Source organism: Haliotis rubra, unplaced genomic scaffold (genome assembly GCF_003918875.1).
Source record: "Haliotis rubra isolate DU_JTF1 unplaced genomic scaffold, ASM391887v1 Scf102, whole genome shotgun sequence".
Classification (NCBI taxonomy): domain Eukaryota; kingdom Metazoa; phylum Mollusca; class Gastropoda; order Lepetellida; family Haliotidae; genus Haliotis; species Haliotis rubra.
The window spans coordinates 231,544-344,471 of record NW_025764915.1 but is presented as its reverse complement, the minus strand read 5'-3'; the positions used below and the strand labels follow the sequence as shown (position 1 = coordinate 344,471).

Here is a 112,928-nt window from a genome sequence, read left to right as displayed (position 1 = left end):
CTGCAAATTCTGAGGTTGGTTCCTAAGACCACGAAGCCTTCTCCCAAGTGCATCCCAAACGTGCTCTATTGGATTAAGGTCAGGGGACCTCGATGGCCAGTCCATGACGTTGATTCCTGCGTTTTGAAAGGAAATTTCGTGTCAACATCGCTGTATGCGGCCGAGCATTATCATGCTGGAACTGTAGACCTCGGCCATGAGCCGCCATGAAAGGAACGAGTTCCGGGGTGAGCACCTGGCCTCAGACCACAATTATTTTCCTTCTTTGCTATCTACAGTGACATGCCAGTGCACCATAATTAATATCGGTCGTAGGCTGTTCTCCGGTTGCATGCTGACCAACCTGCCACTTGTCACTTAATCGGCAAAATATGAGCCTGGATCGACCATGTCAATTTTGCTGTATCCACTGTAAACGATGGTCATCGGAAGTTACGAGCCGAAACACACTAGACAGCCTTGAACTTGGGGTCAAATCAAGGAAGGCTGGTGTCAATACCATGAGTAGATTGTGGACCAAAAGAATTTTGCAATTAAGTACAATGTCTTACCTTTCATTTAAGCTATCACAAGTCACCCGGAAAAAATTAGCACAAGCAGAACAGCCTATTTAAACAAGGCACTATATTCTCATATTTTACTTCCGGGTCATGGTAAAAGTTAAGGGGGGTAACTGTGGTCTGAGGCCTATCAGGACACTAAAAAGTCTGCAAATTAAATAAAACTTCATCAATACTAAGCCCAGACACTATGTAAGGCTCACAGAAAATTTGAAAGCCCTAACTCATACACAACTTGACTTATACTCCTTTTACTCCATGCTGTATCTCTGGCATTTGAGTGTTAATTTTGGGCATGAATTAATTTCAAACACAATTCTAATTTGTCTATAACTCCATAACTAGGTGGAAATTGACAAAAACATCAAGTGTTCCTCTTTTGTTATTGCATGTGCTATCAAAGGACACTGGTTTCAGTCCATTAAAGCATTTTTTTCATTTGTTTTCCTATTTTTATATTCATACATGCATTTTATACTAAAATAATTCCATTAAAGTTCATATTTTTCAACAAAAATGAAAATTGAAACTGTTAACTTTTTATTCATTAGAAAGCCCTATCTTTCCTCGTTAAATTGATTGGCTGGTCAAGTAGCTGTGTACAGCCAATCAAGTGCAGCGAGTCACCAAGCGTGTCCACTCTCACCTGACACCTGGCCAATACACGACAAAGTGTCAGTAGGTGTGTATAGCTCAACTGCGATTTACACCAGTGGTACAAGACATGTGTATGTCTTGAGTTTCCAATACATTTTCTAATACATATACCTGCTTGTCAGTGCCAGTGACAACACACAGAGATGGGATATATAAGTACATGCTGTGCTCAGAGCTCATTAGTTCTATTCGACACAATCACGATGAAAGGCGACCGCAAGAGAATTAAGTCACAGTTCAGCAAAGGCCATACTCCCTGGAACAAAGGTCTCACCCTTGAATCGGAAGAGTCGGAAAGTGCCTCTCCACCCCAGATACCCAGGACAGTCGCTAGGTTGAGTGCAGAAGATTTCTCCCTGGTCACCAAGTCAAGGCTGGATGGCACTGGGCTGTCAACACCTGACTGCGATGGCATCTCTACTTCAGTGAGGCTGCTGCGTCCCACTTCAACCAGCAAGCATGACCTGAAACAAGAGTCAAGCAAAGATGATGACTTGGAGGGTATGCGACTAGTCGACAATGAAAAGGTGTCCGAAGCATGGAACACAGCTCTGCGACTGCATCGGTCAACATCCAGTGACTGTGACGACCCTCAGCTGCAGATAGCCAAGGAGAGAAAATGGGGAGCATGCTGGAAAATAACACTGAAATGTGTCACATGTGACTTTGTAGCACCTGAAATGAAGTTATACAAAGAAATCGACACGGGTAAACCTGGGCCAAACCCAGCAGCACCAAACGTCGGACTTGCCTTGGGTCTACAGGACACACCTATAGGAAATACGAGAGCGAGGTTACTGATGGCCAACATGGACATTCCACCCCCCATGCAGGAGCAGTATGCAGAGGACCTCTAACAAGGTGGCTAAGGCTGTAACTGAACTTAACACTAAGGATATGGCAGAAAAGGTGGAGTTAGTGAAGGAAGTTAATCGAAAGAGGGGTACTGAGCCATGTGAGATGAACATTGCTATGGATGGCCGATACAACTCGACAACAATAGCAAGCAGGAAGAAGCCAGGGCAGAATGCATCACAAGCAATCGGCATCGCCTGCGAAACTGTTACTGACAAGAAGTTCATCATCGGTGCGTCATTCCAGAATAAGCTCTGCTGGACTGGTGCCTGGCTGAAAGGAAAAGGCATGGATGTGAAATGTCCAGGGGGGGCACCCAGACTGTACTGCGAACATGTCGGCCTTCACTCCATTCTCTGAGTTCAATATGGGAGAGGACATTGGTAATCAGCTCGCACTACAGGGTGTACTCATAAAGTATGCCACAACCGATGGGGATTCGAAGTCTGCAGATGGAGTAGACAAAGCTCTGAAAGTGTTGGACCCAATGTGGAAGGTGCAAAGGCTAGCTGACCCCACCCACTTGGCTCAAGGACAGTTCCGACAATGTTACAGAGCTGATTTTAACCCAGATATGTTCCCCGGCACTACTCGTACACATAAAATGGCAGCAAAGAAGGTACTGAGCCAGGATGTCAAAGCACGGTGCAGCCTGATACTAAAAGAACTCATGAAAGATCATGCAGGTGACATGAAAACACTTCGTAGTATCTTACCAAGAGTGCTCGAAGCAACCCTCAAGTGCTACAGCGGCGACTGCTCCAGGTGTGCCCGGTACTCAGTTGTGTGTCGAGGAGGTGTAACAAACAGCTGGTGGCAGCGATCCATGTTCCTCGGCTGCAACAGTATCACTCATTTCAATATGGATGACAATGATAAACACTTGCTTAATGAAATTCTCAAAATGAAGTTAAGTGTAGAAGTGGTGGAACAAATGAAACTGTACACAGACACACAGAAATGTGAAGCTGCCAATCGATCACTGAGTATATCTTTGCCAAAGAATGTAAACTTTTCAAGGAACATGATTGGGAGGGCTTCTTCCACAATTCACAGGCTCAACAATGGCCCTGGGACATCAGCAATCGACAAGTGCGACCATTCTGGGGTGAAACTTTCAAGCCGAGCTGTGCGGTCACTTGCACAAATGGACAAGGAGGCTACCTATCACAAAGACTATCAGAAAAGCCCCAGTGTTGTGAAAAGGAAACTTACACAGCATGGAAGCAAGATCTGTGAACATTTGAAGTCTAAACAGACTGACAAGCAGAGTGGGGACTACAGAAAGGGTCAGTTAGACCCTGTACCCTGTTTCAGCAAAAAACATGAACATTCTTATTCAAAATATTGAAAATGTGCAGTGATGCTGCAGAACTGTATGTGCTAATTACTTGCTAAAGACAGATACTGTGTAACTTTAAGTTTAAATACATCATAATGTCTCTAAAGCTATGCGTTGTGAATAAGTGCTATTTCACAACCAACTGTGACTGTGGTGAAAATCAGGAAATATGAATAAAATTTTACTATATTATATGATATTGTATTTTTCATATACTTTGCCTTTGTTTTTCTGTTCTCCTATAACTTCAATGCCAAAAGGCAATCTGGGAAAGGTGCATGGCCTTTACACACACCCCTGTTTACACAGGCCATTCTGTCTGCATTTATGCTGTGTGGCTCAGCAGACAAGTGTTCGACATAGGTGCATTTACTGTTGTGGCACAAATGGCTGATGTCGTAATCACCTATGTCGAAGTTTTCCGTGTGTACTATGAAACTCAGCCTGTGAGCATGGGTAGTACGCCACTGGTAGGCTATGGGGCAAAAGTACCTCAATACCCCATACCCACTGTGCTTGCATGCTCCAGTCCACATATGACATATGACATTTTCCTCACTGAGGACTGAATTCTTCACAAACTTGGCTCTATATCTTTTGAAAAAGGCTTGAATATTAGCCATTTTAGGTATCACATGCATCTAAAAGGCACGTGCGGCGTAGTGATACATACATTCACCATAATGGAACCAATCTGACTAAATATGATGCGTCCGCTCACTCACTAAAACAATATGCAATCAGAAAATTGAAATAAATTCATAAAAAATGTAAAAAAAATATTTTCAGTTGAAAACACATGTATATAGATTTCAAATGTTCCTGTCAGTAAATATGCAAAGTTTCAAGTGAATATTTTGAAAAATAACAGACATATAGCAAATTAAACACTTGCACTACCTTCACCATATCAGGCCTCAGACCACAATTATTTTCCTTCTTTGCTATCTACAGTGACATGCCAGTGCACCATAATTAATATCGGTCGTAGGCTGTATTCTCCTGTTGCATGCTGACCAACCTGCCACTTGTCACCATGAGTAGATTGTGGACCAAAAGAATTTTGCAATAAAGTACAATGTCTTACCTTTCATTTAAGCTATCACAAGTCACTGGATAGCACAAGCAGAACAGCCTATTTAAACAAATTTATTCTCATATTGTATCCACTGTAAACAATGGTCACCAGCTGGAGGTTTCCAATGTTAGTCAGGAAGCCAGAAAGAAACACAACTAGACAGCCTGTGAACATTGGGCATACCGTTCACAACGAAGTCTCCAGTGTCAATGCCTGCCGTCCGCGATTGTGGAGGGTAAACCTGAATTTTGCGCTAAAGTACGACTCGTTTCAGTACCTGGGTTCGGAGGTGACGTTGGGCTATCACAGAGTGACCTGATGAAACGACGTCAATATTGGCACGATATGGACGTGGAGAATGGAGATTGGCACAAGGCAACCGATTTCGAATGGTCTGAGGACAGTCGACCTCTAAACATCTCAGCCCTGGTTCGTGTAGCCGGCAGAAATCTGTCACGTAGGTGACGTAGGACGATTTGACGGTCTTCTGCTCGTGACGTCACACGTGGAGAACCGACCTTGGGCGATCAGAAGTGGTGCCAGTTTGCTGTAGACGACCTCGCAAGTCATACACAGTACGACGGCTGCATCCCATTGCTCTTGCGACGTCAATAACTGATCTTCCCGCTTGCAACATGCCAACGGCACGTTCACGTTGCACATTTGACAATCGTGGCATTTCAAGTACCGTTAGAACTGTGGTTTAAAAGTGTTTTTTCAATTCTTGAGGCCAATGCAAACACGTGCATATGAAGAAAACTTACATGATCGTTTGTGTAGCCGCGGCAGTAGACCACGTAACGATAGCAGTGACCTTCCCTGGAGAAGTGTAGTGGACAGGAGAGATGTTTTGGCAGAACGGTTCCGGGGGAGACTTCACCACATACACAATATTGTGGACAGCTTAACAATATAGAACATAAAATAAATAGAAACACTGACTCGTTTTTTAAACTAATATATATATATAATCGAACAAAATCCCTTGAAATAAGGATATATTTCAATTAAAGATATTCAGGTTGGTCTCGAAATTCAAACCATTTCATTTGAAAAGTAACTTTCGTGCAGTTATCCAAATGTAATGGTTACCTAGAAATACGAGTTTCTCGCAAATCTTCTATTTTTGTCTTCCTATCAAATCATCTGACTTAGTTTATATCATAGTTTTGTGTTAGGGTCGAATAATGGTAAGATCATTACTTGTTTCACATTTGTGAATAAAATATGTTTAAATCAATCATTTGTTAAATAAGCTTAGGGGCCAACTATTGGGGATCTATTGACGGACAAAATATCTGTCAGAGATAGAACATATGTTTCAGATCCGCCGCCAAGATCTACACTTTTTTCTTCGAGCCACCATGCAAACACTCTTTTTCTGTAAATCTTCATGAAATACATTTATCCAGTATTTTAACTACCCCCTAACGCCAGTCTTGTGTACACTCACTTCTGCTACAACTGTTCACGTCGTCAAGGAATACTGTAAATACAAAACAAACAAAAAACATATTAGAGTCTTGAAGCGTTAGAGCACATTGATTATGGTGTTCGTTTATCAAATGGCTTTGTAAACCGCATATCAAGCGTGTTGCGGTGAGCTCAAGAACCATTGTACTGTACTTTTGCTAACATAATGCAGTAATAGATATTACACTATCATGAGTGCAAATAGTTCCGGCAGGAGGCGATGTTACTACACAATGTGTGATAACATTGTAGATTTACTAACAGTGATATCCCAAAAGCGTGAGTTATATTACCCTGTAACGCCTCCATAATTGCAAGTAAAACCAAAAGATTTCGAAGTGGAGCAAAACGTGAACTTTTTTACCTGCAAAAAGCAACAAGCAGAATGGTAAACTGCGCTCCATTCTTGTTCCTGAAACAAGGGAAACGGTAGTGCTAACAGTGAAGAATACTTTCAACTCATTATTTGGTTTCAGTTGCATAAATGCAATTAGTACGCTTACAGTAAACTTTTTGTCTCGTTGTCGATGGCAAAAAAGTGAGTGAGCGGGATTGGCAATATTCCAGCAATATGGCGGCGGTCTGTAAATAATCGAGTCTGGACCAGACAATCCAGTGATCAATAACACGAGTCGAGGGTTTTTTCACTGTTACATATATACTCCAGTTCGCAGGTGTGGAATCTTGCACAGTCCGAGGCATGGGAGTGTTGAATGTATTCGATTCGATTCCCCACAAGTGTAAAATGTGTGAAGCCCATTTCTGGTCTTCCCCGCCGTGATATTGGTGGAATATAGCTCAAACCAGCGTAAAACCATTCACTGTCGAAATTAAACATGGATATCATACTCAGACACGTTATACTGGCTCGACGGCAGCCATCTTTCTGCTCTCTGGATATGACATGGCCTTAGACGTGGCCTTAAACATGGCTTTAAACATGTAAAATTCCTCGAGCTCGAGGTGAAGAGTAAGTGAGTTTACTTTTACGCCCCACTCATCAATATTCCAGCTATATGGCGGTGGTCTGTAAATAATCGAGTCTGGACCAGACAATCCAGTGATCAATAACACGAGTCGAGGTGAAGAGGTTTCATTGTAACATATATACTCCAGTTCGCAGGTGTGGAATCTTGCACAGTCCGAGGCATGGGAGTGTTGAATGTATTCAAGGAGTGAAGTACGGAGATAGTTGCACGTATTCGTGTGGTCCAGGCTACGTACTGAACGGGACTTCCGAAAACACTTGCGGTTACAACGGGACGTGGGAGCAAGAACCTCCAACATTTACATGTAAGCGCACACGTTGCAGAAAAGTTCCGTTATTATTTTATTATTCCCCTTTGAACCAATGGCACCCTTTAACTCTGAAACTTTCTTTGTTTGTTCAGCAGAAGTGATCTGTTCCGGAAGCGCGTGGAAGCGCTTGGAACCGGAATGTTAATGAAAATAAATAATAGACTAAGCGGTAAAACTCCACTGCGTTAATAATTGCAGCTCCGTGTATCTAATGAGTGGCTAATCAAAGTGTCCGATCTCAAGTTACACAGAAATTATTTTTGGAATGAATATATTGTCCAGTTTTATATTTTAACTGGTTGCCAGTGGGAATATACTGATTCTGTCTTAAGTCACTGGGGTATGAAGTTGTTTTGATAATACTGGAAGCAAACTGAGCAGTGACCGAAAGTAGACGCGTGTTGAAAACTTAACTTTAAGGAAGTGACGTCCTTAGCAACATATTTCCTATCACTACTAACATCGAACTGAGGGTGTAATTGGATTGTATACTATGCTTAACATGGCGTGTTTTAATCGAACTGAGGAAGAATGAATTATTTTTCAATTGTCTAGATGGTATTAATCACGATAAAATTGAAATACCCTGTGCACTTGACATTCGAAGGCGAACAAAACTATGTTTTAATACATTACAAAATCTCAACGACAGAACATAACCACTCTCCGAAAGAGATTCCATTGGAAGATAAAGGCAACATCGAGGTGAATATTTTATGAATAGATCCCTAAAAATCAGTGATGACACCAGGTGTTCGAGAAAAGGGTAAGCATGCCCTGCACTACACGCACCACCCCCAGCTCACACTATCTGAATAATAAAATGAATATCTGTTACCTGACACCGCACAGCAGTATATCCACACAGATCTCTCGACTAAGTGTACACTATACCAAGTGTGTACTATACCAAGTGTATGCATCAACCATCAGTCAGTTCGAACTACCTGATCTTTTCAGCCAATCACACACCTGAAGCAATGAATTGCCTTCCTTAAATGTAAATGCTATTGAAAGAAAGAGTCTGTGAAATGGTCTGTGGGATCTTCAGAGTACTCTGTAGGGAATAATGCAACGTATAGTCAATATGCTCTGTTTGAGTTGGGTATGTGTGCTGAGATAGCTTTAAACATGACGGTCCTTTTGAAGATGGAAGTGTGCACGGTATATATGTTACCGGTACAGATTCTTCAGGAGAATGCCCTGTAATTCTAAGAGACCGTCATAAATACATTTGTATAAACTCATTGAATATGTGGTTAAAAGTAATTCTTAGGAACGGGTATACATATATACGATTCATTGAAATTGACTAAGTTCGTCTAAGAAACTCATTCAAGCGTGCGTTTTCAAAGAATATGCATATTTCGCTGCACGCAATTCCGAGAAACTCCTCTATACATTGTATGAATTCACTGACGGTCATGGGTCTCAATGGTATAACTATTGCATCTACGTCTCAACTGTAAACGGGCTTGGAAAACAGTACTGTGTGTTTCCCGAAGAATCAAAATAAAGAATTCAATATCAGTACGTCTTGCGTGTCTGTCAAATGAACTGGCAGTATTGGGCCCATACCGTGTACATAAATATTGATAAATATACACCCTTCCTTACAGTAATGCGACATTTATAAATGTGTTGGGTTTTTTGTGTTGTTGTTTTTGCTTCCTTTCTTTTGTATATTTGTTTTTTGTTGTTGCTGTTGTTGTTTGGGGTTGATATTTTTTATCAAACCTGGGAAATGCAAATTTGTTTCTTTATTTTTACACGTATAAATTTTGAGAATGTCATACAAATTATTTATATTTATAAATGTATTCATAGCTTTCAATCTACAAAATGGGTTTTGATATTAATATATGCTATTAAGTAAGATACATACATAATGACTACTAGTTTGACAGCCACAAACCCAAGTGGATGTTTCCTGTTTGCTGATACATAAAGTCAATAACTGACGTTAAACCCAACTCACTCACTCACTCACGCAGTCTGATGGGATCTTGGATAATTGAAAGGACTGACTAAAGTACTGTCGGAAATAGAAAAAAAACTGTATTTTCTCATTTATCTCTACAATTTATGTAGCTGATATGTGAAAGTGTGAAATATCTGTTAAACTAAGCTCGGCCTAACTACAGTCTCAGTGGTAGAGATATAGGAATAGGAGAAAAAGGACTTTACTGAGGGGAAATTCGTGCAGAAATGAGCAATGCGGTTTTTTTCTAAGTCCAAAAAGACTTATTTGGAACAGACCATGGCTTTATGCAAATTAGTGTGCGACGATATTGTATTACAAAGGACACCTTTTTTTAAATGCCAGATTTGAAATTAGACGTAGATTCATTATAAACGATAGCTGACGTAAAAAATAATAACTTTTATGCTGAAACTATTAAGGATGTAGCTACCATGCAGTCTCACTGTCACTATAAATAGAAACAGATAGGAGGGGTCGCCTCAAAAGCAAAACCTGGGGTCGGGCATGGGGATAGAGATATCAGCTAGGATAAGATAATCCTTGAGGGCAATTATACTGGGGAAGAACACGGCACGTCATAACAATTTACAAATAATATCCAGTCCTGTCGATCTTCGGGTGGTCATTCCACCTATATACTACGATACGTTTCTATAGTTTTCGAGTATCATATTCTTTTACATATATCAACATAAACTTTATGAAAGAAAGACACATAAGATGTTAATCAATAGATGAGACATAGTCAACACACATGAAAAGGAAAAAATATCTTTGAGATGACCCCTTGTGCCTGTAGGCAGTACGTGCATTTCATGCCAGGTGAGTCGACGGTCCGTCGTCATACCTGGCTGAGCGACCTAATTGCCATCTATAGTCTGATCTATTGTTTTCAGCAGCTATTCGTATTTTTTCTAAGTTTTGTCCGATTGTACGAGTAAACATGCTTTTCTGGATATCGTATTATGCATCCCACTGAACGCCCAATTAGGCCGAGGTGGGTTATTTCGACATATGCTATTTGCAATTGTGTAAATTTTAGGGATACAGAGTAACAGCCTAAAAACTGTTTTTTTTCTATTTCCGACAGTACTTTAACATTCGACACTGTGACTAAGCTCCCCATACATTGAAACTTTTCGTGGTTCTTCTTGGGCGTGATGTTAGTGGTGCGAAGATCGAACTTCCCGTTCATGCACAGAACAGCGGCAGTCTTGATTGTAAGATGGCCTTGTGGAATAAAACAAACGCACATGAAAACACGAAAAGTTGTTCAATATATGTTTCTTAGTTTCAAGTGTTATTTTAAATGTGAAATGTATTTTAACAGAAGGTAGTTTATGTGCGCTTCTTCTAGCAGGAGTTATCTTCCTTAGTTCTTAGCAAGAGTTTGCTCCCTTTGTTCTCTCATGCTTGCAAGCTTGGCGCAGTCGGTTTTAAAACCCAACCACGCCCATCCAGTAGTAATTTGTGGAAATGTATACACCCTGTGGTATAAAAGAGACACTTATTATGAGTCTGTAATACGGTGAAATAAAGTTTGCCAAGTTTATAGAGATGTTTTTGTATTCATTGGTTAGAGAATGTTTACTTGCAATAAAACCTGAGGTTAAAAGGAAATGTAACTGTGACTTTTGACCTTGCAAAATTTGACAAACAAGGCTGATATCAATGTTGATAATATCCACCACATCACAGAGTTTCGTATTCAGAAATAAACCAGATATAATAAACTAAACCAAACGAGAGACTGGACGTCCACTGATAATAAATAAAAGCTAAACTAAATCTGTGAAATATGAAAGCGAAAGTTATGTGGGACCGGATTTGTTCTCATCATTCAGACAGGTGCGTCCGTAACACGATCTGCTGCTTGTGGGTTAGAATCCCAGATAATTTCACGCTCCACAGTTTTAACCAAAATGGTGCTGATTAAGTAGAGCCCCACTGGAGAATCGAAGTGCATGTTCAGGAGAATACAGGGAGATCATGTCCTTAAGGTTTGAAGGATAGTTATCATTGTTTGGGCAGTTATGGGTGATAATACAGATCTTGAAGGGAGACGGGAAGCCAGTGCAAGGTTTTGAGAGCAGGAGTTATGTGTTCAGTTCTACACTTCGCATAACGCATAAGCCATATTTAGAAGAACTTATTGCGTTAGTTGCAGAGCAATTATTTCATGTAATTTCAATGGTAAAAACTTGAAAATTCACACGTCCATAGACAGGGAGTTCGCCAACACAACACCAGCCTTTATCGATGTGTTTCAAAATCACTACTTTGTATGGCCCCCATTGGCAGCAATTACTGCTCGGCACCGTCCGGGCATAGACTGGAAACGTCGACGAAGTCGCTCTTGCAGAATTTTTCCTCACTCTTCCTGCAATGCGATGGTCAGTTGTGGAAGTGTCTGATGCGTGTTTTGGCTTTGACGTACACGTCGATTGAGTTAATCCCATAGGAGTTCTATTGTGTTTAAAATCTGGTGATCGGGAAGGCCACACAGGCCCTCGTGTCTTTGCAAGGATTAATGATTAAAAAATATTGTTTTTGAGATGACCCCCGACTCGAAAGCTTGACAGTACAATACATTATGACAAGGCCGGACACTTCGATGCACCCCCTACGACTGCTCTGCCGATCGCTACGCTACCATCGCATGCAATCGTTTAAAACTTAATGTAAACATAACCATGGATGATTGGCCTATCGAGCACCACTCATGACACCTACCAATTCTTTATTGTTATTTCTGCAAGTCGATTGAAACCCGATTTTGACCCTCAACTAAATGATCTTGACACAAATGGCTGACGATATATCCGCACAAAACTGGGGTGCGGTCGAAGCAAGCATTCTCTACGGCTGTGGCAAGACGATGACGCAAGTGAGCAACCCGGATGTAGCGGTCCTGGTCTTGGGTGGTATCTCTTGGGCGGCCGCTTCTCGGGCGATCTTCAAAACGTTTTAAACGTTTTTAGTTTTCATGCACATGTTAATGATACGTATTTTAACGTCTGTATACTATTTTTATGTATGTTATGCGATACATTTACAGTCATTGCTTATTGCATTGCTTGTCCATGTGAACAACATTAACCCGAGCTCAGACTGATTGCAGTATCGTAATAATAAGCGAAATTCGACCATTTACATATACCATACAAACGGAAAGCTCACCAAACTAAATTCAGCACTGCATGTGATTACAAGAAAGCTTTCACTACCTATACAATCTGTTTGGTGCACTTGAGCATGTTAGTAATTACATATCGATATCCGAAACAAACCGAGAGCTCAGCACAAAGCAGCTTCGACACTTTCAAGTGATTGCAATAGATGACACAAGACTCTTTAAAACTTGTAAATCTAGTCTTTTGGCAGTGTATATTAACTAAAGTAATGTTTTCAACCTGAATTAAAGGTTCGTATACGTATACTTTTAACGCAGTTATGATCATGTTTACAAAAATAACCTACTGCATCGACATGTTACTCAAAGCAGCAGTTTGTGTTGACACAAGATGTCGATGTGCAACTGACACCCTATTCAAAGAGTACACTTGCCCCTTTTATGCGGAGGTTTTTGCACCTGGTATGAGTCACTGTGGGCGAACGTTGCATGGTGAGAACTTCAGATATCTAACGCACCGCCTTCTTTGTTCCATTGTGTTTCAACAAGACAGGTATTGCTATTTCAAACATTGGTTACCGCGTGAGTCATGACACCCTTAAATAGAAACGACATCCGTAAGAAATGTCTGCTGAAGGTTGAGTCGATTGTGAATTGAATTAACCATAAAATTCCATTGTAAAAGTTTGTGTTTTGCATAAACTACTCCCTTCGTGGAACACACTTTATTATGGAATCCTGGAAGGGACATTGTCGCGTTGTCGCCCACTAAAAAGCAAGCAAATGAGGTCAAAATAAACCAAAGCGCGACAATGTGACAACGCGTTCGCCCATTTGTCGCTTTTTGAAAAAAATACTTTTCTATTCCTCCAAAGGGCGACATAGCGACAATTTTCAAGGTAAAAAAATGTCGCGTTGTCGCATTGTCACCCAATCTAAGATGTGTAAAAAAAAGACTAAAAATTTACTAAAACGCGACACGCGACAACGCGACATTTTAATGAAATGTCCCGTGCTTTGTTAAAATATTGAGTATAGTAATACTATGTATAACATATTGACTAAAACGCGACTCGCAGCAATGCGACATTTTGATGAAATGTCGCATTGTCGCGTGTCACGCTTTGTTAAAATGTTGAGTATAGTAGGGGTGTGTATTGCAGGGAATTTTCATATTGCGATAGATTGCGATACGAAAGCATTTATTGCAATATATTGCAAGAAGGTGTTTTTAACAAAAAACTACTTATGGTCGAGTTAATGCTTGATTTACAAAATCACAATGCTTGATTAGGCTTTAATAAAAACTTTTAATCATCACAAAATAAAAATGTAAATAATGTTTGGCACAAATGAAAGAAGGAAAGGAACAATTTAAAAACGGAAATATCCGAAGATTTCCGAGTGTTACGAAGTTTTCCGACTGCTTGTCAAAATACCGGTTTTCGAGCAGCGTATCGCAAAACGTATCGTTTTCATGTCTGAACCGGTAAATACCAGTAAACCGGTTATATTGCGCAGCCCTAGAGTATAGTATGTGTTATAACATATTGACTAAAATGCGACAACGCGACATATTGAATATATGTCGCCCTTTTCGATTACCGGTGCGCATGTGTAGAAAGTCAATTAGTCTACGCATGCGCAGGAAAGAGTTATACTCTGTTTCAGACTTCACTGGTCTTTTGTTACCTCCAATGGTTTTTAAAATGAAGTAGTGCTCGTATTGGCAATGAGGGCTGCATTTCTTCAACTTAATGCAAATCTTTAATTGTTGCTTTGAAAATTATTTTATATATTGTAAATGTATTTAGCCAATCAAGTGTGTTTTAGCAACAAGACAAATTATTAGCGCTACTATTCATTGTAATCACGGCACACGGTGGCCCTGTCATTCAAGGTGGGGCAATTTGCTGTGCAGAATTGTGTCTCTTAGTCACACCAGATAACTATGATCATAGGTTCGAATCCCAGCACCATTCACATTCATCACTTTGGACATTTTCAGGTGATGTCCTCGAATGGGTCACTATGTTCGACAGTTTGGCTCCTGACAGAGTTTCTTGGTACAGTCCTGTCCGACGCTGATGAATTTGTCCGACATCTGCCTCTGTTCAGCCAGAAGTGGATGGCTACCAGGTAGAATGAGATGGTAATATCACTTAACCATCCAGCACCTCAAAGACAGTTTTGGTCGGCTTTGAACGTGATATTCTTTTTGGGGAAACGCCATACAAATGGACTGTTATCATTATGATATTAAAAAACGATGAAATCGCTTGGCAGAGTTGCGTACCCTTGCAGTGCCAGAAACCAACCCTTCCTCCCTCCACTCCCTCCGCTCCACTCCACTCCACTCACCCACTCAGTCAAGGTTAAGGGAGCTTGGTAAATTAGCAAGGTATTTAATTACAATAATGTGTTGTGATGTCTGTTTTTCAATTCTATTTGAATCCTATATAATTAATCCTGGACATGCCATGATTCACAATTTTCTCATACGATACTATACCCAGCGATACACATGTACTTGTAAACATACACCTACTAAATCATAATAATTTTCAGCAAAATGGCCAGTTTGAATACATCCATTCCATTAACCAACGACTCGTAACCCACAGACTTAACGGCCACATGTACGTTCATTTATTATTGCTTTGAGTTCGATCCCTGGGTATCTCAGCCCTTTAAAAACATCGAAACATAATCATGATTGATGACATGTCCCGTTGTCGCATTGTCGCGTCTCGCGCTTTGTTAAAATATTGAGTATAGTATGCATTATAACCTATTGACAAAAACATTTTGATGAAATGTCGCGTTGTAGCATTGTTGCGTGTTGCAGTGTCGAAGTGTGAAATAGAGTAATACTTTTCCTGCGCATGCGTAGAGTAATTGACTTTCTACGCATGCACACCGGTAATTGAAAAGGGCAACAACCCGACATATTCAATATGTCGCATTGTCACGTGTCGCGTTTTAGTCAATTTTTACACATCTTAGATAGGGTGACAATGCGACAACGCGACATATTTTGACCTTGAAAACTGTCGCATTGTCGCCCTCTGGAGGAATAGAAAATATTGTTCAAAATGCAACATGCGACAATGCGACAAATGGGCGAAATGTCGCGTTGTCGCATTGTCGCGCTTTTTTTGCCTCATTTTGCTTGTTTTTGCGAGGGCGACAACACGACAATGTCCCTTCTCGGATTCCATACTTTCTCTAATGTTTATCTGACTTGTGTTTCTGTACAAGTAATACCGTAATGTTGTTTAAAATGCAGACACTGAGAAAGGAAAACATCAGAGCTGAGTAACTGATGTTTTGATTCTTTTCTTTCCTCAATCTCATGAGATTTGTTTAAGCAGAAACAATTGCCTGCCGCCCCACGAAAACAGCAGATTATCAAAAACAAGAGATGAATCTTTCATTAAAAAAGGTCACCTGGTGTAGCCAACCATTGCACGGACCATTCGTCACCACTCGCCCCTTTCCATAACCTCCAAGAAGACTCATCCACCTAACGATGGCGTCCAAGATAGAGCCAAAGGGAGTCATATCATCGGGTTGCTTGTGGGCCATGGTAATGTTTATCATTGGTCATATGACGTTGGTCTGCAAATTAGCGATGACGGCCCGAGAACGTTGAGGTCAAACGTCGTCATCCTTGAATACCCGCCGACTGACAAAGGGATGGTTCTCAAAATCTATCACATTACTTCCTGTTCATATCACTGACCATTAAGTGTTTGAGATACTATCGTGATCTCTAACTTGCAGTCATACGAAACGCAAACCGATACCATCACTGAGCTCACTCTTGAAACCAATTCTTCATAACCACATTGTAACGTTACAGATGTATATAATTTCAAAAACACGCTCTTTAATAATATTATTTTATTTTGTAAATTATGGGTTATAACAAAATCATTTACAGCTTTGAACACATTATAAAACAAACAATTGTTCATATACATGTATATTTTACAATTTATGATACAGAACAATTTCTTTGAAGTAATTTATTATGAGATGAAAGCTCATAGGGGTAAACTGATCAAGCAAGATCTGCTGGAGAGCCTGACAAGGGATGCACTAAGGGGGCTGTTACTTATCTGTTTTACACCTACATTCGTCAGTAAACCGACTGTGGCCAATACACCATTGTCGCAAAATGACCTCATCGTGTCTTGACTGACAACCCAAGTCGATATGACCGAATGCTGGTTAAAATTAATATCAAAATCTATATTCATGTCTATGTGTCCTACTATTTTCTGCATAAGATCCTGAGTATAAACTAGTGACTTGACATCACCGTTCGAGATAAGGAGTAGTGGTGAAACTGTACGCTCTTACCACGGCACAGTACGTATTGCATATTCGGTTCAGTCCGTTTCGGTTCGGTACATGAGATATGATCACAAGGCAAAAAACTGAAAGAGCCAAACCTTACATCGTTTAATAACAAAAAATAACCATAAACTTTGTTATTTTGAATGAACAAAACTGTCATTTTAAGACCAGATAGAAGAATGGACAGAGAACCGAAAATATCGAATTTTTGGATTGCATTATAGTATACCGAACCGAAGGCAAAATACCGCTGTACTGATAATACCGAGGTATACCATTTCCCCACTAATAAGCAGTGGCCATAACGATTTGTCAAGAGTCGCTGGACCCGCGGCATCGGTACTGCTGTGTCTACATCTCTTCGTCTTCATGTCATATTTGGCAGTAGAGAAATCGTTGTGAAGTTCTAAAATGGCGAGATTTATAGGGTGACTCCAGGCAAGACAATGAAACTGAAAAGATGATGAATTTTAATGCTTTGGCTGTCAAGTCTGTAAAAATAGTTTTGGCATCAGCTGTGATGATTGAACTATTTTCTGGGATTCTAGGGGAGACAGTCAAGGATACAGCTGTGACAGTGTCATCTGTGCCTGCATCCTTGGATCCGTTTGTTAAATCAGTTTGATGTGTGTCGTAAATACTTGTAATGAATACATAACTGGTAAATTACATCGAATGGAGTAGTATATACAGTGGGGGTACGAGATCACTTTTGCCAAAGGCCTCTGTAAAGCTTTATTTCATAAATAAAGCCTTTATCAGGCTCCGATCTCGACGGCCCTGTCGGGTATCTGTTTCTCCTTCCCACACAATGGTGCAGCCGGTTCGGCCGTCACTGATTCAGTGTGATAGCGTCGGTCGGTTTCGTGCCGGTGAGACGAATGGTTTCGTGGTTGATAGCCGACACCACTTGGGGTAGTTACCCATTCTGTCGATCGTCTCCCCAGGTTGGCCATCTCTCTCGCATACTGGTGCCCGAATAAGCGCTCTGCCAAAGTCCGATTGAATCTCTTGACTATGGCTTGCCTGCGATGAGCCCCGTCCGCGCCGCACCTGACTTGGGCACCGTGCTTAGTTAGCAGTTGTGACACGGCGCCCATGAACTCCCGTCCGGGATCGACTTGCAGTTCGGTTGGCCATGTCAACGACGGTCAGGGCATACTTGTACCTCCTGTCGTGGGGTAGGAAAAGGAGGTCGGCCTGGTGGACACTATTGGGTACTTCAATTTTAGGCACGTAGTGTGGTGCCCGGTAGGTAGATCTGCCACAGGGCTTGTTTCACCAACCACGCTTTGGCCTCGTCCGGGGATACTCTAGCAAGCTTATGTATGGTGCTCGCTCCTTTCCAGTACCCATGCAGGCTGAAGTAAATAGCCTCAAACTTTCTCTGGATCCGTGACATCGTATACATACGGCTATGTCTTTGGTTCAATTTTCTCATGCCCGTACGCGTACGTGTTGATTCCATCGGCAACTATCCAACACTTCGTATCCATCGGCAACGGGGGCGTCTTGTTTATCGTCAGTCCATATATCCTGTGTCTTTCGCTCCTAAGCATGTTCATTTGATGCCTGAATGTGCAGGCCCTGAACAGGGCCTCCTTGAACCTGGCGTGTTTGATGTGTTGTTTCACCACGTACTTCTTGACCCCCCTTGGCTTTCCAGATCTCGCTATTATCGGCTTTCAGGATGGAGTAGTCACTGGTGTCGTACAAATGGATGTGCTTCTTCATGTCCTCGTACACGTCTTTGGTTCCAATCTCCATCAGCAGGGAGTCCGTGTTCGTGTATAGCACTTCGCACCTGTCGCCGTCGTGCTTGGACAACGTATCCGAACCAACAGGCCACGTGCTCCTGCGTTTTGTGCGTGTTGGGGGTCAGCCCGATGTCAATGGGTTTGACGAGGGCTTCGAAGTCGCAATAGATGATGTCAGGTACGGACATCTGGTGCTTGTGGTTGTCGAATTTTAGGACATTGTCGGCTTCCTTGGGCATGTCGATTCGTATGGCCGTCTACCCCACGCCTAGGCAATCCTCCCTGTGTGATTCCAGCAGGTCGGGCCGGGTGAAGCCGTGCAGGCACAGCAGAAGTGACTCTTTGCTCTGTGTGCCGGTTGGTCGTACGAGAGACTGCTGAAGTGTTTTATCCATGCGTAGTTGTACTTACCACCTCGCTGGATCATGAATATATTGATCACGTGACGACCCTTCATTGGGCTGATCCTGTGCACGAACGTTTCGTTGCCTTCGTGCCCAAAGACGTTGATGGCTATGGGGTTCTGCTTCTCCATTCTGGTGACCTGGGATATGGTGGTGGGTTTCGTCTATACCGTCCCAGTTGAGTCCGTCGTCTTGGGGTAGCTCGAAGGTCTGTTCCAGTTAATGTCGGACCTGATAGCTACCCTCATGCAATCGTCCCCTCTGTTCTTGACGTTGACTATGGCTTGTTTCTTCTTCTAGTAGGGGGGTAAGTCTAGGTACGATCCACCTCTGAACGGTACGTAGTTAGCTATGTCTAGATAGACCTTATCGATTTTGTCCACGGCCCACCCGGATCCCCTGTGCATGAAGCATTCCAGGGACTCTTGTATCTGCTGAAGCAAGGTGGCGATGGACTCGTCTAACGTCTCGGGTTAATTTGCGACTTCTTGTTTACCCCGGAAGTAAGGCTGAACGTACTCAATGGCACCGTCCGTCTGCTGTTTATCAAGCGACATCTTTACCGTGATTTGAAACTTGAGACTTCCCAGGTCGTTCAGTTCCTCCTTGACCTTGTCAGCGATCAGAGGCTTGACGTCGCCGATGTCTATGTTCTTGTCTACATGCATGCGCCAGCCTCTCAGGTAGTTACCTACAGCGCGTTCAGTGCGCACGAACTGTAGATCGACGACTCTGTGCTGATGCAACAGTTCGACGAGCTCGAGTTTCCTCATACAGGAATAACCTGCCAGCCCCAGCTCTCTCACTTGGAGTTTGAGTTGTTTCACCATGGGAGGTCGTTGTACAGGTCGTGCAACAGTGCGACTAGCCTGGCTTTCCCAAGACGGGAATAACCCGCCCGGCCCCAGCTGCTTAGCTTGGAGTTTGAGTTGTTTCACCGTTGGAGGGGGTTGTATGCCTAGTAAGCTAAACAGCTGGGGTTTCCTCATTCGAGAGTAACCGACTGCACCTCGTTCTCTCGCAATCTGCCTGAGCTCTCGGACAGTAGGCATTGTTATACCCAGGTGTATACAATCTCTAATTGGGTCACCGGAAAGGGAGGTAACCGACCGCCAGCGCCACCAGTTTCTCTCGCTTGTCATCACTTTTATCATCAGGCAGTTTCTCTCGCTTATCACCCTGCACCAACAGTTGTTTTAGCGGTTCGTTGCACTCATCCTATAATGTTACAAGCGATTCTTTACTCTAATGATATAATAACCGATGCATGCGAAACACAGCGAGATGAAGGTTAGGTTGCACTTCACAAGCTGTCATATAGAACTGTAACTTTTAATTGCTAAGCCATTGCTAAGCATTACTCAGCATTGCTTGGCAATGCTTAGCACTTGGTAAGCCACGGGTTGGTCGGTCTTGAGCACGAGCTCGAGGTTAGCATGCTTCGTCTCGGCTACCTGCCTCTTCCCCGTTCCCGTTTTAGTTTGCTCATCACGTCGTTCTCCCTCAAACACTCCTCGAACATATCCCTGTCCTTGCAGTGGAATAAGGCTACCCATCACGTCTGTTCCCTGAGGTCTTTCAGTACCGATTTGAACTTCTGCGCCAGCACCCAGATGCTGTGCTTTGCGTGCCGGCCTGAGAAGGCTATGTACGACAGCACGTCTCTCTTTTTTGTTATCTCTTTGTTGGCGCTGCAGTCGTCCAGGATGAACAGCGTCGACTCCTCCTTGAGTTTCATATGGTAAGCCTTCAGCCAGTTCTGCAGGCATGTTCCCGTGTCGACTCTGTGCATGTCCGGGTCCGTCATCACCCAAGGTCTTTCCGTGTACGTCCTGTTCATATTCAGAGTAGGGCACATGATAACGATGTTGTCGAAGGTATCCAGGTAGTACCCCTCTAGCATATCCAGAAAAAAAAACGGTCTTCCCACAACCAGTCTGTCCATACACTATGGGGCAGTGCGGGTTGCGGGGTAGTAGTAGAGAGAATGATTGTCCGGGACCAGTTCCAACAAAAGCCTCTGTGAAGCCTTATTCCCCAAATAAGGCTTTGGTCGGACCCTTAGCTCTTGCTACCATTACCCCTACTATGAAAAATTAGTAAAATGTCCCCGGCAGCCACAATTCCCCAAGGGAGAAATAGAAATGTATTGCTCTTCCTCCCAAGGGGAATTGTCATCTATGCCACGTTGACTGGTGGTAACACTGTGCCGTACGGTACTATCAATAATTCTTCTCTTACAAACCCTCTGCCTGGTCCATCCCTCAAGTAGTACAAGTTAGGCTCGTCGGCTTTCATGTCAACTTTATCTATGTTGTAAGTTTTGACTGACCATATAGGATCGGTGGCTCGCTTACGGCTATCACCCTCGTGTTCCCCATGCTGGTATAGATACCTAACTAGGGCCCTATCTGGTATCTGTTTCTCCTTCCCACGCAATGGAGCAGCCGACTCTGCAACTATTGATTTTAGTTTGATAGCGTCTGCCGGTTTCTTGCCGGTGAGACGGGTGACTTCATGGTTGATTGCCGACACCACCTTAGGTAACCTTGTGACCCATTCAGTCGATCGTTTTCCCGGGGCGGCCAACTCCCTCGCATACTGATGTCCAAATAAGCGCTCAGCCAAAGTCCTATTGAATCTCTCAACTATGGCTTGGCTACGATGGGCTCCAGCCGTGCCACGCCTGACCTTTGTATCGTGTTTGGCTAGCAGTTGTGACACGGCACCCATGAACTCCCGCCCGGGGTCAACTTGCAGCTCTGTTGGCCACGCCAGCGGACTGCGTTTGTATATGCGTTCGAATCCTCTAGCCACCTGGGCAGAATCTTTCGTGGTCAAGTGCTCAGCTTCCTTGTAGCGACTGGCTACATCCACTACGGTTAAGGCATACTTGTACCTCTTGTCGTGGGGTAGGAACAGTAGGTCTGCCTGGTGAACGCTATTAGGTATGTTAATACCAAACTTCCTTCTAGGTACGTAGCGTGGTGGCGACAAATAGATCTGCCACAGGGCTTGTTTTTCAAGCCACGCTTTGGCTTCCTCCGGGGGTACTCGCACCATTTTAGCCAGCTTATCTACAGCGCTAGCTCCTTTCCAGTACCAACGCGGGCTATAGTAAATAGCCTCAAACTTTCTCTGGTTCCGTGACATGTTCAATTTTCTCATGTCCATACGCGTACATGTTTATCCCATCAATAGCTATCCAACGTTTAGTATCCATAGGCGACAGGGACGTCTTGTTTATTGTCAGTCCGTATATCTTATGGCCATCACTTCTAAGTGTGTTCATTTTATGTCTAAAGGTACGGGTCTTGAACAGGGCTTCCTTGAATCTGGCGTGTTTGATGTGTTGTTTAACCACGTACTTCTTAACACCCTTAGCCTTCCGGATCTCACTATTGTCGGCCTTCAGGATGGAGTACATCTTAGGTCTCAAACCTATGTACTCGGCTATGGGCGTGCCAGCACACTCGTCCTTCATCTTACCTAGGACCTTTTTATTTACTGTGCTGTGTATGGCATGGTCCTTGGGGTAGTCGCTGGTGTCGTACAAATTGAGGTGTTTTTTCATGTCCTCGTACACGTCCTCGGTTCGAATCTCCATCAGCAGGGAATCCGTGCCAGTGTACAGCACTTCGCACCTGTCGTCGTACTGTTTCTTGAGCTCGTTGTAGTAAAAGTCGTACATCAGGTGTTTGGATAAATCGAGGATGCTCATCCCCACGTAAACAGGTCGGTTGAATTTTATGTGGCTTTTCTTCATGTGTAGGGCAACTAGGTCATCGGTGAATATCTTGCTACGGTTGAATGCCGGACTGGCTATCAGTCTCCTGAGCTTGTCTTCCTCATTCGACCGAACCAGCTTCACGGTCACGCGTTTCCTCAGGTTCTCCATAGTCTTACCAAACACCGAGTTGTTCATGAGCTTGTAGAGATTTTTCTCAAAGTCACTGGTGGCAAGCTTTCGGAGGTCTGTGTTCATTCTGATGTAGGGCTCCATCCAGGGGCTCTGGTCGAACACGAGCACCCTGTGTATTTTGGTCAGCCTCATACCCAACTACAGGTACAGCTGTAGGTTACGATAGTGAACGATGTACTTGGTCTTATTCATTAAGTTAGGCACGAGTTTTTCAACGTCTGCCACCCGCCCACCTAACAAGTTATGTTGGTACTCAGACATCCAGTCTGGGTTAACCCTCATACGTTCGGGGGCCAGGGGGTAGCTATTGTGTGATGTGTGTAATGCCTTGGGGTACTCCAAGTCAACCTCGAGGATATAACCTTTGTTCGAATCAGGCGCGATGCTCATAACATCGACCTCATGTGACGCCCATTCGAATCCCCCTGTGGGTAGATACTGGCTCATGGCCCAGCCGTACAGGTTGTTGGCATCGAGGTAGAGAATGTGATTGGTTGGCTTGTTAGGGTCGTAGCCCTTCACGTATTGATTATTTGCTTTCGCGTATCGTTTGGCTGCCATGGAGATCCCACCTCGCAAGCCTTTCTCAATGAATAGGTGCATGTCATAATCCGTAAGCAATTCCATCTTAACTTTTTTAAGCAAGGCATCCCACGACAGACCTGGGCTGGTGTAATACCATGCGGGGTCGAGTTTATACTGTTTGAAACACGTCCGCCTAAACGTCTCAAACACGTCGGCTAACAACAGTACATCTGTCCTCAAGTACAGGTCGTGATAGTCACCCAGGTTCTTACAACCCAGTTTATTCCATACATTAATAGCGTGTGAGTAATCGTCTTGGGATATTTCCGAGTCGGTCAGATTGCTGTAAAATTCTCTGATGGGGGGTAGTCTGGTCTCGGTGAACTTGGGCCAACTATCCATGTACTCATAGGAGTACACACCCTTCCTCATAAGCAGGGGTCTAGTCTCGGAGTCTGTGTATCGATTGGTAATAGGGAAGGTATCGTTGGCCTTGACCAGACTGTCTAATGAAGACAGCAGAAATTGTACTGAATCTATGAACCTAAGACCGTTTAAGCTGAAGGAGATGTATCTCTCCATGTTGTTGGGGATGCACGTTATATTACCATCGATTTTCGCGATGGCCTGCATGATCAAATGAGAGTCGTACCCTCTCAAGTTGTGAAAGACAACGGGAATGTTTATTGTCTTAGGGTTGATTCTAAGCTTGAGATTACACGCTCTGTGAGCGGCGCCTCTATACTTACCGGTTACGTGACAGTGATCTCTCACCGAATCACCGTTCAGTGGTGAGTCACACACGTGACAGTTAGTGCTACAGGCGTGAGCTAGCCTGTCGGCTCGGGTCATACGCATGGGAGCGACTCTATACAGTGCGTTCCTAATAATTTTTTCTTCCTCCTGCAAACACTTTAGAAACCTTTCAGCCGCGTCAGGACCCCTATACACTACGGGAGCTTTCGTTTCCCCGTCACAAGGGACGACAACGTATCCAAACCCACAGGCTTCATGCTCCTGTGTTTTGAGTGTGGTTGGGGTACCCCCAACAACCCCGCCTGTGGGAGTATCCCCAACAACCTTAATAGGTTTGACCAAGGCTTCAAAGTCGGCGTATATGATATAAGGCACAGACATTTGGTTCTTGTGGTTGTCGAATTTTAAGATATTGTCACCTTCCTTAGGCATGTCGACTCGTATGGCCGTCTGCCCCACACCTTGGCAATCCTCCCGGTGGGATTCTAATAAATCAGCTCGGCTGAAACCGTGTAGGCATCGCACACAAAAGTGTTTTTTCCCAACGTGTTTCGACTGATCGTGCAACAACCGGCTGAGATGTTTTATCCACGTGTAGTGATACTTTTCACCTCGTTGGATCATGAATATATTGATAACTTGGACCCCCAACACTGGGCTGACCCTGTGCACCATTGTTGTGTTACCTTCGTGCCCAAAGACATTTATAGCTAGATTATTCTGTTTTTCTACTTTAGTGATCTGGGATATGGGGGTTGGTTCATCTATACCATCCCAGTTGAGCCCATCATCTTGGGGATAGCTAGAAAGCCTGTCTGAATGAGTGTCAGCTGAAAACAAGGCTGACCTGATAGCTACCCTCAGGCAATCGTCTCCTCTATTCTTAACGTTTACCATGGCCTGTTTTTTCCTATAGTAGGGGGGTAAGTCTAGGTATGACCCGCCTCTGAACGGCACGTAGTTAGCTATGTCTAGATAGACATTATCGATTTTATCTACAGCCCACCCGGACCCCAAGTGTGTGTAGCGTTCTAGGTATTCCCGTATCTGCTGAAAACTGGTATCGATTGATGCGTCAATGGTCTCTGTATGCGTGACAACCTCTTGTTTACCTCGGAAGTAAGGCTGAACGTACGTGACCCCTCCCCCTGCCTGATCTGAAACTTGATACTTCCAAGATCGTTTAGTTCCTGGTTTATTTTATCAGCTATCAGAGGCTTGATATCTGTAATGTCTATGTTCCTATCAACATGCATGCGCCAGCCTCTTAAATAATTACCTACAGCGCGCTCAGTGCGCACGAACTGTAGGTCGATAGCTCTATTCTGCCGTAACAGTTCTACAAGCTGTGGTTTCCTCATACGGGAATACCCACCTAACCCCAAATCGCGAACCTCGGCTTTCAATTGTTTTACAGTGGGAGGTTTTGCTACGGGGGCATGTGATAACAATGCGACTAACCCGGCTCTCCCCAGGTTTGAATAACCCGTGAGCCCAAGCTGTTTTGCTTGAGCTTTTAATTGTTTTACCGTGGGAGGGGCTTGTATGTTAAGTAATCTCAACAAGGCTGGCTTCCGCATTCTAGAATACCCGATCACATCTCTATGTCTGGCGATTTGCTTAAGCTCACGTATAGTGGTCATAATTGCGTACACATCTAAGAGAATTAATATCTAATTGGGCCACAGTAAAGGGAGGTAATCGATAAAAAATATCATAAAATCACTAGATGGGCTGTTTCAATCCAGTACTCACACTGTTGGATATAGTATTCCTTGAAGTTGTGCAGGTATTCCTGTATACTTGTAAAACAATTTATCTGGTGTTGAGTCGTGACGTTCCCCTCACATGTGAAGGGGCGAGTACACTTAACACCCTCTTTAATCCATACCACTCCAAATGTGACCTGAAATCTGAAGCGCCCCCATAAGTTCAATTCATCGTTGAGTATGTTTTTCACCAGAGATTCGATGTCCCTGGGCTCAATTTCCACAAACATAGCTATACGTAGGTGTGTATAATCTCTAATTGGGTCACTGTCAAAGGGAGGTAACTCCTCCAACCTTACACTGCTATCTTGAGAAGTCGCCTACGTTCTTTTATGTAGGCCTTTTTATTCTCGTAGATGAGGTGATGTCTGACTACGTTCGCCCCGTGAGCTTTACATAGGCAGTAGTGCCCTTTAACTCCTATGCCACACACAGAACACGAGTAGTTAGGGCTTCCCATGTGGAAACAACAATACCCCTCTGTCCTACATTTCTTACCACAGGGTTCGTTCTTCTTCATAAGTATGTATTCGCATCGGTATGGAGCAGGTCTCATGTTTAGCATACTTATATGAGTACTTAGTCTAATTGTTTTGCAACCAACGCAGTCGCCGCTATACCCAGCGCTATGAAGGCCAGTTCACGGACCATTTGTCCCTTGGATGGTGTGTAGTACTGAGAGAGTTTGGGTTTATTGAGTGGCTCCAATCGTTTACCAGTTAATAAGAAGTATTCTCTTGCTGCGTCGTCAACATCGTGGAATGTTTGAACGGCATGGTTTTCACGCCTGAGTTGTTCGTTAATGTAATCGATCCTCTGGAGGCGTTTTTTAGCGTACTCGGATTGTGCTGTCTGTAATTTTTCAATAGCGAGGTCGTGCCGCTTTCTCTCTGCCTGTATTTCAGTCGCGTGTGACTCTCGTAGTTTCGAGAAGAGGAAATTACTCCCGGAAAATGCCAGGGCATTTACTAACGCACCACCGACCATCATAGCTATCGTGGCCATCCTATATTTATTTCATAATATCTTCAGGTATTATCCCTTGTTTTACTAGGATGTCTTTTGTGGCCATCGCCATACCAAGGTTCATTATGAGCATACCCATATCCTGCAGGTTGAAATCTAGCTTGATAGTAGGTTGTTTAAGCACCATTTTGGTCAACCGAAAGGCGTACCCTATGGCTAGACTGGCGACCACGGTGGCGTGGTATGCGTCGGATTGAACGTTTTCCCCTCAGACATTATGTATATGATATAAAAATATATATTTTATTGCATGATATGTGGGTTGACCTCTAATTGTGGGGTTTCTCCCCGAGGGTTTCCCTCCTTGGTCGTGTATATAACCATGAGATAGCCACGGCAGCAGTTGAGCATACAGCCATCAATAGTCGAGACGGGTGGGTCACCTTGATAATTCTATGTTGGTTACACCACCGTTTTTTACCGGCAGCTACTCTCTTAGGATTCTTCTGCCTGGTCACTGTTTCCCCCAACGTGGGGGTCTCCACCGTCTCCTCGGGAGGGTTCACCTCCAGTTGTGGCTTGGGGGTTTCCTGTGCAGCATCCATCTATACTATTATTATTATTTTTCCTCTCAAATTGGCAATGCTTTACCGTGATAATCGCCGCCGTCACCGGGGCTAACAACATACCGTATTTGTGGTACAGATCGCAGCTAATAGATCTCAAGGCGTGTTCGATAAAAGGGTCTTTCTCGAGGTCTTCCCACAGGTAAAGTCGGCGCTCCGGGGGGATGGGAAGGAAGTATGACGCAATACCAGTGTATATCTGAGTCATAGCCGATCCTATTGTCTTTGTCATTTCTGCGCCTAGTCTACCCTCGTATCTAGCGTACAGCTTATCGATTTCTTCGGCTGACATTTTGTGAATTTTATCTGGAGTGTACTCCCCAAAGTAATGTTTGGCTTTGCCACCAACAGCCAACGCCACCAGTTTCTCTCGCTTATCATCATCCACATGTGGTGATTGGGGTACCAACAATTGTTCAAGCAATTCCTCACACTCCATCTTATAATGTGATAAGTAAGTTTTAGTTTTAACTATATAATATACGATATAAGCGAAACACAGAGAAATAAAGGTTAAGTTGCACACGACAAACACTTCAAATACCATAGCTATAACTAAATGCTAAGTATTTATACTAAGCATTGCTAAGCTTTGCTAAGCATTTGCTAAGCATTGCTAAGCATTGCTAAGCTAAAACACCCTATAGGCCACGGGTTGGTCGGTCTTGAGCACGAGCTTAGCGTGTTTAGTTTCAGCGAGCTGTTTCTTCACCCGTTCCCGTTCTAATTTGTTCATCACATTGTTCTCTCTCAAACACTCCTCGAACGAATCCCTGTCCTTGCAGTGAAATAAGGCCACCCATCGCGTCTGCTCCCTGAGGTCTTTCAACACCGAGTTGAACATCTGCGTTAGCACCCAGACGCTGTGATTTGCGTGCCGGCCAGAGAAGGCCAGGTACGATAGCATGTCTCTCTTTTTTGTTATCTCGCGATTAGCGCTGCAGTCGTCCAGTATGAACAGCGTCGACTCCCCTTTAAATTTATCGTGAAGAGCTTTCAACCAGTCCTGCAGACGTGTTCCCGGGTCGACTCTGTGTACGTCCGGGTCCGTCATCACCCAAGGTCTTTCCGTGTACGTTTTATTCATACCCAGAGTAGGGCACATGATAACGATGTGGTCGAACACATCCCTGTAGTACCCCTCCAACATATCCAACACGAAAACGGTCTTCCCACAGCCAGTCTGCCCGCACACTATGGCGCAGTGTGGGTCGCGTGGTAAATTAATAGATGGCTTGCACGAATCTCCCATTGTCTATATTAAGTTGCGCGTCCATAATAACGTACAGATATAATTTCAACTTGCCAGCGGGTTGAGCCTTCTTGGTAATCTGGATAGTAATCCCCTCACTACCGTTGTCTCTACGGCGGCCGCTACCGTGCAGTTTATCGTCATCAGTGGATCGCATGTCCAACCACAGCGCGTACTTGTTGGTTAAGTATTCACCGATTTGCACGGATGATAGGTCCAGGTCTTTGGCTATGTATGGATGTTTGCTCGGTAACTTTTTTATCTCATCCCACTGCTGGTATGCCCTCATACCATGACTGAACAGCTGGTTGGGCACGCCCTCGATGGTCACTTCCACCTTTTCAATCTCGGGGTTGAAAAACTTCTCGCTGTCCCTCCGGAACGGCTCGTAATCCTCCACGGGGACGATCAGGATGCCTTTCATCGATCGCGCTGGCACGTTCAGGTTGATATTCCACACAGTGTCGCTCTTATCCCGCACGATAGATCTATGTCTCAGTATGCGATCGTACAGGATGGCCACATTCCCCGAGTACCGGCTTCGAACCTGCCTGGCCAGCTCCGGGTTAGTGACCATGTCGAACTCAGAGATGTTGTCTATGGTGTAACTGGCCTCATCGCCCGTTCGGTACGCACTACTTTGCTGTAGTCGTTAAGCGTTAGCTTCGTATTCAAGCCTATCACCCAGCGTGGCCTGGTAAAGCGGCGGCGTGTTCCGTGAGCAACTCGAAGTCGGCGTACGCACGCAGAACCTGTTCCCGATGCGGCTTGGCGATGGCCTTTTCACCGTCCGTGATCTTAGATAACTGGTCTGCCGTGAAGGTATACCCAATGCGCGACCTGGTCGATTTGCTGATGCCCTGATACACATCATTGACGCGTTCTCCCTCGCTTTTCCAGAGGTCCTTGTAGCAGTGAAAGACGTCGCTGTCGTCGATGCTCAACACCTCGTTACCGGTGATCTTGATGGTGGTTTTCTTGATGATGGCTCGACCTACGTTCCGCACTAGCTCACGTTTTTCGTTGTCGGAGGTCAACGTGATGTTGAACGCCAGTCGAACAGTGCCTGGTACAATGAGGTCATTCGCGCCAAGGTTTGGAAATCTAACCAGCAGCGTTTGATTCTGGTCTATCTTGCTGGGATTGTTGGTGATGGTCACCGACTGACGCACGGCTTTGACACCTAGTGGCTCTCTTGATCTTCTGAAAGGATCTAGTTTTCTACTGTACATTGTTATATAAATGAAATATATAAGTTTTAATACTAAATAATGGCTGAAGGCGGTTATGAGTATATCCCTATGGAGGATATGTGGGATGATAATGCCCAGGATGAAATCTCGTTCCCCTTAAGTACTGAACTTGTACAGTCGGCCGTCGATGATTATTACGACGCAGTTGAAAATAAAGACAACATCAAGCCGTTGGGGAGGGACTATTCCAAGTTTATCGTCGATAAGAAGGGCACGCTGCGATTGAAGGCTTACCCGTGGGTCGATATCATAAAAAAAGACGGGAAGCCATATGCTTTGTCAACACTCACCAGTCGCCCTGGTGGGAGTCAACTGCTCCGTGGGGAACTAGGCTTCATAGATTACGGTGGCGCACGGCCTAAGCTTCCCCCGAAGGTCGTCCAAGATCTGCAAGTAGCCAGGGTCAATACTGGGGATGCTAAAGAAACATCGGACAGTATCGAAAAAATATTGGCCACATACCATGACAAACCCTTGCCGGGGCTCGAATTTCCCCTGAGGGAACTGCGAGGCCCTAGATGAAAACTTTGAAACATGTACGCGGAGAACTTCGTTAACAACATGGGGAAACTGAGCGAAGTCGATGGCGCATCGCTCACGAGAAAATAAAACTCACGAAACTGAAGGCGATGATATGAAGCGTCGTTATCGAGGAGAGAATAAAAACTTGGAAGACGAGAGGCGGACTCGGTTGGAATCCGCTTCCTCAAACCGGGAAGCCCTCCGATCGCAGATCAGTCAGTCTGAGGAAACCATCGATCGAGTTCTAAATGAAGACACCACGCTAGCTGACAGGATTAGGACCCTGTTCGGGAGCAAGGGATCACCATCGCCAGCATTCTGACTGCATTGGGCTTCATCATATCAACCCTGGTGGTGTCACTGACAGGGGGTACCCCCACGTCTGCACCAACAACACCACCAAGTGGTGGGGGTGTCAAAGACTGGGTAAAAAAACACCTGAAATCCCTCGGGGAAGCCCTGGCTAAACTGGCTGGTAAGGCCGCCGAAGCCCTGCCTGGCATCCTGGGTAGCATCGTCTCGTGGTTGCTGAGCGCTCTGGCTAAAACTGCCACGTGGCTTAGTAAAAACCTGTGGGCAGCCATCGTAGCCATGGTGGGTTTGGTGTACGTAGCGGCTAAGGAATTTTTAACCAAATGAGCCCCAACCCGACAGCGACCCCGCCAACCACCAGGGCCGTTTTACGATCGATGTGCTGTTGATTAGACGCTGCAGGCTGGGGTTGTGGGGGTGTTGGTTGAGCCCTAGGCTCCGGGGGTGGCGCCACTATACCCGTTACACCGGTCGTGGCTGGTGGGGCGTGGGGGACGTTGACATCGAGGTTGACGCCCAACTTTTGACCCGCCGTGGCTATGACTATTTCGTTGTTGTAGCCCACCACTTTTTTTACTCTCAGTTGCATATCACTCGGAGCCATGTACAGTCCCACGTCGAACACGTAGTCGACTTTCGACCTGGCGTATTCCAACACGTCTTGGTAGCGTTTGATGGCACTCGGGAGATCAACTGGAGCATTGATAGCATCCTCAACGTTGACAACGAACTGTTTCTGAGCGTCGTAAGCAGTCCCCTTACCGAGGATATAGGAACGCGTTTGCGCCTGCGCACCCAACAGCGCCCACACGTACGTTCGAATCGAGTCGTTCAACCTGATTACCCCGGCACGAGTGAACCCTCTCGACGTGCCCAGCATGAACTTTTTCCAGTCATCCGCTGCCCCCTGCTCGAACCTCCAGACTCGGTAATCCTTGCTGTCGTCGAATGCCATGTAACGGTCATCCCACTCGTTCGTTGTGAGGTGATGATACGACTTGTAATCCCATTCTTTCAACTTCTCGCTGGCTTCCACGAGGGGCATATTATGAACGATGGGGATACCCAACCCGTGGTTCGGTCCCGGAAAACGCCAATCCGTCTTCGTGTTTAGTTCGAATTCGTTGCAAATACGTTTGTAGGCCCGTCTATCGTACTGGTTGTTTACTGCATTCCACGCCTTTTCCTGTGGGAGCAGGGCGCTGATCTCTTTGAGGATATGCCTGACCTGGTAGTATACGTGGAACGTGAACACAGACTGACTCAGCGGTCCACGCCGAGTGTCGGTCAATGTCACACCACACCCCATTGTAGCGCACCACACGGCGAAGTTGAGTTGATTCTGCCAGAACTGCATCGGTCTGTTGAGCCAAGCGTGAACTACCTTAGCGTTAGTCACCGAAAATTTATACTTGTGGAACACATCTATGAACTGGGTGTTGAAATACAACCCAGGAGCAACCACGATCTTCATGTGGGGGAAATCTACGTCCTGTTTAGGATAAAACACTCCCGGCTTGTACATTTTAAAACTATTATATAATGAGCATATATACTCTAACATGTACATAACACTTCCAGGAATAACGAGCGGCGAGGCCGTTCAGCTGACCACGCGATCGATAACACGTCGGGTCAACTCGAAGTCGCACTAATGCGATATCACCTACCTACCACGATGGACTAACATCAAGCGCTAGCAACAATAAACTGTTCGTAGGTGGCGCTAGCAACCAGATAATTGCCGGTTACTACAGCGTGTGCTCTCTAAGCGACGAGGTCTTCAAACCCCTGGGAGCCGAACTCAAGATGAACGACTCAAACGGTACAGTGGTGTTAATCAACAATGGAAGAAACTCCTTGAGGCTCGGTCGACCATTGGCGAGGACACTCGGTATATCACCTGACGAGATAAAACCAACGACTACCGCCACAGGCACGAAGTTACCCGACCTAGTACCATACCGAGAGCTGTGCATTCATCTCGGTCAGGTGAGCACAACGGACAACATTCAAGGGGGTCACCCTTCCACTATACTGAGAGCCGTACCGGTGAAAACGGAGAAATACAACGACGGTAGAACCGAGTCGTTTTCAATGCGGCAGTATAAGAGGTTAACCCAGGGCAACATCCCTGAGCTGATAATATCGGTGTTAGATATAAATCATAATCTCGTGAATATAGGATACCTTAGCATAACGCTGCACATAAAATGACCAGCGCACAAGGTCCTGGAATGAAGTTGAAAAAATGCACCAATGTGGGGATCTCCGACCTCGGGGACACACGCGGATTCGACGACCCCGAGTAGATGGTAAATTGTACGCCTTGCAACTGAAAAACAGCATTTACGTCCCTCCAATGGTACTAGCAATCTAAGTGATATGGTAGATACCTCAGGAGCAGTCGTCAACACTAAGTACACCCTTGTCAACACCGGCAGCCCACATGCTATCGAGTAAAGCTTAGGCATGCAAAACGTGGTATTGCAGTTGGTGTCTGAATTCGAAGGCGACTGGTCAGGATCCTGGAGAGTCTACCTAAGCAAAACTCAACGGAACTGGTCATCCAAGTCTACCTAGGGGAACCATCGCAGTATGGGATGATGTAAAGCGGGAAATCGTGTGATTGCAGGGGTCAAACTGAGGTGGAGAGGGAAACAACAAGTCTACCAGATATAACGTTTGAAACAACACCAGTATAACGTTGCACGCGTGCGGGTGGGTGTCGACTCCAAAACCAGTCTCCAGGGTGTCACCGTGGTCGTGGAAGACACTATATCACTAACCAAGATATTCCTACCCGACAACATACACTTCATGGGGGTGAAGTGCACCCCTGAACTATTATCAGAAAACCAGTTGGAAATTATATCGTAATAGTATTATAGCAATGTCTTGGCTTCACCCCAACACTACACTTAACGACTTAGGGGACACGGAGGGATTCGATCAACCTGGTGAGGAAGGCACCTTATACATCCTGCACTTGAAAGACAACATGTATAGGCGGGTGTCGTTATCAGATTTTAAAGAGCCTGAATGGTTACTAAACTTAACCCTCACCTCACCTTATATCTCCCTGAAACAAAATAATACTATCTCCGAGATTAGGAACAACGGCATGATTATAGGATCGTTCGTTCCGGAATCTAGTGTACAAGTCGTACCAATACCAGACCACTCGGGCAACATGTTAGCTTCCAGTGAGAAGGTGAAGACAGAGATCAAATTACTCGAAGACCAAGAGGTCTTTAGAAATGTCGCGGAAAACTACACAATTATCATAGACGTCTATCTCGGACATAGACCGTCGCCTGGGGTGTATATTTACATTATAGATGATATGATAATACATTGGGAAGACAGGTGTAATAACCAACTTTCTAACATTATTAAGGTGCCGGGACACAGCCCTTTAGCAAGCCTTGATGGGGTTCGTCTCCTTAATGGAAGTAGAGCTAAGACCCCACTTTTTTTAAACGCACGTTAATCTAAGTGTTATCAGCTTTAAGTACATTAATCGAAGGTTAAATGAAACCCAATTAATATATATTGTAGGATTGAGCTATACCCCTAAACTAATACCAGCAAACTACTAGTTGGAAACTATATCATAATAGTATTATAACAATGATTAGGCACCACCCCAACACTACACTTTACGACTTAGGGGACACGGAGGGATTCGATCAGCCTGGTGAGGAAGGTGGCTCATACGTCCTACACTTGAAAGACAACGTGTATAGGCGGGTGGCAATGGCCGATCATTTACCCAAAATCACCCTCGGGAATCTAGGTGGCGTAGAGGGATTCGATCAACCTGGCGAGAATGACACCTCGTACGTCCTACGCTTGAGAGGCAACGTGTATACGCGGATGAAAATAGACCATTGGCTCCTACACAAACACTTTAGAGGACCCAAATGGTTGCTCGATATAACCCTCACCACACCTTACGTTTCTTTTCGTAATCATGGATCTAGGGAGATCGATGAAATTAAGAACAGCGGTATCTTGCTTGGGGGGTTTAGATCCAGCGGTCCTAAAAAAATTAGAATTTCCCAAATCCCAGATCACCCGGTTTACATGTTAGATGCAACCAGGGGAATGCACATTTATCATTTAATATATACTCTAACCTACCACCATTGCCTAGGCTTATGCCTCCAGGCTCCACATTAATCATAACACTCTTTTTAAAAAATACTCGTGGGTCCTCATGGTACCTTTTATCTGGGGTGCTAATAACCCCATCTATTCAGGCCACTAAAGACAGCTATTGTAGTCTCGTTATACGACAGGATGGTGAGGGGTTGCTGCCCCCCTTTTACAGCTCCTGTATATTTAGAAGTTCCCCAATTTTACCTATTGAACTTTCCTCTATTGAGATACCCGAGAACGTAGGCCTTATAAACTTCAAGTACGTTGATCGGGTATTAACTGATCCCCAATTAAAAAATATTTTATCAGATATATTATAGACACACAGAATGGGGCTATACCCAGGCATAGATGAAGTAGTGAAGACCCTGGAAACCGTAGACGGGTTCCGCTTGAGACAGTTATGCGATGTAAAACGTCAACTAGAACAAGACCGCGACAAGCGGAAAGCACTATATAAGAAGTACCATAGAGCTTTCAATGCCGTGGACGGTGTTGATACCACCCTTATGACAACCAGCATGGGGCTAGGGGTGGCAGGTGTTGGGTTGTTAGCTACCATCGTGGCAGCACCTATAGTGATGGGGCTCGAAATAACAGCTGGGGTGACAGGGGTGTTGGGGGTGGTGCTTAAGCTTGTATCCCGCAGACTACATCGTAAAGCATTGAAGCATGATGAGATCAGGGTTCTAGCTGAAGCAAAGCTTAACACCATAAGCGATCTTATTTCTACCGCACTCACTGACAACAAGATCTCGGAGGAGGAGTTTCGTTTGATCCTCTCTGAACTCACAAAATATGACAAAATGAAACAAGAGATTCGATCCAAGTCTCGTAAGTCTGCTATAAGCGAGGATGAGAAAAAAAAGTACATAGAACAAGGGGTGAAAAAAGCCCAGCAAGCCTTTATTACGAACACCAAAGAGATCATAGGCGATTCACATTAAACTGTTTCATCAATGTCAACGTGACATAGCGGCACGTGGAGCCAACATATATAAAATGAAAATAAAATGAGACGAACCTACCTTGTACTACTTGATGGGCCAGACAGAGGACTATTGATCCTGTCAACAGCACGTGATACAATACCCGTTAAACTGACCTACTTCAGCTAAGTCCGCGGTAGCTCAGTCGGTTGAGTGGTGTGACCCCATTATGTATAGTCTGCGCAAGCTGTACATGTGGGTTCGAATCCCGCCGTCGGAACTTTGTGTGATGTGATACACAATTCCCCTTGGGAGGAAGCGCAATACATTTCTATTTCTCCCTTGGGGAATTGTGGCTGCCGGGGGACATTTTACTAATTTTTCATAGTAGGGGTAATGGTAGCAAGAGCTAAGGGTCCGACCAAAGCCTTATTTGGGAAATAAGGCTTTGCAGAGGCTTTTGTTGGAACTGGCCCCGGACAATCATTCCCTCTACTACTGGGGTAGATCAATAGATGGCTTGCACGAATCTCCCATTGTCTATATTAAGCTGCACGTCCATAATCACGTACAGATATAACTTCAACTTGCCAGCGGGTTGAGCCTTCTTGGTAATCTGGATGGTTATCCCCTCTCTGCCGTTGTGGATGCGGCGCCCGCTGCCGTGCAACCGATCGTTATCCGTGGATCGCATGTCCAACCACAGCGAGTACTTGGTGGTCAGGTATTCCCCGATCTGCACGGAAGATAGATCCAGGTCATTGATGACGTGTGGGTGCCGGGTCGGTAGCTTCGTTATCTCGTCCTACTGCTGGTATGTCCTCATACCAGCGCTGAACAGCTGGTTGGGCACGCCCTCGATGGTCACTTCCCTTTGGAACGGCTCGTAATCCTCCACAGGGACGATCAAGATGCCTTTCATCGATCGTGCCGGCAAGTTCAGGTTGATATTCCACAGCGTGTCGCTCTTGTCCCGATTGATCGTTCCATGCCGCAGGACCAGGTCATACAGGATGGCCACCTTCCCCGTGTACTGGTTTTGAACCTGACTGGCCAGGTCCGGGCTAGTGACCATGTCGAACTCAAAAGAGATGTTAATGGTGTAACTGGCCTCATCACCGTTCGGCGTACGCCCGACTTTACTGTAGTCGTTGAACGTGAGCTCGTATTCAAGTCTATCACCCAGCGCGCGGTCTGGTAAAATGGTGCATGCCCAGTGAGCTACTCGAAGTCAAGCGGCACGCAGAACCTGTTCCCATACGCTTCGGCGATGGCCTTTTCACCCGCCAAGATCTTGTCAAGCTGGGCTTGCATGAAGCCGTACCTGACGCGCAACCTAGTCGATTTACTGATGCCTTGATACAAGTTGTTGACGCGATCACCCTCGCTTTTCCAGAGCTCACCGTAGCAGTGAAACACGTTGCTGACGTCGATGCTCAGCACCTCGTTGCTGCTGATCTTGATGGTCGTTTTCTTGACGATGGCCCGACCTACGTTCCACACGAGCTCGCATTTGTTGTTGTCGGAGGTCAACGTAAGGTTGAACACCAGTCGAACCGTGCCCGGGCATGATGAGGTCGTTCTCGCCCAGGTTGGGGAATCAAACCAACAGCGTTTGGTTCTGGTCTATAATGCTGGGATTGTTGGTGATGGTCACCGACTGGCGCACGGCTCTGATGCCTAGAGGCTCCCTTGATCTCCGGAAAGGGTCTAGCTTCCTACCGTATGACATTGTTATATATACAAAATATATAAGTTTAATATAATTAATGGCTGAAGGTGGTTACGATTACATCCAGATGGATGACTTGTAGGATGATAGTGCCCGATCGGTCGGGGAGCAGGAAACCTCGTTCACCTTGGGCAAAGAACTCCTGAAGCAGACCGTCGACGAATACTACGATGCATTGAAGCGTAGGCACAACGTCTAGCCGTTGGGCCGAGACTATTTCAGGTTCACCCTCGATGATAAGGGTGATCATTCTCATGAACGCGCCCACGAGAGAACCGCTTTCCTTATCGACACTCATCAGTCGCCATGGGGGTATCCGCGATGAACTAGTCCTCATAGATGATCGGCCCAAGCTTCCCCCAAAGGTCGTCCAAGATCTGCAAGCTACCAGGCCCGAACTCAACAATGAGCCCCAACGTGCCATCGAACAACTGTTGGACACGTACCATAACAAACCGATATCCGGGTTCGAGTTTACCGTTCGGGAACTGCGAGGGCTGGTCAAGGCCATGCAAACCATTCGTGGGTCACTCCTGGACAACGCGGCCAAACTGGACGCGATCGATGAACACATTGCCCGTGAAAAAACCAAACTCAGCCAGGCAGATGACGAGTCTCTGAAAGCCCCCAACGAGGAACGATTGCGGAACCTGGAAGAGGAAAGGTCGACCCGGCTGAGTGGCGTCCTCCTTCCGAGACCAGCTTCGGTCCCAGATCAGCCTGGTGCCAGAAACCATCGATCGAGTCCTCTACCAGGACACCACGCTAGCTGACAGGATCCGAATCCTCTTCCGAGAGCAATGGATCACCATTGCCAGCGTTCTGACGGCATTTGACTTCATCATATCGACCCTGGTCGTATTGCTAACGGGTGGAGGTACACCAACACCCCCAACTGGTGGCGACGCCAGAGACTGGGTGAGGGGCACCTGAAATCTCTCGGGGAGGCCCTGGCTAAACTCGCTGGTAAGGCATCCTTGGTAGCATCGTCTCGTGGTTGTTGAGTACGCTGGCTAAAACTGTCACGTGGCTCAAGCAAAACCTGTGGGCAGCCATCATCACCGTGGCCGGGCTGGTGTATGTAGCCCCTAAGGAGTTTTTAATCAGATGAGGCCGACCGCGGTCCCTGCGACCACCAGCGTGGTTTTACTATCGAGGTGTTCCTTGTTCTCAGCCACCCGATGTGGAGGAAGTGGCTGTGGGGGTGCGGGCCGAACCCTGGGCTCCGGGGTGGTACGACTCTGTCCGTTTCACGGGCTGTGGGAGGTGGGACGTGACTCACGTTGATGCCCGGGTTGATACCCAACTGCTGGTCGGCCGTGGCTATGACTATTTCGTTGTTGTTGCCCACCACTTTATTGACTCTCAGTTGCATGTCGCTCGGAGCCATGTACAGTCCCACTTCGAACACGTAGTCGACTTTCGACCGGGCGTATTCCAACACGTTTTGGTAGCATTGGATGGCACTCGGCAGATCGACCGGTCTAGCAATAGCATCCTCGACGTTGTTTCTGCGCGTCGTAAGCAGTCGCCTTAGCGAGGATGTAGGAACGCATTTGTGCCTGTCCACACAACAGCGCCCACAGGTACGTTCTAATCGAGTCGTTCAAGCATTCGGTGCTGGCGTAAGTGAACCCTTTCGACGTGTGCAACATACATACTTCCCAATTGTCTTTATCGTATGGCAGTTGCTCGACCTTTTGGATGGTGAAACCAACCTGTAAAGTCCATACGATCATCTCGCCATTCGTTACTCGACAGAGCAAATTCTGGCCGAAGAAAACCTCGTTTCAGTGGATCATCGTTGGCTTCTTTCACCAGTTTTGGTCCACTGTGTATGGGTTAAGGAACGAGGTTGGAGAATACATGGAAGAAATTACCCGAACTTAACATATTGTGCTTCATAAAGTTTACCACTGTATCTTTTCATAATGCTTTTAGGGAGAGTCCATCACTGTACGGAACACCCAACCCGTGGTTGACTCCTCCCGGTATACGCCAATCGGTTTTCGGATTGATTCCGAATTCACCACAAATCTGTTTGTAAGCCCGCCAATCGTGCGGATTGTTTGATGCATCCCACACCTTGTCCTGTGGAAGCGGGGTGCTGATCTCTTTGAGGATACGCCTGACGTGGTAGTACACTTGAAACGTGAGCACAGACCTACTCAGCGCATCACGCCGAGTGTCGGTCAATGTCAAGCCACACCCCATTGTAGCACACCTCACGGCGAAGTTGAGTTGATTCTGCCAGAACTGCATCGGGTTGTTGAACCAAGCGTGGACTGCCTTGACGTCACCGAAAGCCTATACCGTTCGAACACATCGATGAACTGGGCTCCGAAGTACAACCCAGCCACATCGACCACGATCTTCATGTTCGTGAAGTCTATGTCCATCTTAAGGTAAAACACTCCCGGGGTGTACATTTTAAAAGTATTATATCATGGTACATATACTTTAATATGTACGTGACACTTCCAGGGATAACGAGCGATGAGGCCGTTCAGCTGCAGCACGCGATCAATAATACGTCGGGTCACCTCGAAGTCGCACTCTGCGATATCACCTACCTGCCGCGGTGGACCAACATCAATGACAGCAACAACAAGCTGTTCGTCAGTGGCGTCTGCAACCACTTAACCGACGGCTACTACAGCGTGAGCTAGCTAAGCGATGAAGTCTTCGACCGCGTGGGAGCCCAACTGAAGATGAACCATTCAAACGGCACGGTTGTGTTAACCAACAAAGGAATAAACCCCTTGAGGCTCGGCCAACCATTGGTGAGGACACTCGGGCTGCCGCCGGACGAGATAAAACCCACAACTATAGAAGTCTATCTCGGGGCCTCGTTTCTGGAGGCAGAACGACAACTTTTACCCAGGTTGACACTACACTGGCACCTCCCGGACAGTGGCCAACGTTGCCGTATTGTCGTACACCTGGGGCCCTCGGGGTTTAATACCCCCTTATGCATCGGGCATGTTTGTGTATCCACAGAGTCGCCTATTAGCCTCTCGCCTATTTCCCTGTACGATAATCTAAGCCTTATAAGCCTCAGGTACACTGGGCAAGAGTTAAGTATCACACAATTAAATCTTATTGCATAATATATAATACGCAGGATGGGCCTGTACCCAGTCGTAGAGGAAGTAGCAAAGACACTGGAAACCGTAGACGGGTTCCGCTTGAGACAGTTATTCGACATAAAATGCCAACTAGAACAAGACCACGACAGACGGACAGCATTATGCAAGCAGTACCATAGAGCTTTCAATGTCGTGGATGGGGTTGATACCACCCTTATGGCAACCAGTATGGGATTAGGAGCCGTAGGTGCACCCATAGTACTAGGCATCAAAATAACAGCTGGGGTGTCAGGGTTGGCGGGGTTGGTGTTTAAGTTTGCATCCCCCAGACTGCATCGTAAAGCGTTGAAGCACGACGAGATCAGGGTCCTGGCCGAAGCAAAGCTGAACACGGTAAGCGACCACATCTCCACCACACTCACTGAGAGTAAAGTCTCCGAGGAGGAGTTTCTTTTGATCCTCTCTGAACTCACCAAGTACAACGAGATGAAGCAAGAGATCCGGTCCAAGTCTCGTAAGACTGCCGTAGCAAGACGAGAAAAAAAAGTACATAGAACAAGGGGTACAACAAGCCCGACAAGCCTTCATCACATAGACCAAAGAGATCATAGACGATTCTCATTAAACTGTTTCATCCAGGTCAACATGATGTAGGTGTTGGTTCACGGTCCTAGTGACCAGGATGTTGGTTGGGGCCTCAGAGGGGGTTCATCAGAAAGGAATTATTGATCATACCTCACGGCACCAAGTTCCCACCCAAGTAGCGATTCAAGGCCATAGTGGCCAGGAAGTCGGTTGGGGGAAATCTATGAAATAAAGCTCTACACCCACTGTATATACTACTAATACATCTTATTGCGCTGTAGCAGACAATATATACTCTCTGTTATTCACAGGCATGTGGATTATATATTTCGCTGTACATTATATTGAACACATTTGTTTTGTAGGAATGTCTATCATTTTTAAAAGACTGCTACTGTTTATGGTTTATCCCTGCACAATAGTATCAGCTGTTCTTAAACAACGTTTTGACATGTTTCTGCTCCTCAAACGTGATACTTCCTGGATGACACGTGACGGTGACAAATCGCCACATCACGAGATTTAATATTTCTTTTAAAAATGTGTTGTAAATCACATCCTGGTTGACTTGTGAATGGGTATATAACCACCCAAGAAACTGAACAAATAGGGGCGGCTCACTCATAGACCCTGATCTGTTGCACTGAGGTATCAAGGAAGAAATAGAGGGTTTTCAGCTTTATCGGGTAAGTTGTTTGTGTTAGCAACTCAGAATATGTTCAGGCCACATCAATATCTTCAAATGTAAAACCATGCTTTGCTATACGTACTGCTTAAGCAAAGGCGTGTTCATTTACTAATTGCTGTGTATTCAGTTGTTGAGTATTACATAATTATGATAACAAGGCGAAATTCCGGGACAAGCCGAATAGCGACTCGTGTCCCATAGAAGAATTTCGTAGTGGCACATAAACACCGCAACTACTTCAAACGAGAACGATAATTTCTCTTTCTGTGTAATTCCAATAGCACTCGCATATCGCATTATTGACGATGATTACGATAATGCTCATGATGGTGATCATGAGAAAAGTAGTTTCTTGAAAACCTATTTTAATGCAATTGTTCTCAGCTGTTCGTATTTCATTTACGAATGTATATTTCTGAATAATGGTTTGTAATTTAGTAAAGAGTCATTTTTCTGATCCGTGTAAACAAATCTCCTTAAACCCTGAATGATTATCTTTATTGTTAACAACGCATCAGCTAAGTGTCTGTTTTATAACATGCCTTGGGAAAATGTATAACAATTGAATTGACTCGAGATATTAGTCCAGTAGTAGCTTTTGGAATTATTCAATTAGTTTATCATACACTGTATATGGGGCTTATATGTATAGTAATCTATGAAATGGATAATTACTATGTAACATTACCAAAAACTTACTCAGTGGTTATATTGGGAAAATTGTATATCTCTTCAACATCAAGATAAACAGACATGTTTATGTAGGTGTATTCAAAATATTAAATTAACTTAAGGAATATAGCTTTCAAAGAATAACTTTTTTTAAGAATTCAAGCAGAGACCCGTAAATGGATAGTTTTTACAAGGTGTTTTTCCAGGTGAGAAACTTGCATACGGCCAGGTTGTCATATCACTGGAACAATTTTGAAATGAAAAGATGACATGTTAGATAAACATTGAAGTGAAATGAAAGCACGTTATTTAGGATTAAAGTTATTTCGTTATATATTAATATAAATAGTTTCATTTATTTCGAAATGTTCACCACCTCTTGTCAAAATAAGTATGGTGGATATTAAACTTAAGTAGGGTTTTTGACAGGATTGTCAGAAAAATAAGACCAGTTGGAAACATTTTTCAACATATATTTTAAATTAATTATTCCTTTTTATAGGAAAACATACTTAAGCGTTTTCCATAGTCCATACCAACTGTATTCGATCGGGGGGGAAACAGGAACATTTGATCAATTGAGAAAAAACGCTCACTTTGCCAAAATGATGTTAAGTCAATTCTATAAAACTGCTGACTTGACGCGTTGTTATCAAAGCCACAAAAAGCACACTAAAGAAAAGCCACATTTGACAGCGATTGAGAGAGAGAGAGAGAGAGAGAGAGAGAGAGAGAGAGAGAGAGAGAGAGAGAGAGAGAGAGAGAGAGAGAGAGAGAGAGAGAGAGAGAGAGAGAGAGAGAGAGAGAGAGAGAGAGAGAGAGAGAGAGAGAGAGTCGTTGAAATGGTCCATCAGGGAGCAACGCACACCGACGTCGCCAGAAGGTTAGGATGCGCGCTCATAACCGTCTCCAGTTAAATGCAGCGGTTGCGTCAGTCACCAGTTTAATGCAGCGGTTGCGTCAGGCAGGTTGGACAAGACCGAGGAGCGGGTGACCACACCTATTCATGACCGTCACACCCGGGTACTTCATCTCCGGAACCGCTTCATCACGGCGGCGTTAACGGTAAGGACGGCACTGAGACACGTGATCAAGATGACATTTTATAACCAGTTGTGAAGCCATTCATCCAACAACAGCCTCGTGGAATTAATTTCCAGTACTATAATGCGAGGCCACATACGACAAGGCTGACTCAGAACTTCCTCGCTAACGCCAGCATTCAGGTTTCACCACGGGCGACGTCACTGGATATGAACCCAATCGAACACTAATCGGACCATCTCGATCGCTAGCTCAGAAATCGCTCTGTGCTTCCAGTCAACCTCCGGGAATTGGAACAATGCTTCCTTGATGAATGGCAACGCCCCAACGCCCCTACCCCCACCCATCCCCTCAGCGTTTTGACGTCATCAGCCCATAGACATGTACTAGCGTGTAATGAACGTTCATGGTGGACGTACTAACGGTACTAACGTGACTTTGAGACGTCTGTTGTGAAATTTTCCACACTGGCCTCGTCATGTGTTTGAATGAATTTTTTATTTTGGACCCCTCACGTCTTTACAGGCCTATTCTTATGACTGTAAAGGATTGATTTAAATGAATTGTGTACACGTGTTATTGAACAGATTCTCAAATGAAATATACCAATCTAATATTTCTGTATAGTCTGGTTGTCTGGTAGCGCTGGTAGTCTTCTGATGTGTCGATCCAGGTATTCCCATAAGTTTTCTATCGGATATGATATCTGGAGAGCATGCTGGCCACGGCAAAACAATGATGTTAGAGTTTGTTGGGTTTTGTTTTGTTTTGTTTTGTTTTGTTTTGGGGGGGAGTGTTTTCGTTTATTATTATTATTGTTGAGTACAAAAACATGATGAGTACAAGCATATAGAGGAATATGTGCACATACAAGTTAGTGGGCTCAAAAGCGATATGGGGCGATGGGGTAGCCTAGTGGTTAAAGCGTTGGCTCGTCACGCCGAAGGCCCGAATTCGATTCCCCACATGGGCACAATGTGTTAAGCCCATTTCTGGTGTCCCCCGCCGTGATATTGCTGGAATATTGCTAAAAGCGGCGTAAAACTAAACTCAGTCAGTCAAAAGCGATATAGTGCATTGAATATCAATGTTAGTGATACGTTCTTTGTTTAATAGTCATTCAGGGTTAAATTCAGGGATGAGAGGAAACCATTTGACTAAAAAGCGTTCAACATTTGTTTTCTTCTGGAGATGAATGATTCAGTGGTAAATATGTCTTTCAATATCCCTAAGTAATTATCAACTTTTGGAATTGTTTTTGTCAAAGAGCAAGTGTAAATATATCTCTTAGCAGATAAGATGATGTGGTTCAATAATGGGTTCTTACCTAAAATGCCAAACCAAATCAAAGATTTTGTCAAATTAAGTGTTTGGATACATTTCGTAATCCACTGTTCAAGTTTCTTCCAGAAAGTTTTGGTTTCATCACATTCCAAATATACATGGCATAAAGTTTCAACAGAATCATTACACAAAGAACATATTGTATTGTCAACCAGATTCATTCTAAAAAGTTCTTTTTTGGTATAAACAATTCCGTGCAGAAATTTATATTGAAAATCTAACAGTTTCACATCTCTTAAATTCTTTCTACAAGTATGAAAATTCAAATGCCAATCAAAAATCAATACAGTCAAATAATGTTTCCCATTTATGGCACGCGTGAGGTTTAACATTTTCAGATAACAATTTATCATAGAATAATTTTGAACCTTTTTGGGGGGGATATGAAATCCTTTTGGAGTGAATTTATTGTGAGGTCATTAATGTTTATATATCTATATTCCTTTAAAGTCTTTTTCCAAGGTTCAGGTAAAATATATATAACATATCCAAGATCTCAGTGAGTACCTTTTATGTCAAATTTAAGCTTCAATTGATCAAAGGATATAAACCCATGTTCATCACAAAGATCTTTGATCGTCAAGATTCCCCTTTTAGCCCAGTGACTAATGATGTGATCTGAGTTTTCAAAATTGTTATTCAACCATAAAGGTTGGGCTAAGATTTCATTAAAGGTCACATGCAACCAAAAAATCAAACATAATTAAAACACAATTATCACTTCTTCATGACATATAATATAAGCGTATAATCGCAAATCAAAAGTGCAATATTTTGTACTTGGGTTTACCTCCCTCGAAACGAAGCAGCCGGGATACCGAACCCAGTCAGAGCGGGTGGGTGTGCACTCAAGTGTAACGGCTGGTTCATTTGCAGATGCCGCCTTCACGGCTCATTGTGTGTGTATATATAGAGATGTTGGGTTTTGTAAATACATGCTCATTTTTTTTGCATTTTTGATGATTTGTGTCGGTACGTCCATACCGAAAGTTATCAGAATCTGCAAAGTTGTGTTTTACGTTGCATGTGACCTTTAATGTTCTCTGCATCTATGGTATTTTTGATACAATATAATTTCCATGCTTTTAATACTTCTTTCCAAAAAGGATTATCAACTGCAACTATATTCTGAAAATTTGCTCCATATTTTAGCATATCCTTAAAAGGAAAATTGCATGGGTTACCAGGATTTGTTTTTTAAAGTATAGTTTGAGTGTAGATAATTTCATGGCGTTAACAAAGGTTTTAATATCAATCTTCCGTAGCCCAATGATGTTAGAGTTATGCACAAAGTCGTTTGTCAGTCTTGCTGTATGAGGTCTTGCGTTATCGTGTTGGTAGATAATGCCACAAATGACAACACAGCTGGTCGCAAAACTTCATCCCTGTATCTTCGAGCATTCAAGTTGCCATGAAGAATCACAAGTCTCGTTTTGATCTGTCCCCACACCATAACGCTACAGGCTCCAAACGGTCGGACTTGCTGAACGCATTTCGGCGCTAAAACGTTTACCTACGCGTCTGTAAATTTGAGCCTGGTCGTCATTACTGTACAGACAAAACCTACTCTCGTCGGTGAACATCGCACGTCGCCAATCGACGACGTCGGTTTTGAAGAGTCAGATGCACTTCGGGGTAGGGTCGACATGCACGAATACCATGTTCTCTTAGTCGCCGGTACACTGTATGTCGACTGATACGGAATCCAAGTACCATCGCTGCCGTTGACGTCGCCGTTACTAAATGATTTCTCAGATGAATTGTCCGGATGTGGTGATCATCACTGGGCGTAGTCTCACGTGGTCGACAACTCCTAGGGCTGTCTGACGTATTGTCTGTTTGTCTTTGTCGTTGCATCATTCTGATGGCAGTTGGCAGGTGCAAACGAAGATTCTGGCAATGACGGTGAAGCTAGCTCCTTGTTGGACCATTCCAACAGCTCTCTCTCTCTCTATTTCGATTTACCTCAAACGTGTCATATTCTTGGTGTTATTTTTACTACTGTGTTGCTCACGTGTCGCGTATGCTGTTTCATATCCACAGTATGCACGTGCATTCCGTGTTACATCAGAAAAGGTCGTTTTGGATTTCTTTCGACGTTTAGGCAATTCTTTAACTTGTTTTGCAGTCTATTCCCGGAAAGAATGGGTCTGTACGTGTGAGACATGATCGACAACAATATCAATAATGTCTGGTGTAAACTTCTTTAACTGCAATAAAATCCTGACCCTCCTCCTCATTGACTGTATCAGACGTTGAATTCAACGTTGAGGTATTGCGAGATTCGGACACTAAACGGGCCATGGTAGAGTTGTTTCCGCCTCTTGGCGAAAGAAATAACCAACCACACGTGCACCGCTGTGGCCTACAATATTCGTAGACTGGCATTTTGATCAGAGTATGGTCATCAAAAACTAATATTACAACCCCCGTCTTGTATGACAAAACCCCTACAACATCAATTAACCCCCGCCAAGCGGTATTTGCTGCAAAATATTCCCTTGTTCATATACTCGGCCATCAGTCATGAATAAACATCACGGGCTTCAAATTCCAGTGACACCAAGTTAGTCATAATGCTTTGTGCTCCGGGGAAAAACAACGGACGTTTGGTAGGTCATCTGGCTCTACATCTAAAGGATCATGTGGAATCCAGTCTGTTTTTAAATAGCCACTTGATACAAACGGATAATTCAAGTTTTCTCGCCAACAAGCCGATAGTCGATGGATGACAAACAAAATATCTCAACATGACATGCCAGCATTCTGCATACAAATAACTTGCCATCTTTTAGCAGTTGTCAGTTAACGAGGCCCCATACACTGCAAACGTGAAAATATCTTTTTTCTGTATATGGTTATTCGACGAAGACTGGATCTCCGTCCAAACAACTTTAAATGTGACATCGGAATTTGCTGCAATAGGACGATGTTATCACGCTCCTCCGTTTTCTTAAATGGCATTGCTAATTGATATCTGGTTTCAACTTACCAGAGGAATACACAGAGAAGAGTGATATAAGTGATTGATAGGAAATAATGAAAAGAACATATTTTATATGGCTGACAAATTATTAAATATGAGGGTACACTACACAACACGTTTATGTCCAAGGAGATTATATGTAGAACCATTTCTATATATAAATGATCTGATGACGGTACAGTTGCATTATGAGCAAATGGGAATGTTTCTAGGAAATGATCCATGCGAGTTTGTTTTCCCCATAGCAAATAATCCAAGCCACGAAATTCACCATCCACTGATTATGAAGTGGTCAATTCTAAATTAACTTCAGGGAATACGTTTAAAATTAAGGCGGACAAATAGTATTTATAATCATACTTTGAGTTTATTCGCAATGCGGAGGGATTGAATCAGTCGCCATGAAATAGACAATAAAGTAGAAACATTTTTATAGATTAGGTGATATAACAAAATGTATATGTGTGTAAACGTCACTTCTTATATGCATATTTTCCCTATAGTTTTCATTCCATGACTTTCCTCAAGGTTCTAAAGAACAGTTTTCTCAGATTTAGGAAACTGTATGTTGATATCCGGAGGGACTGTATGTATTAGTAAAAGATGAATGTTTCCTTAAAAGTGACATATATTTCAGTCAGTAATGTTTCCGCCCAAGAGTTCTGAAGACATACTCACAGTTTGAATATATTTCCGAATGACATAATACGGACTAGAAACACGATGCCCAGGATCAGATTATCAAACGGGCTGCATTTACAATCAGCGGGTTTTTGTTGTTGTGATATACATGTACACGTATCTATTAAATTATTATACGTCTCTATGCAATAGTAAGCTAATCTCGATTACCTTATCAACCATCAAACAATCACATGTAAATTACTAATGTATTAAACAAACATATACAAATAATGTAATATTCTCACCTTTATTTTTCTTCAGTCATGTGTGACTTTGTCATATATGGCAATCTAAACGCGAAAATCATCTATTTGTGGTAAACGTTCAGATTTTTTCACCTTCCCCTCTGAGTACTAAACCTTTGAATCAAGGACGTATGTGCGTTTCGTGAACATGCCTACACAATTACTCTGTTATTAAAGCTTCCTTGTAGAAGCCTTATGTAACCTGACATAAAGGCCTATTTTTCAGCCTTTTCTCAACTGTCATATCTGAGTGAACAAGGATGTGTATTTGGAATTTTCCATAACATCAACTTTGTGTCGCTTTTCTTGTTGCTCATGAAGCCGAACCGTATTGGACAAGGTCGCCACAACCGTCCTGGTTAAAAGACCAATGAAAACGTCGCATAAATTTAATGTCACATGGGACTCTTATTATAATGATAAACAAGCGACACAAGCTTTTCAATAATCATAATGCATACCAGCCAAGGTTGACTGAAGGCTTTGACTTCTCAAGAATGAGTCACAAACAAACAACGATTACATTTGTCCTCGAGGAAAGTCGAGGTCAACCCGCCCCAAACTTACTGAATCGTAATCTCATTTAAACAACGCACTTTCTTCTCCTATTTTTCTTCCGGATAATGCTTAAACTTAAAGGTGTAACTGTGGTCTAATGCTAATGTCTCAGTTCTGGTCTGGTTCCCGACTGAATGTGCGCTGCGACAACTTGTGACATGCCTTTAACTGACACATTTTGTGTTGTGATTCTCAGTTTAAAACAGCATGGTTTGTTTAAATCTTAAAGTGCAATACAAATAATGGATACCTATGAAACGTCTATACATTGTCACGACACGTGTGAACATGAGTCATTGTAAGACTCGGGTAACCTTGCATCGATTAAATTATACAAACTCGCAATATTAATCAGCATTAGTGTTATTTCTAACGACGGTTCCTTAACATTTAAATCCAACAGATATTCATGGGCTACCACAATAAAGAACATCCTCTTTCGCTTAGGTTTTGGTAGAGTATGGATCCAACAAAATATTGGTGATGTCGATTTATTTCTTCGAGAAATTAAACTATGACTCTCAGACAACCTCTTTCAAGACTGGCACTCCTCCCTGGAATCTTCCTCTCAATGTGAATATTATCATCGATATAAGTCTCTACTCAACGTTGAATCATATATAAGAAATGACATTCCACAGTATTTATATTTTTTATGACATTGTGTATCAAAATTCAGATGTAACAAGTTTAGACTTAAAGTTGAAACTGGAAGACACAACAATATATCTCATGAAGAAAGATGTTGCTATTACTGTTGAAAGAAATTAAAAACACTGAGGAAAATGAATACTGTGTACTTTTGAAATGTGAAATATTCTCTCATCTAATAAGGAAATATCTACCAGCTCGCCATACAGTCAATCCAACAACTACTAACTTCACAGATAGGACCACCAAACTTGACTTTAACTTAATGTTGACTTTTATTACTTCTCTTCTTTTCCTAGTCAGAACTAGCAGATTAACTGCAATACAATACAAATAAAACTATGTCTTAGAAAGTGGCTAACAAAACAGTACTTATTATGACAAATATCTTGACAATATACACTTACTTACTTGTTATTTGAGCTTACTTAATACTTATAACATAAAAACTTACTTCAGCTTAATATCAAAAGTTACTTCAGAGAAATATGACAAACAACAAACCTTTTAAGATAAATTCCTCAGAATTAGCCTAACGACATTACACATGGAACAAGGGTAATAACTTGCCAGATACAAAAAGCTTATTTCAAGAAATGTGAGCAGAGGAACATTTTAATATACATACCTAAAATTACCATAGCAAATTCTTATGCATAAAATATAAATCATAAATTACAAAATAAATAGAAATAGCTCACCATTACTGCATTCCCTAATAAAGATAACTTTGACTTCAACTTGAAAAACTTCATTAACTTGAACATTGTAGACATACTGCCTTGTGCATCCTACCATCTGCTATGTGATATGATAAATAACCAGGGTTCCCAGAACTAAGAGCAAGGGCTAAAATTGCAATCCATCCTGAATAGCCTCCCTTAATAATGGAATACTTCAAATTATCTCCCTTTAACTAATCACTTTAAGGAACAAATGCACTAACCTATTCAAGCTTAAAATGAAATAGAAAAATATTAATATCCTAAGATGATAAATAAATAAATATACTTATATTAATATAAACAGCATATTCTTAGAAAAATAATTTAAAAAATTTCTTTGCTGGAAAAAATAACATACTGATGAACTTGAAGACTTATAAAGATAACATTAAATGAACCTAGAAGAAAAATGCAGTTTTGGCCATTATATCACACACCTGATGGAATCTACTGACAAAGATGTATGATATAAACTTGGACTGTATCTATTTATAGTATTTACTATAAAATCATCTTCGGAAGCTTAATTTTAAATTATGCTTGATAAAAATGTACCATGCATCTACCATCCAGCCAGTTACTCCGTTGCAGTATAGACACTAGTCATTATAGTTTGAGTAAAACACGTACCTCTTACAAAATGTGTCTATAAGTCTGAAATATGTCACTTCATAAATGATAGTGTTGATCCATTTCTTACAACATTCTGATACAAAATAATGGAAAAAAAAGTAGTAAATTTAAGAGATTACTCTAGACAAGCAACTAATCATACTGTGTCAGAGAATCTGTATGCTACTTAATTATACAGTTTAAATGTCATGTGTGCATAACATTTGTAATAATTTAGACATTTTACTATTTCAGTCATACTTTCAAACGTTAGAAATAAAACATTTCAATTAAATTTCGAGATGCAGAAATGCACCTAAACGGTTCGAACGTTATACGAATACAATCTAATTCAATGGGTTGCGTACCATTTGATTTCAAGGCCTTACGCAGGCATCAGTGCTCAATCAAACTCTGTGAAATATATTGGAAGTCTGTCAATAAATTCACAGCTCATTTACTTGGTGAAAGGATGCTAAGTATACCAGCATGTGATATCTAATTGCCGGTCAAGAATAAAGTTTTGTCTGAATAATTGATAAAGAACTATTACGACAGAAACGTCGTGGGTTAAATGCTGAAACGTGAAGATGCTACTTTTATGGACCCAAATATATTCTTACACAATATTTATTTACATGGCTTCCTTTCACGGTAACGTTTATAAAACTATTCAGACGTCCATTGTAGTAGATACCTTGACTGTATTACACATCTTCTTACTTTCTTAGAGTTTATGCAATAAGCACATGTTTTGTCATATCTTATTAATATGTGTGTGTGTGTGTGTTGTGTGTGTGTGTGTGTGTGTGTGTGTGTGAGAGAGAGTATATCTAACTTTGCTTGACTGTTTGTTGTTTAATGCTACACTCTACAATATTCCATCTACTTGCGGTCTGTAAATAATCGAGTCAATACAGTGATTGACATCATTGTTTCTTCTTGCAAATAGAATGCGATGACATGCTGAGTCAGTGAGCCTGACCATCCGATAACGTTAGTCCCTTCTGACGACAATCTACAAGTGACCTATCATCAAGTAACAATCAGTTATTCGATACACACAAACAACACTCTCGACAATGGCAGACGTGTTACACGGATTAAAAACCTTATTTTATGCATTCATGAATCAGTACCCGATTATAAGGATATAAAATAGTACATATGATGTACGGTAAAATAGTTTAGCATGTATGGATGTCTATCGTTTACGTCAAACAAACTCATTGCTTCTATCACATGTGTTGATTGGTAGATTTTATGAACGACTATGGAAGTAGAATGACCTGCATTCATGCAGCTGTTGGTAACAAAGGGATCACCATCACATACTGTTCACGTAAAAATACATTTGGGTACTTGACATTAACCTTGTCCAGTATCGTAAATGCATTGCTTTTTGATGCAAAAATAATGTCCAAAGCATGTCTTCTCTAGCAGGTCTGGATTTCTCCGGTGTATATTTTATCATATTTTAACTTATAATAAGTTACAAAATATAATTTTATCTCAGAGACTAAACTGCCTTTTGATCCATACATTACAACCACTTGTTAACCTCGAAATAATTGTACACCTGAGACGGTACGTAAGTCCCATTTCATTCAAAGTATATTTCATTTTCCCTGAGATATTCGTAGAATATGATTATACGTTCGTTTAGTGTATAGCTAATTTATGCAAAACTCGCAAACACCTGACGAAATGAAGTAAATCAAGCTAGGGTCCATGCAGTTAGCAAAGATACTGCCTGTTCCATGTTGTTTTTGCTCTCAAAAGTGATACATTTTCATGATAAGATAACATGCTAGTCAAAATCTGTGATATTCAATTAGTTTTAATGACCATTGACAGCAGTTATTTAGTATCTAAATTTATTCATCTTTATTCTACAGATTGTTCTCGTCACCATATGGCTGAATTATACTTAGGGAAACACATGACAGCACAAGTGTTCCTTTATTTTTTACAAGTTTCTTCATAAGCTTTGTATCGCAGTGTGTGTGTCAAGAAATCTGGAAAAAAATAAAGGAACACTTGTGCTTTCATGCGTTCCCTTATTTGTTTCTCTAAGTATATATTATAACGACAATCTTTCGCTGGTGTGCCAACCTACCATTTGCCATGGTGTGAGTGTGTTTAACACTGAGTCATTTTTATATGTGTTTTGTATTTGAAAACCAGAAAACGACCGCAGTTTTCATTCCTGTTCACAGACAGCCAGTAGGTAACGTTGTTTCACTTCAGAATCTCATCTTCGCGTGAGCATACATGTTCGTCACATAGATGTTCATGAAGGAACAGGAAAAATATTTGTTAGTTTTGTGTGTTGAAATGGCAGTACTGTCGTGGTAATGGTGTCACTATCAGATCGATCGCTGTTTTCTATCAGAATAGACAATACATAGTAATGAATGCACAAACAACACTCGATCCCCAATATCAGCTTACTGACGGACAGCATTTACAGTAAGCGTTTTACTGTGTACATAGAGATTAATAAACGAGCGTCTGTCAGATACCATGATGATTTACTGTTTCAAGGAGTATTTAACGAGCGAAAGGGAGTTACATACGTTTAGAAACAACGAATTGTAAGATAAATGGTATCTGACATACACAGTACAGTTATCTGAGTACAGTAATCTGTATCTTACAGAAGATAAAATCGCACCATTTGCGGTCAAATGAATTCAAATTCCACATTCTCCCATCGTAGTTTCGCAATGATACACAACATAACGTTTATGAATGAGTGACGTCACTTGGCTTCCTAATCACTACTCATTGCCAAGGTGACCCTCCGCGAAAATGGTTCTGCCATAACTTCGCGTTATCAAGGCGATAATGATAATGCAACACAATTTAAAACAATGGTGTTACCATGTAAACATAGATGATTCTACTTCGTGCAAGCATTTAATAATTGTGCGTGTGTACCATACCTACACAATTACTGCTTTATGTGAACTGACATTTGGGCCAATTTCTCAGTACCCGTGAAGATCCGGATTAGAATTGGTTTTCAGTTACCCATGCTTGTCGTAAGAACCGACTAACGGAATCGGGTGGTCAGGCTGTCTGTATTTGTTGGCACACGTCATCGTATGCCAGTTCTGTCGGTCGATGCTCATGGTGTTGACCACTGGATTGTCTGGTCGAGACAATGATTTACAGACCCCGCAATATAGATGGACTATTATTGAGTGTGTAGTGTTAAACAACAAACTAACCAATTCTTTTTCATAATCTTAATAGATCTAGACTTCCGCCAGACCAAATGGTTTCAATCTCTAAAGAATGAATCATTAACAAACCATGATGACACAGATGCTCACGGAAGGTCGGGGTCACCTAGACCCATCGATGTGACACACGATTATTTTATTTAATGGTAAACCAATTGTGAACCTGATTCACGCTTGTTGAAGGGATTTGCATGCACCCCGGTCCCAATACATTTGTTTTGTCTCTTTGTGTATCCCTGCCACAGTCTTACACTCTTCAAAAAAAAGACACGCATAAGCCATTTTAAAAGAATTTATTGCGTTAATTCACATGCCTTTAGACAATGAGTTCGCCAACACAACAGCACCCTTTGTCCACAAGATGGCGTGAAAGTAAGTACTTTGTATGTCCACCATTGGCAGCAATTACTGCTCGACACCGTCTCGGCATAGACCGGATAAGTCGACGAAGTCGCTCTTGCTTAATTCTTCACCACTCTTCCTGCAATGTGAAGGCCAGTCGTGGAAGTGTCTGAGGCATGTTTTGACGTTCACGTACACGTCGATCGAGTTCATCCCACAGGTGTAACGGGAAGGCCATGGCAAGACATTTGTACAGACGAAAGAAGTTTACGCTGACATAAACTTTATTCCTGTCCGTGATAATACGTAAAAGACTGAAACAAACAAAAAGGTCCAGTCAGAACACAATCTGGAAACATTTTCGGAATACAGAATTAAAGAGTGTTGCGACTGCATAACTACAGTGAAGCGCTAGCATGGCGGATACCTTGAGATTTTATGTGCGCTTCAAATTGGACATGAAGGCTAGTATACTCATTTCTGACAATAATTAACTATTGGTGAAAATATTGCTGTTTACACTACACAAGAATATGCTAGCACTAGAAATAAATGTAATATGCCATTTATGATACTAACCTACTCTGAACAGAGCTCAAACATACTGGAAACTAATTTGAATCACCACCCTAACTTAAATTTTGAACTTTTAATCATTTTGTGAGTTCTCTAGTAATTGTTGTGTTAGGTTTTGTTTATAATTCTAGAATATTTATACATATTATTTGGGATGGGGAAACGGGAGGAACTCTTACCCTAGGTAATATCATAAATCATATACATACACTTTGGTGGCATATTTTCACTGTTAGTGGGATGGAATCCCGGTCCTGTAGCAAGTTTGCCATTGCGGCCTGTTTCCATGTGCTTTTTACTAAGGGAGGTAACTCTGCTACTCGGTTAGTGAATTGCATAAATAAAAAACTAACGAAACGAAACATCACAACATTAACGATAGAATTGGCAAGATAGCGGACTGTGACGCATGCTGTATGTGAAGTAGCGTTGTCATGCTGGAACAACGCCCTCTGTCGGTCCATAATGAAACATGTGCCGTGCAAGGACTTCGTTGATGTACTGATTTGCTGTCAAATTCCCCTGAACCACCACTAAATCATATTATTTTGTGCTGGATATCACACCCCACATCATGACAAAACGTTACTTTCTCTGACACGCCGTCTCACATCTCGCCAGTGAAGAAGACATCGTGATTCATCACTGAACCAGCCTCGCCTCCAGTTTCGGACACCACCGCAAGCGATTCTGCCGATGGGAGTCTCTCAAATTGTCACCAACTGGCCATCTTGGTCGAATCCCCACTTCACTTCCTGACAGTTTGGTCGGAAATTCTACTCAAACCAAGTATGCGTTGTGCAGTTCCCATGGTCGTGGCAAGACGATGACGCAGTGTACAACCCGAATGTAGCGGTCCTGGGCTCTTGGACGGCCGCTTCTCGAGCGATCTTGGGCGGAATTGTTCTGCAGGAAACGTTTCGAAAGGCGAGATTTTGTGTTCTGATGAACGTTAAAATGTTGACCAACTGCAGATTCCCCTGCTTCAAGACGGTCTATGGCGATGTTTCCATTGGCGGCACTGAGTCGCGGCATGATGATTTCTTCTTTTCCAGACAAACACGAATGACAAAATTAAACACAACGTTTGCCTTTTCACAGTGATCGATACTGCATGATTTTCCGTTTACTAGCACATGCATTACATATTTTCTTGGTGACGTTTTGGTGAATATTTCTTCAAACGCTTCTAAAACAAGGGTAAAGGTGGGCCTCTTTTGCTGGGTCATGGTTTGCTTTCTTCCAAGCAGACTTGTCATCTGGCATTGGCACTGGAATTGGTGCATTGGGATTTGTCTTGATTGGCATTATTGCGTAACTGTGACCAGTCTCTCACTCTCCACAAGCTTCCCCTCTTTAGGGAAGTGTCGTTAGTTTGGATCTCAATGTAGTACGTTTCTACCTCTGGAATGTGGTCAAATCACTGGCGATACCAAAACTCATAGTTCACAATATTCCTCTCATTCCTTGCATGTACTTTTCTTCCAATTTTGTGAACCTTGCAATGAATGGCTATGGGCTCGTTCAATGACTTTTGAGATTAGCTGAGTTAGTTTCCGTTCTTGGTTCGAGCCCTGTTAAGGACATCAATAACCTTAGCATGCCCTATATGACTCATTTCCACCATCAGATACCCCATTGACAAAAACGTTATTCTACTCTGTTTCTCTTGTTGCGTATTCCCAAGTTAACTTATGTAATCCCAACAGCTTTCAATACCCTCTACCTTCCATGACAATGGCTCCAAATCAAGTTTCACTATGTAAGAGTGTTCTGTATTTGCAATCACTTCTTCATTCAAATTAATAATGTCATATTTAGTACTGATCATTTCATTTATCAAATATTTTATGTTGCCTTTAATTCTCTATTTCCGACTCCTATATGTTTGCTAATTGCTGCCTGTAAACCTGCCATGTCACTATCAACTGGTCTGGGATTCAAATTCACCTTCCCTCATTGAAACAGTTATTTTATATCTCATCTCCATGCATGCTCAAAGCGCCTTGTTTTTCCTTCGATCATTTGATGTAAATCTCAACTCCCTGGGGATCATACAACTCGTGCAGCCACAAGGCGCACCAAGTTAATGTGACTTTCCCATTCTTATGAGGTAGCCAATCACAGCTGGGTGGACTGTTACACATAGTTATAGTACTTTGTCCAAATGTTACTGCACGTTGCTGTACCCGCAACTTGAATTGATGTTTGCACGTATTCATGTGCAATCACTGTAATTTTGAAGATAAAATGTCAAAATGTCGAGTTTGATTGGAGACTTACCTTTTAAGGGAAGGTCCCTTACTGTAAAGGGCGGATTGTGTGATTCGACGATTTAGAGCAGGATTTAGATGCATGGGGACCACCACACGTCATACACGTGTGTGTGTATCTACATTGCGCGCGTGAACACGAGCGAAGGTTGAAATCCAAACATGGCGAATTGAAATGCCTGGTTTGCGCGGGACGTTTAGTTTGAGGTTTGTCTACAGCAAACTTGGGAACTTCCTGTTGCATGATGTTAACAAGCCACAAATCATGGTTGATTTTCGCCCAAGACGAAAAGGGGTATCTAGCCATTCTTGTTCTAAACTGGATATCATACGCTCGCCAACCGAATCCTCTAGCTCTACGAGAAGCTAACCTGATTGTACTGATGTACTTCAGTAATTGCTGATGCTTTGAAGGGTACCTCTCTAAGTAGATGCTAGCAAAAACTAAGAATGCAGTTGTCCATTCTTCAATACTGTTAATTCTCGGCACTCTGTTTTTGCACAGTTCAAGATTCACCTAAGAATTGAAATGAAATTTATTTGAGTGTCATCCCAATTATCCGAAGTTTGACATTTAAGTAGCAAGTCAAAATCGATGTATTCACCATTATGATTTTTTTCTTTCAAATTTTGCGGGACGAGAGAACCTAAGCTGTCATCGACGCATTCCTCGGCGTGAGATAAATCGAAAGCTGATGGCGGATTTTGAAGATCATCTAGCGCACGTGGTTGTTGGTTGTACATGTCTAGATCTACCGAAATAGCATTAGAAGTACAATTCTCAGTGTCCCTAGCCCTGGGGGGTACCACCATGGGAGGTATGAAGCGACCTTGAGAATTAACAGTCGGGATGGGGGTATTTGAAAATTCATGCTCACCATTCCCGTTGCTTTCTGGCTCCACGTCTTGTCTTATGGCCTTGTCAGCGCTGGCATCTTCACTTGACACCGCTCTCTTCTTTGTCCCTGCCCTCTTGGTCTTCCTCTTCACAGTAGTAGGCCGAGCCCGGCCAGGGTTAGCACCACGTGGCATCTTGATGACGGAGACGAGTGACGTTGGTTGTTGACGTGATGAGAGTGCGGCCAGAAAGGGCGCTTTTACCGCTTGCAGGGGCTTTTATAGGCCAAAGTCACGTGACGTACGTCGGTTAGCTGCAGCGAGAGTTACCTCCCCTAGACCGTGCTCTCGGATAATAATGGGATTTATCAATCATTATGATATATTGCTAAATTCATTTATACTATTTCTTTCCAAAACGTCATCTTTGTGTGAATGTAAACAGCTTCAGCGCCAAAACGCAGCAATTTTAACCTCTTCACTTGTTGTAGAAGCGTTTGAAGAGACATTCGCCGAAACATGCAAAGCAAAATGTACGTGGAAGTAAGGAAAAAGAATGCTGTATCAGACAGACAGACAGACAGACAGATATTTTATTCAGTACATTCAGTATAAAGGGCAAAGGCCCATAATACAAAATAAATTAGTTGAAATAAGCGCACATAAAAGTGACAGGTTTATGTTTTCACAGTTGCAGCTATAGTTTTATGTATACATTTGCATGCTGTGTCGATCACTATAAAAAGGGAAACGTTGTGTTTAATTTTGTCATTCGTTTTTGCCTGGAAAAGAGGAAATCATAATGCCACGACTCAGTGCCGCTTATCGAAACATCGCCATAGGCCGCCTTGAAGCAGGAGAGTCGCAGTCAGCAGATACCTGACATTTTAACGTTCATCAGAGCTCCATATCTCGCCTTTGGAATCGTTTCCTGCAGACCAATTCCACCCAAGATCGCCCGAGAAGCGGCCGTCCAAGAGTTGCCACCCAAGCCCAGGACCGCTACCGTTACTCACTTGCTTCACAGCCGTGGAGACTGCACAACGCATCCCTGGTTTGAGAAGACTTTCCGACCAAACTATCAGGAATCGATTGCGTGAAGTGGGGATTCGACCAAGGACAGTTGTCGCCCCGATTTGAGAGACTTCAGTCGGCGCAATTGCTTGCGGTGGTGTCGTAGAGTCCGGAACTGGTACCTTAGAAACTGGAGGCTAGTCTGGTTTCACGATTTCTTCTGTACCGGTAAGATGGAAGACAGCGTGTTTACCGTGGGATAAAAATTGCCAATAATTGCATTCGACAAGCCGATAGATTCGGTGCTAACAGTGTCATGGTGTGGGGTGTGATATCCAGCACACAAAGATCTGATTTATTGGTGGTTCAGGGGAATTTGACAGCAAATTGGTACACCAACGAAGTCCTTGCACGTCACATGTTTCCGATTATGGACCGACAGAGGGCGTTGTTCCAGCATGACAACGCTACTTCACAGATAGCATGCGTCACAGTCCGCTACCTTGCCAATTCTAATTTGAATGTTTTGACATGGCCTTCCCGCTCACCTGATCGGGACCCGATAGAACACCTATGGGATCAACTCAGTCGACGTGTACGTGAACGTCAAAACACGCCTCAGACATTTCCACAACTGACCATCGCATTGCAGGAAGAGTGGTGAAGAATTAAGCAAGAGCGACTTCGTCGACTTATCCAGTCTATTCCGAGACGGTGTCGAGCAGTAATTGCTGCCAATGGTGGACATACAAAGTACTGACTTTGACGCCATGTTGTGGACTCAAGTAAACAGAAACACAACAATAAAAGCGGCTGTTGTGTTGGCGAACTCTTTGTCTATAGACGTGTGAATTGTCACATTTGACCATTGAAATGACATTAAATAATTGCTCTTAAACTAACGAAATGATACCTTCTAAAATGGATTATGCGTTTCTTTTTTTATCTCAGTTAAACTGACTTTAACGCCAGGACGTCAAACATGAATGACTTTACCGTTACTGATAAGTTTGTTTTATATGAATTTCGGTTGGACCCCGAATGTATGTTAGAGGGTGCGCAAATTCCTCAACAGAGAAATAGTATGGTAGAGTAAATATTTAAGGCAAAAGTGTAATTGAAATGTGTAAGAATCTGAAACTTTTTATATGCACTGGTCACATTCTTAAGGATGTCCATGTTCGTAAGAACACATGCAATGACAAGAGCATGATTGATTACGTTATTGCCTCTGCTCCATGTATATCATTAAATGATGATTTTGATGTTCTTGATTTTTCGCCTCTTTACTTGGATGTACACTCCCCAATTTTTCTTTCATCTAAGAATAGTAATGTTAACATCAGACAAAATTCTACAGGTGCTGTGCTCGAGAAAAGCGACACATTTTCCCTCGCTGCAATATTGGGCCCAACATCCTGTACGATTAAATCCAAAGGGCTATATATTAGAGGGGAACAGGTCAAAAGGACCGCATGACAAAAGGGTCCCAAAACGGAAAAGTCAAAAGGGCTTGACAAAAGGACTCTGTTACGACGTAAATTGTAATAAAACGCAAATTGTAATACTTGCAGCAAATTGTAATAAAACTGACGTAAATTGTAATAAAAACGTTAATTGTAATAAAAATTGACGTAAATTGTAATACGAAAATTGTTATAAAATTTGACGTAAATTGCAATAAGTTTAGTAGCGGTAAAATGTAATAAATATTTACGTAAATTGTAATAACAGTTTTAATCACTCGTAAATACGCGTGTGTTTGTTTTTCGATGCATTTCATACATGATATAAACTTGTTAGGGCGATAACTCTAGAAAGAGATGATGGATTTTGTTCAAATTTGGTACCAAGGTATATTGGCGAGATTCACCGACACAAGTTAAATCTGAGGGGTTTGCCAATATAAAGATTGTTAGCGCGATAACCCAAGAAAGAATTAACAAATCTTAGCTCAATGACGAAAATAATATTCGTCTTGATATATAATAGATATAAAATCTCTAACTGCCCTCTGTATTATGTCTTTTCGCAAATATCTGTTGAGGGTTTGATATGTATACATATAAAGTGGTGGTGGTGGTGGTGGATGGCTTTCTAACGGGTATATCTAACACACTTACATGCATGTAGAGTCAACCTCACCTAGAATATGATACAAATGCACCTCTTTTTTATGTTTTATTTTTCTACATATTATCTGTCAGCCTCAAGCAAATTAGTTTTGCTATGTTCCAGCCCCACGATCCCCATTTGTAATATTGGCTTGGTACTCCCCAAAAACGTAAAATCTGCAATAAAATCCATCACAAACTTCAGGAAACAAAATATGCAAGAAACGTTTTTGTTTGTTTGAGATTGGTAGAAGTCCGCTAGAATCAAACTTAGACATTAAATTGCACAAAAAAGCAATTTGAAACTACAATCGCTTGTTCAAGTGACTCCCCCTTCGTGTTTACTGAAAGAGCTTGCTTTGGAGACGCTATCCACCCCCTTTCAGTTGACGTCATCAAAAGGACATAACTTATCCTAATGTTTTCACATATTCATACATGATGTCAAGGGTTCAAACTAAATACTGAATGGTCACACAAGTGTCAGCTCTCAATATATTGTATATCTGGACACAATGTTTTTGAAAAAATAAAATGAGGGTGTCCTTAAAAAACAGTCCCCGTCTAAATATAAATCAAGCAATCCAAATCTTTGAATGTTGGTGGTGACCGGAAGTCACCCAATACTATGCTGAACATATTTATTTGTACATTTGTAAGAAACAATATACCCCAATATGTTGTGATGACTAATGTCTCGTTAACCACATTACCCACATTTAATTTAGGATATGACTTTGCTAATGATTCCTGCAAAATAAAATGGAAACATTGGACATCGAGAATATAGTTAGGCTGACTACTTTTTCAACGCCCCTCGTAATATACTTAAAAGAAAAGAGAACGTCTAAGGAAAAATGCATTTCGCTATCTGAATACTTCTGAGCTATTCAAATACAAAAAGCAAAGGAATAAAGTAAATAATCTGAAAAGAATAGCCAAGGAAAACTTTATAACTAAATCTGATGACTATTTATCACCTCAGTCTACTCAATCAGGTGGTTACTACTTCATCGGGACTCATTCCCCCACTTGTCACTGATGATTCTGGGATACCTTCATTTGGTTTCAGTTTTGGATATCGCTCAAACATTAAATGAATATTTTGTATCTGTTTCATATGTTAATGATGGCGGCAAGCTTTGCCACCTGTTAGCCATCGCTGTGTTAACAGTGTAACAAATGTCATTGCAACCGAAAAGGAGGTATCTGATATGATAAAGACCTTACCAGCAAACAAATCTAGTAGACCTGATGACATTAACATGAGAGTGTTAAAACGAATTTGTACATCTATAGCTGAACCTCTTTGCTTGTTGTATAATATATCACTGTGTGACTGTATTTCCTACAATGTAATGTCACTCCTATTTTGAAAGAAAGAGACACATCCCTCCCAACTAATTACAGACCTATAAGTTTATTATCTATCCTTGGGAAAATGCTTGAAAGAATAATGAAAAGCATATACACGACCATTTCCATGAACATAACATTTTTAAAGTAAATTCCAGTCAGATTTTACTACTAGTTCTTCTACTACATCTCAACATTATCATAATATACGCTCAGTCCTAGATAATCACCACCTTTACTCTATGCCATTTTGTGATATTTCAAAGCTTTTTACAGGGATTGGCATAAAGGTTTATTGCACAAATTACAAACTTATGGTGTTCGTGGAAACGTACTTAGTTGGTTAACTACAGACTGTAACTATCTATTTGATAGACGACAGTGTGTCTCTGTTAATGGAACATTATCAAAAGAACTAAATGTTACTGCAGGGGTTTCTCAAGAGTCAATTAGAAGAACTAGCAGTAAAATCTGACTGGAATTTACTTTAAAAATGTTATGTTCATGGAAATGGTCGTGTATATGCTTTTCATTATTCTTTCAAGCATTTTCCCAAGGATAGATAATAAACTTATAGGTCTGTAATTAGTTGGGAGGGATGTGTCTCTTTCTTTCAAAATAGGAGTGACATTACATTGTAGGAAATACAGTCACACAGTGATATATTATACAACAAACAAAGAGGTTCAGCTATAGATGTACAAATTCGTTTTAACACTCTCATGTTAATGTCATCAGGTCTACTAGATTTGTTTGCTGGTAAGGTCTTTATCATATCAGATACCTCCTTTTCGGTTGCAATGACATTTGTTACACTGTTAACACAGCGATGGCTAACAGGTGGCAAAGGCTTGCCGCCATCATTAACATATGAAACAGATACAAAATATTCATTTAATGTTTGAGCGTTATCATACCCTGTACTTGATTGGATAACCTTCATATCAGATACCCTATACTCCAGTGTATAACCTTTATATCAGATAACCTGTACTCCAGTGTATAACCTTAATATCAGATAACCTGTACTCCAGTGTATAACCTTCATATCAGATACCCTATACTCCAGTGTATAACCTTCATATCAGATAACCTGTACTCCAGTGTATAACCTTAATATCAGATAACCTGTACTCCAGTGTATAACCTTCATATCAGATACCCTATACTCCAGTGTATAACCTTCATATCAGATACCCTATACTCCAGTGTATAACCTTCATATCAGATAACCTGTACTCCAGTGTATAACCTTCATATCAGTTGACCTGTACTCCAGTGTATAACCTTCATAGCATATACCCTGTACTCGATTGGATAACTTTCATATCAGATAACCTGTACTCCAGTGTATAACCTTCATAGCAGATACCCTGTACTCGATTGGATAACCTTCATATCAGATACCCTGTACTCCAGTGTATAACCTTCATATCAGATAACCTGTACTCCAGTGTATAACCTTCATATCAGATAACCTGTACTCCAGTGTATAACCTTCATAGCAGATAACCTGTACTTCAGTGTTTAACCTTCACAGCAGATAACCTGTACTTCAGTGTATAACCTTCATAGCAGATAACCTGTATTAAAGTGTATAACTTTCATGGTAGATAACATTTACTCCAGTGTATAACCTTCATAAAGGATAAGTCCCTAGTATGGTGATCTACCTTCAGTTGTTGGCGATCAATAGCCCAATTTGTACATTGTATTGTCTAAAATAGTTTTTAGTTTAGTTTTAAAGATACATGCTAGCTAATTTGAACTATTTTTGTGATACTCTAGTTATTTTACAGTCCGTCGGTGACTGGTTATTTAACTACTTGTATTTATTGTGTATGTACAGCATTTCTCGTCACTATATGGCTGAAATACTGCCGAGGTAACGTTAAATTTTAACTCACTCACTCACTCAATCATAACAGATAATCCGTGGGATCTCCTTTAGAAGAGACGTATACTATGATTATCTCAGTGACCAATAGCGGTATATTATTTGTTTTAGGCCCTGAAAGAGGATGAAACTGCTGGGACTATCGTCCGTTATTTTAGCAGGTATCGTTTGTTCATATAACCTAACAGTGTAATGATAATGTAATATATTCTTTAGTAAATCCATGTAAGATAACTTGATCAACTATATATTATTTATATATATTCGATGTAACCCCTAATATACGAATATATCTGTTGCAGTAAGCGTACACTATGCATCCTGCTGTTGCCGACGTAAGTATTAAGTTCTCACACCAGTGAAAATGAATTATCATGATTACAACCAGTACATGATATGTACTGATTTCTGTATCAATGAAAAGAACATATTCAGTTCAAGTATGGGAGTCAAGCCTCAAATAGAAGCTTAAAGTCAATACGCAATGCTTTTAGTGTACAACGTCACTGTCCAAATGGACCTACGCACGTCAAAACCGAAACAATGACAATAAAGTAAGTGGCGGCTTAAGAAACGTTTGGGTCATAATGAAGTTCGGGGTAGCCTAGTGGTTAAAGCGTTCGCTCCTCACACCGAAGGCCCGAGTTCGATTCCCCAAATGGGTACAATGTGTGAAGCCCATTTCTGGTGTTCCCCGCCGTGATATTTCTGGAATATTGCTACTCACTCACTCATCCAATACTTTCAAATATAGGAGATGCATGTAAGAGGAATCTCCTCACGTCAGAATAATCAGTTTTTAAAACATTCTCAAAATGAGCGTTTAACAAAGCAGTAAGCAGTGAATTAGCACCTGAAAGTTAAGTGATCACTGACATCATGAGCATCGACTCACGATATTCGGATAATTGACATACAGTGACAAGAAACCAGCCCCGACCACACAAGCCATTCGCCGCCTCCTACTATAAGCGTAGGCTGCTGGGGACTTGTATTCTCACCCGGAATCCCTCAGTGTAACCAAATGATTTGATTAGATTTGTTGTTTAACAACTGTAGTAAGCAATTTTCCAGCTATACAGCAGCGATCTGTAAATAGTCCAGTCTGGACTAGTCAATCCAGTGATTGATATAAGGGTCATGGATCTCCGCCGTTTGGACACGACTACATGTGTCAATCAAATCAGCGAACATGACCGCCCGATCCCGTTAGTCGCCCCTTTCAACAAGCATGGGTTGTTGAACACCATTTCTAACCATGATCTTCGCAGGTCGGCAATTGACCACATTGTGGTATGATAATATCACATGTATTTTCACTATCCTGTTCCAGCATCACCCCCCAAACGCCCACCGAGTCCATGGTGCCCAAGTATAAACCCCAATCAGTATGCAGACAGAGGAAAGGCGACTGCAACTGTGCACTGGCAGCTTCCAGTGACAGGGTGACTATGCCTATATATATATAATTTTACATTACACAGACTCATATCCATATATACATCATGAGCAACGGTAGACGCAACATGCATCAACAGTCAGCGAACCCAACCACCCGATCCCGTTAGTCGCCTGAAACCAAATTTTAACTCGGATCTTTACGGGTATGCCCCGTTTTTAATGACATGAATATCTTGTGTTTTTCAGCAAATGTTCCAGGCTGACCTTGGTGGTTGGTTCCCCACCTGGTTCTCCTTTCTCTGATGGGAGACATTGCATACGGTACAGAACCTCCAACCCTTGCACTGGCCTGTGGTCAGACTGCGCCAGGTGTTTTACGGTGAAAGGTTGGTCCGTTGTTTTATTCTCGATTGGAAAATTGTATTCATATTGTATACTTTATTCATTACCAACATCTCTGGTGATTTCTGTAAGGGCAATTGCCTTAATTATGGCCTCGATGTCGTCAGCCCCATGAATTTTCGAACATCTCGTCTGTTTCATCCAAGAGTCCGACCTGCATCGCTTTATTGTTTGACTTTCAGCTGGTGTCATGCTGCAAGATGGGGACAACCGAACATACTTAGATCATAGAAAAGAATAATACTTTATGGATAACAACTTTTATTTATCATAATAAATAAAGAAGTTGTATCCTTAAAGCATTATACTTTTGATATTACTGTGACTTTACGCCTGACATTAAAGTTACTGTACAGAATTTAGTGAGTTTAGTTTTACGCCGCACTCATCAATATTCCAGCTATAGGGCGGTACTGTACAGAAAACATAAAGGCATTTAATAAACATGCTGTATTTATTTTGTGATACTGAAGACAAAAACATTGTCATTTTGTCCTATATCAGTTCGCAGGTGCTCAATATTGCCTCCTCCAAACAACGGAAAGGTGAATTGTCTTCAGGGGAGAAAGTTTGGAGACACATGCAGATACTCCTGTGACAAAGGCTATAATCTTGTTGGATCAGCACAAACTACTTGCGAGGTCAACGGATGGTCAACAGCGGCTCCGACCTGTAAAGGTATGTGATAAATACAGTGCAATTTTTTTCTGAATCGGATCTCTGTTAATGTATCATCACGCTTACCGTCCCGAAATTTATTACGTTCAGTTATTATCAAATATTATATGTTTAAACCGACCCAATACGTGTAATGGTTTCTATGGTGTAAATAGGTTCTGCGTTGTATAAAATGACTTGACTGGTCTGTTTCTGCTTTCAGTAAACTCTTGCAGTACTTTGGTTCTTCCAAAGAATGCAGTCAAGTTTGAGTGTGATAATAACTTGCTTTATGGGAGCGTGTGCCAGTTGACATGTGATCGAGACAAGGGATACGCTTCAACAAAAGCGAAATACGCTAAATGTGGTGAACAAGGCTGGTCCACAACTGATTTTCAGTGCACAGGTTTGTATTGTGAATGATTGCATCTAACAGCAATGTCATAATACTTGAATGTTCGTAACACTAAACCACAACCTACACCTCACATTATAAATAATACCCCTTATTTAGTGCAAATTTCAACATGTTTCTGTCAGCTGAGATGTATTTGAGCAATATTTTAGCATAGCAACTAAACAATAATTTAGTTAGATCATGGTCTTTCAACAGGATAATATTTCAGTTAACTTTTTAACACTATAGTATTAAAGATCATTGTCCATCTTGACCGGGGTGCCGTTGTACAAAGCGATCTTAGCGCTAAGGTGACCGTAACTCCCATACTTTAACACTGACTTAAGGTAGCCATAGCGCTAAGGTTGTTTTGAACAACAGTACCCGGTTCACTAATAATACCCGATGTCACTGTTTATAGTCTCATCGCAATCATACTTGCGTTTGTATTTTAAAATACACACTTGTAGATGGGAGAGTGAGTGAGTGAGTGAGTTTAGTTTTACGCTGCACCCAGCAATATTCCTGCTATATGGCGGCGGTCTGTAAATAATCGAGTCTGGACCAGACAATCCAGTGATCAACAGCATGAGCATCGATCTGCGCAATTGGGAACATTTGTCAACCATGTCAGCGAGCCTGACCACCCGGTCGTGTTAGTCGCCTCTTACGACAAGCATGGGTTACTGAAGGTTCATTCTAACCCGGACCTTTACGGGTAGATGGGAGAGTGACCTCCCTGCAATAATTATATATCCCGGTATATCAATGAAATATGTGGAGAAATCCATAAAATGGTGCATGCCCGATACGTTGCTGAAATCCGTGGGCCTGACAATGCAAAGATCACAAACGTGGATTATTCGTGGATTCGGTCGATTATTTGGATCAACGTTCATCAGATCCTGCCACCAGTCTGTCGAGACGCTTTAGCTAACTGACCCTCCCTGCAATATGTGCCTTTCATAGCTCATTTAAATCACATAATTATGTTCACTCCCTGCATGTTGAAAAAACGTAGAACAGGAATTAGTAAACATAGGTCCGATGATATGCTAACACAGAAAGCATGGTGGCAACAAACCAGCTTAGAGTCGTATGAAAAGTTAGCCAAGGAAGAGAAGGTACTCACGTCTACTACTTCCTTTACATGCTGCCTTTCACTCATGAACTTTGTGTTGTAGATGTGGAGCCCCCGGTTTTCCATAACTGCCCATCACAGACGATACATCAGACTTTGGACCCTGCTAGTAACCTTACAAGTGTGATATGGCCGAAAATATCTGTGTCGGACAACTCAGGTCAACAACCTACCATGACACCAACCTCTCCATACACTGTGACCAGTATCGGCGGCAGTTTCCCAGAGGGAACACACATAGTGCGGTTTGATGCTGAGGATGCAGCTGGAAACAAGGCAACCCAATGTATCTTCATCGTTGAAGTTGAACGTATGTTATCCATGGTGCATACAATGTACACAGATGATTTCTGGAGGGATTCTAATTACAATTTTTAATTATCATTTGCTGTTTAAGGGACTCAGCAATTGGGTTACGATGACATGCATCAAACTGTGTCAGCGATTCTGACCGTCCGATCCCGTCAGACGCCTTGTACCACAAACATATTTGTTTGAATACAGTTCCAAGCAGGATCTTCACAGTCCAAGTAACAATTCTTGCCAAATGATACGAATACATCGATGGATGACATTTGTGAATGCCTGATAATCTGGCAAAACACCGGTTTCTCTTGCCAAACTTGGAATATGTACATGCCGCCAGAATAAACTACATTGGCCGCTGCTTAGTGCGGCGTTAAACAACCAACCAACCAACCAACTACCTTGATAGCAAAAAACAAGAACATGTAACGCTTAAGATAATCGTTGAAGAATTATATGAAAATTTGAATATCATTTCCACAACAATGCCCCTGTGCCATTCTTACTGCAAATGTTATTATTATCAGATCATCATCATCATCATCATCATCATCATCATCAAATGAATTGTATTGAAGCATTTCTTTTCTTAGGAGTTGAGTGTGACCCTCCAACAATAAATGGAGAATACATTGACACCCCCAGCTGTCTTCCTCCCTTTGATGTTGGCAAACAATGTCGAGTGGAGTGTGCTCTGGCACTCCCCCTGAAAGGGAAGAGATACATCACCTGCAGCATCGACACCGGAAGTAATCCCGCATCTACATTCTGGGACTGGGGACAGAATGACTCCCCACCTTTGAAACAACCATATTGCCAAGGTAACGAATACTGAAATCAATATATGAATTTTGGTGAAGACTGAAGTTAGTACTTGAATTATTTATATTTGAAATGTGTTTCCGCTTATAAGACACGTGTAACTCCAGCATATTCAAGACGAGTGTAATATCAAGTAGAGATTATATTTCACAGGTTCCATTGAGCACACTTATAAATCTGAGAAACATGATTTGTCGTACTGGGACAGTTGCAATATTGTCTGGACAAGGTAATCCAATGGTGAGACGAGTAACGGTCCACAAAATCGGAGCGTGACGAAACGGAATCACAGAGCTTGGACATCTACTCTGAATTATCTCTAATAGCTGGCTGGAGGTTGTTAGTGACGTGTTCTAAACTTGGTTCCGACCGACCTCATTCTACAGATATTAAACAATTTACACCGTCCGTAAACTCGACGCCCTTTCTGATTTCTAGTTATTCTTCATTTCCTTTTGTATATTTGGAACGTTAGCCAGAACAGTCAGATGTTTAAAACTGTCCAAATATGTGTGAATTTCTAAAGTGCGTCTGATATTTTGACAGTAAAAGATGTATGCAATCTTCTGTGCTTTACAGTTGACATGTGTACGAACCTTACGGCACCAAAGAACGGCGCTATTTCCTGCGGGTTCTGGACTGGACAGCGGCTCTGCAACGTCCACTGTAACGAACAGTACGACATTCCAGATAGTACCGATTATGAATTCAAGTGTTATGGTGACTCAAACAATGATCCAACATGGCATCCAGTTGTCTACCGTCTACCGAAGGAATGTACACGTGAGTGGTATTATGCTAATTTATGTTTGTTGGGGTGAGGTGGTTGTGCGCTTTTTGTGCTTGTTTGATTAGTGTGATGTGCTGTATGATTAATTGTTTTGTTTTGTGTGAGGGGCGTGGGAGTAGTTTTGTAGATGGATGAGGTAGGAAGGTAGAGGACAAATTCTTTTGGCATCCTAAATTCTTTACAATCGTATCTTTTGTATGTTATCATAAGCGAGCTCAAATCTCGCCGTTAGTAGAGATTCCTTGTGGATGTGGAACGGGTTATCTGTACATGTGGCAAATTATTTCATCCAGGGACATTAGTCAGATCTGAAAATTCGGATTATTTAATAATAACGTGCGTGGTCACCCTATGGATAATGGCTTTCTCTGAAAGAGGAATATTATCATTGTTTAAATTGTTATTAAGTCAACTTCATGTTTGTAAATTGCAGAGTTCGTTGACTTGCCTTGGAACAAACGACGTCTGCCAGTATACCTTATCTACAACGGACCTTGCAACAATGCCATTGATGACATTAAAAAGGGCTTCATTAACCAAGCCAAAAATGTTACAAGTCGCATATGTTCCGAAACATCAACATCGCACTGCAACGTGAACAACGTGCAGGTGTATTGTGGCGGAACAAGGAAAAGACGGTCACTTCCAGCAGGTGTTCGGCGTTCACGACGATCAACAACAAACTACATCGTCTTTGACATCGACGTTGAAGAAACAACGGGTCTGTCCAATGATGAGCAAGTCATCAACGCCAGAAGCACTCTCAATAACGTCTTCAAAGAGTTGTCTGAAGACTCTGCGTTCACGGCAAACGGCATACGGATTTCACCTTCAGGACTTGCCAAGATGCCAGAAAAACGCCTCTGTCAGAATGGATACGTGAAAAGCAAGACCTCTGGATCGAAGTGTGGTGAGGTGTTTTACTCGAAGTATTTTGGTTTAGTGGAGTAAGAAGCTGGCCATTTAGATACTATAAACAAAAAGTATGGGAACACCCTATAATTTGTTAGTCATATATAAACTTAAACGTGGTGAGGTCATTTATACCCTAAGGTAAATGCAGTGAAACAATTGATTCAATATTCGTTGAGTTTGAGTGAAATGAAACATTGTCAAAAACAGCGAAAAACAAGGTTCCTGAAACACGCCAGCGCCATGTTTGCTTCAAACGCCCAAACACAACAGTCTAGTGCATGTGGAAGACAGACTTCCCATATACATTTTGTCACAAGTCATGAATTTTATCAGCGCAGATGTGTTGTAGATTGACTTGCGTGTTATGACATGGTCATTATTTGATCTGGGTGGAATGGACGTTTCCTTAATATTCCTCAACAGTGTTTAACGTACATTCAGACTGAGTGTATGAATGTAGGTGCAATATTAGCACTAGATTAGTTAATATCGGATACCAAACACTCTGTCATTGTTAACATCATGGTCAATCATTGATGTCATTTGGAAGCGAAACAATTGTGAAACTAGCTAGGCTGCACTGGTATGTGTATCATTATGGTTGTACATGCCTGAGAACTTGTTACAAGGCAATTAGATGAGTGCAAACATCTCTAAAATATACGATATATGTTCTAGTTCCATGTCCAAAAGGAATGTATTATCGGGAGGAAAAGTGTGAGTTGTGTCCCCTTGGACTCTATCAAGACATCACAGGGTCAACTGAGTGCAAGAAGTGTCCGGCGGGCTATACCACTCTCCAAAAGGGCAGCTTCATCGCAAGTCAATGTAAAGGTAAGGTTTACAGACTCACAAGAAGTGTCTCTCATTAATCTTGCTCAGAAAAAGCAATATAGTTAAAGTATGGCATCCTTGCTTTGAAATGTTCTGAAACGTCATATAAAGACTAGAATTGTAACAATGTGGTTGTTTGATTGCCGGCAGCAATTGATTGATAATGAAATTAATTATAAAAGTGTAGGAATTGACTGTCATAGATTCACTAAATTATAATTGACAGCTGTCAATTTTGCTCGAATCAGCAATCTTCCAGCAATGTAGGCCCAGCCAATAAATAAGTAAATATAGACCAAACAATCAAGTTGAGAGCATCTACCTATGTCACGAACCAGATCGCCGAATCAGACCACCAGACCGGCGGGTGCTTCTGGTAAGGCAAAGGCAAGTTTTCCCTTTCGTGAACACCTGGTGTCGTCACTGATTTTCACAGCTGTTGTAACCAAATGGATTCCGTTTCTAAGTATGGTCAAGATGATTATTCATTTGCAGTGACGTTTGATACTTAGGTAGCGCTGTGACACCAACATGGAATACTGTTGACCAATATCATTATTCTCTGTGCTCGCCAATGGGATGTTAAAGTAGAAAGTAGAATTATCCATGCACATTTCATAAGAGATATCACTCATGACTGCAGCTACTGTCAATATTTGACAATAGATATTTACGAACCCACTTTCAGAAATGTGCAAGCCAGGCTATCTGTCTCCCAATGGATTAAGTCCATGTTCACCTTGTCGTCGAGGACGTTTTCAACCTGAACAAGGTCAGACGTTGTGTATACGATGTCCCATTGGATTCACCACAGAGAAGGTTGGCTCCTCAACTCAATTGCAATGTGTTTGTAAGTAGTCCTCCTGCTTTTCTCTTTATATAAACATCTACGCTGCATCGCTCAATAATGCGCGTGAAGATCTGGGTTAGATTTGGTTTTCATCAACCCATACTTATCGTACGAGACGGGATCTGGTGGTCAGGTTCGCTAACATGTGATCATCGTATCCCAATTGTGCAAATCAATGCTCATGTTGTTGATCACTGGATTGTCCAGAGTCGATTATTTCCAGACATAGCCACATAGCTGAAATATTGCTGGGTGCGGCGTTGAACGACTAACGAAACACAGTTGACAATAGTACTTAAAATCTGAAAGTTAGGTTCTCCTTATCAATTTATGGAAACATATGAAATTGTCATATGAGGCATTACAGTTTCTTCCCAATTGTAGTTTAGTTGTTTAAGAAATGTTAGGTTCGGGGAGTCAAGTCAAATCCTTTTACCTTCCACACTGGATTTTTGCTAAAAGCAATAACATTTAAACATTAGTTTTTGACATGTTCCGTTAATTGTAAACTTCCATTTGCGTGTTCACACATATGACTCCTTCATCGCCATTTATGGCATATGTTATTGTACCCAATTAAATGTTTGCATGTGGACATGTTTGCTGGTGTGGGTTGTCCTAAATGTTTAAGCGATGACGCTTATGAGCATCCACTCCAATCATAACTATGTGGTATTTTAAGAATTTCTGAACTATTTCACAGCTTACGATATCAGTTTTGAGGGTCCAGTCAGTGTCAACATGTCACCGGGCAGCAAATCGGAACTTAGAGAGTTTACCTTTGGTATATGGGTCAAAATCGACTCGAAGGGCAATCATATTGTATTTGAGATGTTCCTGGAAGACACTGTTTCCTTCTCCGTGTCACTCTCATCTGACATTGCAGTAGCAGCCGGCAGGTAATCACATTTGAAACGTCACCTCACGTTACTTCAGTATATTCGTAAACGTGTCCTTCAAAACATTTAACTAACAGAGAGATCTTTTAAATATCACTAAGAGTTGTGTTAATAGGAATAAACGTATAGGCTGAAATAATTAGCAATAAGTAAATACTTACTGCACATTCAAGTGGAAACGCTGAGAACTACAATGGCTATCAGGTCAACAAAACAAGTTACAAGAAATAGAATTAAGTCAAGAAAATTGCTTACTTTGTACAGTTTAAAAGTCTTTCATTTTTCAATATAACGTTAAATTTAAATCCTAAACTAATGTTTATTTTCACTCTCAAATGAAACCAGATTGCCTCACATGTCAGCTGTATACCTAACCTAACAAACAGTCCTACGCAGTTCATTCTATTGTGAATGATTTTCTCTTCTGCATCACACCGTTGAAGCATAGTATCACAATGGTATTTTAGCTATATGCTTACAGTACAGTAAAGCTTCCCGGTAACCATTATGTTGTAAATGTTCTTCTCAAAAACAGTCTTCTACATCACCCCCTTAAAACACCGTTTGTTCTTTCAGCAACCATATAGTCAAGAATAGTGTTCTGTCGAACTCTTGGGTACATGTGGCCATTGTTTGGACTACAGAGAATGTGACAATCTTCAGAAGTGGTGATCAGATTCACCATCAACGCTTTTTCTCGTCAGTTTCTACAATCCCTCCCAACACAAGGATGAGAATAACAGTCCACTTAACGTGTGCTTTTTCACGTTATTTATTTTATGCCAGAAAACATCTTTTGGAACCATTGACTTATGCAGCATAGTGAAAGGATGCCAAGTTAAGAAAACACCTTGAACCATACCCTTGAAGTGATATACCAGCACCAGTTCCATGTCTACGATGGAAAAATGGATCTCATCTTTAATTTTATCGACGATACGTTAATAACCTTTCACTGGCCATGGCTCGTTTTAGTAATTTATTACAGCACACATTCCAAGAAGACATGCACTGTTCAGATATTAGATGCTTGATTGGCATTTTAGAAGATGCTATTTGAGGAAAATCTATAGAGAATTTTCTGGGTTTCATCTTCTTTCTACTGTTTGAATACAACGTTTCAGGGCTTGTTCTGGTCCCATCATCAGGTAAAACCGTTTACCTGATGATGGGGCCAGAACAAGCCCTGAAGCTTTTACCTGATGATTGGACCAGAACAAGCCCTGAAACGTTGTATTCAAAGAATAAAAAGAAGATGAAACCCAGAAAATTATCTCTGTTCATTGTGTTTAGATATTGTTTTCAAGTACAGAGCTGAAAATGATTATTTCTTGAAACTTCTCAAATGCAAGTTAGGTGTAATCAGATAATAATCTTCTATTTCGTGTCTGTCCCATGTTTTTGGTTTTTATTCATATACTGTAGTTAAAATGCCTGTTTATCTTTCATGAAGCTGTTCAGCTGAGGAGTTTGGTGTTGGTATCGTCAGCTGATGCCGCCACTGTTGCAACCGTAGCAGGAACGTGCGAGGCAATGTTGCCAAACGCTATATTTTCGGTTGAAAACCTCAACATGACATATCTCGACCGGGTTCTGGAGGTCATTCCATCCTCATGCCAAGGTGAGACTGAATGTGCTTGTTGTTTATTCATGATAGAATCAATTGTGCTTATTTGTTCCGAAATTCGTTGTTGGGAGTTTGTTTCATGCATATTTCCTTTTGATATGTTTTATTAATCTCTATAGATTATAGTAGTAGTTACATAGTGGGAGTTCTTGACCACATCCTCCTAGGAGGTTATTTCTATGTAATTTTGGTCCCAGCGTCCAGTAAAAAATGATGATCCCTGAGCGGGAGACATCGTTCGATGTGCCTAGCTCCCAAGCTTATAGGAATCTGATTTTCGTTAGGGCACTCAGGACGTTGAGATAATCTTTCTTTTTGTTGCAAATAAGTTGGTTTTCGGACTACGTCCACTACGTGGGCTTTGCACAAACCATAATGGCATTTCACTTCAATACCGCATACCGAACATGTGTAGTTCATGAAACCCTTTCTGATAGACATCATGTGTATCCCGCATTACTCCTCGGCCCTGCATTTCTTGTCACAGGTCTCGGCTTGTCCCAGAAGCACGTATTTGCAATCATATGGAGCGGGTCTCATCTTTGCTATATGCACTTAGATATACGTTAGTCTAATTGATGAACGATCAACACGATCGCGGCTAACCATAATGCCACAAAGATCAACTCACGAAGGGGTGTAATACTGCGAGAGTGTGGGTTCGTATCCGAGAGGTTCCAGTCGTTTTCTGGAGATGAGATAATACATGTGCATGGCTTTGTCCACGTCCTTAAACGTTGGCATGGCGTGATCTTCTTGTTGGAGTTGGTCGTGGATAAAATCGATTAGCGTAGTAGGCTTGTGCAGCTTGTAATTTCTCCAAGGCTAAATCATGACATTTCCGTTCCGCTTCTATTTCGGCCGCGTTCGACGTTCGTAGATAAGGAAAACGGTAATTTCTGCCGGAAAACGCAAGGTGTTAACTAAAGCCCCACAGACCGTCAAGGCAATCATGGCAATTTACATAATTTATACATTCTTACTTTAATTTGTTTTCCGGAATGATCCCTTGCTTATCTTTGGTTGCCATTGCCAGTCCCAAATCTAGGACGAGCATGCCCATGTCGTACGCATTGAAATCGAGTTTGGGAGTTTGTTGTTTCATGATCATTTTACTTAACTGCTCGTAGCTGAGTGATACAGAGTGATGTGTTTTCATCGGTGGTAGACATAATTATAACGTGTGGGTTTACCTCTAATTGTTTTGTTAATGGTTGGACCGCTGGCGGTGGTGTCGTTTTTTCGTTTTGATTATACAACCATACAGCCGCGGTGATACCCACGAAAGTGGCTGCCATGGCGCATGGAATCCATGGTGGGGTATGGATTGGTTTATGATGCCTAGCTAACCCCCTTATTTACCGGCGGCTACTTTTATCGGATTCTTGGGTTTCTTCGTTATGGTATCAATCACTTGTTGGGGGGTCTCCTCCGCAGGTGTCAATGTTGTTTCAATGTTCGGCTCAGTCATCTTGTATATAATTAATCGGACATAAATGTTTAAATTGACAATGCTTCACCGTAATGATCGCCTTGGTGACGGAAGCTAAGAATACACCGTATCAGTGATACAACTCACAACTGAGGGTTATCAAGCTGTGACCGATAAACAGTTATGCATTGAGATCTTCGCACAAACAAAGTCGATGTTCCGATGAAATGGGAAGCAGAAACGAAGATATAATGGTGTAGAATTACGTTATAGTCAACCCTATGGTTTTCGTCATTTCAGCACCGAATCGGGCTTCGTATCACGTGGACAGTTTATCGATGTCTCCATCAGATATTTTATCAAGTTTATCAGTGGTGATGTTTTCACCCAAGTATTGTTTCCCTTCCCTCCCACGACGAGGGCCACGAGTCTTTTTCGTTTACTCGCGTGTACACATCTTCACCCTTCTCCTCCTAGGATATTATTTGTCTCCATGTTATAATACATCAATCTGGTTTTAAATCTAATATAATAAAATCCAGCATAAACCAAACAGAACGAGATGATTGTTAGATAAACCAACACGAGAATTTCAAACGTCGTCAAGCAGGTTGCTTGATTTTGCTAAGCAGTTTGCTAAGATTTGCTAGAATTTTGCTAAGTGTTGCCCTAGCTAGCACACCGTACAAGCCACGGGTTGGTCTGTTTTCAGCACGAGTTTGGCGTGTTTCGTTTCGGCTAACAATGTTCTCACCCGTTTTCGCTTGGGTTTGGTGGGAATCACGCCGTTTTCTCTTAAACATTCCTCAAACGAATCCCTATCCTTGCAGTGAAATAAGGCAACCCATCGCGTCTGTTCCCTGAGGTCATTCAGGTCCGAGTTGAATTTTTGTGTCAGCACCCAAACGCTGTGTTTCATATGTGAAATAATGTGGCTATAATCGTGAAACGTCAGTTCTTATTCCAGCCTATCACCTAGCGTGGCTTGGTAAAATGGCATGTGACCCTCCAGTAGTTTGAAGTCGAGTGGAATGCAAAATCGACGCCCACACGCCTCAGCTATAGACTTATGTCTCCTCGACATAGCGGTGAGATCGGCTTGTTCAAAAGCATACCCCACATGCAACCGTGTCTATGGATAAACGGCTGGACAAATACCTTGGTATTTCATGTTTTCCCGTTCACTCGCGGTTCTCCAGAGGTCCGTGTAAGTTAAAAATACATCGCTGTCATTGATGATTAGGATTTCGTTTCAGCTTATTTTTATCGTCGTTTTTGTCACGATGGCGCGACCGATGTTCCCAACGATTTCTTTTTTTCCATCCTCGGAATCCAAACTGATCTGAAAAGACAGGCGAGCCGTCCCAGGGCCGATGACGTCGTTCGTGCCTAGGTTGGGGTGTTGCACCAACAGCGTTTGGTTTTCATCAATCATACACGGATTATTGGTGATTGTCACGGATTGACGAATGGCTTTGACCCCCAGGGGTTCCCACAATTGTCGGAAATGGTTTAGTTTTTGTCTGTATGCCAATGACATCGTTTATATTATATATGTTTTATAGCTTTAATATAACAGAACCGTGGCTGAAGGTGGTGAAAATATTCCAGTGGACGATTTGGGGGGCGATACAACCCCATTGATCAATGAACAAGCCTACACTTCATTTACGAGTAAAATCATAGGTGATGCCCTGTTACAGACAGCCGTGGATGATTATTACAATGCCCTAGGGGAAAAGGAAAATCTCGCTCATTTTTATTGCGATTATCCTAAGTATCAAAGGATTCTGCAACTCAAAAAGACTCCGGGTCTCGATCTCATGCATTCCCGTATGAGAAAACCTCTCGCCTTGTCCATGCTGGCCAGTCGCTATGGTGTCTACTTTCATCGCGACAAATTAAATATAGTCGGCTATTGACAAAATATTTCCGCGAAGACTTCCAAGGCTTTACAAAAAGTGCGGGCCAAGCTGGGTGCCACGTCGAGTGCAATCGATCGAAACGATGATTGAAGAGACATGCCGCAAAGTGCCCAAGAAGCTTCCAACGGGCTCGGCGACATTTTGTGCACCTTAGACGATACCGCATTAGAAACACCGGAGCTGGAATTTACCGTTCGGGAACTGTGAGGGCTAGACATGGCCTTGCGAACCATTCGTGGATGGCCAAACTGAAAGAACTCGACGATCGTATCGCTTATGAGACAACAAAACTCGAACAAGCAGATGATGACCATGACGACATCAGCCGACGTCAGATTGAGGAGAGGCTACATAACTTGCGAGACAACAGTTCGACCTGATTAGAAGCAGCGGCATACAGCCGTGAAGCGCTTCAATCCCAAATCAACCGCATTCACGAAACCATCGACCGAGTCCTCTACAAAGACACCACGTTAGCCGAAAGGCTCAGAACGTTATTCAGAGAACAAGGGATCACCATCGCTAGTGTATTAAATGCGCTCGGGTTTATCCTATCGACTTTAGTCGTCTCTCTGACTGGTGGTACGAAGGCACCGAGTCCCACACTGAGTCCCACACCGCCGCCTCTTGGCAAGAAAGGGGTTCAAGAATGGATAAAAAACAATTGAAATCTCTCAGCGAAGCCCTGCCGAGACTGGCCAGCAAAGCCGCATAAGCGCTGCCTGGCATCTTGGGCAGTATCATTTCCTGGTTGTTAAGATTCTTATTGAAATCAGTCACGTGGCTCGGTCAAAACCTGTGGGCGTTCGTCGTCACTGTGGCCGGTCTGGTGCACGTCGCCGCTAAAGAATTTTTAATCCGATAAGGCACAACCTGACAGCGATTCAACCGACCATGAGCGCCGTTTTATGATCGACCACCTCCTTGGCGTAGTGGTTAGAGCGTCCGCCCGATCCCCGGCTGCGTCATACCAAAAGACATTAAAATATGGTACTTGTTGGTCCCTGTCTGGCGCTCGGCATTAATGGGTACAACAAGGACTGGTCGGCTCGCAGTCAGTATAATGTGTCTGAGTGGGGTATTCATGCTTTACTGCGGCATGATATCTCAGTGGGCTAGCACTATTAAACCAGCTTAAGTCTGGGCTAGTACATGCAGCCGCACATACACATACATATGAGCGAAATATTCTCAAGCACGACGTTAAACTCAATTTTACCTCACCTCACCACCTCACTCAACCACCGCCCGTGCCGATAGGTGTGGTGTAGGTCAAACACTGGGCTCCGGGGATGGTGACGTGGCGTTACTATCCCTGTTTCACCAGTACTCGTGGGTGGTGTGACGTTTCTGATGTTGATATCGAGGTTGACGCCCGACTTTTGATCGCTGGTTGCTATGACGATTTCGTTGTTGTATTCCACCACTTTATGGATCCTCATTTGCATGTCGCTCGGAGCCATGTACAACCCTACACACTACACGTAGTCGACTTTAGACAGGGCATCTTGCAACGTGTCTTGGTAATGCTTTATAGCCGTCGGTAAATCCACCGGAGACACGATGGCATCCTCGACGTTTGGGAATGTAAGCCGTTCCCTTATTAATGATACCAAAAGCGTTTGCACCTGTATGCCGAGAATCGCCCAACATGCTTTCAAATCGAATCGTTCAGTCTGAGGACACCGGGACGAGAAAACTCCTTTGCGATAATCCTTACTATCACCAAAGGCCATAACGTCATCCCTCCAACCATTAGTCGCGACATATTTACGTCTTGCCACCCCATTCTTTCAGTTTTTCACGGCTTCTACGAGGGGCATATTGTGAACGATGGGAATGCCCAAACCATGGTTCGGACCCAGCAAAACACTAATTGACCGTCTTCGGATTGAAATCAAATTCACTGCAAATCCATGGATTGTTTGTCGTGTCCCACGTCTTGTCCTGCGGAATCGGATGGGAAAAACCCATCCAACTCGGTAAAGCCTTGTCGAGAACTCTCAGGTTGCCGTCGAATGACATACGACCCCGAGACACTGGAGCGGGTTCGCGATTACCGAGCCTCATTGTCTATCACGAGCTGTTCATTCATCTCGATCAGGTAAGCACGACCGACAACATTCAAGGTGAATGCCCTTTCAACTCTGCTGTGAGACGTGCCAGTGAAAACGGAAAAGTGCAACGACGGTCGAACTGAATCGTTCCCGTTCTTACAATACAAAAAGTTATCCCAGGGCATGATTACAGAATTCAAACTATCCATTTTCGATATAGAACATAAACTGGTGTATATGGGATATCTAAGCGTAACTTTGCACATCAGCAATGCGACTGAGAAAATGCGCCAACATAGCGACCTCTGACCTCGGGGACACGTGCGGATTCAGTGAGCCCGGAATCAGTGGCAAACTGTATGGCTTGCAACTTAAAAACAACATTTACAAACGCGTTGAAGTGCCCTCCGGCGGATCAGGCAGCGGCGGTTGCAGTGCCCTTGGCAATTTCATCGATACTGGAAGTGCGGTCAGCAACACTCGGTACGACCTAGTCCGGAACAACAACAATGAATGGACAAAGCTGTTCGACCTGGATGACGTCGAGACCACGGTCGTCGCCCGAACCATGCAGTACACTCTCGTCTTTACCGACGACAACAAATGGGTGTTCGTGCCATCTCAAATCGACTGGAACCTCAACATCATGCTCGGTTCTCCCTACGTTTTCATGGAAAATAACAACACTACATGATGAAAGTTGTAAACAACGGAACTCTGCTCATGGTTTACGTCTCGACGCAAAGACGCAATGTGATCTTCAGCACACTGTCGTGGAAAATAGCCCACATGCTATCGAGTAAACCTGGGACGCAAAACGTGGGTTTGCAGATGGTGTCGGAATTCAACCCTGTGGTCGACATCCTGGAAAACTGCCGGCGAATTCCACACTGTATATCCAAGTCTACCATGGCGAACCATCGTCATCGCATGAAGTCAAAATCGTAAAAGGAATCAAACTCCGGGGGACCCCACAACAACAATCCCGTGAACTGTGGAAGACACGATATCGCTCACCAAACTTTCCTACCGGATAAAAAACATACATCTCTTGGGTTTGAAGTGCACGTCCGAGAAATTATCCGAAAACCAATTGAAAATTATTTCGTAACATATGTATACAATGAACCACCCCAACATCATGATTGGTGAATTCAGTGACACGGGGGGATTCGATCAACCCAGTACGGAAAATTTGTATCAACTTTACCAGATAAGGTAACATGTTAGTCACCCGTCCGGAAAACAACACATAAATGGTTAGAATTAAGAAGATATACCGAAGGTCCAAACTCGTGGATCAGTGTGATTCTAAACTTATTATTGAAGTCCTTCTTGGAGATGCCCCCGCAGAATATGTGAGAATTCTGTTGGGGTAAACAATACGCTGGCATGATCGCCATCAAAATAGATGTTGTTGTATTTATATACAACCAAGAAGAGCCCCCACCACAAACCTCGAGAGGGTCATGGTTTTTCAGGAGCCTAACATTTTACTCCCGACCATTTTTATATATGAACACTTGTACCTCATCAGCTTAAAGTATATTCATCAAAGATTGACGCTGCCGGCGTCGGTTTGTTATCGACGATCGTAGCCGCCCCCGTCGTGCTAAGTTTAGAAATAGCAGCCGGGGTAACGGGGCTGGTGGGAATAACTCTTAAATATATTTCACGTTAGCTGCAATGTAAAGCTTTAAAACACGACAAAATTAGGGTCTCAGCCAAAGCCAAATTAAACATGATCGAGGATCATGTATCAAAAGCGGTGACGGACAGTAAAATCTCCGAGGAAGATTTCCGTCTGGTGTTAGCAGAACTCACAAAATACCACCGATTGAAACAGGAGATTCGAACCAAGACTCGGAAAACCACTGGCATCGGCAAAGACGAGAAATTTTATTATAGAACAAGGCAGGCAACCAATTATTGTAGCCTTCATTACCAAGAACAAAGGCCTCATAACTGATTAACAGTAAACTGTTTTGTAGGGATTAACGTAACATAGCTTCGCTCTATTTCTATGTATGTATAAAATTCTTTTACGACTTTTCTGCGCACTTAAATAGTTCAACCCAACCCTTAGCAGCCAGGCCAACAGCTGTCGACATGCCACAGCAAGCCACATGGCTCGCGATTTCCCCCCGAGGTCACATGGTGTCTGAACATTCCACAGGCCAGACAAACGATATTTTCAGCTGAAAGTCGACAGCGTTTAGACTGGGAGTGTTGAATATTTTTCCATAATATGACATATATTAGTGAACCAGGGAGACCGAATGGTTGGAATGAAGAACAAAAAAAGCTCATGCGAGCTCATAAAGAATATTATGAAACCATGATATTGTTTATTAACGATCTTAATCGGGAGGGCCCCGAGGGAAAAACGATGCCAGAAAAACCAAAGGAAATCACTCCTTGGGAGTAATAGAAAGAATCCAAGATCCTAACAGGCAAAGATCTTCGTGCATATTTAGTCAAGAATTTAATTACAACGAATCCAGTCAGCTGCCCTAGGTGTCCGAGGTGGGCGTGTTTACAAGCCTGGAAGGAATGTTCGACAATCTCAAATCAGGTTATGATTTGTTGACAAAGAAATATACATGCTCATTATCTTCCTCCCTTGATTATGGGGAATGGCTTAATGTGGCATGTGAAATGCACAGCATGGACAAAATAAAAGTCTGCAGTACATGGAAAGACTGGCTTAAAGAAAACGTTGGTATTCATCACTCTTATGCCCGAAAACTATGGGAACTTTCGAAATTGTTAGGTAAATATACTCGTTTCAGGACACTGGGTCTTTTCTTTTTGGAGATTTATCAACGCAAGAAGGAAATTTATAGTATGCTGGTAACAGACAGTAGTGTGGCTCAATTCTGGCAGCAGGCTGACTAATACAGTTTGCTTTGTTTCATTCCTACATAAACGGATTGTTGAGTCTAGCAGCAGGCTGACTAATATAGTTAGTTTTTTAGTCTCATTTATCCAACAACAACAGTTGAGTTGGTACACTAAATATCCGACATATTATGGAAAAATATTCAACACCTAACTCCAGTCTAAATGCTGTCGAGTTTGACTGTTGTAGCGCTTTATCAGGCTTGGCTGATCCAATCGCCATTGCTGGGTTGGGCGGCCATCTGCCTTAGCAACAGGGTTCTTGGTCGGAGCACCGTTGTTAGGTTGGGCAGCCATCTTGCTTGGCTTAGCAATGATGCTCTTGGTCGGAGCTCCGTTGTTGGTTTGGGCAGCCATCTTGCTTGGCCTAGCAACTCATTCAAGTTCAAGTCCCAATAAAAAAACAATCCCCTACATACATATATCAATTAGACATTTGACTTTGCATGTGGATATAATAAATGATGGCTACTGTCAGAGAACTGAAAGCATTGGCTGAGGAGCGTGGTGTGGTTGGTTATTCTCGCATGAGGAAAGCCAAATTGCTGACCTTGCTGGACATTAAATATGTCAAGTCCCCCACCGTAAAAGAGCTCAAAGCTCTCGCGAAAAGTCGCGGACTGAAATATTATTCTCGTATCGGAAAAGACCAAATGTTAACCTTTAATCCGAGCCGGTCGAAATGCAATTCGTACCGACAAAGCATGCCATGGGTAAGTATCTCAGAGGCTGACAGTCCACTCTAATAACGATGTCAACGACGTTAAACCCCTGATCGCCAGCAAGATCAAACAGGAATTGGACGATTATAAAAGTATTAAATATCGGCTCATGATTAAAATGTCGCTTAACAAACAGCAGAGGGATGGTAGTACCGAGTATGTCGAGCCCTATTTCAGAGGCAAGCAGGAAGTCATACTTCAATCCGACTCTATCCCTTCAACGATCGATATACCTTGTTACTAAAAATACAAGAATCATTAGAAAACTATACCCACATGGGCTCTGGATGGGTGGTGGGTATTATCGACACAAATTATACTACATACTGTTCAAAGCTGGATCCTACATAGCCTTGCCTCCGTACTTTAAGAATAAAGAGGACATCACTTACCCTAAAAATAAAGGCAATGATTGTTTGCCATTGGCGGTCATAGCCGCCGTGTATCCAGCGACCCATCATCCAGATAGATATTCCAGCTATCCCTCGATTGAGGAATCCGGCCTCGACTTTATGGGTATAGACATGCCTATCCACATCTCTCAAATCGCTCGAGTGGAAAAACAAAACCCTTCAGACACGAGGGGAATAGGGTTATCGTGCACAGGATAAGCCCTGTAAAAGATAAAACCGTGCGCAGGATCAATTTATTTCTGATCTAAAAAGAGGGCAAGTATCACTACAACGCAATTAAAAGTTTGAGTCGACTGTTGTACGACCAATCAAAACATATATGCGAACGACGTCTGCATGGGTACTGTCGAGAAGAGCTGCTGGAAGCGCACAGAGAGGACTGTCGAGGTGTGGGAGAGACAGCGATCAGAATCGATATGCTCGAAGAAACGAAAAACATGCTAACATTTATTAATCATAAACATCAAATGTCCGTACCCTATGTATTCTATGCTGACTTTGAAGCCCATATTAAACAGGTCAACCACGACACGCCCGACACGACCGAACAAAGTTTTATGTACAAAATGCAGGAACACAAAGCTTGCAGGTTTGTGTATGTGGTCGTCTGATTCGACGGGGAAACGAACGTTCCCTGTAATCTACCGAGGTCCCGACGCAGCCCAAACATTTCTTACGTCCTTACAAAACGAAGAGGAAAAAGTCAGGGAAGCTTTTTTGGGGGACCCTACCCTCATTCGTATGACACCAGAGAATGAGTTCACTCATCAACGAGCTAGATATTGCCACGTATGACGGGGACCCCTTAAAGACGATTCCATAAGAGATCATTGTCACATCACCGGTCAATACCAAGGCGCCGCCCACAATGCGTGCAACTTAAAGCTTAAAATCGATCCCCAAAAGATACCCATTCCCGTGGTGTTTCACAACCTCAGAGGTTACAATGCCCACCTGATCAGGCAGGCCATCTGAGAAATCGATGGCGGCTTAGAGTGCATCCCCAACAACATGGAAAAATACATCTCGTTTTCGTTAAACAGTCTGAGCTTCATCGATAGTGCCCAGTTTCTCCTGTCGTCCTCGACAGTTTGATAAAGGCCAATGATACCTTTGCTATAACCAATCAATACACCGACTCTGCCTTTGCTGATAAAAAAGGGTGTGTACCCGTATGAGTACATGGACGATTCGTCTAGATTCATTGAAACGAAATTACCTCCCATCGACTGCTTTTATAGTCACTTAACCAACTCGAACATCTCCCAGGACGATTACGTGCACGCCCTTAACGTGTGGGGGGAAACTAAGCTGTCAGAATTTAGGCAATTATCACGACCTGTATTTCTGGCCGACGTGTTCGAGACTTTCAGAGAAAGTGCTCGAAACACTATGGTCTAGACCCTACATGGTACTACACCAGCCCCGGTCTGTCGTGGGATGCACTTTTAAAGAAAACCAGAGTTAAATTGGAATTGTTAACGGAGTATGATATGCACCTGTTTATCGAGAAAGGAATGCGCAGCAGGATTTCCATGGTATCAAAACGCTACGCGAAAGCATGGAAGCCTACGTCTTGAGTTAACTCACCAATCATCTCCTCTATCTCGACGTGAATAATTTGTACAGCTGGGCCATGAGTCAACCTTTACCCACGGACGGGTTCGAGTGGGTTGATAACGAACATTTTAATACAAAGAACATTATGGCTATCCCCGAAAAAACTTTGAGAATGGATTCCCATTCGAAGTGGACTTGGACTATCCCAAAGAATTGCATGCCAACCACAACAGTTATCCGCTGGCTCAAGAACGATCAATGGTGGACCAAGAATGGATGTCCGAATATCAACGAAACTTGTTGGGAGATAACGCACTGGCTAACGTGGAAAAACTCGTACCTAACTTGATGAACAAGACCAAGTATGTGGTGCACTATCGGAAGCTGCAAATGTACTTGTTGTTGGGAATGAAGCTTACCAAAGTGCATCGGGTTCTAAAATTTGATCAAAGTCCCTGGATGGAACCTTACAATCGGTTAAACACAGAATTAAGAAAACAAGCCACAAGCGAATTTGAGAAAAGCCTCTACAACCTGATGAACAACTCGGTATTTGGTAAAAACATGGAGAATTTAAGGAAACGCTTGGATGTGAAACTAGTTAGATCCAACGAGGAGGAAAACCTACGGAAACTCATAGTGAGTCCAGCCTTTAACTCACCAAAGCTGCTCGAGTCTCCGATGAGAAAGCCAAAGCTTTCTGGCAAGTTTATCTGCCAGCGCCTCGGTACATTCCAAGAAGAAAATTCGACATTTCAACACCGAATCGCGTCCATCAAGCCGACCTCCTGTTTCTGCCGCACGACAGGGTAAGACGCAAGACATACAAGTACGCCCTGACCATAGTTGATGTTGCCAGTCGCTACAAGGAAGCCAAGCCGTTGACAAACAAAGTTTCAACCGAAGTCACCAAAGCCTTAGAACGCATCTACAAACGCAGTTGCGTGACCTGGCTTGATGTCTTGCAAATCGATCCTGGCCACGAGTTTATGGGAGCCGTGTGGCAGCTGCTGGCCAAGCACAAAGTCCTGGTCAGACGAGGCGTGGCCGGAGCCAACCGAAGCCAAGCCATCGTCGAGAGGTAACAATCGCACCTTGGCCGAACGCCTGTTCTCACACCATTACTAGCAGGATTTCATTGGTCCTAAAAACAGAAATACGGAATGGGTCGTACGCTTGCCGCGAGTGGTGGATGCCATTAACAACAAAGTCACCAGACTCGTGGGCAAGAGATCCATTGAGGCCAACCAAATGAAATCCGTCGCCGCTGAATCACAGCAGCAGCACATGGATCAGAAAAACCATTACCGGACCTGGTCAACATGAGGTACTTGTACCAGCCGGTGAATATGAGGGGGACAGCAGAAAATGTGCCACCGATCCAATATGGTCCATGAAAACATACAACGTCGACCAAGTTGACAACAAAGACAGGGAACCAAACTTGTACTTCTTAAAAGACGGGCTGCTGGGAGGGTTCGTCAGAGAGGAATTACAAATTGTCCCTCGCGACATTGTATTACCCCCTTATTAAAGATTCAAACCCTTCATCGCTGTCCATTACGACTACATTTAATATTAAAAAAACCAAAACATGTGCGCACATCATCACACACACACACAAAAATGAACGATGTTAATGAATAGTTAATTTGTATACCCATGCCTTTAACATTGATTTGATTACATCCAAACTATTTACGTCTGAAGTAGGGTATGTAATAACACCATTTGACCTCAATTCTTCGAATTCACTTTTGTACTATTTTACACACATATAGGTACTCTATGCATGTTGCTTCTATTCTGGGAATGTGCTTTACTAATGAAATGATTTTCCCGCAGAAATTGACCCATGTGAGGGATTCTGTGGCACATTTGGAAGGTGTTCTCTGAACGCGTCCATGGCACCACAGTGTCATTGCAGTGGAGGCTACACTGACCCTCGGTGTATGACCCCGCCAGACAAGTGTGCAGACAACGACTGTGCAGAGGGCTCAACGTGTGTGGCAGGACTGGGAGAAGGAGCTGAGTACACTTGCGCTTGTCCACCGGGGTTTACTGGAACGCTGTGTGACGATGAACAACGTAAGGGAACACATACACCGACTTTAATATGTAAACTATAAAAACGTACGTTAGGGCATTTACTATGTCTTTTATTCGCTTATGTTTTGTGGTTAAGTAGCAATATTCCAGCAATATCACTGCGGGGGAGGGACATCAGAAATGGGCTTAATATATTGTACCCATGTGGGGAATTTAAGCCGGGGCTTCGGCGTGACGAGACAACGGCGTCACACCACACACATACGTACGCACGCACGCACACACACACACACACACACACACACATTGTTAATTGACAAACACAGATGTATTGATTGACAGATTCCACTGGAATTAACCGCAAGGCTACTTGATACGGTCAGTTTTCCAATTATCCTTTCACAGCTGATGGTGAATGGGGCATGTGGGGCGATTGGGGGGCGTGTTCCGTGACGTGTGGACGTGGCTACAAAACACGACATCGTTCCTGCGACAGCCTACAAGACGGAAGCAAACCCTGTGTTGGCAACTACAGAAACACAGAAGTTTGTAATGCCGAGCCATGTCGAGGTAATTAACCTAGTAGTTTAATGTTTGCATCATACAACACGAACAACAATTATTATAACCACACTGTACATTTCAAATCGATATCAAAGATCTAACCCGTGGAGTGTCTGGTTATTTATAGACCGCCGTCATATAGTTGGATCACAACAAGCAAACAAACTGAAGGATCTCGTATTTTTTGTTATTTGTTGTTTGGATACATAATATGCTATTTGTCGTAACCGGGATTTGGGTGTGAGTAAACCCTATTACCAGTTACCTATTAAGCTGGATGTCAGGGGTGATGTAAGCTCCAGTTACACACTTGCTTGGTCCATGGGGAATGTTAAGTCTAGGAGTGAGAGGTCAGACGACTGTAACTCCTCAATAACCACATTTCATTCATGTGCTGGCACTCTGGCATACCAGGAATAACTCAACACAAGGTTTTATACTCACATATGTTTACTCGATCCCTCTCGTCGTTTCAAGGTGACGTGGTCTGGACAGGATAGGGCAAGCTCTTTAGCAGGGATGGAAACTGATCGATCGCGATGCGAACGTTCTTTTGACTTTGCAACCCGCACCAATTTCTTGTGCTGAAAGTATCTTCTTAAGGTGTTCGTGTCTGCTCTACCCTTGTCACATGACCAGATTCAATCCCCCAGATTCGTTTAAAGTTACATCATTCCATGGTCTCATGTCGTGCCTCGTGATCAGAAATACTCCTCGATCGATATCCGTTTAATTACTACTTTAAGAGGCTTATCTGTTACTGACATTTATCCTGTTCTTTATCCCTTAGTTTATTACCAACAGTCATAGCATTCTATGACGAAATAACCGTAAGTCTCAATAATAGATTTGTGATACGTTTCTTGTATAACGGATGCAATTTTCACCTTATAACACTATCATGGCTGTATTTGCACATATTCAAGAAATATTTACAACTCATTTTCTTGACACTCCAACTTTCAGATCACTCCATTCGTCAAGATATTATTGTGAGCAGAGCACATATAACCGTGTTTTCCTTTTTCTTTCTTTTTTCTTTCTAGAATAAATCACACCATTGGCTGATGCCCTTCTTTACCTTATACTTATTGGATAGTGGTAGTCAAACGTTGACTGCTGAAGACCTATTGTTCCGATAAATCAACTATTTTGCCATTAACAGTCTGCCACAAGGAGTATCTTCTATCCAGCCGGGACATTGCCGACGTGACGTGCACCACAGACAGTGATGGTGTATTGCAATGTGACAGTAAATGCCGAATTGGTCTGGTACAGTTCCAGTCTGACATGAAGTATTCTTGCAAGGAAAAAGAATGGACGCCTGGTCGTGTTGTGCGGTCATGTGCAGGTTTGTGCTTTGTCTTCATCTGGTTCAGAAGCAGCAGGGTGATTTTGGGGATAATGTTTAATTTAAATATTAATATCGAAACCCCAGTCGCTTCTCAAATTATATTTCAATACACTCATAGCAGAGGGTAAAATCACATCTGGATAATTTGTTTTTATGCCCAGAAGACTTGGGCCAGCACAACTGGAACATCATTCGCTTAATACCTAATCTTATAATGGTATGAGCGTGAATTTGTCGTCGAACATGTCACTAAATCCTATTGTCTTTTTTAGAACCCGCATCTCCGGTCACAGTCCAGCTGAAATATACTGTTGTTCACACACAGCGAGTACCCGATCTGAAGGAATCACTCTCTGGCATCGCGGAGAGGTTTGCATGTGTGAAAAGTGGTGTATGTGGCTGGCATGTTACCGGCATCGATTGTGACAACGATACAACTGTGTGTACAGATAATTCTGGTGTGCAGCTGGGTGTTCTGACACTCGACATTCACATTGTACCCGGTGTTGTTGACGTCTCTTCGATGCAGACTAATCCAGAACGTGAGTATGGTGTCATTGCACCGTCTGTATTGACATTGGACATCAAGTCCCCGATGCAAACCAATCAAGACTACTGTAAATTATGATTGTTACCATCGAATATTTCAATATTTTTCTGACTAAAATACCAGGGTAATATCTAATCAAATATACATGAAAACTGCAGAGGACACATAAAGAGAGAATTGGTTAGATAAGAGCAAATCCAATGAACCTAGACAGCATTGATATATGACTCCATGAGTGAGCGTTGTCTATTTGTTTTCTGGTTAACGTTTTCAGTTGCTCGAATCAATAAAAATCTGCTGTCTTCCAATGGTGGATTTATGCACGAAAGTAATGAACGTTACAGTCCATCCCACCGTGATATTGAAATTACAATGCATCAAGGTCACATGATAGTGCAGCCATACGGACGCAACGGAAGCGGGATAGCAGGTTCGTGAAAGGATTTGCTAATGAGTATATTACATTTGTAGTGGACACGACTATGGTCAAAACATTTCAGATATCATCTAAATGTAATCTCTTCTTTCGAACCCTTTCACTTTCGCCCATACTTATTTCGAAATATTCACTCCATCTAACATTTTACAAGCAAAAAAAACCAACATAATTTACATAACTGGCAAGGCAGTAAGTTGATAAAGCCTGTGAGTTAACGACGGGGGGGAAGCGATTGAAGCCAGAGATGAACAAATGAAAAGGGGTAGTGTAGAAACGAAAAGATGTTTATACAGTTGATTGGGCTTGGCAGAGGAGTGCATCATTTGCGGATGGAATGAAATATCCTTGATCTTGAGGACACTAAAAAACTAGACCGTTAGAACCCCCTTTTATGACACATTCCTCTCATACCAAGAATATGATGTTTTGGTTTGAACAGCTACTGGGGGACTTGGAGCAATCACTGCTGCTTGGAATATCTTGGACAAAGCGAACTGGGAAGTAAGGTCCGTGGGTTACAGGAACTTTACAGTCGGAGACAATGAACCCTACCTGAAGGTGGAACAAAATGTCACGTGTGCTGCTGGCCGTGTTCCTGGGGGATTATTCTGCTGTAAGTGTTCACAGAGTTCCTACTTTAAACGCAAGGGGATTCACAAACCACACACCTGCCTACTGACGTAGAGTAAGGAAATGGCACTGATGGTAAATTATCATGTAAGTGAGTTGTTCATTGATAAATATTCTGTTTATATCGGAGGACCGCATGACGTGACGCAGGTCTTCAACGTTTAAATGGTGCCAACAAGCCAGAAATCGTAACCAGGTACCATCTTGAAATCCCTCAAATGTGTACACATTTTAGCATTCATTTTATGCTGTAATAGTAATGTTCCAGGGAGACTTGCAACATGTATCCTGGTTGTCAGTGACAGAAAATGATGCGTCAGTACAATTTTCCTTTTTACCTCTCTTGTATTGGTTTTATCAGCGAAATGTCCACTTGGAACCTTTTACTCCGATGGCATGTGCGAGGCATGTCCCGTTGGCTTCTACCAAAATCACTACGGACAGTTGTCCTGTACACCCTGCCCCGGGTTCGCCACAACACCCGACATCGGGATTCCATACCACACCATGTGTCTTGGTAAGAATGCCAGGACTGTTTATTTACTGTGTATGTGTCGCACTCAGCACAATTCTATCTATTTGACAAAGGTCTGTAGATAATCGAATCTATAATCCAAAACTTATTTGTCTTCATGACCACTTCTGACTCGTTGAATGAAAGGGGAGGCATGTGTACCGGTTATTGAAAAAACGTGATGAACAAAAAGCAACATTATTCGATATGATGAAATGATAGCATGCAAGTTTAGAGAAATGAAGATGCTCGTAATGTGTCTATAAAACTCAAATATGAATATAAAGCTCATTTGCTTCTGTGAGATTGAATTTACCAATATTCCAGCTTTGACGGATGCCTATAAATAATCTAGTCTTGACCAGACAATCACGTGACTGAAACAGTCGATGTACACATTTATGATATGATGCCATGCATCAAACATGTCTACGGTCCTGACCTCCTGCTGTTAACTCTGAAATCAAGCATTTTGTACACCTAATGACACATCAGAGCTTTCTGCTTTATAATAACCAGCTCCCGAATCTCCAGACCAGTACCTACTGGTGGCCAGTGGTCAAAATACGCTGACCAAGACTCCCCTGACATTCCAAAATCAGAGCATTATTATCCTCTCCAACATCAACGGTAGCGTAACTCACCACGTCTACAGCGCCACCGATAACTACATCTACTACAGCACACAGTCTCCAGCCTCCATTGGACGAATCCGATGGGATGGAAACAGGCAGCTGACGATCATAAATCTGAAAGGTTTCTTAAATCTTGATGTGTTATACTCTAATCAATGTATTACACCGGAAAACAATCACGTCTAGTCGGAAGTATGCTTGTATTATAAAGTTGACCGCCTGCAACTATACAATTAAATATGCATTAAATATAATAAAACAATCAAGAGCTTTCTCAGAATGACCTTAAAATGGTTCTAAGTTCCTCAGTATGGTCGACAGAAGGTTGGTCCGTGTGAATGTGTGTTTGATTAATTTGACAAATCTTTGAGCTATAGGGCCCATAAGTATGTCACGACACCTCGCGATACCTTAGTACTTCCGGTGACAAACAACGTTTCATACCTTTTCGAATGGTCTCATGGTTGTCAGATGACAGTAAGGAACAGATAATCCTTGCACGAATAACATATTTCCGATCTTACCATGCCCAAATTAGCCAACTATTAAATCAACAAATCAACAGCTGTGACAGCCAAGCATAGCTCTACATTTGGTCTAGTCTAGTAAAGTCATATGCGGTCGCGCAGTTGGAACCACAACTGGTTCTTTAATATAGTTCTTGTCACCGGAAATCTGGTACCGGAAGTAAGCTGGTCCCCGTCTCACCAATTCCAAAATGGCGCGCTCAAAGGGAGCCGGTAACCAGCCAAGTACCGGAATTAACACCTCGCGAGACTTACAGGCTCTATTGCTATATACCTTACAGATGTAGAAGTGTTCCTTAAGTCATAAATACAATCACCTCGACCTTCAGGTGCAAGTGTTGGTTACGTAGGAGCAGGAACATGACACGTGATTACAGGTTTAGCAAACACCTCGTATAATTGTATTTTCACGGTTGAGTGACTGTTGCTTTTTTATTGAACTGATGGTTTCATACGTCAACATAAAGGTGGATTTGTAATCTAATATAATTCTGCTCCAGGGGAAGAGGTGACAGGATTGGCTGTGGACGAGAGGTCAGGACTTGTGTTCTATACCCTGCGCACTGGCTCCCTCAAGGCCGTGACCTCTGACCGCTACACCAAAGATGACATAGTGATACTCAACGGACTTGATAGCCCCAGTGATCTTGTCCTACATCAGGAAAAATTGTATGTTGTAAATTATTCTATTAATGCCTTTTATTCATGATGATATCATCTTGAATTATGAGACAGAGCTTCAATTAAGATTAACACTTATTAACTCTTAAAATCATTTAGATTTTTATAAAATTATTCACACCGTTATAAACTTATCATATGTTGGCGTCATACGTTGCTAATTCGTTCTGCTATGTAGATATTACAGCACGGCAACTCTTGACACAAGGGCAATGTGAATGAATGTGAGCTTGTTGGTAATGAAACTAAATACACGTTAAAACATACATGTTTAACACAAAAACAGAAAAAGTGCCATGAAAAAGATATATGCTCTAGAAATCTGTATTATAATAATCCTACATATTTGACCAAGCAAAGCAAATCTGTAGATCTACTTCATATGCAATTCGTCACTGAAAAGCAAAGTATAGTGCATTTTCAGTTATTATACACTTTGACGATAGACGCTGTTTTCAAATGTACAAAGTAAATATATTAAACAAGAATGAAAGGAAGACTAAAGTTCAGAAAAGTAGGCAATGTCAAGTTTGGACTATTTTAGGATTCCATCTTAACATATTAGGAAGTAGAAATTCGTTTTTGGATTCTATGTTTAAATATTTGTCTGGGGTATTTTTTGTTGTTGTTTTTTCTTCTTTTTTTCTTTTTATATTTTTCTATGCTTTGACATTTGTTTTTGCGAAAGCCCATTTCCCTAGTTTCTACCAGATGCCTGCTGCACTTAGTAGGTACATGCAAAGCCGTTTCTGGTTTAGTAGCTGCGTTTTATGTATTATGTATGAGTTTTCTGAGGTCAATAGAGTACTGCGTACATCTCTTTTCCATTGAGCCAACAACTCCCATGTATTCTAGAAAGATGTCAATTGATAATAATTCACTAAAGTTTGATAGATCAAACAAAAATTGCCCTGATGTATGTAGACTGTCACTTATAAATCGAATTTCGTTTTAGTTCCATCTAGGGTAGTCGATTATTGTATTTTCAATTCGGATATTTGTATCATACCAGATATGTTCAGTTCCAGGGTGTTTAGATTGGCTGTAAATTCCCATCATGCGGGAAGGATACTCCAGTAGCAGTTATTGGCGTAATATCATCCCTTACATGTTTTTACAATTTTGGCCAGATTCAGTAATTGAAACCACCAACTTTTGTAATGCCCTTTTCTCAGTTTTCTTTTTTTGCGGATGTCACTCTTTTTTATATCAGGTTTATTTGCCCCACGTGCTTTTAACCACTCACGTTGAAAGTCCTTAATAAGTTCTTCTGGAAGAACAGAAATCAAGGTGATTAGCCAAACTCACATTGTCTCCAATATTTATATGATGTACACATTACATTTTAAAGATCATCTTCTTTCAATTTACGGTAATTGTTTATTTTAACATTACGTAAAGAAATTCTAAATTTAAAAAAAACTCACGTACTTATGATTCAGCATATAATTATGTTATATACATTTCATGTTGAAGAAGAGATTTATGTTCACTGTATAGAAGAAATTACGAATTCGGTACAACGAAAAGACAGTTTTGAAACGAAATAGCATTATTCTTTGCCCACATTTACAGAACAACGACATATTTCCAGCATCATGACTAATCCATACAAATGAAAAATCAGTTTTCACATCAGACAACTAATTGCATTTACATTTGCCACTTTCATCCTGCGATATGAACATTCCATAGCATTGGTGGGGATATCGATAATAACTCATTCTTAACAATTTAATCCATTATTTTATAACACGTTACTGAAAACATGCTATGGCGACCAATCTCACCCAATATCATCGGCAAAACGTAAAAGTGAAAGATCATCAGTTTTTCTAGTTACAAAAATACCATAGTTACAACTCTTATACATATCAACCACAAATTCGTTGATGAAAAAAATGTTAATAACATTGGGCTTAACATATCTTACACCATGTCTTACACCCATATTTGTAAAACATATTGGAGCCTTGCTGTCAGTAGTTATAACACAAGCTTTGACAGACATTTCTTTTAACTTACTCTGCTTCACAACAATTGCATTTTCCTTCTAATTCGCTAGAAGCCTACTTTATGTTCCACTGAATAAAAAGTGTTATCACAATAGTAGTTTCTGTCATTTGTGTGTACTGCACATGACCGGAAACTCATCTTTCCTTCTTCAAAGCTTTATGCTGAGAGGTTGTGTTCACAATTTTCTCTGATATTATTTCAGTGTTTACTCTTTCATCGGGCCTATTTTGTGTTTCATTGAGGTTGTGTTTCAATTTTAATTGTTACACAACTGTATGCTGGTGTTAGTTTCGTGTTTTCTGTCAGGTTCGTTCGTGTTTGATCAGTTTGTTTACTGGTTGCTTAGTCGGAGATGGCGGACCAGTTGCTTCAGCCTTCAGAGTCGGAGACACTGCCTGTGTTTACCACCAAGTGTGACAGCTGTCATCTCCCCAACAGTGTAAAGGATCCACATGGCTGGTGTCCCGACTGCTTGGACACCTCGTGCACCAAGGAGGATAAGTGCCCTGAGTGTGATTACCTTACGGACCGGGAGTTTGCAGCTTACCTCAGGGTGGTCAAGAAGCCCAAACAGCAGTCTAGACGCAAGGAGGAAAGGCTACTTTCATCTTTAGTTAAGCCGTCTGGCCAAGACAACATGCCTTCGGATCAGCGCCAGGTTTGGGTGGATGCGAAGTTTCCTGATCATCTAAAGACAGAACGTCTCCACGCATCCCCAGTTTCAGATCAGCTTTTAACCAGGTCAATTGCGTACGTCTGGGCCAAGTACGAACAGCCGCAGCGAGTCGAACTCACTACCAAAACAGTTGTGAATCTATCTCGCAAGGTCGTGGTGTCAGTGACTCCTAAGAGGCCTACCTTTCACCCCTCCAGGATCACATTTGGCAAGCCAAAGGGGAAAGCCTGAAACCACACCCAAGATGCTGCCCAAGCCCCGTGGCAGGAAGCCTGGGCCCCGTGGCAGGAGGCGTGGGCCCCGTGGCAGGAGGCGTGGCCAGAGGAAACAGTGACGTGGCATGGCCATCCCAATCCCTTCCTACTCCAGCCATAGACCCCAGGACATTGGTTTCTTTACCAGTTGGCGATCCTCTATCGACGTTCCTCCGTTGACCACTTGGCCAATAGAGGCACAACTTCAGTTGCTTGTAGTCAAAGTATTCGCCATCGAAGTCCTCAGTCCAGACGACATCACTCCCGGGATGATTCTCCGTACTTCCGGTTTCTCATGCTGCCTTTTGGCAGCATGAGTTTTGCTGAATTTTGGTGCAGAACGGCACTACCTGCACATTCCGATCTTTCCACCACAATTCAAGTTCCTGCACTTCAACTTCCATGGACGCCAATACCAGTGGAAGATGCTGCCAATTAGAATGTGTACGGCCTCGTATCTATTTTCCAGGCGCTATCTGCACAAAGTTCGCATCCCCTTGGAGATGTACCTCGATGACGGATTCGAGGCACGACTTTGTCCACAGTTGCTTGTCAGACAGGGAGACTTCGTCGTCAGTCTTTTTCAACGATTGGGATGGCTCGTCAACTTGGACCTCATTTAGTGTCAGTTAATTGTGGTCATCGGGTATCATTTCCGGACGGACCTCGGTCGCCTGGTAGTTCCCCAAGAGCTTCACGCCTACCAACCCCTGATCCAGCAGGCGCTTTCCACTTCCCTCAGGTTGAGAGAGGTTTGAGAGGTTTCTGACCTTCATGGGTCGGTCGCAAGGACCTTTTCCTCTGGATCCCTTGTCCCCACAGTATCCAACAGTACCTAGAATGGTGGCTCCAACCATCGAATGCCCTGACGCCATTCAAGGCTACTCACCATCTTTTCCTGGAAACATCCTTCTAAGGGTGGGGCGCTCATTTTGACTGAGCAACATCTGCCAGGTTGTGGTCGAAAGAACAACAAGGTCTTCATATCAACAACTTGGAGTTTCTGGCAGTGCTCCTGGACTCTTAGATCGCTGGAAACTTCACTTGGCAGGCAAGCAAGTGATGGTCACAACCAACAATGTGATAGTCGCGGCATTCATCAGCAAACAAGGCTCAATGAGGTCGGCATCTCTACTGATTTACTATTGCGGACTGAGAATTCAACTGAAAGCACGTCATATTCCAGGTGACACAAACATTCTGGAAGACGACCTCTCTAGACCAGATCTTCCTCCACCGACGGAGTGGATGCTGCATCCAGCCGTCTTTCAACAGATAGCTAATCTCTGGAGTCGCCCCATCATAGATCTGTTCGCCACAAGGTACAACACGCAGCTGGAGATGTCCTTTGACTGCGTCAGGTAGCGCCACTCTTGCATGCACGCCAGTGGTTTGTGGCACTAACAGAACTGACAAGCAGTCCACGTCACGAGGAGACCTCACCCAGGGCACAACCGTTTGCTCTGAACGTATGGCTCATATTAAGGAGAGTTTAGTGCCGAGAGGATTCTCTCAAGGTGTGGCTACATCTGCTTCAGCTATTTCCAGGTCTACCATACAAACGGTGAACAAATCATCAAAACTGAACTCATATACACCAAAACAGAATAAAAATCACCAAAACTGCAACAATATCCTCTAAAACCGAAACAATACATCTGTAATGGAAGACAAATCGTTTGAAATGGAAACAAAACTCGCGTATCGGGTACAACAGCGCGCAGGAACGGTCGCCGGGCGTACAGAAAGGCATTCATAGCATCCCAACACGGCAGTCATAGAATCCCGAAACGGCATACAAATCGTCAGAGATGGCGGCAAGGGGGGACGAATAGGCTTTGGTACATAATGTTTTTCGTCACCATGAGTCTAATCATGAAAATCTGATATCGGGATGTAGCGCATAAACCCCCTATTGTAGTAAGCTTCAAACTTATGTCCATACTTCTCAGTGTCAGGCTTCCAATTCTGCACGATGTGGTCCCTCGTTCGACCGAATAGGATTTCTTGTCAACATGCCATGCTACAGTTTCTCTTCAGTTTTGTAAATAAAGAATTCATAGCATTACATTCAACATTACTATGTTTTAGTGATTTAAAAAGTTAACAAAAACTTTGTTCATTTTCCGTGAATTGCATATCTAAGTGATCATTTTTAAAGTGTACGAGTGCAAACTCAATCCATTGATTAGGGCAGGGATTTCTGTTTCAAGTCCACAGGAGTCGACTTCTTGAGACTTACAATAACAAAGACGGACGAATGATTGTACCTCAAGTTAAGCTTTATTTTTTGTTAAATGATGTAAAATGTGTTGCTGTGTTGGGATGCTATGAATGCCATTTAGTACGCTCGGCGACCGTTCCCGCGCGCTCTTGCAGCTGATACGCGAGTTTTGTTTCCATTTCAAACGATTTGTCTTCCATTACAGATGTATTGTTTCGGTTTTAGAGGATATTGTTGCAGTTTTGGTGATTTTTGTTCAGTTTTGATGATTTGTTAACCGTTTGTATGGTAGGCCTGATTTCCATGGCGCATGGGGCCTCCACTAGGACACTAGGACAAGCAGTGGGCTTCATGTTTGACTTATTGTCTCAGCAGGCCGTTGCCACCTCAGCTTCGGCTGTTCAGTTTGCAGACTTCCTCCTCTTCCACCGGAACAAACGAAAGTTCAAAGCTCTTTGCTGTGGGCTTTGTGCTGTCTAAAGCCCCTGAGTCTAAAAACTGTCCTCAACAACTTCCCTCAGGAAGACCAACTGAACAGATTTCGGCCACCATTCGAACCACTTGAAGATGCTCCTCTTCTTCATCTTATGATGAAGTCGGTGTTCCTGGTGGCCATAGCAGCGGCGGCTCAAGCATCTGAGATTCACGCTATTGATACCACGCAAGTCAAGTTTGTGAGGAAGGCTCATGCCAGTGTTCATTTGGATCTTCTCATGGATTTCATAGCCAAGAACCAACTCCCGTCACAGCCCCAATGGAATTCATTATTTCTTAGCTTGCGTCTGTAAGAATCTTCAAGATGTGGAGGATCTTTCCCCTGTGCCCAGTTTAAGCTTTACATCTCTATGAAGATCGTACACCGACCCTGCTGGGGTCTTGTATAAGACTATCCCTTCCGACTAGCCAGACGTCGGTTAAGAAAATCGGGAGAACAAGATTGCGTATGGGATCCAGTCCTGTATTTGTGGGGGCATAAGAAAGCTGGACTTCCGCCGCCTTCTCGGTCCAACCCTCATGAGGTTCGAGCTGTTGTGGCGACCTTGCCTTGCATGCTAACATCTCCTCCCTAGCTCCCCTAACCTTCGCTCAACAGTCCCGCAGTCTGTGATTTGCATTGTGCTTTGACAGCTCACACAGCACGGGCGCCAATGGTCGTCTGGGGTTGCCTGCTCTAGCGTTGGCCTGTAGCAGGTAGCCCGAGGGTACCTCTGTGTATCTGTCGTGGTGTATCTGTAATTTGAGGTCGTGTGAGTTTGCACTGTGCATTATATCATCTGTTCCCACATCCGAGTTGTGGTATTAACATGCATTTGTTGTGAAACACAGTAAGTTATGAATAGAAAATTCAGAGTAATTCCTTATTTTTTATACTTACCTGCTTCACAAGTACGTATGGCTATACCCGGCCTTCCTGCTTACTTGGCCAACTTCATGACTGGTTACTTTTCTAAGGAATGACGAGTTTCCGGTTATGTGCAGTGCACACAATTGACAGATACTGCTATTGTGATAACTCGTTATTTAGTGGAACATAAAGTAGGCTTCTAGTGAACTAAAAGGAAAATGCATTTGTTGTGAAGCAGGTAAGTATAAGAAATTACTCAGAATTTTCTAATTTTGAAGAATAATGTATAATATACCACCACAACCTTTGGCATGTGGCTGAAATAACAATTTGTTCCTATCTATAAAATCAAAGGGTTTTTCGAAGTCGATGAAAGCACAGGAAAGACGACCATCAGTGTTACGTAGATATTTAGAGTATAACTTCCAAACATGCCTTTAGACAACGTTCTGAATCGTCTAGGATGCAAGCTCTATCATCTACAAACTATGTGAAGAGATAGTGAGTGGGTGAGTTAATATCTATCGTCAAATCGGCAATATTTCAGCCATATCGTGACGAGAACAGTTTATAATTATATTAAAGATCAATAAAGTTAGGAATTAATAACCTGTTGACGAAGAACATTAAAACTACTAGTGTATCACAGATATTCATTTAAAACTAGTAATTAAATCTAAAATCGCACTCTAAAGTGAGTGAGTGACAATACAATATAAAAACAGGCTATAGATTGCCAACGACTGAAGGTTGATCACCATACTAGGGACCATGGGGACTTACAGTACATTTGCTTCCTGCATGGACCCTAGCTGGATTTACACCATGCCTTCAGCCGTTAGCAGCGTAGACAAATCTAGCCAGACTTCCATCTGCTCACGTGTTCTATGGAAATGTTTGGATTTTCCAGCAGGACAACGACCCAAAACATCGTTCAAAGCATTCACAGGCCTGGGTTCGGTCCCAAAATATGACATTATTAGATTGGCCAAGCTATAGCCCTGACCTAAATCCAATAGAAAATGTTTGGGGACTTATGAAGGAAAGTGTCAATAAGGAAAATCTGACAAATATTGCTGAAATGAAAAAAGAGGTGGTCCGATATTGGGACAGCGTGGACCACGACTTTCTAACTTCTTTGATCAGTAGTATGCCCCGCCGCATTGAAGCCTGCATTGCTGCCCATGGTGACTTGACAAAATACTAACTGTTCACCTGTCTTTGAATTTGGAATTATGTTCTGCTAGAATTCACATTTAATACGTGAGTAATGAGTGAAAAAAATTAAAAAATACAATCTTTAAATTCCCAATAATTTCTGGTTGTACTGTATATTTCAGTTTATTACTTTTTGGAATACATGTTATAGCCCTAGTGCTGAACTATGAACGGTTTTTCAGCATGATGTACTGGGCAGAGGGGCAGACAATCCAGCAGTACCGTTATGGTAATGACACGACAACTTTACTAAAGAACACCACACAAGACGTCCTTGGTCTCAGGCTCAACTCAGAAGGTAAATATAACAAATGCTGAAATTCCTTTTCTTTGTCCATATCCATTGAAAGAAGAATAAAACAGAGTTGCAAACTTACTTGAGGTATTTTGACCAACGTTTTATTTGGCCTTCCAAGGAGGCCTAAACTAAATTTAGTATTATTCAACTGCACCTGTATAGTGACAATTAGAAATGAAAGGATAGTATCGATCTGACATTGATCTTGAAAATAATATTCAGAGGCGGATCCTATTTTGATGATATTGAAATACACATGCACCTTCACAACCTACGCGGACAGTCGCGCGCACGCGCTTACACGCACACACACTAATGGAGTTAATCGTCAACATCTGAGATCTGTCACATGTTGTCTGTGATATGGAGCATGTGGCGTTGCTAGGGTTTTTTTCATGATGATATGAAGTAATGATGTTGAGGAAAGATTTTGGAAATTTGTCCTTTTCTTTACAGTTGATAGATTGATGTGGTACAGCAACGGACAACTCATTAGCTGCGACACCGACGGCGAGGACGTCACACCTCTTGTTGACAACGCAAGTCCGCTGTTTGGCCTCGTGAACGACTACTACTTCTATGCCAATGAAACAAGGTAGGGCCTACTGATGTATTGGTCTTCAACAATGTCATTGATGTTGAAGTTATTAGCGTTTGAAATTGAGGTACTCAATATTAACGATATTGTTACACATTCGATATCTGTCTTTATATGTCAATAAGTTTACCTGGTACGTGTTGCCTATTCCTTTTAGACTGTACAGAGTCAATGCTGATGGTGTCACACGCGCACAAGTGATGTCGCTTGCATCACCCCCAACCAGCGTCTCGGTCATCTCCACCAGCCAACAGGATTGGGGTAATATAAATGTTTTCGTCGTTTTTTAGACTTACACACTCCGATTGGAGTAATTTAAGAAAAGCTATGATACCCTTTCCAGTAATTTTCAGTGTTACATGTAACTCATATCACATGAATAAACGTTTCATATTTACTGTGCATCTGTCAGTAGGTTCGGTACTGACCCTTCGCATTAAAGCACGTCAGCTACCGCTCCTAAACTGCAACTTACGAACACTGCTCCTCCTGAGCTACATAGTATGATTCAGTCCAGCAAACTTGTTAAAGTTTATTCTTTTCTTCACAGGAACTCTGAAATGTTCTGGCAGTATCCCTGATGGTCAGGCCTGTTGGCAGATTGATCGTTTCGAGACCAAACGTTTGGAAACTAACCCGACCTGTTGCGATGGAACCTAGTTATCAACCAGTGCAATGTTCGCACAGATTTAACAGTAAAATTGAATAAAGGAGAAAATGGGTTATTTTAATTTTAGACACGTAAAGAGGTCCATCATAAAATTTGGCAATCTTTGTATTGGGCATGATTGTTTACTTCAGTCAGTGAGGCCGTTTTTTATTACGGATCCGCCGATCCGAAATGTTTTTACAACATTTTTTGCCATAATATGCCATAAAAACAAAGAAAGTGAAAAAAAAGGAAAAAATAGCAAATCATACCTTTCAAATATTCCCTGAAACTATTTTATATTATACAAAAGAAAATCACACATATTGTCTGAACTCCACGAGTGCAGGGGACGTTTGCATCACAAACGACCTCATTTGTCAAGGCAGAACAGTTGGAGACATAGTACAGTCTGTTCTAGATGAAACAGATGTTGACAGAGTATCAGTTGCACGGGACTCAAGTGAGCAAATAACATCTCCATATTCCTTTTTTTTTCTTTTTCTTTTTTCCCTCCCTGCTGACCTGATAATTTTTTACAATCTGTAAACCAAGTAATTTTTTAAACAGGCCTGACTGGAATGAATTAAGATGAATCTTGCGGAAACTTTACAGGGGTGAAAGTAACGCCTACATGTAAATAATTGTTCTCCAACATATGCTAGAGAAGTAGTTTACATTGTTTTTAAGTTTCATTAAATCTGTGCGGACCTTGTTACAAACATCCTCTGAAACAGGAATTAATATTATGTTTTTATACTCAAGATTCAAATATGACAAAGAACTTCCAAAATACTTTATACGACATAATTAATCGCTGTGCTTTTTATGCTATTATGCAAATTAAACCTGAACGTGGTTCATTTTCTTCAATGTAATCCTCAGCTTAGATTTTTAAATGATTACTTTTAGCATTATCGAAACAGGAAATGAAATTATCTGTATATATTCAAGATTCAAATATGATAAAGAACTTCAAAAATATGTTATACGACATAATTAATCGCTGTGCTTTTTATGCTATTATGCAAATTAAACCTGAACGTGGTTCATTTTCTTCAATGTGATCCTCAGCTTAATAGTTTAAATGATTACTTTTAGCATTATCGAAACAGGAAATGAAATTATTTTTTATACTCAAGATTCAAATATGATAATGAACTTCAGAAATATTTTATACGACATAATTAATCGCTGTGCATTTTATGCTATTATGCATGTTAAACCTGAACGTGGTTCATTTTCTTCAATGTAATCCTGAGCTTAAATTTTTAAATGATTACTTTTAGCATTATACTTTCACGTTCACTTTTGCTTGCTTTGTCCATGTTTCTCAAACTGTAAACCTAATCTTATTAAAACATTAATAAACTATGCATACTGAAACCTTACCATGTGTAGAACTTGTGTTTCTTCATATACCATATACCATTAATTTTACTTGAAAAACTTGGTTTGTATTAATGTCTTCGATTAGTATTAATTCAAAATATATTTCTAAATGGATTTTTAAATATTTACTTGATGTTAATGATGGTTGATGTACAGTGTCATGTGTATCAGTGTATTTCTGTGACACGAAAAAAGCGATTTTCAATTTTCAATTTACAGATTGTCTTTCCGTTTGTACAAGACTCTTGAATCGGATGCAGTGCTAAAAGCTTTTAAGAATTATAAATACCACCTCACAGAATACGTCCATACAAAACCATCACATTGGAATGACAACATGGCATGGTCCCACAGAACCATTTAGCAAATAGATAAAAGTAAAAGTTAGATGTATATAGATATATTAGCATACGACCCGGGGGTTATTCTACCAGCTGTAATTACAATGTGATTCCACAGAGTCTTTATTCTAACAGGTATTGATACATTTCTCTCATATATATCGATACAGTAGTACCTGATGGACCCATTACTCCAACATGAATCAACACAGTAGTATCTCATGGATCTATTACTCTTACAGGTATCGATACAGTGGGATTTCATGGATCCATAACTCGAACAGGTATCGATACAGTAGTATCTCATGGAGCCATTACTCTAACAGGTATAGATAAAGTAGAGTCTCACAGTACCATTTATCTGAAAGGTATAAATCCAGTAGTGTTTCAGAGTAGCAACCCACAGCACCTTTACTCTGACAGGTGTAATCAACAATATTATTCCACAGGACTATCGCTTTTCTCTGTAGCAATTAAACCTTCAAAGAGAACCATTCCATAGGGAGTGGCATCACCATGTCATACAACTGGACCGTTATTCTAGCAAAGAATAATTACCAAAGGACCATAGCATACATAACTAACTTTTCATTATGTGACCATTACTTTTATATAAATACATGTACTTCTGCATTACACATTAGACTTTGAGGAGGCAGTGGCTTCCCAGAGGACCATTACACGTTCAGTGGCAATACCATGCAACACGACCCTTCGCATATAAAGTGAGAGTGGCAATGCCATCACAATGTTGACTGCTGCCAAATTCCAGTTAAACCAAGTTATTTACACTTCGCTCTTGATTCACTAACAAGCAACTGATGCCATCACCGATCAAACAGATATGACTTCCTGTCAACAGGTCTGGGTGTACACCAGTCTTACACGTAATGCTATCTTTCTTTAAAAGGGGCGGACAGACTCGATTGATGCATAACAGCTTATCGCAATTACGTAGATCGAGGCCCTTGAAGTCCATCACTTGAAGTCCACCATGTCTGGTCAAGACACTGACTCCGACTGCTTCCATATACCTGAAACAATGCTGAGTGTGGGGTGTTCAACACCAAATCCTAACTAAAATTCTAAATGAGAATCCCCCAGGGGTATCTCTTTGTGCACATTGCATGCACCATGTATAACATACGTTCAACTTCAACGATGAAGAGACATTTGGTTGCCTTGCTTCCAGCTGCATTCTCAGAATCAAACCGCACTATATGTGTTCCCTCTGGGAAACTGCCGCGTATACTGGTCATATTGGTTGTTGACCTGAGTTGTCCGACACAGATATTTTCGGCAAAATCACACTTTCCGAGCTGCACTTTCTATTACTTTCTAAGGATAATTACGATCATTAATTTAAGGCAGAAAACAAACGACGGTGTCGGTGGCCTATATTAGGAATCCTCGCTCAGGGCAAACTGTAGTCAGACAGATTACGCAGAGTTACCTCCCTTTCCTTGTAGGGAATCTCTAGTCAACGAAGGTTGACTAGTTGTTCTTGTCTGGTGCTAAATTTTAATGAGTTGAATTACATCTGGTTATCTCAGTTATTACTGTATGCAAATGGGCCTAATTATGTATGTTTATGTATGGCGGTACGTAGCATTGGATTGTGAACATATAGGCATTTAGTTAAAACAATAAAGACCTTGTTGTTTTAATTTTCAATTGTAATCTGCCTATGACGTAAGTTTACCAAAACTGACGCGCTGTTCTGTTGACGTGTCTGCGCCCCCTTCTATGTTAGGACGAACGTTACCAGAAAAACAAATGAGTACAACGGAGTAGTTTAGTGAATGAGGCTGTACGAGGCGATGACGACTGAAATGCATCGTGACGTCGGTTACATTGTGACGTAATGTAAAAGTGTTCGATTACGAGGGGGCAGACTAGAATGACACAGTGACGCCAATATATTGTGACGTAATGCAATAACTGTACATTATCGTCTAATAAAGTACTGTCTTTCACCGGAGCATCTTAGAATACACTATAAGGGTCGAAAGTCTGATATATCTTCTGTGACGGACAGTTATGGAAAACCGGGGACTCCATATCTACAATACAAATTAAGTTAATGAGTTGAAGGTAGCATGTGTTGGAAGATAAGAGAAATACAAAGTTCTTAGTTTGAAGGATAGGCGAGACGAAACAGATGAGTTTTTAGTAAGGTCTTGTAAGATGAAAAATTAGGGCATGTGTTCAGTTCCAAGGGCAGTTTGTTCCACTCAGTGGTCGCAGCATGTGAGAATAATTTCATTACTGGACTTAATAAAATTTGGAACTGTAAACAAGATCTTGCATTTACTCCGCTTTATGCAATTTTCCAGCAATATCACGACGGGGGACACAAGACACCCGTTGCAAGTAGTTAGTGCTGATGCAACCAGATTATGGCGGTTGTCATAGGAATACCTGTATCCCCGAGTTTTCTCCCCTGAAGACGGTTCACCCTTCCGCTGTTTGGAGGAAGCAATATAGAGCACCTGCGAACTCATGTAAGACAAAATGACATTTCATTTGTCTTCAGTATCACCAAATTAACACTGGCAGTTGATGGGGCGCCTTTAGGTTTTGTGTTCTTATTGTTCAGGGGTAAAGTCGAAAATATTTTGAAAAGACAGTAATATACGAAAATGCTGCTTGAAATATACTTTTGAAGATAAGAAAGATGTTGTGCTTTTGATGATATCTTTCCAATGACTTTAATGCGATACGATACTTGAGTTATAAATAATTTCAAAATGAGTGAGTGAGTTAAAATTTAACGTCACCTCGGGAATATTTTAGCAATATAGTGACGAGAAATGTTGGGCATACACAATAAATACAAGTAGGTAAATAACCAGTCATCGACTGACTGTAAAATAACTAGAGTATCACAGATATGGATATAAAACTAGCATGAAAAATTAAAACATTTTAATTAAAGCAGACAATACAATAGAAAACACGGGCAATAGATCGCCAACAACTGAAGGTAGATCACCATATTAGGAACCATGGGCACTTACATTAATTTTGCTACCTGCATGGAACCTAGTTGGATTTACACCATCCCTTCAGCCGCTAGCGATGGTAGGAAGATTTAGCCGAAATTTAAAATAACAAAAATACTACGATTAAAAAGCATGGTTGAGCGAAATTGACTTGGAAAGTTTTTGGGACCTACGTATCCTCTAAGGAGGACAATAATTTTACGCTACTTCAACCCCCTTTGAGGATACAGCCACAAACAATCTAAGTTGAAAATCTGAACTACCAATTATAAAACTTTCTCTATTCACAAAACATATATCAAAATTCATTTAACAAATCTATCTCTTTTAAAAAATTAATGATTAAATTCATAATTAACATTATTAAAAAGGTCCTTTACTGTTTTGATATTGAAATATTTATCCCTTATGATGCAGAATTCAACACAGTCGAGCAGAACATGCTTGACCGTGGTTCTCTCATCACAAGGGAATACAAAACGGAGGATCCTCACCTTTCTATAGATATGCATGAGTATATCTTGTGTGGCCAATACGACATCGCCGTATGATGACCTCTTCAAATCTGGACTGACAATCCAAGTAGGTGTAACCGATATAGGGTTTTATTCCATGTAATTTATTGATACCTACTTGGGTTTCCCACTTCTTATGCATCAGATCACGGATGTAGGCTCTAATGTTAGCTTTGTAATCAGAGTACGGGATACGAAGTGTAGTCACAGATATGTTGAGTGCTGCCTTTGCAAGATCGGCCATTGTGTTCCCAGAAATGCCAACGTGGCTGGGTAACCAACAGAGGACGAAGTAGCAAGATCATTATACAATTCAATAATTTCTAAAAGTGGATGTTTGCAAGAAAGATTTTTAATCGCCTGAAGGCAAGAAAGAGAGTCAGAAAAGATTATACATTGTTTATATTTAGGGTGTGTATTAATATATTTTAAGGCTGTTAATATGGTGTTAGCTTCTGCTATGGAAATAGAGCTGTTATCAGGCAATCGAGAAGATATTGTTCTGGATCCAATGACAGTAGCACAAGCTACATCGCCACCATCCTTGGATCCATCTGTAAATAAGGATTTAAATGTATTATATTTATTTCATAATTGACTAAATTCTTGTTTATACTGTAATTCATTAGTTTCTGATTTTTTAAATGTGGTCAATGTTAGGTCAACTTCGGGCCTAACCAATTGCCAAGGAGGAGACGAAAGAAGACGGGAAGGAGCTATAGTTTCCAGCTCAATGCCGGCAACAGAAATGAATGGTTTAATTCTGTGCCCAAGAGGCGGAGCAAGACAAGAATTTTTGTCGTATAAATCCTCATAAGGGGATTGTAGACACAGTTATATGTAGGGTTAGATTTATTACAGTACAGTTTGGTAATATACTGTAATGATAATTTGATACGGCGTTGTGCAAGAGATGGCTCATCTGCCTCGACGTAGAGGTTGTCAACAGGTGATGTTCTAAAAGAGCCAAGACAAGGTCTTAGACCTTGGTGGTGGACAGAATCTAAAAGTTGTAGGTTGCTTTTGCAGGCTCCACCATATACGATGGAGCCATAATGTTTAGATCGCACCAATGATCTATATAAGTGAAGGAGGGTAGTTTGATCCCCTCCCCACTTTGAATTGGAGATAACCTTCAACAAATCGAGTGCCTTCAGCCATTTAGCTTTAAGGGATTTAATATGTGGCAGGAATGTCAAATGGGAATCGAAACTTAAGCCCATGAACTTCCCCTTCTTTACAACGTTGATGGGAGTGTCATTTAAAGATAGTTCCGGGTCCTTTTGAGGCTTATATTTTCTACAAAAATGTATACAATTAGTTTTGGACTTAGACAATTTAAAGCCGTTTTAAAGACACCATTTATTTATTTATTTTGTTTAAATATAACTGCAGTTGTCGTTCAATAGTATGCATATTTTTACCACGACAAGAAATATTGAAATCATCCACAAATAATGATCCATCAATTAAACTATTGATCTTGATGCTAAACAGTGATCCTGATTGTAATGATCAGACAGGGTTGAACCCACTCGGACTTGAAATTGCCTGTCTTTTAAAAACTGTGATATAGAAAGAGGTAAAAGGCCCCCAAACCAAAATTATGTAAATCCTTCAAAATGCCATGCTTCCAGGTCGTATCATAAGCTTTCTCAAGATTAAAGAAAACTGATACATCATGTTGTTTATTTACTATAGCATTTTTAACAAAGGATTCTAAACGTACGAAATGACCAATGGTACTACGATTTTTCCTGAAACCACATTGACTATTTGTTATAAGGTTATTGGTTTCAACATACCAAGTTGATCTATTATTCACCATACGTTCCATGGTTTTACAGACACAGCTAGTTAGAGATATCGGTCTGTAATTCGACGTCCGAATTTGGTCAAATATATCTAAAAGTAGCTGGTAATGTATATTATCATCACCCGCTGCAGTGTCATGACCTTGCTCAAGAGCAGTATGTAGCTGATGAATGAAAACACTCCATATAATCTTCACCGTTATTTGATTCGAAATTAAGTTTTGTCTTTTCCTGTTGTTTCTGATATCTCTGAAACTCAGGGACAAAATTTGCCGATGATGACTTTTTGGCAAGAGTTTCGCCAATTTTATTTGCAATTTTAGATTTGTCAGTAATTAAATGATCACCATCTTTAAGATGGTGAACAGCAGATTTTGAACCTTTGCCTTTAATTCTTTGAACCATGTTCCATACCTTGGACATTGGCGTGCGTGAATTGATTTTGGAGACATAATTTCTCCAAGATTTCCGTTTGTTTTGTTTGAAGGTACGACGCGCCTCTGCATTGAGTATTTTAAATTTACTTAAGTTATGGACAGTTGGATGATGGCAGAAATAATGCTCTGCCTTTTTCCTCGCTTTTCTGGCTTGTTTACAATCTGTATTAAACCATAGTTTTCGTACATGTGGAGTCGTAGAGGACTTTGGTATACACTCATCAGCTATTTTATTTACAACGTCAGCAAAAGTTTGAATGGGATCAGTTATATCACTGAAACATTCAGGTCGCAGTTTCGATTTACAAATAGTTTGATATAAAGACCAGTTAGCCTTCGAAAAGTTCCATTTTGTATACGATGGAGAATCAGATGGAGTTATTTCTGAAAGGATAGTTTGGAAGTGGTCACTTCCACAAAGGTCATTATGAACAGACCAATCAAATTCATTCAGGAGGTTAGAATCTGCAAGAGGCAAATCCAGAGAAGAATAAGTGCCAGTTGCAGGATGCAGATAGGTGCTTGAATCATTATTACATATACACAGGTCATTATTGGAAATAGAACCTTCAAGTATTTTACCTTTAGTATTAGTGTTAGTACTGCCCCAGAGCGAGTTGTGACCGTTTAAGTCACCCATGCTAACACAGGGCTTCGGGAGTTGATCATAGAGTGATTGAAGATCAGTCTGCTAAAGTGCCGATGAAGGCGGAAAATAGAGAGAGCATAATGTAAATGCTACACCCAGAGTAAGTCGCACTGCAACGGCTTGGAGATTAGTGTTAAGTGTAACAGGGCTGTGAATAACATCCTGCCGTATAAGGATAGTAGATCCTCCAGTGGCCCTGTCACCCGGAGGTGAAAAATAATGATAGGCTGTAAACTGACGTAAGTTAAAATAATCTGTCTGTTTCAGATACGTCTCTTGGAGACAGAAAGCTAATAGTGTTAAATCTTGGACACGTAGCTGTATT

At 42.1% G+C, this 112,928-nt stretch overlaps 1 protein-coding gene and 1 long non-coding RNA gene across 2 annotated transcripts; one reads left to right on the top strand and one right to left on the bottom strand.

The window, feature by feature from the left end:
• Nucleotides 1–6,328: 6,328 nt before the first annotated feature.
• LOC124270035 lies at nt 6,329–51,645 on the bottom strand. The gene is made up of 3 exons (XR_006896661.1): nt 48,973–51,645; nt 10,377–10,478; nt 6,329–6,377 (listed from the first exon to the last, which is right to left on the bottom strand). It is a non-coding gene; the product is annotated as an uncharacterized LOC124270035 (long non-coding RNA).
• LOC124270013 (sushi, von Willebrand factor type A, EGF and pentraxin domain-containing protein 1-like) lies at nt 41,852–105,841 on the top strand. The gene is made up of 29 exons (XM_046705041.1): nt 41,852–41,995; nt 65,290–65,339; nt 65,481–65,513; nt 66,512–66,623; nt 66,826–66,965; nt 67,486–67,659; nt 67,862–68,044; nt 69,220–69,486; nt 70,076–70,303; nt 70,884–71,087; nt 71,528–72,004; nt 72,688–72,843; nt 73,532–73,693; nt 74,397–74,592; nt 75,169–75,339; nt 76,044–76,213; nt 89,075–89,317; nt 89,684–89,848; nt 91,008–91,193; nt 91,469–91,738; nt 92,021–92,176; nt 92,625–92,798; nt 93,177–93,332; nt 93,849–94,085; nt 94,992–95,160; nt 103,088–103,203; nt 103,660–103,798; nt 103,959–104,062; nt 104,352–105,841. The coding sequence occupies exons 2-29, from the start codon at nt 65,303–65,305 to the stop codon at nt 104,459–104,461; spliced, it is 4,935 nt and encodes a 1,644-aa protein (XP_046560997.1). The 5' UTR covers nt 41,852–41,995; nt 65,290–65,302; the 3' UTR covers nt 104,462–105,841.
• The last annotated feature ends 7,087 nt before the right edge of the window (nt 105,842–112,928 follow it).

Excerpts from the sequence above, each read along its gene's own strand:
- LOC124270013 (XM_046705041.1), top strand. The coding sequence starts at position 65,303 with ATGAAACTGCTGGGACTATCGTCCGTTATTTTAGCAG. Across the intron at positions 68,045-69,219 it reads AACTGATTTTCAGTGCACAG|ATGTGGAGCCCCCGGTTTTC; the intron begins GTTTGTATTGTG and ends TTTGTGTTGTAG. Across the intron at positions 73,694-74,396 it reads AACTCAATTGCAATGTGTTT|CTTACGATATCAGTTTTGAG; the intron begins GTAAGTAGTCCT and ends ACTATTTCACAG.